The sequence below is a fragment of the Crinia signifera genome, chromosome 12 (genome assembly GCF_055691185.1).
Source record: "Crinia signifera chromosome 12, ASM5569118v1, whole genome shotgun sequence".
In the NCBI taxonomy this organism is placed as follows: Eukaryota; Metazoa; Chordata; class Amphibia; order Anura; family Myobatrachidae; genus Crinia; species Crinia signifera.
This window is the reverse complement of record NC_139228.1, coordinates 67,880,443-68,024,621: the sequence shown is the minus strand read 5'-3', so window position 1 is coordinate 68,024,621 and position 144,179 is coordinate 67,880,443. Positions and strand designations below refer to the sequence as shown.

The following is a 144,179-nucleotide window of genomic DNA, read 5'->3' as shown; positions in this document are numbered from 1 at the left end:
CAGATAATACAGAGATCTTGGTTGCATATATCTGCAGATATAGGGTTAAGCCCCCAGGCCGTACGTCAAGGCGTCTCTGTCACTGGGGGTCCCTAACACTGGGTATGGGTCTGGGGTGTGGGCCCCCAACATGCCGACACAGGCTGACTACTCCAGGGCAGCACACAAATGAAAGTTAGTAAGTGTTAAATAAGAAGCACATAAGTGCTATGTAGGGAGGTGAAGGTGTGATTAAAATAATACATACAATGTGATAGGGAAAAACATAAATGTTAATAAAGTGTTAGGGTGTGCTACCCTGGAGCAGACCAGCCATACCAACAAAGGGGGAACCACACTCCCAAACCCATCCCATGCACAATAACAAATTTATGGGCCTAATAGCCCAGTGTAAGGCCACATGATAATGGCTTACAACATCTGAGAGCCAGCTTACCTGGAGATACCCCTGGCTTCTCCAATGGCACTCAGGTGTCAGCAATCCCTCCTAATGCTGACCCATCTATGCCTCTCAACTGCACAACACTTTTATTGGTAAGCTGCTCAATCAGAGGTCTGTCATTCAGGTGCCAACAGGGAGGGGTAAATCTGGTTAGGAAAAAAAACAGTTTGTATCCCTATTGCACACTGAATGAGAAATATACATATAATAATCAGATAATACAGAGATCTTGGTTGCATATATCTGCAGATATAGGGTTAAGCCCCCAGGCCGTACGTCAAGGCATCTCTGTCACTGGGGGTCCCTAACACTGGGTATGGGTCTGGGGTGTGGGCCCCCAACATGCCGACACAGGCTGACTACTCCAGGGCAGCACACAAATGAAAGCTAGTAAGTGTTAAATAAGAAGCACATAAGTGCTATGTAGGGAGGTGAAGGTGTGATTAAAATAATACATACAATGTGATAGGGAAAAACATAAATGTTAATAAAGTGTTAGGGTGTGCTACCCTGGAGCAGACCAGCCATACCAACAAAGGGGGAACCACACTCCCAAACCCATCCCATGCACAATAACAAATTTATGGGCCTAATATGCCTTGACGTACGGCCTGGGGGCTTAACCCTATATCTGCAGATATATGCAACCAAGATCTCTGTATTATCTGATTATTATATGTATATTTCTCATTCAGTGTGCAATAGGGATACAAACTGTTTTTTTTTTTTTCCCTAACCAGATTTACCCCTCCCTGTTGGCACCTGAATGACAGACCTCTGATTGAGCAGCTTACCAATAAAAGTGTTGTGTTTGAAAAATGTCAGGTAGGAGCGGATTGGTTGGTTGCTTATCACTCTCCATTTTATCACTTTTGAATCTGGCCCCTCCATTGTTTTGGCTTCCCTTAATTTATAATCGACGTAGGAACAGACTGTGAAAAGACATTGTTTATATATCTGTGATCTTTATTAATATTAAAATTCTTTATGGTATCGGTCGACACTATTCAGGTCAACGTGGGTTTTTCACTTTTTTTTTACCCGATTGTTGACACAGTCGACATGTACAGAAAAAGTGCACCGCGTGCGCTCACCATGCTTCAAGGTCAATGTCTCGCTACCCTTGGCACATATCCTCCCTCCATGCCCTAGTGCAGGGCTGGGCAACACCGGCCCTCCAGATGTTAATGAACTACACATACCAGGATGCTTTGCATTAGTATTGCTATGTGGCCATGCTGAAACTGATGCAAGGCATCCTGGGATGTGTAGTTCATTAACATCTGGAGGGCCGGTGTTGCCCAGCCCTGCCCTAGTGGATGGTAGGGCATGAAATACTGCCTGTCGGCACATGTCGGCTCAAAAAAAAAAGGTAAAAAACACATTGTTGGCATAATGCTTGTGTCGACCTTTTGCCCCGTTTACCTTTTTGAGGTGTGGACATAAGGCCTGTCGACTTTCAGTGGTCGACCCAATGTGCATTGACTTATAGTGTTGACCTAAGGACCGAATATTTTTTGACATTGCAGCAATTAATGAATGTATATTTCCTATCTTTATTGGCCTACCAGTACAATACAGTCTAATATGTAATCACTCACTATACTTTCCGTTTATGTTGCCATCTATGAAGAATTAATCTATTTTTAGAGGTAACTGAAAACGGTTATTTAAAATAAATGTGGATCCAAGCAAGACGTCCCCTTTTTCCGTTCTTTTTTTTTTTTACTTTTAGTCAGTGATTAATGAGTACATCTGTGCACCTGCTCAGTGACCTGGAAAACGTGAGCTGTATGGGATCCTGACTGAGGACTGAGTCAGAATGTAATGAAATGCATAGGAGGGACTGACACAGCCGAGCAGCCCAGCATTCCTTGTACAGTAGATTGTAGGGGTAAGCGTCTGGTTAGAGGAAGATCAGTATGAGAGACTATTGCAGCAGTGGCGTAGCTAAGTTTTGGGCACCCGCCCTCCCCCTTACCCCCCCCCCCCCCACCTCTGGCCTGCCGCCCATGCAACCCCCCCCCCCCCCCCAGCCTTACCTATTGCGTTGGTCTTGGCGGCTCCGTTCTTCTGCTGAGGACCACCACAAAATGGCTGCCCCCATACAGCAGACAGTTTCAGAGAACTGTCTGCTATATGGGGGCGGCCATTTTGTGGTGGTCCTCAGCAGAAGAACGGAGACGCCGGGACCAGCGAGATAGGTAAGTCTGCGGGGGATTGGGGGGGGTGTAACTATAGCACCGCAGTCCCCGGCGCCCCCACATGCACAGCGCCCCCCCGCGGTGGCGGGGGCTGCGGTGCTATAGTTACGCCGCTGTATTGCAGTAATCCATGCCGGAGTTAAGACCAGATGCACTAAGCTTCAAAAGTGATTAAATGGAGAGTGATATACAGCCAGCCAATCAGATCCTACCTGACATTTTTCAAACACAGTCTGTGACATGGCAGGTGGGAGCTGATTGGCTGGCTGTTTATCACTCTCCATTTTATTACTTTTGAAGCTTAGAGAATCTGGCCCTACATGAGGGCATTACTAGAGTCTGCAGTGCCGTGTGTGAGTAATGGACGTTACGTTACCAGGGGAGATGTTGGAAGTCCTTAATTAGGAATCATTGGGGATCTGATAACTGTTGTGCGAATTTGCATGCCAATTTGATTGATGAATGACTGCTCATGTGTATGGATCGTGTGCCCATGTGCGAGGCCAAACGCAACAAAAATCTGAGATTTTTTTTATTCACAATCCCCTCCCTCGCAACTTGACTGACAGGAAGCCGGCGTCTTTTCTCTTCTTTTTTGATCACTGACCCCCAGTTGGTCAGGATAACACCCCCGCTAGACAAACTAAAGGCCCCCATACATTAGTCCGACTTGTCCTAAGGACAAGTCGGACCTGATTTCCCCCTGCAGCTCCCCAGGAGGGGGACACAAGATTTGGCACTTGATGTGCCAAGTTTTGCAAATGATACATCGCATGCGATGTATCATTTGCAACTCCCGGAGAGCTGCAATGTGGAGCGAGCAGGGGGGCCGGGGACATCGAGATGGCGGGCGGGGGATGCTGCAAGGCGGCTGGGGGGACGGACGCACGCTGCTAGTAGTGCTGACGCTGTGGGGGACACAGGCGGCAGTAACATAGAGCCGGGCGGGGGGAGCCGGGAGCTGTCAGTACTGAAAAAAAAAAAAGCCCATACAATGAATGGGCAGCCTGTGATTGGCTGAGCGCTCTCTCAGCCAATTGCTGACAGAGCGCTCAGCCAATCACAGGCTGCCCATTCATTGTATGTTTTTTTTTTTTTAGTGCTGACAGCTCCCGGCTCCCCCCGCCCGGCTCTATGTTACTGCCGCCTGTGTCCCCCGCACTACTAGCGGCGTGTCCCCCCCCCCCTACCCGGACGGAGCATGAACGCTCCCTGTTCCGGCTCCCCCTGCCGCCCCCCTCCCTCGCCGGTGTCTCCCGCCCCCCTCCCTCGCCGGCGTCCTCAGAGTCCCCACGGCTGCACATAAGATTTAGCAAATCTTATGTGCAGCCGGTCCGACGTCCCGACTCTGACCCGATGCGCACGGGACCGCGCATCGGGTCGGGTGTCAAAACCTGCGATTTGGTCCGATTTCACTGCCCGATCCATCTGGATCGGGTGAAATCGGGGCCAAATCGCATAGTGTATGGCGGCCTTAAACAAATAGCGGTAATTGCCCCCTAATATAGGGCATAAGAAACTGAGTGCAGAATCCACAACCCATCTGTCCTAGTGTTATGGGAGTGGCAGGGAACCCGCACGTGTGCCCAGGTGTTTTCAGGGAGAGTGTGTGACGCCAGCTCTGCCCTCGATGAGCCGGTTTCTAGCGCACAGGCAGAGTAGGTGTTAGGTTACGGAGACTTGGAAAATCATTTGAAAGTGAGTGCGTGGCGCATGTATTTGCAGATGGCCGCCAATCGGCGATATTTTTGTAAGTCATTTGCAGACTTGCACAGGGTGGGATTATACTCAGTCTGGGCGGAGACCATCTGATCGCAGGGCCCTGCAACTTCACACAGCAGTGGTCAGGTGCTCTGGTTAACCCCCATTACCAGGGCCGGTGCAAGCCCTGGCAGCGCCCCAGGCAACCAGCCTGCCTGCCCGCCCCCCTCCATGGGGTGAGGGGGGGGGGAGCTGATTGCTGCTGTCCAGCACGGGGCGGGGGGGGGGGGGGCAGCTGGCACCTGCCACTGACTAGCTGGGGGGGCTACCGCCGCTCGCGATCATAATCCATGGGAGTCAGGGGGGGGGGCAGGGGGTGTACTCACCTGCTCCCTGCTTGGTTGGATTGCAGGGTGTCCCAACGTCCGTACTTGGCAGCTGCTGCAAGTTTCTTCTGACTTCCTGGTCTCCTCGGCTGCTCAGTACCGCTCTCCAGTGGCCAGCGCCTAGGCAAATGCCTAAAGCTGCCTAGTGGTGGCACCGGCCCTGCCCATAACACCTATCAATTCACCTTAGTAATATTCACTAATCCTCATCAGAGGATAACATTATACCCCACACCGTAATACCCATTACACATAAAGCCAAATGCCGTAATGCCAAGGCCACACATGATGCCCATTACATACTATATAACAAACCGTAATGCCCATTACACATTTGACATATAAGTACCACTTACCTACATGCTCATTGCTAGGAACTTCATGCTCGATGCCAAGGGGGACTGAAATAGCTTGTTGCCAAGGGGGACTGAAATAGCTCGTTGCCAAGGGGGACTGAAATAGCTCGTTGCCAAGGGGGACTGAAATAGCTCGTTGTCAACGGGGACTGAAATAGCTCGTTGCCAAGGGGGACTAAAATTGCTCGTTACCAAGGGGGACTGATATTGCTCGTTGCCAAGGGGGACTGAAATTGCTTGTTGCCAAGGGGGACTGAAATTGCTCGTTGCCAAGGGGGACTGAAATTGCTCGTTGCCAAGGGGGACAGAAATTGCTCGTTGCCAAGGGGGACTGAAATTGCTTGTTGCCAAGGGGGAATGCTATTCCCCCGCCCGCCCAGCTTTTCAGCTCCCCGCTCCCCGATGTGCCCGGCTGAGCTGCTGCTATTTTCAATTCACAAGTCTCCCGCTGGACCGCTAGCCAATAAGAGCTCACAGTCCAACAGCCAATGCAGCTTCTGATTGGCTGCTGGACCGCAAGCGCCTATTGGCTAGCGGTCCAGCGGGAGACTTCAATTGAAAATAGCGGAGCAGGGCGGGGGCTCCGGCGCCCTGTGTTATTTCGGCGCCGGAGCTTGTGCGCCGCCGGCTCTGCCCTCCCTACGCCTTAGCACAGGTGCAAAACTATGATACCGGCTCACGGTATCCGGATGTCTGGTCTACATTACAGGCAGTGTCTATATACAGTAGACTTGCAAATACATTTCTGGTATAGCGGATCGACAATCAAGTGGTGGAACACTAATTGACGAAACGCATCTAGATTGACAGTAACGGATCGATGCAAGCAAAATGTTGATAGTGACCAGGTTGACGCAGGTTTTTTACTTTTTTTTTGGTGTCTATGTCGAGATGGACACTGTATAACACCATCTACACTTTTATATTCTCCCTCTATGGTCACCGGGATGGGATAAACAAGTCCGTTAAAAAATCATGAAAAACTTATGTCAACCTTGTCACTATCAATAATGCATCAACCTTTTACTTCTGCCGATCATCTGTTAATGTCGATCTAGATGCTGCCGGATATTTTTAGGCATCAAATAGGCGCGATTGACCACGTGATTGTCGATCTGTCGACCAGACACGGATACAAGCACATGAACATTGTTGTGTCCAGCCTTTGAACATGTCAATCTTCTAACTTTGCCGACCCGATTGCATGTCTACATAGACCCTGTCTATCGGGCACTCCACTCCATAGAGCCGTAGAGTTGGTATACGTGTGCCATCTTGGGAAGTCGCTCTGGCGTCTGCCAGAATAATGTGTGGTCTGGCACGTACACAGCCGGCACTGCGTGGCACATCACATGTCTCTCCCTGTCTATTACTATACAAATCTAATACGGCTTCCTAATGAGTGTATCCAATGAGTTCCATGATTCGGAGCATGAGGATAGACTCTGCACTATAGATATACTGTCCTGTCTATCTCACACTAATGTGCCTGATTGGATTAGTACCAATTAGCCGCCTTCATTATTGTGGGCACAGGGCCGACATCTGGGAGGTTGTGTGGATGGATCATGCAGTGAAAGGTCAGGTGCATGGGGGCACTGTGTAGCGTGGGGGGGTTGGGTGCATGGGGGCACTGTGTAGCTGGAGGGGTCACGTGCATGGGGGCATTTAGTAGAGGAGGGTCAGGTGCATGGGGGCACTGTGTAGAGGCAGGTCAGGAACATTGGGGCACTCTGTATTGGGGGGTCAGGGGAATGGATGCACTATGTAGAGGAGGGTCGTGCACATGGGGCCACTGTGTAAAGGAGGGTTGGGTACATGGGGGCATTGTGTAGCAGCGGGGTGTCAGGGGAATGGGGGCACTGTGTAGCAGGGGGGGTGGTCAGGGAATGGGGCACTATGTAACGGGGGTGGAGTTTCGGGAATGGAAGCACTGTGTAAATGAGGGTCGGGCACATAAGGCACTGTGTAGAGGAGAGTTGGGTACATGGGGGCACTTCGTAGAGAAGGGTCGGGTACATGGGGGCACTGTGTAGCAGGGGGGTGTTGGGAATATAGATTCTGTGTAGCAAGGGAGGGGTCAGGTGCATGGGGGTACTGTGTAGAGGAGGATTTGGTACACGGGGTCAGGGCTGCCGAGAGGGGGGGGAGCAGGTACAGTTTACCTGGGCCCAGGCCTGTCAGGGCACACACACAAACACACACACACAGGTTTTTTTATTTGGTGACGAGTGCACCGGGTCTGAGTGCGCCGGAGCCAGCTATTTAGCAGCGGCAGGAGCGCAGACATGGGTGGGCTTGGGGGCGGCAGCATCACAGAGGTCCTTCTGAGCAGCGTTCCGCTCTCTGGCTCCAGGGCCTGCTGAGAACCCGCCACGTGACTCTGGAGTTCACCGTGGCTCGGCGACAGGAGGATACTTCGGTTAGGTAGAGCTGGGACAGAAAGAGGCCTCCTCCCGTGGGAGTACCACCACTCTGCAGCATACTGCCTGCCCCACTCCCCACATACCCATCCCAGCAACCACCGGCAGCAGCAGGTGCCAGTGCCATGTCTCCAGCCCAGACCTGGTTCCCCACCCTTGTCCAGGTCACTGTGTTTCAAGGCGGGAAGCTGGGTGCTCTCTGTCTGCTGCCTCCCTGCATGCTGCTGGGGCTGAGATTCAACTCTGGAAGTCAGCATGTAACCCCTGGCAGAGCATGTACTGTAACTCCATGGCAATGAGCCTGTTAACCCCTGGCAGAGCATGTAACTCCATGGCAAAGAGCATGTTAATCCCTGGCAGAGCATATATCCCCTGGCAGAGCATGGTAACCCCAGGCATCAAGCATGAAATCCATAAAAATGAGCATTTAGGTAAGCGGAACTTATGTGGCATAATTTGCGGTATTATATGTAATAGGCATTACAGTGTGTGGCACAATATGTAATGAGCATTACGGTGTGTGGAATAACGTGTAATGGGCATTATGGCATGTGGTAAAATATGTCATAGGTATTACGGTGTATGGCATAATGTGTACTGGGCACTACAGTGTGTGGTGTAATGTGTAACGGGCATTATGCCATTGACATGTGGTATCATATGTACTGGGTGTAAATTTTTGGTGTGCGCCTTCGGCGCGCAGTGTCGATGTGTCCACCTTGGAAGAAGTGGCATAACAACGGGTCCGCAGACCCCATGACAGCTTGGGGGAGCCAGCGCCAGCAGAGTGTGCGGGGAGCTCCATCCATGGGGGCCCAGGGAAGTTGTTGTACCGGGGCCCAGGATTTCTCTTGGCGGCCCTGCATAGGGGCACTGTGTAGCGGTGGGTCAGGTACATGGGGGCAATGTGTAGCGGTGGGTCAGGTACACGGGGTTACTGTGTAGAGGAGGGTCGGGCACATGGGTGCACTGTGTAGAAGAGGGGTACATGGGGCAATGTGTAGAAGGGGGTGTCAGGGGAATGGGGCACTATGTAGCAGGGGTGGGGTGTCAGGGGAATGGGAGCACTGTGTAAAGGAGGGTCAGGCACACGGGGGCACTGTGTAGAGGTGGGTCAGGTACACGGGGTGTAGAGGAGAGTCGGTTACATGGGGGCACTGTGTAGCAGGGGGTGTCAGGGGAATGGAGGCACTGTGTAGTGGGGGAGGGTCTGGCACACGAGGGCACTGTGTAGAGGAGGGTTGGGCACACAGGGGCGCGATGTAGAGGAGGGTTGGGCACACGGGCACGATGTAGAGGGTCGGGCACATGGGGGTATGATGTAGAGGAGGGTCGGGCACACGGGTACGATGTAGAGGAGGGTCGGGCACACGATGTAATGGAGGGTCGGGCACATGGGGGTATGATGTAGAGGAGGGTCGGGCACACGGGGGCATGATGTAGAGGAGGGTCGGTCACACGGGGCAAGGTGTAGAGGAGGGTCAGGGGCACTGTGTAGAGGAGGGTCGGGCACACGGGGGCACTGTGTAGAGGAGGGATAGGGTACACGGGGGCACTGTATAGAGGAGGGTCGGGTACACGGGTCCATGGTGGGGGTGATGCGGCCATTGCACCGCGGGGGGTGTGAAGCGGCCGTTGCTCAATGGGGCGGGTGCGCAGTGGGGCGGTGTTGGGTGAGGTGATGCATCGTGCGGGAATTGGGTGAGGGGGGGGATTGGCACTCACCTCCATCCAGGTGGGCCTGCGCACACCCACTCCACCAGGGGGGGGGTGTGATGCGACCGCCGCTGCATCGCTCCACAGGGGGGGATGGTGCTGGGTGATGCGGCGCGGGCCCACCGCATCGTTCAGGGGGGTGTCGGGTGAGGGGGGGAGATTTGCCACTCACCTCCATCGGGGGGGACCTCCTGCTCCTTTCTTCCTCCCTCCAGTGGCCGGCGCCCTAGGCAAATGTCTAGAGCTGCCTAGTGGTGGCGGCCCTGTGTAGAGGAGTGTCGGGGACACAGGGGCACTGTGTAGAGGAAGGTCCGGTACATGAGGCAGTGTAGCGGAGAGTCAGGTACATGATTCTACATGCATGCCCGGCTGTGTGTGTTACAGTACAAGGATGTAGTGCAGTGCGTCAGGCCCTTGTGTATAACAGGCTTCCCCTGTTATAAGACAGGCAGTGGTGCAATGTATCTTCTTGCTCTCTGTGATCGTCAGTAGGACCTAGAACACTCATCCCAAGTGCTTAGCCTGGTATTCAGATGTCTGTCCTGATTGTACTGTGCTCCAGGACATTTAGATTCTGATTCACGTTATTATCCGCCAGCTCGATCGGAAATAGGACAAACAATAATAACCTGCGCAACAAAACCGCGGCTGCAATTTGTACAGGATGTCGCATTGGATTTTTAATTTGTTGTTATTCTGAGTTGCGTGCCCGCATCTGTTTGCTTATTTACCGAAGCCTCCGTGAAGTGTTAATCAATACTGTTATCTGTACGGAGGACGTGGTATCTTAGCAACCTTGCCAGACCCAGCCGAACGCCCGTCCTGTCGTTGCAATATAATTGCATCTGTGTAGAAGTGCCTGAGCTGCGGCCGGTGTCGCCTGGCTGTCATTGATCGAGTCATTTGCAAACAAGTGTCGGGCTGGACGATTCCTGGAGCGGAGAGACCTAGAAATGATTAGGCAGCGTGGCAGCGCCACTACTGAGGCCAAATCCTCACTACAACCTCCATTAGTAACCCTTCGCGACGCGTAAAGCTGACGCACAGTACCAAACATCGGCCAACTGTGCAAACATCGGCATATCATCCGCTTCTGAATAATGCTGCTTTCACACCGCAAAACCTGCTCAGACCCAGGTATTTAAAACGGTTTTTAAAACGGCTCAGAGCAAGTTTAACCCCTTTCACAACGCATGTAAATACCTGGTCTAAAGCAGGTTTGCGGTGTGAAAGCAATACAGTGAAAAGCTGTAAAGCGGTACCTTCCCCATCACCTCACCATGCGCCCCCCTGCCCGCTCTCCGTCAGCTGCACCGCTGGCTGCTCTTCGTCCCTCTCATCATCATCATCACACCCTGCGCTGCTGCTGCCTGTGTCGGACTGTCTCTCAGCACCACTACCTGGCTGTCTCTCCGAGCATCCCTTTACAGTGAAAAGCGGTAAACACCCCCCCCCCCCCGCCCCAGAGGGCGTGCAGGCAGTGGGACATCCACATCGGGCTCCCGCTGCCCGCACTCCACTGCTGCCCCGCTCCGGTACCTGCAGGCTGAGGGTGAGACAGGGTAGACAGCTGCCCACACCCCAGCCAGAGCCGCCCGTCTCCGCTCACCTCCTCGGCGCAGTCCGATACACCCTGCTGCTGTTTCCCACTGCGCCGCCAGCAGTAGCAGCGGCCCCCCCGCTCTCACCCCGGGCAGGGTAGGACACAGTGCCCCGGACACTTGCAGGGACCCCCCCCCCCCCCTGCGCGGTCATCCCGTTCCCTGCGCTGGGGGGGGGAGAGGAATACCGTTTCAGACCCGTTCTAGACATTAAACGGGTCTGAAACGGGTAGGACCCTCCATTTTTACCGTTTCCAAAAACATTTTTTTAGAAATGGTAAAATCACTCTGCACCTTTCAGACCTAACATATTACCATTTTGAAACGGTAAAATAACGGCAATATACCGGTTAAAATGTGCGGTCTGAAAGGGGCATTAGGTGCTGCCTAATATATTCCGTTCCTTAACAGGCACCGCTGTAACTCGGTAATCAGTGTTGTCATGTCACCACTAGGTCGTCATGCAGGTAGGTCGATATTACTTTAGGTCGACACGGTCATTAGGTTGACATGGGGAAGGTCGACAGTCAAAAGGTCAACATGATTTTTTATTTATTTTTTTACTGTTTTTTTTTTTGGTGCCGACAGGTGGTATTTCATGCCCTACCATCCACTAGGGCAGTGATGGCTAACCCTGACACTCCAGATGTTGTTGAACTACACATCCCAGCATGCCCTGCTACAGTTTTACTATTTGGCCATGCAAAAACTGGTTCAACAACAGCTGGAGTGTCAAGGTTAGCCATCCCGGCACTAGGGTGTGGTCGGAGAATAAAATAGTGTGCCGAGTGTAGCGAGGCACCGTGCCCCCGAAGCATGGCGAGCGGACGGTGCTACGTTTTAGGGTTTTTTTTGCCTGTGTCAACATTTGGGTGAAAAAAAAACACCATGTTGACCTTACCCATGTTGACGTTTAGTCATGTTGAACTAGAGGTGTCGACCTACTTGCTGGTGATCTATTGATCCATACCCCGATCTGGTTGGTGATGGTCAATAGGTCAATACCTGAAAAAGGGGGATATGCCCTAGGTCGACATTGATAAAAGATCGACACAAGCTAATGTCAACACAGAAAGAGGTATACGTTTTTCTTCCTACGATCCCCATGGCAGCCAGTATACTGGGATATTCCCCTTTCCAACCAATCAGACAGGTGATCTTTTGCAGGGACCGCCCACTCTGGGTACATCAGCTCCCTCTACCTCCCCTCAGTGTCATTTTCTCCTGTCTCCGGTATAGACAGATAGTGCAGGGTGTTTTGTTTATTTCAGAAAGGATACCTCGCTCGGATGGGGATAGGTCCCCCTGGGGGAAGAAGAATACGTTGGGAAGGATCTTATTTAGAAGCCCTTTCCCCTCAGTATTGTGCCTGCCGTTCCCATAAACCGCAAGTACAGTGATTTATTGCTGTATTCCTACCTTATCCCGCTTACAGAAGCAGAGGCTCTAGTGCGTCAGGCTGCCTTGTTGGTATTGCCTGGATATCCGGTGCTTGTCTCTGTCAGAGCTCGCACTATCGCAGTGCGGGGAGAATGCGGCTATAGTTTCACGCCGCCGGCAGAAGGAGCGGAAGCGCGTCAGGCGCTTACTTCCGCCCAGCAGTTCCTATGGGTGCACAAGTAAATGGTGCCCCCCGGAAACGGGGAACGGAGAGATTGGTTCCACTTGCCGGTTTTTCCTGCAAAGCGTTGGAGCATGAAGGGTTAAGGCGCGGTATTTAAACCTAGCCTCCCCCCTGTGCAAAGTGGGCCTGTTTCACGCTGTTCCAGTGTGTTGATATTGCAGCATGGATGCGCCTTCCCCCCAAAGACCTGATGGTGCCCCCAAGAGGTATTCCTGGTTTTGTGGCACTTAGTTATTATTTTGTGTTGTAGTTAGCTTAGTTTAACTTCTTATATATATATATATCTTTTATATAGTGTGCCTTCTTCACCTCCTAAGAAGAGGACTTCCAAGAAGAGGCATGTTACCTCTCGGTGTTTGGCATGTGATAAAGAGATCTCTGCAGCAAACAAGAAATCAGTTTGTGAAGAATGTGATACCTCGCCTAAACAGGATAAGGAGCCTAGCTCTCAAGATGAATTGATACGGAATTTAATGGACTGGATGAAGAAGTCATTCGTGTCCAAAGAAGATCTCGCTCAGATGCAGGTGGTCAAAAGGTCAAGGTCCATGGCTGGGTTGTCCTACGAGGAAGGTGAATCCTCCACGGAGGAAGAATTATATGTGGAAGGATCCGGTGCAGAGTCCGGAGAAGTGGAGGAGACCAGATCATTCGACCTTGAGATAGTTGACGCTTTATTAAAAAATATATATAAAGCTATGGACTACAAGGAAGATGGTGCGACTACGGACAAGGATCCATTGTTTGAGACACGAGGAAGGAAAGGTAGAGCCTTTCCAGTGCATAAAGTCGTACGAGATATTATATCAAAAGAACATTCGACTGTGGAGAAGAGGATGTCAGTGGGTAACAGAATTGATAAGATGTACCCGTTCAGGGATGAAGAATTCCTGAGCTGGTGTCTGATTCCTAAGGTGGATGCGGCAGTAGCTGAGCTCACATCGAAGTCAACTATTCCTGTAGAAGACGCAGCGGCTTTCCGTGATTCCATGGTTAAGAGAATGGAGAATGCCTTTAGGAAAATACACTCATCCTCAGCAGTATCCCTAAAAGCTGGTGTAGCAACAGCCTCGGTGGCCAGAGTCCTCCGCTTATGGTTAAACAATCTTCACACTGATGTGGAAGAGAAAATCTCCAGGCAGTATATTCTGAAAAACCTGAGTATTATGCAGAAGGCAGTAGAATACCTGTGCGAAGCCTCGCTAGACTCAGTTCTGTACTCTGCTAGATCCATGGCAGCTGGGGTCTGCGGAAGAAGAGCGCTATGGTTGAAACCATGGAGCGCGGACGCTAGCTCTAAAAATACTCTTGCCTCTCTACCCTTTCAGGGTTCATACCTGTTCGGCCCTAAACTAGATACTCTGATACAGAAACTGTCAGGGGGTAAGTCTATCAGGTTGCCCCAGGATAGAAGAAACAAATTTCAGAGTTTCTCAACCAACAAGCAAAGCTATAAAGAAGCCAGAAGCTATAGGCCGAGCAAAACATTCTATCGAAGGGGCAATCCAAATACTTCCAGATTGGGATCCCGACAGTCCTTTCGAAGAGGAGGAAAAGCATGACTATGCGGAGGTGATGGGCGTAGGCGCCAGACTCCTTCTGTTTTGGAGAAGATGGGAGGAGTCCATTACAGACAAGTGGGTACTGCAAATGATTTACAAAGGCTACAGTATAGAGTTCCTAGAGGTACCTTATCAGAACAGATATCTAAGATCAGCAATTCCAAGCCAAAAGATTCTCAGAGACAACCTGATGTTGAAGGTCCAGCAGCTTCAAGAAATAGGAGCGATAGAAAGAGTTCCTTTTGCTCAAAGAAGGAAAGGGTTCTATTCAAGACTATTTCTAGTAGAGAAGAGCTCAGGAGGATACAGAATGATATTGGATCTGAGACAGCTGAACGAATACATAAAAGTAGTGAAGTTTCGTATGGAGACTATGACTTCAATCCTTGCCGGTCTAGCAAAGAACGAATTTCTAGCATCGGTGGATCTCAAAGACGCATATTACCACATCGCTATAGAACATCGAGACAGAAAGTTCCTAAGATTTGCGCTGGGACGCAGTCACTTCCAATTTACTTGTCTACCTTTCGGGCTGAAAACTTCGCCGAGGGTGTTTACAAAAGTCCTGGCCCCTTTACTAGCAGAATTGAGAAAGGAAGGAGTACAAATCTGGGCTTACCTGGACGATCTGTTAATAGCAGGGAGATCGTGTCAAGAGGTTCAGGAAAAAATTGCCCGAACAACCGAGTTCTTGTGTTCCCATGGGTGGATCTTGAATATAGAGAAGAGTTGTCTCCAGCCAGTTCAACAAATTCAATTTCTAGGGGTCAGGATAAATACAAGAGAGTTTCATGTAGCATTGTCTCTGGAAAGAGCGACGAAGATCCAGGCTCTAGCAAGAGAGATGTTATCTACGAACAAGTTCTGCCTCAAGGTGGCACTGAAGCTCTTGGGAATGGTGGCGTCTTGTATTCACATAGTGCCCTGGGCACAGTGGCGAATGAGAGGGTTTCAGTGGCTACTACTCCCCTTCCTAAGAAAAAGATGCGACGACAGAAAGATGTTGAGTTGGTCTTCAACTGGAAGAGACTCGGTTCGCTGGTGGATAGAAGACCTGCATCTGAGGGTATCGAGTCTGGAGAACCCGCAGTTTCAGGTTCTAACCACAGACGCAAGCAGCAGTGGCTGGGGAGCTCATATAGAAGACATATCGGTCCAAGGACGGTGGTCAGAGGTAGAAAAAGCAATGTCCTCCAATGCAAAAGAATTGCTAGCGGTCTGGGAGGCGATCAAGCAAGTGCACTGGAAGATCAGGAAATCTCATTTAAGAGTGATGACAGACAATGTGACAGTGGTATCATATATCAACCACCAAGGGGGTACAAGGAACAAGAGACTCATGTTCATAGCAGGTCAAATTATGACATGGGCAGAAAAGAATCTGCTTTCGATTTCAGCCGTTCATATCCCTGGGAGAGAGAATATAGAGGCAGATTTCCTAAGCCGAAAGACGATGGACCCGGGCGAATGGGAGTTGAATACAGATGTCTTCCTCGAGGTGGTCAGAATCTTTGGCCAACCGGAAGTAGACGTAATGGCATCCTTCAGCAACAAGAAGGTGAAGACATTCTTTTCAAAATATTATCACCCACAAGCCTCAGTCCTAGATGCCTTTTCGGTGAAATGGGAATTCAGGCTGGGATACGCGTTTCCACCGTTTCCCCTGATAGCCAGGACTCTGAAAAAAATCAGAGAGGACCAAGTAGAAATGGTGATAATTCTTCCCTATTGGCCAAGGAGATCTTGGTTCACGAATGTACTGAGGATGTTGAAGGTCTCCCCTTGGTGCCTCCCGGCCAGAAAGGACTTATTAAAACAAGGCCCTTTGACCCATCCAAACCCCACAATGTTATGCTTGAGGGCATGGAAATTGAGCGGCAGATCCTAAGAAAATCTCATGTTACCGATTCAGTTTCAGATATGTTGCTGAAAGCAAGAAAAACAGTATCCTCTCTGCTGTACTATAAAGTTTGGAAGAAATTCATCTCATGGGGTGGATATGAAGGTAACTTCTCAAAGATACCCATGGCAGAGGTGTTACAATTCCTGTATGAAGGTTTTGAGCTAGGGCTCGCACCTGCAACCTTAAAGACTCAGATCTCAGCCTTGAGTATTCTGCTGGAGCGTAGACTCTCAGAGAACAACCTCATCATTAGGTTCTGTAATGCCATGAAAAGAATTCGTCCTCTCAGGAAACCTCTAGTTACACCTTGGGACTTAAATTTAGTTCTTAAAAGCCTAGCTAACGAACCGTTTGAACCTTTGGAGGAAGTATCTGGAAAATATATGACCTGGAAGGTCATTTTTCTAGTGGCCATTACATCAGCCAAACGGGTCAGTGAACTGCAGGCTTTATGGATGGAGGAACCATACTTGAAGTTTCTACCTAATAAAGTTATACTGAAGATTAATCCAGAATTCTTGCCTAAAGTAGTCTCTGAGGCTAATATCAATCAAGAGATTGTCCTACCAGCCTTTTGCCCTGATCCCAAGGATGACAAGGAGAAGTCTTGGCACTCATTGGATCTAGTGAGAGCTATTACTATCTACCTTAAACGGACGGAATCGTTTAGGAGATCCAAGAGTCTGTTCGTAATGCCTGAGGGAGTCAGAAGAGGTCTTACGCCTTCTAAACAAACCATAGCTAGGTGGATTAAAGAAGTCATTCAATTTGCCTACAATAATGAAGGAAAGACGGTTCCACTGGTGATTAAGGCACATTCTACGAGGGCAGTGGCAGCTTCGTGGGCTAAGAAGGCTAACGTGTCAGTGGCAGAACTGTGTCGTGCAGCTACGTGGTCTTCACTCCATACGTTCTCGAAGCATTATGCTCTCAATGTGTCCTCTGCCCACTTTGGGAATTATGTGCTTGAAGAAGCCCTCTTGGGTAACTCTGTACAATAAATTGTTTAAGCAGCACTTGGTTCCAGCCCTATTTTTTCTTGATTTGCTTGGGTAAGTCCCAGTATACTGGCTGCCATGGGGATCGTAGGAAGAAAAATGCGAATTATACTCACCGATAATTCCTTTTCTTCTGAGATATCCCATGGCAGCCATGGTTCCCTCCCTATGTATGTGTTCTTCTTGCAGGGACTTTGTTGGTCCGGAGACACTCGAATGACACTGAGGGGAGGTAGAAGGGAGCTGATGTACCCAGAGTGGGCGGTCCCTGCAAAAGATCACCTGTCTGATTGGTTGGAAAGGGGAATATCCCAGTATACTGGCTGCCATGGGATATCTCAGAAGAAAAGGAATTATCGGTGAGTATAATTCGGATTTTTCATGATTATTTTGTAATGGACGTGTTGTTACTTCACAATCTATGTCAGCATAGAGTGAGATTATAATAATGTGTTGAGTGCAGTGAGGCACCACGAGTGAAGCGTTCTGCGATTGGATAGTCCATGATGACATAGCTACCGTAAAACATGAAAAACTAGTTGTCGACCTTTTGCAAGTCAAAATTCTGCTTGTGTCGACCATTCGTCTATGTCACCATGGTCCTTAGTGCCAAGGCTGATCGATGCATGTATATATAGGGCCCTATTCAGATGCGCAAGCCAGGCCGAACATCCACCCCCCGCCCGAACCCTCTCACTAGCATGCGAGCTGATGCGTCGGCATATACATTCGCTCCCATGAACAGGATAAAAATCATTAGATTGCCGCTCACTTTTATTCTGGCTGCAGATGGCTGAATTTTGGGTGGTCGCGGACGTCATCTGCCCCCTGCCCCATGCACGATACCCTAACACTGGACGCGGGAGGGAATTCTGCCCGCAGCGAGTGGGTCTGAATTGCCCCGGGTGTTAGATACAACATATACCCACACCAACATATATCAGTTGCGTTGTCTTATTTTTTTTTTTAATGATGCGGGGGGGGGGGAAGGGGGAGGAGAATCTCTGGCTGCAGAAATTTCAACTAAATCCTTGGAACCCGGGTGAAGTAGACATGAGCATCTGTGAATGGACTTTGCTCCAAATTGCGTAATGAGCAGATCAGATTTCCGTGTCCCGCGGTTCCTGAAAAACATTTACGGAAATATTCTTTAATCACTAACAATGTTTGTAGACATTAACGTAAAGCTGTCTGTGGCGGCAACAAATTGCATTAATGCACAATGGACGCTCTGTAAAGCTTAACAGTTCCGATAGGCTGTCATAGAGGTAAACAAACGTAATTAGATCATGTTTTAAATTCTATTACTTTCAAGAAAACCGTTCTGCATGTTACGGTCACGAATGAGAGAGAGACACTAGTAGCCCTATCTCCCCGCAGTTATTAGATCTGAACTCTTCGGTGGAATTCAACCCAAAAGATTCAATTACTTACTATGTAATAAGAATAAATTCAGTTGTGTGTGGATGTATGTATGTATCTATATACTCTCATATTGATTATATATATATATATATATATATATATATATATATATATAATATACTCACGCTGCCTAGGAAAGCAGCTACAGCAGCACCCGGGATTCAATGAATGCAGTAACGCAGGTCCACTTGCAACGTTTCGATTTTATTTCAGAAAATCGTCATCAGGCATAAAACAAGTACAAACTGAACACCTTATATCCCCAAACCCTAAGTGAGCGTACACTTACGTTTCCCGCTACTGGTGCCGCTCTCCGTGCAGCGTGCGTCCCGGCTGCATCATCTCACTGTGCGCAGTGAACGTGAAGCGTCTCCTCCGTCACCACGGCAACCGGCGCACGGCAGTGACAAACTCACACGTGTGTCCGGACAACCAATGGAAGCCCTTCCTCACATGAAGTGTCACCGCCGCGTCCGCCGTCATGGTTACTGGACAGACGCACACAGACCCCGCTGACAGGAGAGGATAGCAAAAACCAAAACACACAATGCCGGGCGTACTACTGAACCCAGGCAGGGCGTAAGTGCAGGCTATAATAAACAAAAATTAAAAATGGCCGAGGTGGCGGAATAAATCCACATAACATTATAAATACAATGATACGATCAATATACAAAAATGAGTACACAAAACACATCATATAAATACAGCCCAAGACAATCAAAAGGTATCATATAGAGCACGTCCAGACTAAATGAACCTCTAAAAGGAACAAATACGTAATCAAGACACCATATCGCCATAAAAAGGTTATAATCTGAAAAATTTGATGCAGAAATTAAATATTACATACAACATTTTATAGAAAGGCATGCAAACCAAGGTGGTCATTCAGACCATGGGGAGACATAGTCCTTAGTCTAAAAATCCACCTTGACTCGCATTTGAGGAGAGCCAATGACCTATCACCTCCACGAAGTCTTTGGGGGATATGATCTATAATAATATAATGTAAGTTAGCCATGCTGTGGCCAGCCTGTGCAAAATGCCTTGCAACAGGCTGGTCACTAGACCCTGAGAGCAAGGCAGCCCTAATGGCAGATCGATGTCCTGCCATTCTATCCCGTAGGTTACGGTCAGTCTTTCCCACATAATGTAGTCCACAGGGACAAGAAATTAAATAAACAATAAATTTAGTGGTACAAGTCAACCTGTGGCGAATGCTGTATCTCTTGCCACTAAAAGGATGTACAAAACTATCACCTGGGGTCATATTCCTGCAAGTTGTACAATTAAGGCATCTATAACAGCCATTGCGCCGACCCAGAAAACCCACCGAAGAGGGCTTATCTGGTGTGTGCGCAATGTCCGTCCTGACAACCCAATCACGGATATTTTTGCCACGCGTATAGCATGGCATAATAGCAGTATTGGCTAAACCCAAGTCTAAATCAGAGCTCAACATAGGCCAGTGTTTTTTGGCCACTTTCCGGATCGCACCACTACAAGGGTTGTAGTGGTTTACCCACGGCATCTTTTTATTAACAATGTTATCCTGTTTGATTTTAGGAGTGAGCAGTGAGGATCTAGGGATAGCCAATGCCTTGCTTTTAGCTTTTTGAAGCAAGTCAAGGTCATACCCCCTTACCAGAAATTTACTGATCATCATCTCAATTTGGTGGGAGGCTTCAGACTGGCTGCTGCAGATCCTACATGCCCGCAAAAATTGGGAGAAGGGCAACCCAAATTTTAAAGGCTCGGGGTGAAAACTATCTGCATGTAGGATGGTGTTACGATCAGTTTCTTTACAAAATAAGGATGTGGAAATACGTCCATCCTCCAAACCTACCGCCACATCCAAGAAATTAACCAACTTTGCATCAATGTTGAATGTAAATTTCAAAGGGGAAGGTGTCACATTGTGAGCAGCAATAAAATCCTCAAATTCATCTTTGGTCCCAGTCCAGATGAGAAAAATATCGTCGATGTATCTGGTATAGAAAAAAATCCTACCAGATACATCGGGATTATCAAAAAAGATCTCCTGTTCTGCACCAAACATGTAGGCGTTAGCGTACGATGGGGCCACATTGGACCCCATCGCACAGCCTGAGCGTTGTAGGAAAAATTTCCCATCGTGCACAAAATAGTTATGTGTGAGCAGGAGACTGAGTAAACTACACACAAAATTAACGTCTGGACCCATATACAATGGATTATTAAAAATGAGATCGCGAACTGCCTGCACACCGGCATCATTAGGGATGACGGTGTACAGGCTGGACACATCTACACTGCACAACAAGCTGCCGGGTGGAATATTCTGTATTGCCAGTAACTTATTGATAAAAGATGTAGTATCCAACAAGTATCGGGCATGTTGCACAATACACGGTTGTAATAGGGCATCAAGATATACTGCACTGTTTTGAAACAGTGAATCATTGGCAGCAATAATTGGCCTCCCTGGTGGTAAAGTGGCATGTTTATGTATTTTTGGGAGAGTGTAAATTACCGGTACAACCGGAGTTTTGGGAACCAAGGCTCTACCCAACTCCTCCCCTATAACTCCTCCCTTAACCGCATCTTTAACAATGGTGTCAAGTCGAGACATAAACTGTTTAGTCGGATCAACAATCAAAGGTTCATAAACATTAGTATCAGAGAGTTGGCGATCTATTTCGCACTTATAGTCTGACAAATCCTGTATCACCACCGCCCCGCCTTTGTCAGCAGGGCGGATGATGATACTGGCGTTGGCAGACAAACTCTTTAAAGCTTCAAATTCCACGCGAGGCAGATTACCATGTTTGCTGTGAAGAGAATGATTTTTAATAGCTTTATCAACATCATGGTTTAACATCCTAGAGAAAGATTTAATAGAATAATTATTACTCAATGGTTCAAAGTGAGACTTAGGGAGCAATTTACGCAATTGTCCTGGAATCTCCTGCTTTTCAGGATTACTAATAGCAACCAAAGCTGGAGTATTTTGCTTATGAAAATGTTCATGCAGGCGTAATTGCCTGTTAAGGCGATATTTCTCTACCTGCCAATCAAAGTTCTCAACAGGAGAGGACGATAATTTTCAATTTATCATCCTATGAGTTAACAACATCTGAAACCAAGGTTCTTAGTCGTGGACTTTCTTATGTTCCTACTACATCCTTTAAGAACTTTGATTGGCAGGTAGAGAAATATCGCCTTAACAGGCAATTACGCCTGCATGAACATTTTCATAAGCAAAATACTCCAGCTTTGGTTGCTATTAGTAATCCTGAAAAGCAGGAGATTCCAGGACAATTGCGTAAATTGCTCCCTAAGTCTCACTTTGAACCATTGAGTAATAATTATTCTATTAAATCTTTCTCTAGGATGTTAAACCATGATGTTGATAAAGCTATTAAAAATCATTCTCTTCACAGCAAACATGGTAATCTGCCTCGCGTGGAATTTGAAGCTTTAAAGAGTTTGTCTGCCAACGCCAGTATCATCATCCGCCCTGCTGACAAAGGCGGGGCGGTGGTGATACAGGATTTGTCAGACTATAAGTGCGAAATAGATCGCCAACTCTCTGATACTAATGTTTATGAACCTTTGATTGTTGATCCGACTAAACAGTTTATGTCTCGACTTGACACCATTGTTAAAGATGCGGTTAAGGGAGGAGTTATAGGGGAGGAGTTGGGTAGAGCCTTGGTTCCCAAAACTCCGGTTGTACCGGTAATTTACACTCTCCCAAAAATACATAAACATGCCACTTTACCACCAGGGAGGCCAATTATTGCTGCCAATGATTCACTGTTTCAAAACAGTGCAGTATATCTTGATGCCCTATTACAACCGTGTATTGTGCAACATGCCCGATACTTGTTGGATACTACATCTTTTATCAATAAGTTACTGGCAATACAGAATATTCCACCCGGCAGCTTGTTGTGCAGTGTAGATGTGTCCAGCCTGTACACCGTCATCCCTAATGATGCCGGTGTGCAGGCAGTTCGCGATCTCATTTTTAATAATCCATTGTATATGGGTCCAGACGTTAATTTTGTGTGTAGTTTACTCAGTCTCCTGCTCACACATAACTATTTTGTGCACGATGGGAAATTTTTCCTACAACGCTCAGGCTGTGCGATGGGGTCCAATGTGGCCCCATCGTACGCTAACGCCTACATGTTTGGTGCAGAACAGGAGATCTTTTTTGATAATCCCGATGTATCTGGTAGGATTTTTTTCTATACCAGATACATCGACGATATTTTTCTCATCTGGACTGGGACCAAAGATGAATTTGAGGATTTTATTGCTGCTCACAATGTGACACCTTCCCCTTTGAAATTTACATTCAACATTGATGCAAAGTTGGTTAATTTCTTGGATGTGGCGGTAGGTTTGGAGGATGGACGTATTTCCACATCCTTATTTTGTAAAGAAACTGATCGTAACACCATCCTACATGCAGATAGTTTTCACCCCGAGCCTTTAAAATTTGGGTTGCCCTTCTCCCAATTTTTGCGGGCATGTAGGATCTGCAGCAGCCAGTCTGAAGCCTCCCACCAAATTGAGATGATGATCAGTAAATTTCTGGTAAGGGGGTATGACCTTGACTTGCTTCAAAAAGCTAAAAGCAAGGCATTGGCTATCCCTAGATCCTCACTGCTCACTCCTAAAATCAAACAGGATAACATTGTTAATAAAAAGATGCCGTGGGTAAACCACTACAACCCTTGTAGTGGTGCGATCCGGAAAGTGGCCAAAAAACACTGGCCTATGTTGAGCTCTGATTTAGACTTGGGTTTAGCCAATACTGCTATTATGCCATGCTATACGCGTGGCAAAAATATCCGTGATTGGGTTGTCAGGACGGACATTGCGCACACACCAGATAAGCCCTCTTCGGTGGGTTTTCTGGGTCGGCGCAATGGCTGTTATAGATGCCTTAATTGTACAACTTGCAGGAATATGACCCCAGGTGATAGTTTTGTACATCCTTTTAGTGGCAAGAGATACAGCATTCGCCACAGGTTGACTTGTACCACTAAATTTATTGTTTATTTAATTTCTTGTCCCTGTGGACTACATTATGTGGGAAAGACTGACCGTAACCTACGGGATAGAATGGCAGGACATCGATCTGCCATTAGGGCTGCCTTGCTCTCAGGGTCTAGTGACCAGCCTGTTGCAAGGCATTTTGCACAGGCTGGCCACAGCATGGCTAACTTACATTATATTATTATAGATCATATCCCCCAAAGACTTCGTGGAGGTGATAGGTCATTGGCTCTCCTCAAATGCGAGTCAAGGTGGATTTTTAGACTAAGGACTATGTCTCCCCATGGTCTGAATGACCACCTTGGTTTGCATGCCTTTCTATAAAATGTTGTATGTAATATTTAATTTCTGCATCAAATTTTTCAGATTATAACCTTTTTATGGCGATATGGTGTCTTGATTACGTATTTGTTCCTTTTAGAGGTTCATTTAGTCTGGACGTGCTCTATATGATACCTTTTGATTGTCTTGGGCTGTATTTATATGATGTGTTTTGTGTACTCATTTTTGTATATTGATCGTATCATTGTATTTATAATGTTATGTGGATTTATTCCGCCACCTCGGCCATTTTTAATTTTTGTTTATTATAGCCTGCACTTACGCCCTGCCTGGGTTCAGTAGTACGCCCGGCATTGTGTGTTTTGGTTTTTGCTATCCTCTCCTGTCAGCGGGGTCTGTGTGCGTCTGTCCAGTAACCATGACGGCGGACGCGGCGGTGACACTTCATGTGAGGAAGGGCTTCCATTGGTTGTCCGGACACACGTGTGAGTTTGTCACTGCCGTGCGCCGGTTGCCGTGGTGACGGAGGAGACGCTTCACGTTCACTGCGCACAGTGAGATGATGCAGCCGGGACGCACGCTGCACGGAGAGCGGCACCAGTAGCGGGAAACGTAAGTGTACGCTCACTTAGGGTTTGGGGATATAAGGTGTTCAGTTTGTACTTGTTTTATGCCTGATGACGATTTTCTGAAATAAAATCGAAACGTTGCAAGTGGACCTGCGTTACTGCATTCATTGAATCCCGGGTGCTGCTGTAGCTGCTTTCCTAGGCAGCGTGAGTATATTGCATTAGCCCTATTTAGGGCTTACAGCTGGCACCGGGCAAAGGTCACTCATAGTTATCGGATGTGCTGAGCCACACTGGACATTTATATATATATATATATATAAAGAGCAGGAAGGGCCGTCATTTAGGACTGAGGTGAGCTGCAGTGATCAATAGCTTGCCCCGGTGCCAGCTAACAGAAGGCAGCAGCGTAGTACTGCCCACAGAATATAACCGAACAATGAATGGGCACTCAGGGACTCCAAAGATGCTGGTGAAAACACGGACCAAATTTTATTCCATATGTGGTCTCACAGGCGTCAACGTTTCGGGGGCCGGACCCCCGTCGTCAGGACAAAATGCAGACAAGGTATGATACAGAATAAAGTGCAAGTGCAGTGGTATATATAGGACATAGCAGATGAAGCGCTAACTTACCCCCTCCCTGTAGCCGTCCCCCACGAGTGTCCACGGGCCGGTTTCCGGAGCGTCTATTCTATTAGATTGGGGGGTCTCCCAACTGCCACCCCCGCAGCGGGACAATGCCTGCCGCGGGTGGGACAGCGGGACAGGACCCGAAAATCGGGACTGTCCCGCTGTAATCGTGACAGTTGGGAGGTATGGGAGCGTGCTCTGCGCTGCGCTCTGCTCCTCTCCCCATAGAAGCAGCTGCACCGCTCTCCATCTCTCCCTGCAGCAGCAGTGAAGACTCATATAAAAATTTACAGTAAGTGGCACTTTTGGGGGCATTGCTTAAGGGACGCTACAAGTGGCGATATGTGGGGGCATTACGCATAATGTGTGGCTTAATGTGTAAGGGGCATTACGGTGTGCAGCATCATGTGTAAGGGGCATTATGTGTGCAGCATCATGTGTAATGGGTACTATGGTGCGTGGCCTCGTGTAATGGGTACTATGGTGTGCGGCATCATGTGTAATGGGTACTATGGTGTGCGGCATCATGTGTAATGGGTACTATGGTGCCATCAAGCAAGAACCCCCTAGCAATGAGCACGTAGGTAAGCAGCACTTATGTGGGCATTACGGTTTGTTATATAGTATGTGATGGGCATCATGGTGTGTGGCCTTATGTGTAATTGGCATTACAGCGTGTGGCTTTATGTGTAATGGGTATTACGGAGTTTGCTAAAATGTGTAATGGGCATTACTGTGTATGGTCTAAAGTGTAATACCACACCCCCTTTTATTATGCCACGCCTCCTTCCAATGAGGCCACACCCCCTTTTTGTCCCCCTGCTATTCTGTCTAGATCTGGGACCACCCATTACCTATCCAGCCATTTAATTAATAAAAAAATTAATAAAACTTTGTTTTCATTGTGTTTGTCCTTTGCTTAAACCAGTGGTTCCCAAACTGTGCGCCGTGGCTCCCTGGGGTGCCTCGGGACACATGCAGGGGTGCCCTGGGTTGGTAGTCCAGGACCAACTCAAATTATTAATGGTTACTTATTTATAAGCAAAACCAGTGCTGGTGGCTGCCAATCATAAAATGTGTTCAAATAGAAGCAATTCCTGCCCTTTTCCACATAACTGACCCAAAGAATCGCATATAAATCCAATCTAATTAAAATAAATTTGGCCTAGGAGTGCCGCGAAAAAAATTCTTATACTCTAGGGTGCCGTGATTAAAAAAAGATTGGGAACCCCTGGCTTAAACTGTTCAATACAGTAGACTGTTGGCTTCACAGCCTCTAGTTTCTGTAGTAATAATATGTATGTTGCCTTTCTTTCCTTCAAGGAATGTATCAAATACATTCGCATATTAATACAGAGGAGTCGGAGTCGAGGAGTCGGGGTCGGAACATGTATCTACCGACTCCACAGCCCTGCATTCTACCGCAATATCAGATGCTACTGTTACTATCTGCCCGGGATTGCTAGCCCGCCCGTCAGTGAGAGGGACGGTGCTGGGCTAGGGTGATTCTGCTCACATTATACTGCATTACCAGACGTTACTTTATACCTGTGGTATTTGGCCGACAAACTATTTTGTCTAGAGCCCATGGTAGCTCGGCCCCTTACTTGACGGCAGTAACCCCCTGCCGGGCCGCCGCTGTGTAGCGGTTCCTCGCTTGGTGGCAGGTCAGATAGTGACCTCCTGACGCTCGGCCGTCACAAAGCATTTCATCGCTTGGCGGCAGGTCGTCACTTGCCATCCCCAGCACTAGAAATCGCGCCTTCTTCCTCCCTCATGCCATTTGCCGCCGCTGCTCCTCCTATTCATCTCCCTACATCTGGTAATCTTTCTTTCATTTTAAAACTGTGTGACTCCAGCATGCATACCTACTGATGTATAATGGGCATCATGTGTGTGACATGTTTAATGGAGCATCACGCTGTGGGGCATTTGAATAATGGAGATTCATGTTGTGGTGCATATGTATAATGGGCATCATGTGTGTGGCATATGTATAATGGAGCATCATGTGTGTGGCATATGTATAATGGGCATCATGTGTGTGGCATATGTATAATGGAGCATCATGTGTGTGGCATATGTATAATGGGCATCATGTGTGTGGCATATGTATAATGGAGCATCACGGTGTGTGGCATATGTATAATGGAGCATCATGATGCGGGTCATATGTATAATGGAGCATCATGTGTGTGACATGTTTAATGGAGCATCACGGTGTGTGGCATATGTATAATGGGCATAAGGGTGTGTGGCATATGTATAATGGAGCATCACGGTGTGTGGCATATGTATAATGGGCATAAGGGTGTGTGGCATATGTTTAATGGAGCATCACGGTGTGTGGCATATGTATAATGGAACATCATGATGCGGGTCATATGTATAATGGAGCATCATGTGTGTGACATGTTTAATGGAGCATCACGGTGTGTGGCATATGTGTAATGGGCATAAGGGTGTGTGGCATATGTATAATGGGCATAAGGGTGTGTGGCATATGTATAATGGAGCATCACGGTGTGTGGCATATGTATAATGGGCATAAGGGTGTGTGGCATATGTATAATGGAGCATCACGGTGTGTGGCATATGTATAATGGAGCATCACGGTGTGTGGCATATGTATAATGGAGCATCACGGTGTGTGGCATATGTATAATGGAGCATCACGGTGTGGCATATGTATAATGGAGCATCACGGTGTGTGGCATATGTATAATGGAGCATCACGGTGTGTGGCATATGTATAATGGAGCATCACGGTGTGTGGCATATGTATAATGGAGCATCACGGTGTGTGGCATATGTATAATGGAGCATCATGATGCGGGTCATATGTATAATGGAGCATCATGTGTGTGGCATGTGTATAATGGGCATCACGGACTGCACTATTGGAGGTATATGTGTATCACACCCCCATGTAGCCTCGCATGAGTTCCATGGTAGTAGGTGAACCCTCTAATTTCGGGCGCGTGCCTCTCTTCTACCTCCAGTGTTGGAAGGTATGTTTGTGACATATTGGACATTGCAGTGCGTGGCATAATGGGGGAAATTTACTAAAGGAAATTTGTAAAAAATAGGTGTATTTGTATCCAGAAATACACTTATTTTTGACATTTACTATCCCAAAAATATGGCTGTTCGTATTCGTATTGATAGCACATAAATACCAATTGCTGTATTTTCGGGATAGTAAATGTAAAATATAAGTGTATTTCTGGATACAAATACATCTATTTTTTTTTACAAATTTCCTTTAGTAAATTTCCCCCAATGTGTCAGGGGCATTACGGTGTGTGGCATAATGTGTTAAGGGCATTTTTTGAGATATTATGCAGATTTTTTTATTTTAGTAGCTTTTCGGGTGGTTTATTTTGTCGCGAGTAGCTCCCGCACCAAAAAAGGTTGGAGACCACTGGTCTAGAGGCTGTAAATACCTGTGAGTCCCGCCTTCTGGAACAGATAAACAAAGTACAAAGTGACATTATGCTTCTAAGAAATGATGCGCAAAAGATTCGAGAAAGTGTTACGGAGGTGGAATATCGGGTATCGGCCGTGGAGGATATAGTTTCTCCTTTGCAAATTCAAGTCAAAGCACTGTCAGGCCAAATGACGGATATGCGTCACAAAATATCTGACATTGAAGGAAGACTGACGCAATAATGTCCGTTTTATTGGCTTTGAGAAGAAAGCTGAGGGGAATGCCCCAGAAAAATTCTTAGAGCTAACTCAGAATTTCGGCAGTAAAGCCTTCTCGGCACAGTTTGCAGTAGAAAGGAGCCCATCGTATTCCTGGTAGAATGCTTCCCCCAGGCAGCCCTCCATGCACTCTGAAAGCTAAATTTTTACATTTCAAAGACCGTGACTCAGTGCTAAGACTGGCTAGGCATAAGCGGGACCTCGCATATAATGGCAGGAAGATATCTGCTTTTCCGGACTTTTCTGTCAAGGTCCAGAAAGAGCGTGCAAAGTTTAAAGACATAAAAGCCCGTCTTAGAGAGTTAGATTTGAAATCTTCCATGCTCTATCCATCAAAACTGCGTATTATTGTAGATGGTACCACAACATTCTTCTTCTCACCTGGGGAAGCAGCGTGCTGGTTGGACGCTACATACCCGGGTTGAAAGCAAGTCTCCTCTAATAAGATAGGTTGTATAAGAGTGTCCTTAAGGATGTTGTGATATCTCTATCTTTATGGGGAGAATATGAAGGGCGGGTAGTACGTGGAGGTAGGGGGAGATAAGTTCTGAAAATTCATGTGACACAGAGTAACAACAGGCATGGGGGGGTGGGGGTGAACCTCGGTGGTGGCCATTAGTTGATTGCCCTCCGGGTTAGGGAGAAGGAAGAAGAAAGGAAAACCAGTGGCTATATTGTTTTTTTTCTTCTATTTGGGGGGGATAGGCCATATAGGTAGGGGGAGGCGGGGTAAGTGTTTTTGTAAATTTGTGTGTATTTATATGTTGAGTTCAAAGTGTTTAGTAACAAAATCCATGAAAGTGTTTGCACCCCTTGCCCTGAGGGAGTTCTGCTCCAAGGTGAAAATCAGTCTGATTATTACAATGGGATCTCTATGGTTAAGATTATGACCTGGAACGTCAGAGGTCTAAACGATAAAATTAAAAGAGCATTAGTCCTGAAACAGTGTAAAATGTTGGAAGCGGATATTATCTGCTTACAGGAGACCCATTTAAGTAAGGAGCATACTGCCCTTCTAAAACGCCCCTGGATTGGCCATTTATATCATGCACCCTTTGCATCAAATTCCAGAGGTGTATCTGTCTTGATCAAGAGATCCCTTGTATTTGAGTTTGGATCTGTTAAGATTGACATAGGGGGTAGATTCATCTTTTTGGAATGTAGCATAGAGCATGTACGTTTTTGTTTACTAACAGTCTACATACCTCCCCCTTTTTCATATGATGTTATCAAAGCTGCTGTAGAATTTGCGGCCTTATATCCTGATAGTGTGATAAAGTCTCCTAAGCATACTATCACACTATCAGGATATAAGGCCGCAAATTCTACAGCAGCTTTGATAACATCATATGAAAAAGGGGGAGGTATGTAGACTGTTAGTAAACAAAAACGTACGTGCTCTATGCATACACCAGATTTGGCGCAGACACCAGATTCGGCGCAGAATTATTGTTTTGTTTAATTAAAAAACAGTTACAGAGTAAGATGTACCAAAGGAATTGAGTAGACACTAGTGTGTATACTCATAGGAGCGCTTAAAAGTGTTGTGACCTCAATTTGAAGCAGCTGCTTGAATGGGGAGGGTCAGTCCCCAAAAATATATAGAAAAAACAGCACAAAAAGCAGCGCTACCAATTAAAGATGAGTGAATCAGATTTAAAAAAGTAACAACAATTTATTAAAAACAATAATTAAAAATACATATATAGCAGCATTAGTTTTCCCATAGCATATGCATCATAAGTGGGTGCAATTAGAATGTATGCACATAAACATTTGATAATAGCAGTGTAAGATAACCAGATCTCACGTGTTGGTAATTAACCCCGTCCGGGGTGGAGGATTATAGTCCCGCACTGTCCACACTAGGTAGTCCCATAAAAAATAGCGGAGTCCAAAGTAACGGCGATTTGTATTCCTGTGGGCTCACCGAGGGAGTGGCTGTTGTTATGTGAGCCTACCTTCAACCTCGCGGCCAAATATCCAGGTAATGTCAATGCCTTGATAAAGCTGACGTTTGGACAGCGAAACGCGTTGGCCCCCCTTGATACCAAATCCCAACTAATACTTTGGAGGTTCCTGCTCAATCATCTGACCACCATCCTTCCCAAACAACACCTGGAAGTCCACGGCTCAACTTACCACCTACCTGGACATTACCTGGATATTTGGCCGCGAGGTTGAAGGTAGGCTCACATAACAACAGCCACTCCCTCGGTGAGCCCACAGGAATACAAATCGCCGTTACTTTGGACTCCGCTATTTTTTATGGGACTACCTAGTGTGGACAGTGCGGGACTATAATCCTCCACCCCGGACGGGGTTAATTACCAACACGTGAGATCTGGTTATCTTACACTGCTATTATCAAATGTTTATGTGCATACATTCTAATTGCACCCACTTATGATGCATATGCTATGGGAAAACTAATGCTGCTATATATGTATTTTTAATTATTGTTTTTAATAAATTGTTGTTACTTTTTGAAATCTGATTCACTCATCTTTAATTGGTAGCGCTGCTTTTTGTGCTGTTTTTTCTACAGAGTAAGATGTAGACTGATAGTGTGGAGGGTACAGTGCTATTTGTGGGGGGGGGGGGGTGTGCGTTCGTGTTGTTTAGGTGTGTGTGTGCACTTCATCGGTTCTCCTTTGCCATCGATGTAGGGAAACCATCTGGTCCTCCCACATCGATGGCAAAAGTATTCAACATCGGCCATAAACCATTGATGATTTGAAATCATTGATGGTCGATGGGCATCCCTAGAACTGGAGGAGGGTGGGGGACAGTATTCAGCTCTTGTCAGTGGGTGAGCGTTTCCTCCTACTGGGAGGGAGTGAGGGTGCATGAGAGCAGGAGGCTGTATAATAGTGGTATGTGGACAAGACATTGATAAAAGTTGTGGCGCTGGTGCAGAGGACCGTGGAGACACTTCTGACAGTGGGGGAACCTGCTTGTGGCGGTACAGAATCCCCTATCTCACAGGGGTACGTGAAATGCGGGAGCGGGGGTCTGCTGGGGGGGGGAAATTGCCGGAAAGGGGGGGCGCGGGGGTCCGCGAATTGCGGAGGGGAGAAGGGGGCGTGAATTGTGGGAAGGGGGGTTGTGGGGGTCTGTGAATCGCGGGAGTGGTGCGGGGGGGTGCCGTGAATCAAGAGGGGGGGGAGGGGGTGTCTGCGAATCGGGGGGGGGGGGGGGGGGAAGAGCGGGGTCACGGGGGTCCATTGGGGGGGGGGGGGATTGCCGGAAGGGGGTCGGGGGTCTGCAAATTGCGGGGGGGGGGGGCGCGTGGGTCCGCGAATCGCGGAGGGGAGAAGAGGGGCGTGAATTGTGGGAAGGGGGGTCCGCAAATTGCGGGAGGGGGGTTGTGGGGGTCTGTGAATCGCGGGAGGGGTGTGCCGTGAATCAAGAGAGGGGGACGCAGGGGGTGTCTGCGAATCGCGGGGAGGGCGCCGGAAGGGGATTTGCAAATTGCGGGAGGGGGGTGTGTGTAGTTTGCCAGGCGGGGGGAGGTGATGTCAAGGGGGTGGTGTGTAGAACACTGGTCTTTTCCCTAGGGGGAACGTTATACACACCGGGGATGAGTGACAGATCTGGCTAAATATATAAGAGATATTCCAGCCTCTTACTGCTTTAACTTGTTTTATAACGGCCTGCCTCCTGATCTAGATAAATAGATTAGCTGCATTCGCCACACTATCTAAAAATCAACTCCACGCCGACGTGGATAGTGGGGGTATGAAAAGTTTGCAGGATGCATACCGCTGCGCTCGCCACGCGTTGATAGTGGGGGTGGCGTTAACAATGGGGGTGCATTTAACATAGTAATCACCCATCAGGGTGTCTGTACAATTAAAAATTGGGTCTGATCGCATCATACTGCTGCATAGCGGCAATAATAACATGGTGCAAAGGTAGACAGTGTAAAAGGTCGAACAAGATTTTTTGGTACTTGTGTATTATCACGGCGCCCACGATTTCCATCGTAGGGCATTGTACGACCAAAAATCGGTCATATCCCATGCGATGCGACCCGATTTTTAATTGTACACCCACCCTGATGGGTGATTACTATATTAAATGCCCCCCCAATTGTTAACGCCACCCCGAAGCATGGCGAGCGCAGCGGTACGCGTCCTCCGACCTTTTCATACCCCCACTATCCACGTCGGCGTGGAGTTGATTTTATATAGTGTGGCGAGCGCACGCGGATTACTTCACATTCGCTGCGCTCGCCACGCTTCGGGCTCGGTGGCTCGCTGTGCTCGCCACACTATTCTATTCTCAACTCCACGCCCTAGTGGATAGTAGGGGAATGAAAAGGTCGGAGGACGCGCACCGCCGCCCCTCGCGGGCTCGCTGCGCTCGCCACACTTCGGGTTGGCGTCTATCGTGGGGTGACGACGGGGACATCTATAAAGTGAAATGGGTCATATTGGGCCATTTCACATTTTTCACATTTTTTCAGGATTTCAATGTTAAAAAATCTTTTAACATTGAAGCCTATGGAAAAATCGGGGGCATCGCGTCGGGACCTATGTTAATGGTCCCGACCGACGCGATGCCCCCGATATTTTACCTTTCCCGACACGATTTCAATGTTAAAATATTTTTTAACATTGAAGCCTATGGGGAAATCGCGGGCATCGCGTCGGGACCATTGTTAACGGTCCCGACCGACGCGATGCCCCCGATATTTTGTCCTAGCCGGCCAAATGGACCTGATTTCAAAGGAAATCGGGTCCATCGTATGGATCGTGTACCTTAACTTAAAGGTACACGATCCATACGATTGTGGCCGTGCTAGGAAACAAGTACCAAAAATTGTATAGTCGGCTCTTAAAAGCCTGAAATCGGGACCCATCGTATACCTTAATTAGTGGTATACGATGCGACCTGATGGGCGCCGTGATAATACACAAGTACCGATTTTTATTTTTGGGTGTCATTTGTTTAACCATATGACCCAAATTAGTAGAAATGTGTATACTCACGTGCTCGCTTCACTCGCCACATGGTAACTACATGCAATTGATAGCGACACTGATAGTAAAAGTTGAAAATACAAGAAAAATCACAAAAAAAATAAAAATAAAGTGTCAACCATGTCTGTCCACCTTTTGTACGTCAACCTCTGACTGTAGTTCTAATCATCAGTTCCCTGGAGAAACGCTATGTTTCTATATAAGCAATGCCGGCACATGCACAGCTGATGACAGAATTACAGGTGGCGTCTGAGCAACACTCAAAGCTGCCTGCACTCAGTCAGTCCCAGGTCACTGCAGCAAGTTCTCATTCAGGGGCGGGTGTATCAAACCTAGGAGACAGATACAGTGCCAACCAATCAGCTCCTTTCTTTAAACACAGCCTGTAACGCGGCAGATAAAAGCAGTTTGGCGGGTAATTTCTCTCCCTGTGGCTTGATAAATATCCTCCAGAGATGGCAAATGATGGCGATGGATCACAGACCACAGCATTGTTTCCCAACCCCAATATCTATGCTTGAGCACATATTAAATTAATATTAAATCAAAATAACTCAGGCACCAATTAAGTCATATGTGCTAAAGTGTGGCTATCCTGTGTTAGTATGGTTACGGTACATCTGTTAGACCACACACTTAGGTCGGCCAGTCATTAGGTCGACCACGGAAGGTCGACATGGGTCGAGGTCGACATGAGTTTTTCACTGTTTTTTTGACCCGAATGTCGACACAGTCGACATGGACACAGTTGGGGTTGAACTGCAGCCCCTCGCTACGCTCGGCACACTTTTTTATTGTCCCACCACGCCCTAGTGGATGGTAGGGCATGAAATACTTCCTGTCGGCACATGTCGGCTCAAAAAACTCATGTCGACCTTTAACCCGGTCAACCTAATGACTGTCGACCTAAGTGTGGTCTAATAGATGACCGTTTCCTGTTAGTATTAGTGTGCCTTAAGAACAGAAGTTGGGAAACACTGGGAGTGTCTTATGGGTAAAGTATAATGCAAAACAGCCATTTAGGAAGAGCGGACATGTAAAACGCCTATCCTGGAAAGGATTATCTCTGTGGCTGGCACTACTGCAATTATACGACGGGTCACTAATTGTTATTGAGGGAAAACTTTGCAAAGTTATTTTAACCAGTGCCAGACGGCCAATTGTATACATACTAGATGTGGATTTCCTACAGATACAGAGCGGGTCTACGTAGCCGGTGTTCCTGACGGTCTTCCTATAGCGCTATTGTACTGCAGCAGAATCTGGTACTGTTGCACCCCATACGCTGCTATTTTACACAATTACACCCCGTCCTTGTTTTATACAAGGAAAGGATAACACTGCTCCTCCCCTCTATGGGGGGGGGGGGATGCAAGTGTTTTGTGGGTACTCTTTACTTAGCACGGCGCCCATCGCGGGCATTGAATGCACTAAAAAAAAAAATCGGGTGCGACGCGACCGACCGCGATGCCCGCGATTTCCCATAGGGAACAATGTTAAATGTCTCAATTGACCCGATTTTCCTGTTCAATGCCTCAATTGACCCGATTTTTCCATAGGAAACAATGTTAAATGGCCCACAGAGGCCAAATAGGCACCCTGAAGTGTGAAATGTCCCCCCCAGCGAGCCCTGCGAGGGGACGCGGACAGCTGTGAAGCCCGCGAAGGGACGCGTTTACCTGTGAAGGTATCCGCGTCCCCTCGCTGCGCTCGCCACACTATTCTATTCTCAACTCCACGCCGACGTGGATAGTGGGGGTATGAAAAGGTCGTAGGACGCGTACCGCTGCGCTCGCCACGCTTCGGGTTGACGTTGATCGTGGGGTGGCGTTAACAATTGTGGGGGCCATTTCACACTTCAGGGTGGCTAATTGGCCTCTGTGGGCCATTTAACATTGTTTCCTATGGAAAAATCGTGTCAATTGAGGCATTGAACATGAAAATCGGGTCCATTGAGACATTTAACATTGTTCCCTATGGGAAATCGCGGGCATCGCGTCGCACCCGATTTTTAGTGCATTCAATGGCCGCGATGCCCGCGATTTTTTTACCTGCGATGCCCACGATCAAAATCGTGGGCGCCGTGCTAGGTAAAGAGTACCGTTTTGTGTCCCGAGGTCACTCGTTGGCACCTAATGGTGCAATTTAAGCATAGCCCAGGGAATGCCGAGACAAACTAATGTATACGTTGCTATGGGTATTTATGTGAATCAAGCAGCCAAGTAACAGGTCATTGTACAAATCTTTATTTACAACACATTCAACCTTTTCTTTAACAATGTATCAAATACATAAAAACTAGATTACAGAACAAAAAGGGAAAAATATAAAGTTTCACATTGAATAGAAAAACAGAATTGTTGCACCAACACGTTAAAAATTGGACCAATACACGCGTGTGCGATAGTGTCACAGGACAAAGCACACAACTATCATGGTGACAAGGATCTGTGAAATGTCACTTGAAGACTGATCAAAATCTGAGTGTACAGTAACAATACTTGCAATATAATTTTACTGCGAGTGTGGTGTGACCAGGCACTGGTTTGGTAGAGGTCTTGGGAAAAGGTTTTAGCTTGTTTATTCGGCTGGACTAACCTGTCATCAATCCTGTTGCATGGGATGACTTACAAGTGCTGGCAGAGGTCAGTCATAGATCGGCGATCTTCATAACCAAATCCACTGTTTAAGGCGAGTGAAGAACAAATGGAATCTTCTAAGCGGTGAGGATAAAGTCCGTCCACCATTCCGCTCACATATATAGAAGAAACAAATCGGTCTTAAAAACCACCTTAGTCCTTTTTAAACGCAAACGCTGACAACTTGCTATTGGTGGACAGATCAAAAGACTTGCGCTTTTTCCCCGCAGTGGCATCCTCCGGCGTCTCTCCCTCTGGACTTTCCGCTGACTCTCGATTCTCCTGCTCTTCCCTTTTCCTCTTCTTTGCGTCTGTGGAGTCGTCACCTTTGGCTTTTTCTGCCCACGTCTAATAAGAGACATAACATTAGATTTTTGCATTTCATTCTTCGGGCAGTATTTAATGTAAATATTAATGATGTGCAGCAAATCCTGTTTAGGATTCGCTGCACAGTCACTACTGCCCGCCACGTTCCGGAGCCTCGCTGTCTCCAGTATTCAATGAGGCAGGGCCTCGCTGCCCCTGACCTAGAATTTGAGCTCCTGCGGTGGCAGGCAGGGAGATGGAAGTCCCCCTGCCTGCCCCAGAACGTATGTGGGGGGGAGGTGGGCTCCCCGGGAGCCAGGCAGCACAGGCTGCCCCCCCGGGGGGTGCCAGCAAGGGACCGGGTATTCACTGTACCCGATCGTGCATATGTAATGATCAGGTGCAGTGAATATATGAATATCTAATGAGCGGCTCTCGGCCCCCTGCTGGCTGCTCTGTGTAAAAAAATAATAATCATTTTTTAAATGTAATATATATTCATGTGCTATAAGCACATGAATACAAATAGCATGCCCCTCAGAATAAAATTCCTGATTTTCTGACACCAAATGTAAAACAATAACAACTTTAATTTAAAAGTTCACCTTCCACTTCTCCATAAAAAGATAGCGATTGCTACTCGGTGAATCATGGCGAAAATAACCTTGAAATGTATTCGCCATCTGGTCATTGAATAGGGTGATTCACTTTTTTAGTAAAAAAAAAAAAATCACCTTACAGCACGAAAATAGCATAAAATCGCCGTAGAACATGGCAAATCAGCCTCATTGAATACTGCCCATAAACTCTCCCAAAATCCAACTGATCTTCACACGCTGGGCATTTCCCTTGGTACAAACACATTAGCTGGACAGCTCATTGGCACATGTACAAGACCTGACCACTCACCATCCTCTCCTCGTTAGTTAGTGCCCTGAATCGGCTCATCCCCTCCTTAATAATTTCAGACTCTTCAAGCTCGGAGTTCTCAGACAGGATGCTCTTCCGATTGTCATCCAACCAAAGCTGGAAGCCAGTTTTGGGTCTGTATAGAAAATGAAAACGCATCATGGTCAGTTCTTACCCCTGATTATAAATAGTGGCACCTGCAGATACATTTTACAGCCGTTTCAGGCAGGAATGGGAAGTTGGTGGAGTATATTCTGTAGTAATCTGGCCGGAACACTAGGAAGATTCCTTGAGCACAGACCGGATCTCCCATTGGCAGAATGCAGCCAGATCTTCCTGCCGGCACCCTACCACCCTGCAATCAGCTGGAACGTGCAACAGAGACATATCAGCCAGGACAAACCCCACTGGTCTGATTGATGGAGTACATCAAGGACAGTTGTGTGGACTATTACAATTGACTCCACCAGCTCCTCACTAATCCAAGTAGCAACCATCTATTCCATGGGTCTTCAAACTGTGGCCCTCCAGATGTTGTGAAACTACATGTCCCAGCATGCCCTGACAATTTTGGCATGCTCTTATAGGAAATAATGTGGCAATGCATGCTGGGACATGTAGTTTCACAACATCTGGAGGGCCACAGTTTGAAGACCCATGAATTCAAAGAGAAGTTGTAGGAACTTTATCTTTATCTCCGTGACTCTAGCAACTTCCATCTAAAAGGTGTACAGATGGTGTAATGGTTAGCAATATTGCCCCACAGCGCTGAGGTCATGGGTTCTATTCCCACCGTGGCCCTAACTGTGCGGAGCATTAGGACAACAATGGCTAGGTAGACAGTCAAAACGTTGACACCGTTATTTTTCCTGTATGTTGCCAAGGACACTGTAATGGTGCACAGCGGCACCCTCTGTGCACTTGCCATGCTTCAGGAACACTATTTTTTTTCTCCCTTTACGCCCTAGTGCTCGGTAGGGCATGAAATACCGCCTGTTGGCACATGTCTGTTAAAAAAAAAAAAAACAGGAAAAATCCACGTCTACCTTTTGACTGTCGACCTAGCCAATATCAACCTAATGTTTAGGTCGACTTCGTGCCTGCATATCTTCACTGGACTTTTCCACCGAACCACTCGCTCAAGAGCATTACAGTACTAACCAATCAGCATCTAACTCTCATATTACAGGCTGCCTTTGCAAAAATGACATCTAGGAGCCAACTGGTTGGTATGTTATGTCTCTACACAGTTAGAGATCCCCCAGAGTCATCTGGAGAATTCCAGAAAGCTGGCCATGTGGTTCTATGAGAGTAGTACAGAGATGAAGAAGAAATGACAAGTTTTCCACTTCGGGATTCATTCACAAACAAAACAGTGATGCAACATTGTACAAATCCTCGTCTCCGGCCCTTTCATGTCTCCACGCCCAGTTATATTAATGTCAACCCACAGCGTATTCAAATTAAATCTTATTTGTTACACATGTTTAGTGCCAGGCGAAAATCTGCTCCGAATTAGGGTGTGTACAACAGAAGTCCTGTGTCTGGGACAGACACACATTTGGCGGACTGGCACCACCAAGATTGTACCCCTGAGGAAGATGGTCATTTATTGCTTACTATTATTATGTAAGAGTCTTAAAATAACTGTCCGAGTCATCTTAGGGAGAGACACAGCGCAAGGCGTTTCCTGGCTGATCTTATGCAAGTGAGAGGGGATCATGTACATCGGAGCACAGACCAGGGATTTCCAAACTTTGTTGAATCATGGCGCCCCTGAGTACCGGAATATTTTTTCACGTCATCCCTAGGCCAGAATTTCCCCAATGATAAAATCAGAAACAAATATGAAAAGAAGTATAAATTGTGTTTATAGCTCATTCTTAGGGTCAATTATAAGGCAACGGGAAGGATTCGCTTCTGTTTGTCCACAATATGCCAATGACATTGGACATAAATAATTAGAATTAGTCATGGACCACCAATCCAAGGCAGCCGAGGGTGGCACGGCACACAGTTTGGGAACCACTGGCATAGACACCTCTATATTAAAGGGTATGGATCATTTAATCGACATGCATTGGTCGACATGGCTCATGTCAGCAGGGTTGGAAAGTTGACACAAGGAAGGTAGACAGTCAAAATGTCGACGTGAATCTTTCTTCTGCGGCAGACGTCAGGGGCCAGAGGGATTACATTGGGTAGAGAGTGAGGTCACGACCTTTCCAGCACCAGAAAGGATAAAAAACTTCTGGACTGCCCAGAGACAGCCCTGGCTCCTCCCTCCTCTACCCCGCCTCCTAGGCTAGCTTACTTTCAGTTTTGATTGTGCTGGCAGGAGCCAACACGCATTTTGAAAGGGCTGCTGTTAAAGCAGCTTAAACTTCGTTTTTAATTTTTTTTTTATTCTTATTTTTACACTGACTGGAGTCAGTGACAGAGCAGCAGCGCTGGGGGTCTTTTAGACCCCTGCACTGCGCTCCATCACCCGGGACCCGGCAGCCCAACACCACCCACGTGGCTCCCACAAGCGGAGGTGTTCGGCTGGCTCTGAAGCACTGGAGAGCACAGCCGCGATGGGGACCGGGACATCAGCGGTGAGCACCGCTTACAGGTAACGTGCTCCCCGCTGGGAGCGCGCGCGTGCGCATTTCTAATGGCGGCTGAGCAGCTCGGCGAGGGGGATCGCCGGGCTGCACTAGCAAGCGGCAGAACCGCCGCCTCTCGTAGTGTTGTGCACTCTGTCCCGCTGGACCACCAGGGAGACTTTGAGTGTGGGCAGTGGCGTCGGTAAGCGGGGCCGCCCGGCAAGCGCCGGATCCCCGCCATTTTACCGGCGCCACATGAGTCATTTAATCCCGGTGGCCATTTGCTAGTAGGGGGAGGGAGCCTCTCCTCACACAGCCCCTCTCCCGGAGACAGGAGCTAGGATGTACCCACGTGGTTTCCAGCCCTGATCTCTTCCTGCCTGCCTGCTGCAAGTGTAAGAAGGACACAGAGAGCTCTCTGCCAGTCTGGAGTTCCATCTCTTCACTGCCGGGCCATCTGGGCAAATCCCCCCTGTACCTCTCCTACTGGAGCACAGGGTACAGTACTTTATGCTTCTGCCGGCCTTTGTGCTTTGCGGAGCTCAGTGCCACTTTATTATTTGCATTGTGCTATGTCTCATAACTGTGTTAACACCATCACTGCATGTCAGAAGTATAGGTGTTAGCTGTACCAGTTTAGCTGCCTCTTGTACAATCTTAGAGGACAGCGATAGTGACACAGGAACTCCTATATTGGTGTCCTGCACACATTGCAAGGCTGGCCCAAGTACCACCGGCCAGCCTGGGCATATGAGTATAGCCTGATGGCGCGGCTACCCTTTCAAAAAGGGACGCCATTGTAAGGACGGAGTCCATGGTACTTTCCCAGCTATCACGCGGTTCTGACGGTCATTTTAACATACTTGCCACCATTGCACGCTGCTGGAGGCTCCTGACTACTAATGCCAGGGCTGTGCTCAAGCTTGTCCTGATTAACTGCATATTGAATGCAGCTGCTCCCCCAGGTTCTGTGTTCAGACAGTGGGGTTTAGAGCATAGTGGGACAGTATTGGGCTGTATGTAAATTAGGTCATAGCACTCCTGTGTTATATACCATGCTGTTGTTGATGGCCTGTGGCAGCTCATCTCCTTATACTGTCTCCCTTATCCAGTGATTCTATCTCTGGTTACCTATACCTACTCTCTCTCCCTGAGTGTGTAGTGTATATATTGTCAGGTGGAAAGTGTATAACTCAGTTTACATTGTCTTCTGTGGCCTTCCCTGATGTATTTTTCCTCTGTGACAGAGATCGTTAGATTTCTGCAATAAGCCTCTAATTGTGCAATGTGTATCTGCTGGCTGACAAAATAAAAACCCCTTCTTGCTTTCTTCCAGAAAGATACTGTGTTCTCAGATTACAGTTTATGGGGGGACAGTTTGCTGCCAGCTAGGTCATACAGAGGACAGCAGGAAGTCTTATACCCTGCTATCAGAGTGACACAGAGGTCACTCCATTAATCAAAGGCAAGGGCAGCAATGTCTAATGCAGATAGCATGACTTGTATGTTACTAACTCATGAGTTAGCAAAGTTTTCCATAGCAAGTCAATTAGAAATCACAGTGTGTGCAGCCATTACAGTTCTGGTCCAGACACTTAGTGTAAGACACCTCTGCTAACTTTCAGCAACGCTCCCGTCTCTTAAGTAGACAAGGCGCACGGCTATAAGGATTCAGTCCCCACAATAGCAGGGGTTATTTCATGTTCTGACAGGGCACTATGGCAAACGTCACCAACGGTGGACTCTGAAGTGTAATTTCTCCACAGGATAACCTTCGGTATTCCTGGTCATTGGAAGTTGGAACATTGCACTGTCACATATAGAGCTGGTTGTGGTGTGTACGCACAATACAATCCAGTGTGGGATCTGACTATGTAGTCGGATTTACATTCGGATCACATGCATGTAACATGCAGATCGCACATTTGAGATAATTTGACTTAGAATTCCTCCAGGCCTCTAGTAGCCTTGCACCCCAGCGGGGTAGCATTTTTGGGAGATGCAGCTGTGGAGGTGCAGTACGAACTGTGTAATGGTTAACATTACTACCTCACGGCACTGATGTCAATCTATATTCATAACACACTGGATATGCCCAATCTCGTTTGAGATCACATGGGAACACCAGCTGTTGTAGATAACATGGGTTCCATTCAAACAATGCCATTACCCTAACTGTGTGGAGTTTATGTATATTCTCCCCGTACTTGCGTGGGATTACTCCAGGTACTCCCGTTTTCTCCCACAAACAATTCGGTTTGTCATTTCTTATGGTTCTCCTTTAAGTTATGTTAGCGGAGTAACACTGGCTGTAGCTTTTATAATTAAAAGCTAATATGGCCTTGACTATGCATCCCTTCAGGGACGCAATCTCACTTTGGTAGAAGTTTTACTGGTTGCCAATGTTGACGGCCTTGTTCATTTCAGCGCCACCATATGCTATATACCAATATGTTGCCTCTTAATCTGTACGACCTATTATATAGGGGTACATGAATGCATATGTTTATGTTTGTAGGCATTTGTGTATGTACATGTGTATATATATATATATATATACACACATGTACATACACAATATATATATATATATGTGGATTTGTAGCAGGTGTCCGGCACTCACACTGACATATATATATATATATATATATATATATATATATATATATATATATATATATATATATATATATATATATATATATATATATATATATATATATATATATATATATATATATATATATATATATATATATATATATATATATATATATATATATATATATATATATATATATATATATATATATATATATATATATATATATATATATATATATATATATATATATATATATATATATATATATATATATATATGTGTATATATATAGCGGTGCTAGGTCAGCATTCTCGCTTCTTACATTCAAACAGCGGTTCGATATAGTTTCCTGTTTGTTTGTTTTCTAATGTATCTACATACACATACATTATAACCAAAACTGATCCTTTTGGTAAATCCGTGTTTTATACACGCAACAGTACATCTTAAGGCATAGACTGGATAATGCTATTATGGAAAAGATGCTTCGGTCTTGAAACCTAAGTGAAAAAGACAGTCCTGTGGGATTTCTGCAAGGTAGAACCTTGGTTTCTAGGTCACCCTGTGCAGGTCCAGTCGGGTGATGCAAAAAGGGTGGTTTGTTATCAACCACTAGGGTGACACTCTGAGTGGGCCTGGCTATGAGCCTACGGCCACACCACCCTGAACACGCCTGATCTCGTCTGATCTTGGAAGCCAAGCAGGGTCAGGCCTGGTTAGTACTTGGATGGGAGACCGTCTGGGAATACCAGGTGCTGTAGGCTTAGGCCTCCCGCTTCTTCCAATGGGTGCAGCGCAAGATCCCGGCCTTGTTGGCAAAACTATACCGGCAGATGGACCCTCCCTTCGGAGGTGTTCCTGTGGTTGGTAGGCCATTGGGGTGGACCAATGGTGGATTGATGGCTTTGCGTCACATTTACCAGGTCACCCTGTATGTGTCCAGGTCTCGAGACCCTGCAGGTTACAGAGTCCACGCTCTGTAATGTCAGTCCAGTGGCTATTCGTTCGAAGGTAGGCTTTTCCCCATTTTTGCTCCTCCTCAAAGTAATTTGTACATTAAAAGTGGAGGTGGGGGCACCTTAATCCAGGAGAATCTGGTTCTCGGATCTGTGAACCCTGTTAGGGGGTCTCTCTTATCTGTCTGCCTCTGGGGCCAGAACTGCTCACAGGGTTGTTAAGACAACCTTATTAAGAGCCACGGGATTTAATTCAATCCCAGAATTTACCGTTTCTCTAGGGTTTTGTCCTTTCGGTAGAAGTAGTGGGGGCTGGCCTCCGCCTGTTTTCTTTAAAGGAACAGGGCTTGGCTCTCTCCTTTGTATTCCACAGCCTATGAGCTTTGTGGTACGATCTCCGCTCATTCTGGCAGGGGTCCTGCAGATCCAACCTCTGGTTGTTACAAACATGGTGGTTTGATAAAATCTTTCTCTGATTCTTTAGGCCCTTTAGGGCTCTTTACAGGCTAACTGGGACAACGGTTTGCCTGTTGACCGTTGCTGCTGGGTGTCTGCCCGGTAGGCTCTGTCAGGTCATTCGCCCTTCATGGTCTTTCATTCTCATAGAACGGATTCTTTGAAACATTACTTTACACCTCACAAGGTGGTTCCTGAATTTCAGGTCATCCAGGAGATAGTGATCCCTGCCCTTTGTAGGCCGGCGGTCTCTCCTAGGCAGCAATCAACTGGAGATGGTCTGTGCTTTGCATGTCTATGTACATCACGCTGTAATACTTTGGCCATCTGACTCTCTCTTTATCTACTAGAGAATTCATAAGAGGGGCTGGTCTGCTACCATGCAGACTATTGCCAGCCGATATCTGCGGTCGTTTATCAAGCAGGATTCCTTGTTCACCTCACTCCCCGTTCTTGCAGGGGTACGGGCTCATTCCACTACATCTGTGGGTGTGTTTCGGGCTTTTACAGGTGGTGCAACGGCAGAGCAACTTGGCAAGGCGGCAACTTGGTCGTCTGCCAACGATTTCTTACGCTTTTTTGCGTTTGTTATGTTTGCCTCTCAGAACTCGGCATTCGGCCAGAATATACTGGCCGCGGCACAGGCGCGTCCCCACCCTTAGGTGACTGCTTTAGGACATCCCAATGTAATCCCTCTGGCCCCTGACGTCTGCCGCAGAAGAAACCGAGATTTATGTCTTACCTGTTAAATCTCTTTCTTCGAGGACGTCAGGGGCCACAGGGATCCCTCCCTGCCGCGCCTGCTTCATGGTATTGAAGTTCATAGTTCCTCCGTTGAGTGAACTTAGTTAAAAGTTCCTTTGTTGAGGTACTTATACATGTCACAGTTATGGTTCCTCTGTTGAGCAACCACACACACATATATTGGTTGAATGTGTTACTGTATGGGTTTCTCTTCCTTCTATCTTGTCTCCTGCCTGGCTTTGGGAAAAACTGAAAGTAAGCTAGCCTAGGAGGCGGGGTAGAGGAGGGAGGAGCCAGGGCTGTCTCTGGGCAGTCCAGAAGTTTTATCCTTTCTGGTGCTGGAAAGGTCGTGACCTCACTCTCTACCCAATGTAATCCCTGTGGCCCCTGACGTCCTCGAAGAAAGAGATTTAACAGGTAAGACATAAATCTCGGTTTCACCTTTTTTTGCCCCTAATGTCGACATGGACACTGGGTAAGTGCTTCGAGTGATTTATATTCTCCCACCACGCCATAGTGGATGGTAAAGCATAAAATACCGCCCGTTGGCAAAAAAAAAAAAAAAAAGGACCTTGACAATGGGAAGTTTGACAATCAAAAGGATGACAAGAGTTTTTCACGTTGTTTTTTTGTCCGGAATGTCGACACGGAAATAGTCAGTGTTCCGTGTCCCCTTACATGACTCACTGCGCTTGGCACACTCATTTATTCTCCCACCATGCTGTAGTGCAGTGATGGCTAACCTTGACACTACAGCTGTTATTGAACTACACATCCCAGCATGCCCTGCTACAGTTTTACTATTTGACCATGCTGAAACTGATGCAAGGCATGCTGGGATGTGTAGTTCAACAACAGCTGGAGTGTCAAGGTTAGCCATCACTGCTGTAGTGGATGGTAGGGCATGAAATACCGCCCGTCAAAATGAACACCTGAAAAACTCACGTCAACCTTTTAACTGTCAACCTTCCCACTGTTAACCTAATGCTTGTGTCGCACTTCCAACCGCGTCAACCTATTTTATGTGTTGACCTAAGCCATGTCGACGCAAAGCACGTCAACCTAATGACCATATTAAAAGTCACACTCACGTATGTGATCGAGCATTGGATGTGTAGGAATAGATTCTCTATAGGTTGCTTGCATACACAAAGTGAGGGGGAGACGACCAGGCTACTGGGGTGCACGTATACTGCAATGTATATAACGTGTTAGTGTTCAATCTAGCACCCGCCATCTTTGAAAACCCATGCAGTTCCTATTCCCTGCCTGGGGTGTCGCTGTCTGCTGTGGTGTTTCTAGCACAGGTCTGGTTTGCATATTAGTGCTGATATACAGACCACACTGTGCTAGAAGCACTACAGCAGACAGCGACACCCCAGGCAGGGAAGAGGAACTGCATGGGTTTTCAAAGATGGCGGGTGCTAGAATGAACACTATATATGAGCACAGCAAACTTAACCGAGCAGACTGGGTAGAAAACAAAAACGGACATTAGACCGGCCATCGGGACGAGGGGTGGGGGTTCAGCTTACCTTTTTGGCGCCGTGTTCTCCGGTGTCGAGCTAAGAGTTGAGTCCGGAATGGATTTTTCTTTATCTAATGTGTGTTTCCCGGTGGATACAGGCAGGATACCTTGAAATAACGTACTCTGGCCCTAAGCAAAGAAAAACATAGCTCGGGTGTGATTCCCAACAAATAACAGAGCTCGTTGTAACTGGAACATCAACTATTGCTGCAAAACTAACACTGATTATATTTATTACGCTCCGGTCCCAGCGGTAATACATGGGGAATGGATTAATAGGTCGACACCTGAAAAAGGTCAACATAGGCAAAAATAAAAAATAAACCATTTCTGCAGTCGACATCTACATAGTATTAGTGTACCACTATGCTGGGCACACTATACTCCTTCTATAACCACTTGGATCGTGAAGTGTGGACAATTCAGTTAAAAATTTTTTTTTTAAAGTTGACCTCTTGATTGGATTCCTAATAAATGGTCACATTCAGCAGTATACAGATGGATACAATATATACATATATCTCACTACTGTATATAGCTTATGTACAGCATCAGAAGAGCTCTATCTTCTCAGTTGCTCCTTGCACGGTGTCATATTTTTGAGTGTCCACACCCTAAGTCACTGGCTTGGATCTATCAATTTGAGGCAGACACTAGGGGCGAAATATCATTTTTTTCCAAGGTTTTTTTTTTTTTGGTAAAAAACGACTGAAAATCGCACATGTAGTAAGGTGCAAATTGCGGTAACATTAGCATATTTGACCTTCCGAGAATAAAAAAAAAAATTTGCGCATTCAAAATAGTTTCCAGAGGTTTTCTATGAGAAAACATCAAAATCGCAAATGTAATAGCACCATTAAAATAACCCCCAAAAAATTAAAAAAAACGACCACCGGTGATTTTGTCCCCCCGTATTTTTGCAACCAGGACTGGTCCATGAGCCTGGTGCTGGTTTCTTAAATACAGGGAATCCCCACTTTTTTCCCCTGTATATGGGGAACCAGGACCGACGTAACGACACAATGGGGGGGGGTTTGTAACAGAAATCTGCACATTTCCGTTACTAAAAAAAAATTTGGTCAGAAATTCTGACCTTGTTATTAAAAAAAAAAAAAATTGAATCCGCTTCCATCTCGCACTAGGAATAGGAGCAATTGTGCAATTGGACGAGTATACCAATGCACGCCGCACTCAGTGCTACTGTAGCTTCCACAATGCAGGGAAATATTAACAGTTTATGTGATGAAATGTAGTTGACATTGTTCCATAACCCTTGTGTGCAGGCATTGTACAATACACATTGCTAGCTTTAGAACATGGCGCATCTAAAGAACAGAACAGTACTGTGCAAACTACCTTCTTGGGCTTGGCTCGTGGGTTGAGCGGCTTTATCACTACAGAACTGGGCTTGCTCGTCGCCTGCTTTACCGCCACCGGAGGCTTCTTGGGCAGTTTACCCATGTTATCCAGGATACGTGTGGAGTTGCCAGCCAACGCCGGGCTTTTCTGACTTGCGGATACCTTGTGATGTACAGAAAGATGACATATTATAAGAAATGCTTCAGAAGGGACTAAAAGAGTGATCCATTAACCCTGAGTGCCAACAGCTTTGTGAGCGATGCGCAAAATATCTGCAATAAATGCCGGCGTCGCTCACATTTGTTATATAAATTCAAATAAAAAAAAGGTGTGTAAGCAAACATTGTATTTCCTATATAAGGTAACCGTGACACGCCATTACGATGAATAAAAATGTTTGCTTGGCAATTTTCACACCAATTTTGACAAACTCACTTGGCACTCAAAGGGTTAATTATGCACCACAGGGAAACACAATAGGCCTGCAGTACTGGACTAGCATAGCCTCACGTCAGGAGGAATATAGAAGGAATGAGATGATTACAATGTAATTCAAGTATAAAGATGCTATTTAAAAGGTAACATACATTTTGATGCAGGAATAGTCCCTGATTTTAATGGTAGACTTAAGGCCCCCATACACTGGGTCCAACTTGTCCTTAGGACAAGTCGAACCAGTTTGCCCTTGAAAGACCCCCGGCAGCTGCTTACGATTTGGCACTTGATGTTCCAAATTATACGTGCAATAAATCACATGCGATTTATTGCATGTATATCCCTGGGGAGCTGACAGGCAGGGGAGTCCACGGGGCGGGCAGCTGGGTACCTGCGGCATGTGACAGGCAGCGGGGTCCTTGCGGCGGCGCAGGAAGAACTGCTGAATTTGAACACACTGGCCGGACGCGGATTGGCTGAGTTTCAGCCAATCCGTGTCCGGCCAGTGTTTTCAACACTGCCCGGACCCTGCCCCCACCACTAGCTGGCCGGACCCCACAGCCCATCCCCCGCCTAATGGGAAGGAGGTCCCAGGACGGGTGGTCGAATGGCCAGCAGGTCAGACCACCTGCTCGTGTCCGATTCGCACGGGCCCGTGCATCGGACCTGAGGGGACATCAAACCGAGCCGATTTCACGGCCCGATTCGTCACAATCATCTGAAATCAGCTCGTTGTATGGGCACTTTAACTTTCAGTCTTCCAATAAAGCAGGGAGTCTGCCTGCAAAACACGTGCCAAGCATCACCGGTACTCTGTCACCACAAGGTCACTCATTGCAGCAAGGTGTTCGGCCATGGAATACATGGCCAGTTTACGGAATCTAGGGCAGGGACGGATGTGCATGTTCAAATATTCTCTGTAAAGCTCTGCGGAATATGTGTGCGCTATAAAATAAAAAAATAAAAACTACATGTTACATCTGCCCCACCTGCAGTGCAGCATGTTTTTGCCCATTTGTTTAAAAAAAAAAGTGCTTTGCACTCTGAATAACCCACAAACTCCTCAACACCTCCAATTTCTACTGCAGGTCGTCTTCAGTGAAGGTCATTAAAGCTCTCCCCGACAATAAGTGCTTGGCAGGGAGCGGTGTATTACATCTGCAGCATGTTTCCTTTGCTGAATGCCCTGCACAAGCGGCAGCCACAGTGTCTGCCGTTATCTACGGACAGGATCCTTGTGTGACGTATTTGAAGGCTTCAAAATGAGATTTCTTCAAGTTGATATCATGACTCATCCTTCATCTGACATCTAGTGTAATAAAGCCAGGGACGGTATTACTACTGTGCATAAGCCCAAGCAGCCTTCCCCGCATACGTAAGGTATGAACATCGAGACCAGATTAACGGACTGGCGCAAATTCTATCACCATGGCGATGTATGCACCGGATTTGCACCATGCGGCCGACTGGCAACGCACCTTTGAATTAATTTTTTACAATGTAATGCGCTGACTCATCACTGTCTCTGTGTCGTAGTATCGGCTATAACCTTTGGGAGATCCAGTTGATTGGTCGACAGTCAATAGGTATTAGGTGGACAAATGAAAATGAGGTAGACATTGAGGTGTATTCAATGCGGCAGTGAGGGGGGTTTGCATTGCAAAGATGGCTTATTTTCGATGAGGCAACGACATCCTCGCCATCCAAGCCTCCCTCGCCGTATTCAATGTTTGGGAAAAATCCTCTCCTCTCCCTTAAAAGGCGAGGTCCGCTGCATTTTGTGGCAAGCCCCACCTTTTTGATGGCCACACTCACTGTTTCCACCTTGCTGAAAAGAACCCGCGAGGTGGAAATGGTGAGTGAAGGGGAAGCGATTGACTACTCTGACGGGGAGCTATCAGCGCTGCTCACCATCATAGCATTGCATACACTCTATGGTCTAGGTCAGTGATAGCTGGCCCTCCAGCTGTTGCTGAACTACACATCCCAGCATGCCCTACTACAGTTTTAACATGCCTGCTTGGATATGTAGTTCAACAACACTGGTCTAGGTCGACATTGACAGATTAATGGTTAACACATAAAAAGGTAGACATCAGAGCCATGCGAGGTATTGCGGGCCCTCGTCGGCAGAATTCAACAGACATCAAATCCTCTTAATTTTTATAAAACGCCTTTTCAAGAGTCAACCATTTTAGTTATGACCTTTTTGCTTGTGTCGACATTTTGTCAATGTCGATCTTTTCATGTGTCCACCTGTCGACCAATAGTGACATTTGGATTTACCCAAAGGTTAGCGATGCTACCGTGGAACAGACTTCGTGGAGCCGTTAATAAGTCAGCAGAATTAAGCGACACCTTTATGATGAAGTTTACGATGACCAGGACGGTGCAATGTAGATGACCAGGACGGTGCAATGTAGATGACCAGGACGGTGCAACGCAATCGCAGTTCTAATAAAAGCTTAATCACACAAATGCGACACATCTAAAAAAAACTAAAAGCAAAAGAAAGCACCTTGAAGGGGTTGACTCTGCCTTGGCTGCTGGACACAATTGCCCCTGAGGAAAGAGAAGAGAAGATGGTGAGTTCGTCGGTTGGAGAACACAAGGCCAAGCGTGGTGATGGAACAGCCGCTTACCAGACATTGCAGCGGGCTGTTCAGGCGATGTGACGCTCCTGTTGGAGAGCGTTAGTGCTGTGAACAGAGGAGGGATACAGTTACACCAGCAAACATTGGGTTTCTAAATCAGACTTTGTTGGCCACACCTGCAGCAATATAAGCCTGCTGGGATGGAACGGGGCGGAAGGCAACTCAAGCCGCCATCCCATCTGAGTCGCACTCTATGCCTATATTCATACACAAGGGACAATGTCTAAAGACACACAAAGCTATATATATCAGTGCTGGATGTATGTCACAAAAGTGACTCTGCAGCGGCACCAACATAAATAGCGGTATTCCATGGCCTAGCAGCGAACATAGAAGTTTGCCTGTTCCCTGACGTGAGGTGGAAACGGCGAGTGTGGCCATTAAAATTACGAGGCTCGCCGGCCTCTCACGGTGAGGATTTGGCCCTTACACTGAATACGGCGAGCATGGCTTATTTTCAGTGAGGAAAAGCCATCCTTGCCGTACAAACTCCACTTGCCGGTGTCATTGAATACTGCAGGCGCGAACAGGGTAAGGGACACACGCATCTGCATCTGACTCCACAATGACAATAAGCGATTTTAACATTCACATTGATTACAACATAATTGGACTTGGATATAACAGGTGATATGAAAGTAGGAGGGCGGAGCTATGCATATATCATCACTGCTATTGGACAAGTGATTAGCATATACAACATCATGTATGGTCCCGTCCTCCTACAGAGGGCAGAGTGGTAACTGCAGAAGTAATGACCCCAGAAGTGGTTCTGGAACAGACCTGTTTTTGCTTTCAGTTTGGGGGTTTGTGCAGACTCCTCTTGTTCCGGTTCCTCATCGGCATCTTCTCCATTCATATCCACGTCCTGTTCCTCCTGTACCACTGCCTTTGGTTGTCCCCACTCTGTGGAAGACCTGTTATATCTGGAGGTACAACACAGTATCATGCTTAGTTATATTTAAAGGAAGCACGTATTGTTTAATTTAAATATCAACGCTATATCTAGAAATATATATTTATGTTAAAGGGCTTTATTTAGTCGCTGCAATTGAACAATCTATTCAGTAAAGTTTCCATTATTTGCCTTCTCTTCCCCATAATACCCTCCTGTGAATTATTGGAAACTTCTCCGGTACTTGTGTAGTTTCATGGCAGCAGGCTAAGCTACGTTGTCAGCGTAGCCCAACGGCTGCCTAGTGTAGTGTCCCCGCGGCAGCCCTGCGTAGTCAGCATAGTGTCCCCCTCAGGCAGCGTACTGTGCTCGCGAGCTGCAGCTCTGTCCCTGGCAAGTGTAGTGAGCGCCTCTCAGACTGCGCCAGATCCCCAGCGCTGGCGGACACTGGCGGAGAGGCGATCATGCGGGTGCCGGCGGAGAGGCGCTCCATCTGCCTGAGAAGCACGAGCGTCTCATACGCTTGTGCATCTCAGTAATTCTTGGAGCAGGGTACAGCAACCCTGCCTGTGTGTCTCGGGCACAAAGGGGGGGGTGGTGGTTGCAAGTGCGTCTTATACACAATAAAGGACACATTTGCCAGTGCTCCATGTTACATACTAGCAAAAGCCTTCTTTTTCAAACCCCCACTATACACATCAGCCCGAAGCGTGGCGAGCATTACGCGTCCTCGCGACCTGTTCATACCCCCACTATCCACGTCGGCGTGGAGTTGATTTTATAAAGTGTGTTGGGCGCAGCGAGCCACCGAGCCCGAAGCATGGCAAGCGCAGCGCGCCCTGCGAGGGGACGTGGAAAACAGGGATTTTGTACTTACAGTAAATCCTTTTCTCCGAGTCCACAGGTGTCACTGGAGTTACACTGGGGAATAGAAGGCGACCACAGGGAGCATGGGCACTTTAAAATAATTAATCAGTGTGACCAACTCCTCCCCTTCTACTTCTCCTCCCAGGCAGTCATAAAGATCGTGCCCGAAAGGGAGCAGAAAGATATAACACACATCCGAGAGGAGGTTCATCACAACATAACATCATTCAATACGTATAGTAGAAAAAGGATATATATATACATATGAAAAAACAAACACACACACACAGAGTCAAACCAGACGAGACAGGTGTGTAATAACCATGTTTAAATAACCCTGACAAGGGAAAACTCCAGAGGTTACCCACAAGGGACCTAACACTGAACATAACAGGTGGAGAACAGCGCTGAGGTGGGCGTCCAGTGACACCTGTGGACTCGGAGAAAAGGATTTACGGTAAGTACAAAATCCCTGTTTCTCCTTCATCCACTAGGTGTCACTGGAGTTACACTGGGGACGTCCCAGAGCTTTCAACCCGGGTGGGTGAGCGCTGAGATCCCCTTAACACAGAGCGGCCAAACTGAGAAGCTGGTGCCGCAAAGGTATCAAACCTATAAAAGTGCACAAAGGTGTGCCGACCCGACCATGTCGCAGCACGACAGAGCTGTTGCAAGGAGACCCCCCGGGCAGCCGCCCATGAAGGACCCACCGATCTGGTGGAGTGCGCACCTATGTTAGTAGGAGGCGTCTGAGCCTCAGCAAGGTATGCCTGACGAATTGTCAGACGGATCCATCTGGCCAGCGTTTGCTTTGAAGCTGGCCATCCACGACGCACTGGGTCGTAGGTAACAAACAAGACATCCGTCTTGCGAAGAGAGGCCGTGCGAGAGACATAAATCCGAAGGGCCCTCACCACATCCAAGGACCTATCCTCAGGTGAAGCCTCTGTGAATACTGGAACCACTATGGGTTGGTTCACGTGGAACGCTGAGACCACCTTTGGAAGGAAGGAGAGACTGGTACGGAGCTCCGCTCTGTCCGGGTGAAACTGGAGGAACGGTGAGCGACAAGAAAGCGCCCCCAGTTCCGAAACGCGTCTGGCCGAGGCCAGAGCCAAAAGAAGAACCACCTTCCAAGTGAGATATCGAAGATCCACCTCTTCCAACGGCTCAAATATCGATGACCAACTCTAGGTCCCAGGGAGCCGTAGGCGGACGAATAGGGGGCTGAAGCCTCAGCACCCCCTGGAAAAAAGTGTGGACTTCCGGAATGAGAGCTATACGTTTCTGGAAAAAAACTGAAAGTGCTGAAACCTGCACCTTAAGTGTATTCAGTCTAAGTCCAGAGTTTAACTCCTCCTGTAAAAACAGGAGCAACCGAGCCTTCTTGAACAGAGTGGGGGACACTCTGCGTCTTTCGCACCACGCCACATAGGATCTCCAAATACGATGATAGTGTCTGGAGGTGACTTCCTTCCTGGCCCTCATCATTGTAGGTATCACCGCCCTAGGGATACCTGCATGTCTCAAGATGGACCTCTCAGCAGCCACGCCGTCAAATGTAGACGTCCTAAATCTGGGTAGATGAAGGGACCCTGACTGAGGAGGTCCTCTTGAAGAGGTAGCGGCCACGGCTCGTCGATTAGAAGATCCGTCAGGTTGGTGTACCACGAGCGCCGGGGCCAATCCGGCGCTATCAGAAGTACTGTTACCCCCTCCCTGCGAATGCGCTGTAATACCTGAGGTATCAGCGGAAAGGGAGGAAAGAGGTAAACGAACTGGAACGGCCAAGGGGCGACCAGAGCGTCCACCCCTGCGGCCTGAGGATCTCGAGTCCGCGCGAAGAATGTTGGGAGCTGGAAGTTGTGGCGGGACGCCATCAGATCCGCCTGCGGACACCCCCAACGATGTATTAGGGACTGAAATACCTGAGGGTTGAGGCACCACTCCCCCTGGTGGGCATGTTGCCGACTTAGAAAGTCAGCCTCCCAATTGTCTACTCCGGGGATGAACACCGCTGACAAGGCCTGAGCATGGTTCTGAGCCCAGAGGATGATCCTGCTTACTTCCTTCATCGCCGCCCTGCTCCGAGTGCCGCCCTGTTTGTTTATGTAGGCGACGGCTGTGGCGTTGTCGGACTGAACTCTGATTGCTCTGCTCTGCAGCAGGTGTCCCGCCTGCAGAAGAGCATAGTAGACTGCTCTGAGTTCCAGCACATTGATGGAGAGTAAGCTCTCCTGCCTCGTCCATAAACCCTGGAACTGGTGTTCCAGCGTTACCGCCCCCCCAGCCTCGAAGGCTGGCGTCTGTGGTGAGGAGAGTCCACTCCCATATGCCGAATCTCCTGCCCCTTTGCAGGTTTTCGGAGTTGAGCCACCACAGCAGAGACAGACGGGCTCGAGGAGACAGGGTCACCCGCTGCTGAAGATGCAGGTGAGACCCTGACCACTGGTGAAGGAGAGACAACTGGAATTGGCGCGAGTGGAAGCGGCCATATTGTACCACCTCGAAGGAGGACACCATCTTCCCCAAGAGTCTGGTGCAAAGGTGCACCTTTACCTTTGGCCGTCGCAAGACCGACCTGACCAGGACCTGCAGGGACTGAACTTTGTCGGGCGGTAGAAAAACCTTCATCTGCTGGGTGTCAAGAATCATCCCCAAAAAGGAGAAGACGTTGGGACGGCTGTAGCTGAGACTTTGCAAAGTTCAGAATCCACCCATGACTGATGAGAGTCTCCTGGGTGAGCCGTATGTTGGACAACAGGGCCTCCCTCGAACGATTCTTCAGAAGAAGATCGTCCAAGTAGGGGATGATGGTAATCCCCTGTGCCCTGAGGACCTCCATCATCACCGCCATCACCTTGGTGAAGACCCTGGGGGCCGATGAGAGACCGAACGGCAGGGCCTGGAACTGCCAGTGTTGTTCCTGTATAGCGAACTGGAGGAAGGCCTGGTGAGGAGGCCAGATGGGGATGTGCAGGTATGCGTCCCTGATATCCAAGGATACCAGGAACTCTCCCTGTTCCAGTCCCTGAATCACCGACTGCAGGGACTCCATCTTGAATTTGACCGCTTGTAGAAACGGATACAAATCCTTTAGATTTAGTATAGGCCTTACCGAGCCATCCGGCTTCGGCACAAGTAACAGACTGGAGTAGTATCCCTGAGTACGCTGATCCTTGGGTACTGGTATCACAACTCCCGTTGTCCGCAGCTTGTTGATTGCTGACAACAGAAGTTGCGCCTTGTCTCCTGAGACTGGGAGACCGGTCTTGAAAAACCTATTTGGAGGGACTAACCTGAAATGGATTTTGTAACCCTGGGTCACCAGATCCCTTACCCACGAATCCTGACAAGACTGCAGCCAGATGTGAGAGAAGGACAGCAGTCGGGCCCCGACTCTGGGATCCCCCAGATGAGACCGTGGACAGTCATGCGGTTGGCTTGGAGGACTTGGGCTCCTGGACAGCTGCCGAGGCGCCTCTGCCTCGTCCTCTGGAGCCTCTAGATGGAGCTCCGCCTCTGGAACGACCTCTGAATCTGGTCGTAGGCCGAAAGGACCGAAAGGAGGGCCTTTGAGGAGTCCTGCGTGTAGTTGGAGGAGCCGCTGAGGGAAGGAAGTGGGACTTACCCCCCGTTGCTTGGGAGATCCACTTGGCGAGCTCTGGCCCGAAAAGAACCTCCCCATTGAACGCCAGGGCCTCCACAGCACGCTTGGACTCTGCGTCAGCCTGCCATTGGCGTAACCAGAGAGCTCTGCGAGCTGATATAGATAAGGCCGAAACCTTGGCTGCAACCATGCAGACGTCAGAAGAGGCGTCTATTAAATAATTGGATGCCTCCTGGATCTGTTCAGCCAGCTGAACAATAGAAGCAGGATCAGAGCCCTCACGGACCTCTGTTAGGATCTGAGAAGCCCATACCCCCATGGCTTTATTTACCCAGCACCCGACCTGGGCCGGACGCTGAATAATTCCAGCTGCTGAAAAAATGTTCTTAAGGGTTACCTCCAACTTACGGTCAGAAGTATCCTTAAGAGTGGTTGCACCCGGCACCGGGAGAACCGTCTTTTTGGACAGTCGTGAGACTGAAGAGTCCACTACTGGAGGAATCTTGACCCTCTTTCTACCCTCTGGTGGAAGAGGATAAGCAGCCAGAAACCTCTGAGGTACCTGGAATTTTTTATCAGGATGATTCCAAGCCTGCAATATATGTTCATCCAACTCCTCCGCTGGGGGGAAGGTGGGTGACTGCCTTTGTCTCTTTCCAAAGAAAGAAGGACGAGCAGGAATGTCTGTGTCATCTGACACCTTGCAGGCCACTTTTACCATATGTATAAGGTCCTCCAGACCTGGAGTGGCTGGGGCCGGCTCTTGCGTAACTAACGCCTGAGCCTCAGGTTCCACATCATCATCATCATCATCATAATTATCTGGAAGGGCAAATTTGCCCTCCTCCAGATCAGGCATATCATCATACTCCCCAGAGGGCTGTAATACCCTTTTCCTGAGTAAGGTAGGGGGATTTTGCCTAGAAGATGAAGCAATGGCGCCCTCTGCTGGTGTCAAGGCCTTTGTTAAGCTCTGCACAGCAGAAGTCAAGGAAGCCTGTTGAGTTCTGGAAGTCTCTCTGTCCTTTTGAGCTGCAGAGAGCTCGCAAGCTAAATGAGACATCACATCAGCTAATTTTGATGCCCAAACAGGGGTATGAACGGGGGACTCTGGAGCTGGGGGTAAAGCAGCGCATTTATCACATACAGAGTCTCCCTCCTTAGAAGGTGTAAATTTAACAGCACACTTCTTGCAAGTAACCCTCTTGGAGCTACCCCCTGCCATGGTTCAACAGAACACCCAGCAATCACCACACACTACCAGACTGATCACAGATAGTAGGTATAGGATAGGCAGCAATATATTATGCTGGAAGGGAGAGACAGTGAAAGTAAAAGAGCTGTCACAGAGCTTTGTACAGCGCTATGGCATATACCTAGGAGCGCTATAGCTCTAATTTTGAGACACAGCCCAAACTGTCTCCACCTAGCTCTAATCCCCACTGTAACTCACAGACCGGATAGAGCGTTCAGCCGGACGGTCACCAGGGGACAGGAATCGCCCAACTGCAGTCAGGATAGATCTGCAGCGCAACTGTGGAGCCTCCAGCAGCGTGTTCAAACGGCGCCAAATGTCCAAGATGGCCACCGCGACTTGCAGGAACGCTGGGGTATGCCAAGGCCTGCTGGGAAGTACCGCGCGGTAACTCCGCCCCCCGCCTGGCAGCTCCGTCACCCATAATGGCGCCAGGTTTAAAAAACCCTCTGCTGCACCGCCGTTTGTGTCCCTGACCTTCCTCTAATAGGAAGGCAGGGTAATACTCACAGTGCTGCGGCCATGCCGTCGGCGGTGGGGCTGGGGGAGGATCGGGTGCACGCTGCGTGTGAGCGGCGCCCGTTACAGCTCCAGAGACGGTGGTCTCTGTCAGCCAGGGAGCCGGGCGCAAACCCTTAAGCAGCAGCCGGCTCCCTCCGGCAGGCTCCCACGTCGCAGGCAGATAGTAGCAGCAACTATCTGCCTGTCCTCAAAGGCAAAACTTGCTGCTTTATGCCCTAATTATCAAAAAGCCCAGGAGAGGAGCCAAATGTGACCTGCTCCCTTTTGGGCACGATCTAAGACTGCCTGGGAGGGGAAGTAGAAGGGGAGGATTTGGTAACACTGATTAATTATTTTAAAGTGCCCATGCTCCCTGTGGTCGCCTTCTATTCCCCAGTGTAACTCCAGTGACACCTAGTGGATGAAGGAGAAACAAGCCGGAAGCGTGGCGAGCAGATGCGGAATACACGTCAAGTAATCCGCTGTGCTCGCCACACTTTATAAAATCCAAATCCACGCTGACGTGGATGGTGGGGGTATGAACAGGTCGGGAGGACGCGTAACACGTCCGCTCGCCATGCTTCGGCCAGACGTGGACAGTGGGGGTGTTTCAGGAACACATTCACACCTGTCATGTCAGGCAGGTTAAAATGATCAATGGTTCCCACACAATGTAATAAGCGCTGACTGACTACGCTAACTGCGTAACGCTGACTGACTGTGTTAACTACGTAAGCTCCGGCTGGCCGCGAACATACTGACTACACGCTAACTGCCTAACGCTGACTGACTACGCTAACTACGTAAGCTCCAGCTAGCCGCGAACGTACGCTACGGGAACACAACACTGATTCTGACAGGGGCGCTGACTAAGCTGGTCACGGGAACACTACACTGATTCTGACAGGGACACTACGCAGACTACGTAACTGCCGCCGTCAAACAAGTACAAATACCACTTCTCCTAATATCAAAATACAAAAACTTGAGGGTGTTTGACACTATTAGGGGTGGACCAGCAGGATGGTATTCAATAGAGGTACAGGCTAATCTAGTGCTTTTCCTGGAAGCACAGGATGGCATGCGTGTGTTGGGCACAGGCTGGTGAGGTGCTCTACATAACATGCTAGCTGGAGGCTGTGTGTATATATATATATATATATATATATATATATATATATATATATATATATATATATGCTGGGCATTTTACCATATTACTGCTGATGCTGTAATGTGCTAATAGGAGTAAAGCCAATAAAACTGAATTTGCACACGTGTAATAGCAAATTACTGGTTCTGCAAGAGCAGTCCTACCCAGAGAGGACTGTGCACACATACCACCTTACTTTAACAGGTTTAACACAGATATTACAATACTAGCTGGCTGACCCGCCTGGCAAAACCTTGTTTTGTTTTTTTTTCCAAAATTGCTGTAAAATTTCGTCTTATGCTGCGCCATACAGGAGGCTTGGAGTTGGAGTCAGTCGCACAAGATTACGTGTTATTAGAATCGTGCCATTGATCAGAGGCCCCCTATTAGTTCATAGTACTGGAAATACAATATAGGATAAAGAGTCGAATTATACTCACCGATAATTCCTTTTTCTTCCTAGAGATCCCATGGCAGCCATACATTGGGGATATTCCCTTCCCCCACTAGAGCAGACAGGATTGATTTCTCTTGGGACCACCCACCTTGGGTATAATAGACACCTCCTTCACCTCTGTTGTATCTTTTGAGTGTCTCCGTACCAAGGTCCCTAGAGAAAACACATCATAATACAAGGGAGGGTAATCAGTGGCTGCCATGGGATCTCTAGGAAGAAAAAGGAATTATCGGTGAGTATAATTCGACTCTTTCTTCTACGATCCCCATGGCAGCCATACATTGGGACATACCCAAGACAATAAACGGGAGGGTAATCTGATGCATGAATATTTTTATTACACGGAGGTATCAGCAGATACTGCCTCCTGAAGAACATGCTTCCCAAAGTGGGCAAGAGAAACGTCAAGTGCATAATGTTTTACAAAGGTGTGTACTGACGACCAGGTAGCAGCTTTGCAGATTTCGGTCACTGAAGCTTTGGCCTTGTTCGCCCATGATGTAGAGACTGCCCTTGTGGAATGTGCCTGTATTATGGGAGGTACTTTCTTGCCTTCCTGTTTGTAAACTGCCACAATCGTCTCTCTTATCCATCTGGATATAGTCTGTTTTCCCGGTTCTTTTCCTTTACGGACTCCACTCGGGATGACAAATAGATGTTTGGTCGATCTAAAGACTTTAGTTCTTTCCAAATATACAGAGATGACCCGGACTAGGTCCAATGTATGCCAGCTTTGTTGCTCTTCATTTTCAGGTTTTGGGTAGAAACTAGGGAGAACAATCTCTTGATTGAGGTGAAAAGATGATATCACCTTAGGTACAAATTCAGGATGGGTCCTTAATACCACTCTATCTGGGAAGACAATTAAATAAGGTTCCTCTATCCATAGAGCTTGGAGCTCACTTACTCTTCTGGCCGAGGTGACTGCGACCAAGAATACAGTTTTCCAAGTTAGATACTTTAAAGGACAATCTGTTAAGGGTTTAAAGGGATGTTTAGCTAATACTGCTAACATAAGGTTTAAATCCCACGGTGCCACTATAGCTTTGACTGGTGGTCTGATCCTCTTCATGGCTCTGTTAAACCTTTTTATCAGTCTCTCTTCTGCCAAAGGTCTATCTAATAGCACTCCTAGGGCAGAGATTTGAGATTTTATAGTTGCTGGGGCAAGACCAATCTGAAAGCCGTCATAGAGAAACTGCAGGACTCTATCCGTTGATATAGATGAAAAGTCACCACTGAACTGACCCCATTCAATGAACTTGATCCAAGTTCTATAATAGGATAAGGACGAAATGTTCTTTCTGGCCTTCAGCATCATTTCCACGACTTGGGATGACAAATTATGTCTCCTTAGTATGCCCCGCTCAATCTCCATGCCTTTAGTGACAACTTTGTTGGCTCTGGATGATAAACTGGACCCTGATGCAGTAGGTCCTGCCTGTTGGGTAGGGACCAAGGTTCTTGAACTGCCATCTTCAGAACGTTGACGAACCAGGGCCTCCTCGGCCAGTAGGGTAATATTGCCACTACTTCCACTTGATCTTCTCTCAGTTTCTTTAAAACTCTCCCGATCATCGGAAAGGGAGGAAATATGTAGCCCAGCCTGAAGTTCCATTTCACTGAAAGGGAATCTATGGCTAGAGCCTGTGGATGAAAAGATCTTGAGAAAAAGTTGTTCACCTTTTTGTTCCGAAAATTGGCCATCATGTCTACTTCTGGGGTACCGAATATTTTCTCTATCTGGGAAAAAACCTCTGTGTTCAGCTCCCACTCTCCTGGAGATATCACCTCTCGACTCAGGAAATCTGCTAGTATATTCCTTTTGCCTGGGATATACACCGCTGATAAGGATTCCAGATTGTCTTCTGCCCAGCTCAGTATCTTCCCTGACATACAGTATGCATGAGTTTGACACTTCTTGTGCCCCCTTGGTGATTTATATGAGACACTACAGTCACATTGTCTGACATTATTCTCAAATGTGAATGGCGAATGTCTTCTTTTAGGAGCTGTATGGACTCCCAAACCGCTTGCAATTCTCTCATGTTTGAGGAGTTCTTCGCTTCTTCTCTTGTCCAGGAGCCCTGTATGGACCTTCCTTCTATATGGGCGCCCCAACCAAACAGGCTGGCATCTGTGGTCAGTATCCGAAACGTTGGATCTTTTAGACTGGTATTCATTTTTTCTAAACCTCGTTGCCACCAATTTAGGTCTTGTCTTACTTCCTGATTCAGTAAGATCAGGTGATGATCGGCATAACCCTTCTTCTGTAATGGAATCAGGGACCACTGAAGTCTTCGCATTCTCCACTGTGCCCAAGGGATGATCCTGATACAGGACGCCATCATACCCAACATCTGGATAGCCATACTCAGAGGACACCTCTTTTTCTGTAACATCACACTTGTTAGCTCTTGAATCTTCAGGCACCTTTCGGCTGATAGGGATATTAGAAACTGATCTGTGTCTATCATGGCCCCTATAAACTGTATCCTTTGTGTCGTAGTAGTCTGGCTTTTTTCTGTGTTTATTACCCAACCTAAAAATTGTAGCAGATTTATCGTCTTCCTCACATTGTTCTCCGTTTCTATCAATGAGTCTCCTGCAATCAGTAGGTCGTCTAGGTAGGGCCATACCTGAATCCTTTGGAGCCTCAGAGCTGCAATTACTGTGACTAGCACCTTGGTAAAGACTCTCGGAGAAGTTTTCAGCCCAAATGGAAGACAGGTAAATTGAAAATGATGATTGGCCACCGAGAACCTTAGGAATTTTCTGTGTCTTGGATTTATTGGGACATGATAATACGCATCTTTTAAATCTATTGATGCAAGGTAGTCTCCCCTTCTGATTCCCATCACAATGGAACTTAGGGTCTCCATCTTGAACTTTATTTGTTTTATGTAGACATTCAGATCTCTGAGATCCAGGATAGTTCTGAACGTCCCATTTGGTTTCTTCACCAAGAATAGATTTGAGTAAAAGCCCTTTTCCTGTTCCCCTTTTGGGACCGCTTCTATGGCTTCTGTCTGTAGGAGTTGTTCTATTTTCAGAAATAGGGCTTTCTTTTCTTCGGATACGCTTGGTATCTTTGATTTTACAAATCTGTGATGGAGGGGTGTTGTCTCGAATTCGATACAGTAGCCCTGATGAATTATATTCAACACCCAAGTGTCTTTTATTATCTCTTCCCAACTTGCCACAAACCTCAGTAGTCTGGCGCCAATCATGTTTGCTTGATGATAGTCATAGTTTTCCTTTTTGGTTCCAATCCTTCTCAGGTTGGTATCGGCCACGAACGTTTTGACGAAATGACTGTCTAGAGGTATTCGTACTTCCTCTTTTGTAATACGTCTTCCCCGGTCGATATGTCTTTGCCTCTCTGTATGCTTGTCTTGTGGGAGCAGGAAAATTAAATCGATTCTTCTTCTCTTGGGGTAAGCGGACAGATTTCCCCCCTGAAATTCTCTGTATCATCGTATCAAGTTTGGAACCAAATAAGAACTTTCCTTCAAAGGGTAAGTTTGTTAGTTTATTCTTGGAATTAGCGTCAGCATTCCAGGGTTTTAGCCAAAGAGCCCTACGGCCTGTTACTCCTGCCGCCATAGCCTTTGCCGCAAAGGAAACCCCATCAAGAGAAGCTTCACATAGGAAGTCAATAGCTTTTTGTATAATATCAAGATTTCTGAAAAGATACTGTTTAGATATCTTCTCCTCCACGTCTGTTTTTAGATTAGAGGTCCACAATCTAATCGCCCTGGCCACTGACGCCATCGCCACATTAGTCTTCATGGAACCCGCCGATGCTGAATGAACCTTGCGTAAGGAAGTTTCAATCTTTCTATCCATGGCATCTTTAAATGCCGCTGCATCCTCCACTGGAATAGTGGACTTAGAAATAATTTCGGCCACCGCTGCGTCTACCTTAGGTGTAGTGCACCAACCGAGAAATTCCTCATCTTTAAACGGGTACATTCTTTCTACCCGGTTTCCTAGGGTAAATCTTTTGTCCATGCTGACCCATTCTTTAAGTATCATATCTCTTATGACCTTGTTTACAGGAAAGGTTCTTCCTCTTTTATCCCTGTCTTCATACAGTGGATCCTTAGTCTCAGAGGTAGATGCCACCTCCTTAAAGTTCATAGCCTTGTATATATGTTTTAACATGCTTTCTACCAGCTCCAAGTTAAATGTTCTGACTTCTTCTAGTTCGCCTGACTCCTCTGACGAACCCTTATCCTCACATTCGAATTCATCTGAGGAATCTTCCTCTGGTGTGAATTCAGCCTGTACCCTTGACCTCTTCACAGACTGGCTCTGGGTAAATTCATTTTTAGAAACAAAGTTCTCTTTCATCCAGGCCATTAACTCTTTAATGACCTCAGTGTGTTCTGGCTTTTTAGGCACCTTAGTTTGTGCCATTTCACACAATTCACATATTGCCTTCTTCTGTGCTGAAGCAAAAGTCTGATCACATGTCATGCATATGGATTCAATGAATTTCAACTTTGCTGTTCTCTTCTTATGCACAGGAGAGACAGGCACACTAAAAAGACAGAAACTACACTCAATATCTAACTCAAAATAAAAACAAACTGATGCCCAAAACCAAAGGGCTTACCTCACTGGGGCATCATCTGGCTTCTGGGGAGAAGGCGCATCCATGATAGGAAAAAACAGCACTCAGTGTAGTACTCCACGCTGTAAACAGATTTGAATGCCACTGAAACCGCCATTCTCCGGCTATTTAACCCCTGTATTGCCGCTCAAATCGCGTGTGCATTCAGGATAGCCGAGCGGAACCAATCTCTCCGTCCCGTGTAGTTAGGGGACTGATCTGTGAGACGCACCTCCGGCGTCTGTGGGCGGAAGTGACGCGTAATCGGTACTTCCGCCCCTTCTGCCTTTAGAAGCTGTAGCGTGCAGCCGCGGCTTCCAGCGGGGCTGACGCTGCGGGGAGAACTCGCTTACATGTCCGGATGCCTGTTATATGGACTCCGTCCATACCTGAATCCTTCCAGTCTCCAAACCAGCGGCAGGGTATGTACGCGCAGGGAGACGAGTCAGACTGGCCTCCTGCACCATCCTCTCCCCGGGGAGCCACCCCATTCAGCTCCATGCTGCCGAGGTAACCCTGTTTAAACAAAAAATAACTGCCTACTCTGTCTACTCTAAAACGGAGACAGGAAAAAAGATACAACAGAGGTGAAGGAGGGGTCTATTATACCCAAGGTGGGCGGTCCCAAGAGAAATCAATCCTGTCTGCTCTAGTGGGGGAAGGGAATATCCCCAATGTATGGCTGCCATGGGGATCGTAGAAGAAATTTAGGGGTGTGCAACCACATATGCAAATTGATAGGAATAATGGGTACTTGTGAGTTATCCGGGCGTCCGATTTTTAAATCGGGTCGGGACATCGCATCGCATGCGACCATCGGATGCGATGCGATGACCCGATTTTTCCATAGGAATCAATGTTAAAATGGACTGAGTCCATTTTAACATGGAATTCAATGGGAAAAAGGGGTCCTTTTCATACCCCTACTATCCAAGTGGGCATGGAGTTGGATATAAACCTGTGGCGAGCGTAGCGAGCCACCGAGCCCGATGCGTGGCGAGCCCCGCGAGGGGACACGGAATACCGTCCCCTCGCGGGGCTCGCCACGCTTCGGGCTCGGTGGCTCGCTACGCTCGCCACAGGTTTATATCCAACTCCATGCCCACTTGGATAGTAGGGGTATGAAAAGGACCCCTTTTTCCCATTGAATTCCATGTTAAAATGGACTCAGTCCATTTTAACATTGATTCCTATGGAAAAATCGGGTCATCGCATCCGATGGTCGCATGCGATGCGATGCGATATCGTATCGCATCTGATTGTATGCCTTAACTTAAGGCATACAATCAAAAAATCGGACGCCCAGATAACTCACAAGTACCGAATAATGGTTTTGGTGGACAGAAAGAATTTGTCTGATTGTGGCGCACCAAGGAAAAGAAGAGATATTATCTCAAAATAAATATAACCTTTAATGAGTTTATTAAAAGAGCGAAATATTAAAACAAACACATAGATGAGACAAACAGTGTGAAAGTGATGTGTGTTAAAACACAGCACGTGCGGGGCGATTGTGTGTTTTAATATTCTCCTTTTATTAATAAGTTCAGCCATGAAATTACCGTGGCCTTATTAAACATATACTGCAATGGATACTGGTTTGTGAATTCTTTCAGTTCAAAAGAAGTACAATTATTTGGAAGGTTTAGTAGGTTCCCCTATTTAATTATATAACTGACCTTCAAATAAAGGAATGAACAGAGTTATGTGTCACAATTGTAACCATGCAGTCATACAGTATCTCATGTTATGCAAAAAGTAATTTGTTTGTAACAGCAGTCTCTGTTAGTCTGGGCAGTCTGTATGCCATATGTGGTACATGCCTTGGTCTCCAATTAATTCAGACAAAGTGAATCAATTAAAGCCCTGTCACTAACAATGATGACGACGGGTGCGATATTATATAGTGAAGTTTATGATATAGCTCAATATTCACAGTTTATGAAGAAAACAAATGGCTGAGTAAATAATTATTTTACTGTCTGCAAGGCATCGCTCACTATAACATCAGCGGCTGAGCAGGGTGAGTCTATCGGTCTCCCAATTATGGAGGCAGAGTGGCACGCATATGTCCTCGTCACCAGGGGTGGTGGAAACGGGTTGCTGGACACTGCATGATATTTTTAATAAACCTATCGTTATGATGTAACTGTATAATTAATTATCTCTCCCTTGATCTGTACAATGTGATCCTTTCATGTGAGCAGCTGTACAACTGTGAGACATGGCAGGCAATAAACAATGATGTGCAAGCAGGAGAGCCCGAATAAGGGCTGTGGGTGATGGCACGGATGGTAAATTCAAATGGAGATCACAACACACACACACGTCGCCCGCATGGCTGAAGGTGCAGCCGGCATACGCTTCGCTAGCCGCTTCCTCAAGGCAACCCGCTGCACTTGCACTTGCAGCACAAGCTAACAAGATCTTGACCGCATGTGCTCAAGATTTGAGCAAACCGTGATGACGCTCGGACCGCGCATCGCTATCGCTCGGGGGCATACACACTGAGCGATCGGTGCTTAATTTCTGAGCAATCGCCCCACCTGTACGCCCCCTTACACAGATTTGTCCTCATTAAAAACGGACAAGATCACTCAGTTCAGAAAACGATCACTCCAGGCGTTGCTCCTCGCTCACTGCCATTTTTATTTACTAGACTGTTCCACGTCTCTCTTGTCTAACACGGCTTATTATACCATTATTCATGTATGTGTCAGCATTTATCATTATTAATCTGTTCTGTGCACAAAAATAAAAACGATACAGAAAAAAAGAAATGTGTTTAGTGCCTTTAAATGTTTTCAATTACAAGATGATGCAACTGACTGAAAACAGGCGACGCAGTCAGGTAGATTCTGTACTTTAGACCAGATAAGGCTCCAAAAAACACACACACACGAGAAGACAATCCTGACATGATCGGGGATCACAAGAATGGGCTGCAGAGTACAGATTCCAGCTAATCCCCAATCTCCTAGCACGTAATGTAAGTGGCCGCTGCAGCCGTCTGGTTTGTGGAATTAAGTGTTCTTAGTAAAAGGAGTTGAAACAAACAGGCTAATCTGATCAAGCGTGCCTGCGAATTACACTCCGGATTACAGCAACGTGGGACCCGGCAGAGGGATTATAACAAGCACTTACACTGAATAAATGCATGCGTTTTAAACACAACCTGGTGAATGTTCCTTCTGCAGCCGGGATACGATCATTAGGTTGACCCTACTTGGGTTGAGATGCATTTGTCGACACATGAAATGGGTTGACATGGCTACGGTCAACAGGTTTGAAAGGTTGATAATGGGAAAGTTGACAGTCAAAAAGTCGACAGGAGTTTTTCACGTTTTTTTTTTTTTTTTTTAGCCGACGTGGTATTTCATGCTCTACCATCCACCACGTTGTGTCGAGAGAATAAACTAGTGGGCCTAGCGTAGCAAGGAGCCCTACCCGAAGCATGGCGAGTGCAGCGCTACACTTTGACGGTGGCCATCTCGACTATGACGACATTCGGGATTAAAAAGATGTGAAAAAACTCAAGTTAACCTTTTGACTGTCAACCTTCAGTGGTCGACCGAATATGGGTCAACCTAATGCCATGCCTCACATAAAAAACACTTATCAGTGTATTCCCCCTGATGCACAGTGGTACAGTCCCGGCTGGAGAAACGCTGGTGCAGCATTGGGCTCATTCAGCTAATGCGCCCTCTTGTCTGGCGTTCACCCCACACTAATGCTCTATTCTACAGCACACATGAAGGAAGCGCCGGTCCCATATGTCTGTTGAATACTGGCAGACCAGCTCTGCATCACCATTATCATCAGACATTGCATCTTTGGAATCTCTTATATATTTAGCCAGATCTGTCACTCATCCCCTCTGTGTATAACGTTCCCGCCCAGCGTTATACACAAACCCACCCCCCTAGGGAAAAGAACAGTGTTATACACACCACCACCCCCTTGACATCACCTCCCCCCGCCCAGTCAGGGCTACAGTACACGCCCACCATCCGCCATGGTGCAGGTGAGCGGCACACAACCACCCTCGTGAGAATGGGAGATCCTGTACCGCCACAAGCAGGTGCCGCCCCTAGGTGGGAAATCCGGCCCTGGCTGCCGCGCTGCAGGTTCCCCCACTGCCAGAAGTGTCCCCATGGTCCTCTGCACCAGCGCCACAACTTTTATCAATGTCTTGCCCACATACCACTATTATACAGCCTCCTGCTCTCATGCACGCTCACTCCCTCCCAGTGGGAGGAGACGCTCACCCACTGCCAGGAGCTGCATACTGTCCCCCACCCTCCTCCAGTTCTAGGGATGCCCATCGACCATCAATGATTTCAAATCATCGATGGTTTATGGCCGATGTTGAATACTTTTGCCCTCGATGTGGGAGGACCAGATGGTTTCCCTACATCGATGGCAAAGGAGAACCGATCAAGTTTCACATTTTTTTAAGGTGCCGGGGCACTGAGCATAGCTCCGCCCCCCCACACCCGGAAGTCCCGCCACAGAGTTCTGATTGACCCAAGGCCTATTCAGTCAGATGTAATGGATGACCATCGATAGCTACAACAATCGATGGTTATCCAAGTAATATGTTACTACTATCGATGGCAGGGTGCAAAATCGCCATCCCTACTCTGCAACAGCCAAAAACCTTTACTACCCCTCATGCCCACATACCCCTATCACTGCCCTGCCTCCTGTTCTCCTGCCCCGTAACTTCCGCCAGTGGGGACCCGCTGACCCTGTGTTGCCCACATTCCCCTATCATGCTTTACCGCCCAGCCTCCTGCTCTCATGCACCCTTAAGGCTTTGCAGTGGGAGAACACACTGACTCAGGGGCACCGTCCTGTACTCCTGTGCTGCCACACTGGACCCTCTCCCACTGGCAGAAGCTGCACAGTGTCCCCCACCCTCCTCTTAAGTCCCCCTTATGCCCACACACCCCTATCACTACCCAGCCTCCTGTTTTCCTGTGTCGTGACCTCAGCCAGTGTGTAGCCGCTGACTCAAAAACACCCTACTATACTATTGCACACACCTAAACAACACGCACGCACACACCCCCCCCCCCCCCACACCCGCAAATGTCACTGTACCCTCCACACTATCAATGTACATCTTACTCTGTAACCGCTTTTTAATTAAACAGAACAATACACACCCCCTTCCACATCATATGCTCTCTATTTAACACATTTCACCTATAACTCAAGTTGCAATACAGGCCATCTTTCATACAATTCTAACCATATGTCTCACAATACAAACGTTCACAAATTAAGGGGGCGCAGCCCCTTACGACGGTGTGAAGAGCGCCCATAGAATCACCTAGTACAAATATACATAGCAATCTTTAAACATGACATTGCCTATAATGACAGCAGTATCTTCTCAACCCGTCTCTCATCCTACTCCGTAGAAGACAGGAAATGAAACGAGATAACTACGCAGCTGTCGGCTAAATCAGGGGGTAGGCAACCAGCTGCTGAGGAACTACACATCCATGCATGCACTGCCACAGATAAGGAGTGCTAAGCCTGTGGCAGGGAGTTCCGTGATGCAAAGATTTCTAGCAGCTGAACACCTGGCAAACGCTTTATATACACGTAACGGACTTAGAACCTTTACCACTGACCACAGAATAATAATAAACTGCTATTGCATAGAACATTTAGTAACGTCGGCTGATAATAGGACTGGGAGGCGCTGGAACACTTACCCAGCATTCAGCCTGCTGCGGAAGTCTTCCTCCTCCTCCTCCTCCTCTCCCTCGCTCTGCGGCTGGGCAGACGACAACTCGGCTGCCTTCTGCAGAACCATCTCCCCTAGCCGCTGGGCCAGTATTAGCCTCTTAGAGCGCGAGGCGTACTTAATAGCCAGGTTCATCACATTGTGCGTCATCAGCTCGGCCAGCTCCACACAGCGGAATTCACGCTCCAGTTTGCAGGACAACTGCAGAGAGAGAGACAATCATCAATCGTGTGCCGAGCCAGACCAGAGCCCCCGTGTATGGCTAGTACAAAACACAAAGTGCATCATGCCAGACCGATCGGTATCCTGAGAGCAATAATAGTTAGAGTCCGTGTCATTGCGGGAGCAGCTGTGCACAGCGGGATTCCCATATATAAGGAGAACTACAAAGAGTTACATAGTACCCTTTTATGGGTGATACGGAGGATATTCTAGGAATGTCAAAAAGGAACCAATATACCATTTCCAGTGCATTCTAATAAAGTATGTTTCCAATTTAAAATAACTCAATACTTAAATCCTTACCCAATAACAGACCATGCAGCCTTAGTGTGCAATGACCCTGCAACAGATAGGTTCCAAGTGTCCCAACAGATCCCAGGTAACGCGTCTGTGGGACCCAGTGTACCAGACACAGCATAATGAGAGTAATGTGGAGGCTCCAGACCAGGCTTTGGAGCAGTAGAAGAAGCCAGGTGTGTAATTAGCAGCACCTGTGATTTCCTGATATAAGTGTTTCCAGGGCAGAGTGCAAATGCTCTTGATTAGTGAGGTGGTTTAGCTGCCCAAGTGATAGGCCGGGGTGTGGGCTTTATTAGGGACCACTGGAGCATTTGCAAGAGTCTGTCTATGCCAGTGGTAGCCAGCCCTAGCCCTCGAGAGCTACCAACAGTGCACATTTTCCAGACAACCTAGCTGCTGCACAGCTGCACTCATTAATCACTAACACATTTTAAAAGATCCACAGATGGAGCTAATTAGCTCATTTGTGATTCTGTAAGGAGACCTGCAAAACATGCACTGTTGGTAGCTCTCGAGGACTAGGGTTGGCTACCCCAGGTCTATGCTATGGTTACCTGTATGCCGCTGTCCGTAACTACGCTTGCCTATGGAATTCATCTAGTATGCTGTGACCTGCTTTACATAATAAAGATCAAAGCCTTCATTTGAATCCCTGTGTAAGTGATACTGGACACGCCGGCTAAACAGTATTCGGATAATGTAACGGAACGTCTACGTATGAGCCTGTGACCGGCCGCCAATTGTTAATACATAGTTACACATTGTACTGACCGCAAACATCTTCATCAGCAGCTCCTGCTGTTCCTTTTGGGCCTCAAGCTTAATGCTTTCATCGCACTCGTACCCGTTCTTGGACAAATAGTCAAAGTGGTTAGTGAAGATTTGGGACCTCCAGTATTGCTCCTGAGAGGGGAAAGAAGAGACCAGGAACATCAGGGCTCAACAGACCAGTCGCGTCGTAGACGAGCTTTCATGTCCAAGGGTTTCCATAATGCGCTCAGCAGAGGGCCCGGTACTCAAACTTATATTTCAATGGAGAAGCCCTTCCAGCTGGTCATGTGAGGAAAGGTAACAGCCCCACTAGGACTGCACCACGCTGGGAAGTGCGGAAGGGTGTGTGAGCAACACAACAAAGCAGTTTACCTCTGATACAAAATTAGCAAAACAGCGTTAATGAAGATACGAAAATACACACCTGCGCCATCTTTCTGGTTTGCAAAACTAGCCACTGTCCCTGGCGCCATTACACCAAGAGGTATGGGTCAACCGACTAAAGGTCGACACGCATTAGTGAAACTCCATTGTCGACCTTAGACATGTCGAACCAATGCATGTCGACTTTTGGTGTGTAACGACCAAGATACTGAGATATTGTAGCATCCTGCCCCTTTCTAAACCCACGCAGTTCCTCTTTTCGGTCTGGACTGTTGCTCTCTGCTCTGGCGCTTTTAGCACAGTCTGGTCTGTATCTCAATGGTGAGATACAGACCAGACTGTGCTAGAGGCACAAAAAGCAGAGCGACACCTCAGGCAGGAAAGGGGAACTGCATGGGTTTTGAGAGGTACATGATTCTAGAATAATTACTACGTATGCCAATCCCAAGCAAGTAATCGTGCTTTTTAAGTGAATGCACAGATTCCCCTCGATATATCTGTGTGTGTGTGTGTACACTCCACCCAGGACAGTGTCTTGTAGGATTATTCCTCAATCCATACCTCCATCTGGCCCTTCTCAGTTGTAATTTGACAGTAAGGAAGCTTGAAGGGCAGAATAGCCATTGCTGGTCGGGGAAGTGTAGGGGGGAACCTCGATCCTTTGCAAGGAATGCACCTTAAATTGCAGAAGAAAATAACTTTTATATTAAGCAGAAATCTTATATTTGCTAAAACAGCCGTCTGGAAGAGACACTGGTCTAAGCCATCACGGGGAAAACGTTCTGTGCCAGAACACCACCATCTACAGGCGGAAAAGCAGCACTGCACCCAAATTACACAAGCCCATTGCAAAGTCCAGGGCTGGGCAACACCGGCCCTCCAGATGTTGATGAACTACACATCCCAGCATGCCTTGCATCAGTTTCAGCATGGCCACATAGCAAAACTAATGCAAAGCATCCTGGGATGTGTAGTTCATCAACATCTGGAGGGCCGGTGTTGCCCCGCCCTGGCAAAGTCCATTGTTTCAGTTAAACACAATTAGAAAACACGAGGAATAAAGAGGAGACTGAGACAAGCGAGAAGTTATATACAAAAGTATTATTAACCAACACCCAATAATAAATTTCACAGGTCTACAAACTATAAACTGGTCATGGGATGTGCAGTTAGGGGCGATAGAACGCAGTAGGAGGTGGCGGGTGGATGTCTACAGTTGTGTTTAAAGGGACAGTGGATGTAGTATCGAAACATACACGCAGGTATTTTATTATACAAATAATACAAACGTGCAGTATAAAAATACTATCTGGGAAACTGTGCACACGACCCAATCTTCTAATGTAATAGATTATACCACAGAGAATGGCATTGCTGTATCATCTCCCCCCAATACTAACCTCAGCTGCTGCGGGTTCTCGTGGACACCCACAACCCAGTAGTGATCAGACTTCCCCTTGCAGTGTTCACGGGTGTTACATACAGGTGTCCAGGTGTCACCCAGCGATCTGTTCAGCAGCCGAACCACGCCCTCAGAATCTACGTAACATGGGCTACCTGATCAGAGAGACCACATGTCACACTCAGCGAGCGAGCCAGGCAGGAAGGCTCAGTATTAAACCATATTTCTAGACACAAACAGTTCCCCCTAGATGTTCAGGTTTTCATGGAATTCAGCTACTTGCTAATTTGTCGCAAGCTGTTATTTAAAGGACATACAGTAATTATACAAAACACTAGGTGATTCATCGCGCCCTACGGGCGCTCTTCACACCGTCGTAAGGGGCTGCGCCCCCTTAATTTGTGAACGTTTGTATATGAGAAATATGGTTAGAATTGTATGAAAGATGCCCTGTATTGCAACTTAGGTGTCCGCGAATCGCGGGAGGGGGGGTCGCGGAGGGTGCCGCGAATTGCAGGAGGGGGGGGTCGCGGGGGGTGCCGTGAATTGCAGGAGGGGGGGTTGTGGGGGGGTGGATGCTGTGAATCGCGGAAGGGGAGGGATTGCAGAGAATCGCGGGAGGGGGGCCGCGGGGTGGGTTGCCGCAAATCGAGGGAGGGGGGTAACGGGGGCGGGGGTTGCGGCGAATCATGGTAGGGGGGGTCGCGGGGGGTGTGCCATGAATCACGGGAGGGGGGGTCACGGGGTGGGGTGCCGAGAATCGCGGGGGGTTTTTGTGTGCCGTGAATCGCGGGAGTGGGGGTTGCGGGGGGGGGGGGGGGGTGGGGGGGTGTGACGCGAATATCGCCACAAGAAAAAATCAATACAGAAAGGTCAACACATGTAAATGTTGACATAAGTGTGGCACTTCATTGGTGTCCATGTCGACACATGAGAATGAATATGAAAACATTCAAAAAATGAAAAAAAAAACTTCAAAAACTCATGTCAACCTTTTTCATTGTCGACCATAGCCATGTCAGTGTTTTCCATGTGCAATTTAATTCTGGAGCTGCCGCGAATCGTGGGGGGTGCCGCGAATTGCGGGAGGGGGGGTCGCGGGGGTGGGTGCCGCAAATCGCGGGAGGGGGGTTACGGGGCGGGGGTTGCGGCGTATCATGGGAGGGGGGTCGCGGGGGTGTGCCATGAATCACGGGAGGGGGGGTCACGGGGTGGGTGCCGAGAATCGCGGGGGAGGTGTGTGTGTGTGTGCCGTGAATCGCGGGAGTGGGGGTTGTGGGGGGGGGGGGGGGGTGTGACGCAAATTGCCACAAGAAAAAATCAACACAGAAAGGTCAACACATGTAAATGTTGACATAAGTGTGGCACTTCATTGGTGTCCATGTCGACACATGAGAATGAATATGAAAACATTCAAAAAATGAAAAAAAAAAAACTTCAAAAACTCATGTCAACCTTTTTCATTGTCGACCATAGCCATGTCAGTGTTTTCCATGTGCAATTTAATTCTGGAGCTGCCGCGAATCATGGGGGGTGCCGCGAATTGCGGGAGGGGGGGTCGCGGGGTTGGGTGCCGCGAATCGCGGGAGGGCGGGGTTCACAGGGGTTCCGTTGGGGGGTTGCCGCGAATTGCGGTAGGTGGGGGTCACGGGGGGTGCCGCGAATCGCGGGAGGGGGGGTTGCGGGGGGGTGTGACGTGAATCGCCACAAGAAAAAATCAACACAGAAAGGTCAACACATGTAAATGTTGACATAAGTGTGCCACTTCATTGGTGTCCATGTTGACACATGACAATGAATATGAAAACATTTAAAAAATGAAATAAATCTTCAAAAACTCATGTCAACCTTTTTCATTGTCGACCATAGCCGTGCCAGTGTTTTGCATGTGCCATTTAATCCTGGGGCTGCCGCGAATAGCGGGGGGTGCCGCGATTTGCGGGAGGGGGGGTTGCGGGGGGTGGGTGCCGCGAATCGCGGGAGAGCGGGGTTCATGGGGGTTCCGGTGGGGGGTTGCCGCGAATTGCGGGAGGGGGGGGGGTCGCGGGGGGGTGCCGCGAATCGCCGGAGGGGGGGTTGCGGGGGGTGTGACGCGAATCGCCACAAGAAAAAAATCAACACAGAAAGGTCAACACATGTAAATGTTGACATAAGTGTGCCACTTCATTGGTGTCCATGTCGACACATGACAATGAATATGAAAAAATTAAAAATAAATCTTCAAAAACTCATGTCAACCTTTTTCATTGTCGACCATAGCCATGTCAGTGTTTTGCATGTGCCATTTAATCCTGGGGCTGCTGCGAATTGCGGGGGGGGTGCCGCGAATCGCGGGAGGGGGGTCGCAGGGGGGTGCCGCCAATCGTGCAAGGGGGGGTCGCGGGGGGGTTCTTTTTGCCGCGAATCGCGGGAGGGAGGTCGCAGGGGGGGTGTTTTTTCCGCAAATCGGGGGGGGGGGGGTCACGGGGGAGGGTTTGCCGCGATTCGCGGGAGGGGGGGGTCGCGGGGTGGTGGTTATGCCACGAATTGCGGGAGGGGTCGTGGGGGGGTTCTTTTTGCAGCGAATCGCGGGAGGGGGGGTCGCGGGGGTGTTTTTGCTGCGAATCGCGGTAGGGGGGGTCGCGGGGGAGCGGGTGTTTTTGCCGCGAATCGCGGGAGGGGGGGGGCGCGCGGGGGGGGAGGTTTTGCCGCAAATCGCGGGAGGGGGGCGCTCACCTGGTGGCTGTGGAGTAGCAGTGCTGGGCAACATGGGAAGGCAGTGGGTGTTTGGCACTGTCTGTGGGCTCACTCGGCTGGTTCTCTGTCACATACCTCCCAACATGACCCAATGCTCTGTTTTTAGACTTCCCCTTAATGTATGATTGCCATCACCTGTTTTAAACAGGTTAATTTCTCAGAAAGGTGTTCAGCACAGATGAAGGCAATCACACATTAAGAGGAAAGTCCAGGAACAGAGCGTTATAGACACAGACACCCACTTTGAGTGACAGATGTAGCCAAATATATAGGAGATAACTAACAGCCAAGCCACAGAGGACAGCACGGCATCTGGAGTAATCTGCCATCTTGTGGCCAAGAACAGAACTACTACACTGCACTGAACGTCCAAGGTAGAGACGCCTACAGCACTGCAGACACTCTTGCTGAGGCTCATGGCCCAGTTAGCTAGCCAGCATCCATGGGCCCATATCTGTGCCGCGCACCAGGCAGCTTTCCCCCATCCCTACATAAAGGAAACAGATTGCATTATTTTCTGGAGGGAATAAAATCTGATGTTACCTTCAGCGCTGAATCCAAGCCAGGATAGGTAACTCTTCTTAGACAGAGGAAGGGGGTCTCCGTGCAAGATCTGCTTCTTTCGTTTACCCAGCTCAAGAAGTTGTACCCCTAGGCACTGGTCCCCATCAAAGCCGGTACCTGCCGACGGACGAGGTGGGGGAAAAAAAACAAAGTCGAAATGGAATTATGTTGCCCATGGTGACGGCACTTTTATAAAGAAAGAAAAAAAGAATAATGCAGAGTAGAACATAAAAGCGGATATGCGAACACCAGCCGTTCCTTTGCCCCGGTTCTTTGAAGTGGAATATTGTATGGGTCATGGAGTCGAGCCATATTAAATCGACATGCATTGGGGTTGACCACAGATCGGCATGGGCACAGGCGACAGTGTTGGAAAGTCGACACAAACATTAGGCAGACAATGGGAGGTTCGTCATGACTTTCGCAGGTTTTCTTTTCCTGAATGTCGACATAGACACAAAGTGTACCCCGTCCCCTCGCATGGCTCCCCATGCTTCGCGCTCGGCACAATTATTCTCCCGCCACGCTGTAGTAGATGGTAGGGCAGGAAATACCGGCATGAAAAACTTATGCTGCCCTTTTGACTGTTGCTCTTTTCATTGTCAACCTAATGCTTGTGTTGCCCTTCCAACGCAGTCATCCTTCCCCATGTCGACCTATATAGGGTCAACCTAATTTCCATAGACCGGTAGGGTAAGGCTGTGGAAGGAATAGGTTAGGGATAAAAAAAAAGATCCGTTGGAATCTTGACAGCTGGGACACCGCTGTCGGCATAGTAACTGCTGGGACTTTGATACTGTAATGTTAAAGCATGGAGTCCTGTTCTGATCACAAGCAATAACTAACAGCAAACGCCACCTACACGCATGAAGCCACAGAACAGCGGCACGGCGGCTGTCCTACCTCTGTTATAGACAATGAGCAGCTGTTCCCCATGGGCCGCCATACACACAACGGGGCCCAGAAGACTGAAGATCTCCTTCTGTACGCCACCCACAGACAAGAGGCGCAGGGACATGGAGGTGGTGGCACAGGCTACCCAGCCCTGGCCCAGACACACAGCCTGGATGTCCTCTCCTTGCGGCATGTCCACAATCCAGTCCTTGCTGTTATCCCAGGAGCTGAAGTGCAGGCATTGGAGTTTGCTGTATAAAGGAGATGATGGACATATTAGGGCAGTATAGAAACAATGCTGATGGTGCAGGGATCCACCTTCCCGTTCCCCAACGCCTGTCAATCTATGACCCACAGAAAGCTCTGACAACCCAGGTCGTAACTCGGTGAACGGGTGTGACTGCAAATATCCCGGTCTGTGGAATTGGACCCTGGACTTTTGCAGGGTTATTCCAAGGGCCAAAAAGGGTAGCCGCCAGTGTGAACGGGACTTTTCAACCCGGGTCTGAAAGAAAGGAGCGGATTGGGGGATTAGATCATTTCAGATCTGACCCCGGGTTCAGTGTGAACAGGGCCGACCCGGGAATTTCCAGGGTCCAAGGTTCAGTGTTAACGGGGTGTGGTGAGCTGAGATGATCTGTGACACGTGAATAACCAGGTTTCCGAAACCCGGGATATTGCCGTGGCGGCAATGAGAACATGGTATAAGTAAGGACAATGTCAAACGCTTTGTTATAAATTACAGCTCATTAGGGTCCTATACCCAATAGCCGCAAATATAGCAGCATATTTATTTATTCTACTATAAGGCCACATAATAAATACAGGAATGTGAATGGAACAAAAGGTTATCCGACTCCACATACACACAGTTATTTCAAGGACTGTGCTAGATAACTGGCAACTTCTACACGGCTGGATACATCTCCCCTCAGCAAGATAAGGAGAGTTATGGTAGACCTACCTTTGTTAACTCCCTTTCCTTGAAGTCCATGGGAACCACAGGGGACATCGGGGTTGTAGGCGGATCCAGGGGGTCCGAGGCACCAATCAGCGAAGCTCTTAAAGGTTTTACCCAGCATGCCCGGGCCCTCTCCCCTACAACCCCGCCTCCAGGCTACTGCCGCCAGTTTTTGGTAACAAGCCGAGAGCAGGAAGCGGAGAAGAGAAGAGGACAGAGAACACATATGCCCAGAACTCATACATACATAGCATGAATATGGAATGGTCAGAACGGGTCACAGTATCAGAACATCACGTAAAGGTGAACCTCAGTGGCAAATTGAAAAAGGGTGGGCGCCCTGTGGTTCCCATGGACTTCAAGGAAAGGGAGTTAACAAAGGTAGGTCTACCATAACTCTCCTTTTCCTTGTCAGGGTCCATGGGTCCCACAGGGGACATCGGGGATGTCACAAGCCGTAATTAAGGGAGGGAATTTGTCTGAGGTGTTAGCAGAACCCGACGACCGAAGGAGGCATCCTGGGAGGCGAACGTGTCAAAGGCGTAGAACTTAATAAATGTCTGGACGGATGACCACGTTGCAGCCTTGCACAGCTGTTCGGCAGAAGCACCCCTGCTTGCTGCCCATGAAGGACCAACCGCTCTAGTAGAGTGTGCCTTGATAGCAACCGGAATGGGCCTGTTAGACAGAAGATATGCCTGTTGTATAGCCATGCGGATCCAGCGGGCAATAGTTTGTTTACCCGCTGGCCAACCCTTCTTGTGAAAACCATATAACACAAAGAGGGACTCAGATTTCCTAACCGATTTAGTACGGTCGATATAGATGGTCAGAGCTCTGACCACATCAAGCAACTTTTCATCAGATGAAAGGTCATCTGAGGTGAATGCAGGTACCACGATTTCCTGGTTCACATGGAATTTTGTCACAACCTTGGGCAGGTGGGAAGACTTCGTCCGTAACACTGCCCTGTCACTGTGGAACACCAGGAAGGGTGATTTACACGATAGTGCGGATAGATCCGACACTCTGCGTGCAGAGGCAATGGCCAGGAGGAAGACAGTTTTGACTGTCAGCCATTTAAGCTCCACTGATGATAGTGGTTCAAACGGGGGTTTGGTTAAAGCTTGAAGCACTAAAGATAAGTCCCACGGATTCGTGGGAGGGACAAAGGGAGGCTGTATGTGTACCACTCCCTGTAAAAATGTGCGAATGTCAGGTAAGAATGCAATCTTTCTCTGAAACCATACTGAAAGGGCTGAGATTTGGAGGAAGGCCAATATCCTGGCTGTTTTGAAGATCTTGGGATCATATTTATTAGAATTGCACCAAGAAAAAAAGGAATGCCAAGTCCGGTAGTATATCTTTGAAGATGCTGGCTTGCGAGCCTGGATCATCGTCTTAGCCACCTTTTCAGAAAAACCTTTGCTCTTTAATAAGGCAATTTCAAGAGCCACGCCGTCAAAGACAGGCGCTGAGGGTCTGGGTGAAGACATGGCCCCTGACTCAACAGATCTTGACGAAGAGGCAATGGCCAGGGGGGCTGGTGTGACAGTTGTTGTAGGTCCACGTACCAGTGTCTGCGTGGCCAGTCTGGCGCGATGAGAAGGAGGGTTCCTCCTTCTTGCCTGAACTTTCTGATCACCCTGGGGATCATGTTTATCGGAGGGAACACGTATGGGAGGTGAAACTTCCACGGTACGGACAGGGCATCCGTGAAGTAGGCCTGAGGATCCCTGGTCCTTGCTCCGAAGCATGGGACTTTGAAGTTGTGTCTGGACGCCATGAGGTCTACGTCTGGTGTGCCCCAGACTTGCGTCAGACTGACAAACACCTCCGGGTGTAGGGACCACTCCCCCGGGTGGATATCCTGTCGGCTCAGGAAGTCCGCCTCCCAGTTCAGGACTCCTGGGATGAAGACTGCCGACAGGGCTAGGAGATGTTCCTCCGACCAGGTGAGAATCCTGGAGACCTCCCGGAGAGCGGCGACACTTCGTGTTCCTCCCTGGCGGTTTATGTATGCCACCGCCGTGGCGTTGTCCGACCTGATCTGAACAGGTTTCCCCTGTAACAGATCCTGAGACTGAAGTAGGGCATTGTAGGCTGCTCGAATCTCTAAGACATTGATGGATAAGCGAGATTCTGGTTCGGTCCACAAGCCTTGCAAGGACCGGGATCCTACTACTGCCCCCCAGCCTCGCAGGCTGGCGTCTGACGTTAGTACTATCCATTCCCTGAACCAGAATAGTCTCCCCTGGTTTAGGTGGTCCATCTGTTCCCACCACAGGAGTGAGTCTTTGACCTCCTGTGTTAGAGAGAGAAATGTCGACTTGACGTGTTGCGGTAAGCCATCCCATTTCGCCAGGACAAGACCCTGGAGTGGACGAGAGTGGAACTGGGCCCATTCGACCATGTCGAATGTGGACACCATCCGTCCCAATATTTTCATGGCCCAGTGAACCGAGACTCTTGGTCTCTGAGCAAAGATCTGGATTCTCTGTATTAAGTCCCTGGCCTTGTCGTTTGGGAGAAACAGTCGCAGGGCTCTGGTGTCCAGTAAAGCTCCCAGATGCAACATTCTCTGGGAGGGGATCATGGAAGATTTCTCCCAGTTGAGGAGCCACCCGTGAGCCTGTAACATGGAGATCGTTGTCCGCAAGTGGGATGTTAGGACCTCTGGTGACTTGGCTACAATCAACAGGTCGTCCAAGTAGGGGAAGACCCTGATCCCCTGCTTGTGTAGAAGTTCTGCCATTATAGCCATCACTTTTGTAAAAATCCTTGGCGCTGTTGCTAGGCCGAATGGGAGGGCCTGAAACTGGTAGTGGCTCTTCAGAATAGCAAAACGCAGATACTTCTGGTGGGCCGGTAGGATGGGGATGTGGAGGTATGCGTCTCTGATATCTAGAGAGACCATGAAGTCCCCCTCCTCTAGGGCCAGGATGATGGTCCTCAAGGTCTCCATCCTGAACTTTGTGACTTTTACCACCTTGTTCAGAGCTTTGAGGTTTAAAATGGGACGGAACGTACCATTTGGTTTTGGCACCAGGAACAGGGTTGAGTAGAAGCCGAGGCCTCTCTGGTGCCCCGGCACGGGAACAATGACCCGCGACCGAAGTAAGGTCTGTAGGATGATCCTCATATGTTCTGCTTTGCATGGGTCTCTTGGGAGACCTGTGCAAAAGAACCTTCTTGGGGGGGGCTTTGAGAAGGATATGGCGTACCCCTGCGACACTACCTCCCTCACCCAGGCATCCTTTGTGGTGGATAGCCACTGGTGAGCGAAGTACAGGAGTCTGCCTCCCACTTGGGGGTCCGCCTGTGGGAGGCTGGCCCCGTCATGCGGAAGGCTTGTCGGCCTTGGGAGGAGCCTGTCTGGCGGCCCAAGGCTGCTTGGGTTTGGGTTTGCCAGTCTTATGAGCGGGCGAGGGTCTGGTATAGGACTGGCCTCTGGCCTTGCCTTGAGGGCGAAAGGGCCGAAAGGCCTTTGAGGTAGAGCCGTGGGGAGGCAGGCTGTCTTAGCTGACGCCAAGGAGGCCACAATTTTATTTAACTCCTCCCCAAACAGGTTTTCCCCTTTAAAGGGTAAGAGTTCCAGAGTCCTTTTGGATTCTAGGTCCGCCTTCCATGACCGAAGCCAGATAATCCGGCGTGCTAGCACTGAACTGGCGGAGGCTCTGGCAGCTAGAGTGCCGGCGTCCGACATAGCATCCATAATATATGTTGCTGCATGTTTGATGTGTTGCATACACAGCCTTGCATCCTCAGATGCGACTGGGGCCAACTCATCCTCTATCACTTGTAACCAAGGAGAAATGGCCTTTGCCGCCCAAGTAGCTGCAATTGTAGGCCTCTGAACTGCCCCTGCATAAGAAAAAGCTGCCTTAAGAGCATTTTCCAGACGCCTGTCTGTCTGGTCCTTCAGGGCTGACCCTGAGGCTACCGGGAGTACTGACGGTTTAACCAGCCTGGACACGTGCGCGTCCACTGTGGGAGGGATTTCCCATGGAGTACAGTCCTCTGGAGGGAGCGGGTATCTAGCCAACATCTTTTTAGATATGTTAGCTCTCTTCCCCAAAGCCTCCCATTGATCTCTCCTGATTTCTGATAAATGATCAGAATGAGGGAACTGGGCTTTAACTACCTTCTGCTTTTTAAAGACGTCCCTGGTCTTAGCAGTGGGTTCAGGTTCATCTGCATCTGACAGAAGAACCTCCCGGATAGCATAAATAAGACCTGCTATGTCAGGGGTCTCAGCCTGAGAAGCGGGAGGATCAGTAGGCATAGGGTCATCCTGATCGTCATCAGGTATGATGTCATCCGTATTATCAGGGTCTGCATTATCGGGGTCATCCCCCCCATCGTCTGTGTCATCAGAGCCATCCCTGGTTACCGGTAGCAACGGATTTATCAAGGATCTACTGGGTTGCGCAGCATGTGGCAGTAGCTTCTGCATAGCTGCCGTAGTCTGCTGCAAGGTCTGCACCGTGGTCGACAGAGCATCCACCCATGGAGGGGGGGGCTGTACTACAGGGGGTGCTACAGCATTAGGGAGACGATCCACCAGGGTGCCCAACAGCTGTTGAAAGGCTGCCCATGGTGGCTGGGGGGCCCCTGAGGGCTGGGGTTGGTCAGAAGGAGTAAAGCAATTGACACATAGCCCATCCTGGATGACATCCATTTCAGACAGACCTGCAGCGCAGCTCTTGCAAGACAAGAGCAAGGGAGATTCTGTCTGGTTGCGCCCCCGTTTGGACATAGTGAGAACACTCCCAAGAGGGGGGGATACAGTGCACAGTAGGTAACTCAGTAGAAGAGAACCTAGAGTGATCCACTGACAGTATGTGACCTCTGAGGTAAAAACCTCACTTAGAAGTAAAGTGGACAGTTTGAGAAAAAAACTGACAGAGGAAAAAGAAGTGCTAGCACAAAGTCACATACACACTATATTAGGCAATATAGATAAGCTAACACACCCTATATCAACCACAGTACTCTATAGAGCAAAGGGGGAATGAGGGTGGCTGTGAAAAGTACTACTTAGCCTGTAGCCGGTTTCACAGGGGAGAGAGATGTGCCCGACCTCTGGAGACCTGCGTGCTGCTGTAATGGCGCTGGTCCAAGAGAGGGGGGGCGGGCACAAACGGGTTCAGCTAATGGACGGCAGATCTTCGAGGAGATTGGCGCCAAAGCTGGGGGAGGGACTGCAGGCCAAGCGCCACCTCCCCTTGCTGGACTTCCCCCACCGGAGCATAAGTGCCAATTAAAAATGGGTCCCCCCAGGCCCAGCCTGCCGCTCTGTCCCCGGTGGTCTAGTGGGATCCCTGGCCGAAGCGAGTGCCCACGCCAGCTACCGCGGGCGTCTCCCAGCGCGCCGCGGCAGGACAGCGATTAGTGCTTCCTTAGGAAGCCTTACCTGCTCCTGGTCCGGCCACGCTGTCAGGGAGGAGACGTCCGGCGGTGCTAGGCGCTGACGTCACCCCCGCCGTCTGCCTCAAGATGTTCTGAGGAGGTCGGCGCCGGGAGGAGTGATGGAGACGCTCACTTCGCTGTCAATCACTGACAGCGGGGAGCGTCTTCTGCCGCGAAGCGGCTTCTCCCGCAGAAGCGGCAGATTTAAAAATAAAATAAAAAAGCTTCTTCTGGAATCACCTCAAAGAGGTGATTCCTGCTGATTACAGGTGTGTCTGCTTCCTGCAGGCACCAACTAAAAACTGGCGGCAGTAGCCTGGAGGCGGGGTTGTAGGGGAGAGGGCCCGGGCATGCTGGGTAAAACCTTTAAGAGCTTCGCTGATTGGTGCCTCGGACCCCCTGGATCCGCCTACAACCCCGATGTCCCCTGTGGGACCCATGGACCCTGACAAGGAAAGAATGTAACTTACATTTTGAAAGAAAATACACAGAGATAAAGCGATAGAAAACCACCCAAAGGAGTACCTAGTACACTGGAGAGGCCATTAGGCACTTGTTTCCTAACACGGCGCCCACTTTTCCTACGTACGGCACCGTAGGGAAATCGCAATTTATTCACTGCTCATGTCCCCAGGCCATCTCATCGCATGCCAGACACTATTATAGCATGCAATTAGGTTTGAATGACGCCCCCCCCCCCCTCACTATCCATGCCACCCCGGAGCGTGGCAAGCGGCGGCGGAACGCGTCCGCCCGACCTTTTCATTCCGCCAATATCCGAAGTGTGGGGAGCGCAGCGAGCCCCGCGCGGGGACGTGGATTACTTTACATGGATTCCGCGTTGGCTCACTGCGCTCGCCACACTATATAAGATCAACTCCACGCCGACGTGGATAGTGGCGGAATGAAAAGTTTGGGCGGACGCGTTCCGCTGCGCTCGCCATGCTTCGGGGTGGAGTGGAGTGGATAGTGGGGGGTCATTCAAACCTAATCGCATGCGATTTTGTGGGAGATGCGATGAGATGGGCCTGGGGGACATAAGAGCAGTTTTGTTAAATTAACAAAAAAAAAAAAAAATTGCATCGCATGCCACTAAAATGGCCCATGCGATGCAATTTTTTTACGCAGAATAACCCTCTAAGCAATTGGCGTAGTGGGCACCATGCTAGGAAACAAGTACCGGCCATTATTATACCACCAATAATGAAATCCCACCGCCTATTTCGCTAGATGGGAGCAGCCACGGAGAGTGCGGCCTAAGGCTCATGAAATAGCAGTATTGCCCCTATGCCCACCTTGCCAGCTCAGCTGTGCCCATGCAGGCCAGCAGCACCGCCTCCTGGGAGAGATCTGCCACAGTGTGATTCAACGTGTTGGACAGGTGGATGGCATGATGTACGGAGGTGTCGTGGAATTCCACGTCTATGGCATTGTCCTGCTCGTCCGTGTAACAGCGGATAACGCCGACAGAATTCCACATCTGGGGAGAGAACGAGACGGGGGTTACACGTTACTGTATAGGTCACTTCCCTGATGTATTTGAATGATTGTCATGGTAACAGTCACACAGTATTTTGGGCAAGTAACATCTAAAATGTCAAATAAAAAACAGGATACATGGCACCATGCTGTATAGATTCCCGAAATCAGGCCTTTATCAGTTATAGTCACGTTACAGAAAACGGCACTAGAGTGCGTCTCATACGGTGCCGATTTGTTGCGGCTTCAGGTTCCCTGCGCTGCTCACCATAAAGCGGTGCGTCAGATGTGCGGGGGTGGAACCAGGCTGGAAAGGCTTCTGTGGTGGGGTTGGCATGGGCCCACTGTAAGAAGGCTTGGAAGGAACCGCTTGGGCAGTGACTGAAAGCTCATCGTCATCCCCTTCAGGCTTCTCCCCTTTGGTGGCTTTCAAGGACGGGACATCTTAAAATTATATATATAAAAAAAATAATAATAAAAAAAAATCACAACATACAAGTAACAGCTGTAACAATCACTGTACGCGCTAAAGAACAGTTAAACATTAAGGAGGGGTATTCAATTTGGGATTCCAACGGTTAGAATGTCCCGACAGTCGGAATTGCCGGGCCGTAACTCAATAGTCGGAATTCAAACGATCTGGCTATCAAAAAGTATGTGAATTGTCCAAAAAAACTGCCGCAAACTCAACAATCCGAGGCCGACAAAACAGACCCGACTTAAAAAAAATAAATTAAAAAAAGTAATATCTGATACCCCTTAATGAAGTGGTTGACGGCAGCATTGAATAGTTGAGTGGCGATATTTCCAGTCGGGAAATACCAGCACATATTGTATTCCCTCCACTCAACATCTACTATTTGCTCTAATACCACCTGCTGCAAATTTAGGCGCATCATCGAAACATCATGGCGGGTGCAGTAACTCTTTTGTATTTGGCCTCCTATGAATGGTTCTGCGCCTCCGTAGGCAACCGCTACTGCAACACCCCCATAACCAGCCCATAAGATGGACCATCTCTGTGCGTCCGCTAAGCCACCCCGTCACCGCCAAGGAATCTGACAATGCATCTCAAGCTCCAATTGCATGCAAGAATAAAAATGGCTCCGACGAGCCTGACATTGCCGCTGCGTTGGACCAAGAATCAAGCCCAATGGCCTACTCTGTGCAGCAAACCTAAAAAGACATACGATCATGAGAACTATACTATGCATCCTATTATTATACCTAGAGAAGTGTCATCGTCGTCCAAGATCCCTCTGCTCCTAACGCGGTTAGCAGTAGGTGTCAAGTGGTCGTCATCGTCTTCATTACCCTCAGATGCCTGATGATCAATCATATCCCCATTCAAAAAGTCTTCGTCGTCATCATCGCCGTCAAAGAGCTCATCGTAATCCTTGGTCGCAGAACTTGACGCCTAGAAGTAAAAGGAAAACAAAGAATCGGTTTTCATTTGACTGAACTTAAATAGATCTTATTTACATAGGTTTGAAAGAGCAAAAAAATAGAACATTGGAATGGGGTCTATCCTAAATTTGTATTTCGCCAATTAAATAATGTTCTCCAGGTATCTGCTTATCAATGTATAGAATAGTGTAAATAATCCACAAGAATAATCAATGGATTTTTTATATATAAACCCGTACGTTGCGGAAACTTGAGTAACTGCGCCATCTGCAGGTTATAAGTTGGCGTTGCATGATGATAAGAACACATGATCAAGAAGCAAAGGCGGGGTACGGTATAGGTTGACTCCTATAAAAGGTGAACATTTCTTAGGTTGACATGGAAAAGGTCAACATTGCTTCTAACAATATTCCCCCCCCCCCCCCCCCCCTTCTACCATCCACTAGGGCGCAGAGGAAGAATAGTGCACAGAGCGTAGCAAGGCACCGTACCCGAAGCCTCATGGTACCCATGTCGATGTAAGTCAACAGGCACACCCCCCCCCTCCCCCACAAAAAAAAAAGAAATCCACCATGTCGACCTAACCTATAGTCCATGTCAAACCAATGAATGTCGGCCTACATTGAATCGACCCAACGCCCACAAAGGCAGCCAGTATTTTCCCGGCATGGCCCATTTGAGGAGTTCTGAAACCTCTCTTTCTGCCTGTGCCACGGCATGTGGACGCCGACGGCACAGCGCACTGTTCATTGCTAGAATTGCCCTTGGTCGACAGCCCTGGCTTCAGCTTGCAGCATCTGCAGATATACGAGCTGGAGACAGGACAGAACTGCAGCGACCCAATGCCAATGGCAGTACAGACAGACCAGGCAGCTACAGGCCGGACTTACCTTGGCACTGGCTGCCTTGCCATTCCCTTTGCAGACATTCTCCAGCAGTCCCAGATTGCCCTCGGTATCCGTATAGGCCACTTGGGCCAATGTTGGGTGCCACGAGAGGCCACAAATGGTGAACCCCTTTTCATGCTTAATCCTATAAGAGAAATGCAAACAAGGTGTTGGTGAATGATAGTGTTACAGAGATTGCACAGTGGTCAGCAATGCTGTTCTGTCACACAACGCTTCTATACTGATCACAGCCCTATCTGTCTGGTTTGTAGGTCACCCCCAACCCCCCCTTTTCAGCTATATTGTTCTGTCCTGTTGCTTGGATTGCTCTTCTCACATCATGCCACATGCAGTTCTGTCTGCACCAGCAAATCACTCATCTCCCGATATGTGCTGCTGGGGACCCTGCTCCTCCCACTATATAACTCTCAGTCTGTGGTTTCCTGTTGCCTCCATTCCCCTCCTCACATAATATCACTGCCCCTGTCACACACAGCCCTGTCCTCACTTACACATCACTCATCTCCTGATATACTCTGTGCTGCTGTGGGACCCTTCTCCTCCCACTATATAACTCTCAGTCTGTGGCTTCCTGCTGTCTCCATTCCCCTCCTCACATCATGTCACTGCCCCTGTCACATCCCTCATCTCCTGATATACTCTGTGCTGCTGGGGACCCTGCTCCTCCCACTATATAAAAAGTTACCTTTCAAAGCAAACTTTGCTGACCACGTTCCAGGCAACAATGCAGCCATCAATACTTCCAGCCACGATGTACTGTCCGCACGGAGACCAGGTCACCACATTCAGGGGCTGAGACAGAATGACAAACTGTGGTCAGCATAAGGAGACAGACAGGGTAGGAAGCGGTCATATCGTGAGTACGTTCACTGTACAGGGATTTACTAAAAGTGTCGATTTCTTTAAATCGCATTACGGGTGCAAGGATTTTAAGACCATTTGTTAGCGTTTGACCGCTAACAGATTTCATTAGACATATAATGATTAAACCCGTGAATGGGGTATTTTTAGCCTGTGAGACTACTCAGACGCTTAACAGGATCTCAGGCCGGGTTAATGACAACTCTACAGACCTTCACTTAGGAAATCTGTGGAGAAACAACCCAAATAAACGCTCTCAGTGTAATGGTGCGTGACATGACTGCGCTAATACCAACAATCAGAAGATAGGAAGCTCTAATTACTGTCATTTATCTCCTGACGTCACAGCATGACAGAAGGGGAGAAGAGTCTGCTTATATATATGTGCATTATTTATTTATTACCAGTTATTTATATAGCGCACACAGATTCCGCAGCGCTGTACAGAGTATAGTTGATCATTCACATCAGTCCCTGCCCCAGTGGAGTTTACAATCTATATTCCCTACCACATGTACACACACAGACATTCTAGGGTTAATTATGTTGGGAGCCAATTAACCTATCAGTATATTTTAAGCAAGGGGAGAACATAAAAACTCTGCACAGTTAGGGCCATGGTGGGACTCTAACCCAGGACTAATGCTAACCTTTACACCATCCTTTCTGCCCATGTGTATTTATTCAGTACAGCACGTGTTGGGTGCCCTATTCAACAATTAACTAAACATGAGGAGTGCATATAACGGTTATCTATGGTAATTAAAAATAACAACTTGAGAAATAGATTATACGACATTCAACGCAGGTGAATTCAACCACAGCGATTCGATTTAAGTGCATCAAAACCTACCTAAAAGTGAGGAGGAAGTGTATGCCAGATAAGGGGAATTATGTAAAAGATGGAACTGATCTATAAATGGACAACAGAACAACTAAAAAGTTCATAAAGAAGCTTACATGTAAAAAGCTGTATGCGTCGGTTACTGTCGTCATAAACCACAGAAAGCCCATCAAGCCGACATGACCAATAATTCAAATAGTACCGGTATAAGGCAATAATATAAAACTAGCAAAGCACGCCATGTCAGTTAGTGAAATTGTCAAGTGCCATGACATGGATTAATCATTTAACGGTTCTTCGATAGTTTCACGACGCCAGCATGGCGCCGTACTACTTCCGGGTTCTACGCTCGCCAAACTATCTAAAATAAAGTAACTTAACTCCATGCCAACGTGGATCGTTCATACCCCCACTATCCACGTTGGCATGGAGTTGATTTTAGATAGCGTGGCAAGCGTAGCGAGCCACCGAGCCCGCAGCGTGGGCGAGCGAAGAGAGCCCTGCAAGGGGCTGGTGAAACTACACCAGTACCCATTTAACATGTGCAGCTCCACCACAATCTACAGATAATTTCTGCTATTTATGAGCCAGGCAAAGTAATGAGAGATGTAGTCTGACACATTTATCTAATGGGGCCCATACACATGTGTGATATTGTATGCGATTTAGACAAATTGCACGCCATCGCATGTGTCACCCAACACGGTGTGCAGGCCCGCCGTTGAATCATGCGTCCCCAGATATTATGTGCTGCACATAAGATCCATTGTATGTGCGATCACATTTGTTTTTTAAACCCATGCGATCGTTCGCAATGCTCGATCTCTTGCTCGTTCCGGCGGATGAGCCCCGGGTCAACTCCGCCAGGTAACTTTCCTTACTCCGCTGCACACCACAATGCTGCATTTTAATAGATTGGGTTGCATGCCTGAATGTAAGGCCTCTGATTGGCTGAGAGACCTCTCAGACAATCAGACGGCAGAGAGCGGTCAGCCAATCAGACGGCTGACATATTCTGCCACCAACACCGCTGACTACCGAAAGCTACCGCCACCAGTCTCCTGCGCCCTGTACTACGGAGATGCTGCAGACAGAACTGAAAGTGATGCAACCTGGTTAGTCTCCACGGCAATGTAAGACTTCTTCCGCCATTGGTGGGTGGCTTATTCTTCCGCCACTATCAATATTATTTTCAAGTATCCCCAATCGGTCTGCAGAGTACCCCCATGGGAACAAGTACCACAAGTCGGGAATCGCTGCTCGGAGATCTTGGCTAATAATGCACATGATCTGTGTGTACACATTTCCGTAAGGAAAAGGTCTATGTCGACATCGTCAAAAAAGTCAACACATGCAATAGGTCGACATGGAAATAGTCAACATATGAAAAGGTCTACCTGAGTTTTTCACAATTTTTTTCTTCATATTTTGGACTTTCATACATTACCTAATTGTTCATTCTAGCACCCTGCATCTTCCAAAACCCATGCAGCTCCTCTTCCTCTTCTGGGTGTCGCTCGCTCTGGTGCTTCTAGCACATTCCTGGTCTGGATATCAGTGCGGAAATATAGACCACACTGTGCTAGAAGCACTGCAGCAGAGAGCGACATCCCAGGCAGGGAAGAGGAACTGCACAGGTTTTGGAAGAGGCAGGGTTCTAGAATGAATGCTACATTACTATCCACGTGGACTTCAATTAAAGAACGTTGTGCCGAGCGTGGAGGTAGCGGTGCGAGGCAGAGCCATGCAGAGGTCAGGTTATACTAATTGGGTTGTCACGTGCTCAGGTGTCCACCTTGACATGGTTCCACTTTTTCATCAGTGTCGACCTGCTATATTGAACCCCTGGTAAGTGGGGTTACATGCTTACCCAACTATTTGGCCACAGCAGGAATAGTACAAAGTTAAAAGGTTTCTATAAAAATAAACTACTTCAGGAGTTACAAGTCTATCTTGTGGTACAGGCGGCATCCTAAGTGTGAGCTTCACTTACCTGAGTTATAAAATCATCTGACAGAGAGAAAGTCGTCTTCCACGTAAATCTCTCATAGAATTGAACGGCTTTATCAACCGGAACCGCGAGCAGCTGTGGGGACAAAGGAAGCAGAAAGTTACAAACACAACTTCTACACTAAAATCTAACACGAAGGGCCTAATTCAGACCTGATCGCAGGACAAAATTGTTCTCCAAATAGTAAAAAAAAAAAGAAACATACTGCACTGCAGGTGGGCAGATGTAACATGTGCAGAAAGAGCGAAGGCCCTCATATACTGGGCAATGTACCTGCAATTTGAGCACAGGAAAAGAGCCCAAATTGAAGGTGACTGACAGCGGGTCTGATGCAATGCGCAGTCCCATTCGCATCGCAATGGACCATCCGAATCGCCCCTGCTGCCGAAGCAATCTCCTTGATCGCTTCTGAGCTGAACAGGCATGGCATGTAATCCTGCCGCTCGGGAAGGTTCCGGGCGGCTCAAGGGAGCACTGCATGTGAATTCTCAGAGGGGAGAAGTCACTGCAATGTATGGGGGCTATTAGATTTGGGTGAATTATTTTGTTTCTGTGCAGGTGTTTTTTTTTCAACACACCCCAACCAAATCTAAACCTCTGCACGTTACATCTGCCCCTCCTGCAGTGCAGCATGGTTTTGCCCATTTTGAGACCAAATTTGCCCTGTGATCAAATCGGAATTAGGCCTTTAAGATACTAGTATTAAAATTGTGTGTATTCCCATTAATCTTTTCATGACAGAATCTGACAAGTTAAAAGAAAACCCAAAATGATATATTGACACAGAGCATATATTTGCACAGAAGGTAACTGATGAATGGAGATTACAAAATGACCAGTTCATGAGAATATATGATCCGTTACAAACTTGCTGCATACGGAGAGAGGGCGCTGTGCAGACAGATTGGAGGTGGGAGCAGATAGGGGGCTTTTAACTAAGTGTGATTATAAGGTGCTGTTGTATATGGCCAAAACACGTTCCTGACTCTTAGACCCCTGGTTGCTGGCTCACCCGTCCACTCTTCGGCTGCCATTGCAGGCGGCAAATGGACTTGGCGTTGATGACATCATTACATTTCGGGAGTAGGGCCAGGTTCGCTTCACAACTCTGAATAAAAAATTGTGAAGGAAAAAAAAAAACAACAAAAAGGTTTATTACAATGCAGCAGCTCTGGTCATTATAACTATTCTGCCAATCTTCCACAATGTACCAACCTGGTCATCAATATTCCAAATTCTCACTGACCCATCGCAGCCTGCTGATGCCTGGAAAGCACAAAATAAGGACTTATACATGCGGGATTCCACGCAATCATATACAAGTTAATTTCAACATGAGCGGCATATAACGGGCACAAGGGTGGTCATGCAAGACCATTTTCTATATAGACTATATAGTGTACATTTGCATCTATGTGAATGTGTTGCGTCTTCTATCCAACACAAGATCATTAGAATGCACTAATTAGCGCTAGTGCATTATGTTCCGAACAAGACAACATTATAAAGACAGATCACACACACACACACACACACACACACACACAACAGACTTAGCCAACCCTAGCTGTTATAGTACTAATGTCCCCGACAGCCTCTGGACTGTAGGGAATGCTGGGACTAGTTGTCTCTGGTTTACACTTATGATTTGTGTCCCCAGACCCCGTATTGCTGTTAACCGTTTGAGTACCAACGTTGCTGTGAGGGATCCTCAAAATACCGCTCACAGCGATCTCTCAACGCAATGATGGTACTCAAAGGGATGTTATTTTTTTATAAAAGACCAATAAGGATCAAATGCAATTGCACCATTTTATTTTCATCTATGTATCTAGTAATAGTGTTCTTTCTAGCACCCGCCATCTTTGAAAATCCATGCAGTTCCTCTTCCCTGCCTGGGGTGTCGCTGTCTGCTGTGGAGTTTCTAGCACAGGTCTGGTTTGCATATCAGTGCTGATATACAGACCACACTGGGCTTGAAGCACAACAGCAGACCGCAACACCCCAGGCAGGGAAGAGGAACTGCATGGGTTTTCAAAGATGGCGGGTGCTAGAATGAACACTAAGTAACATGAACTTTTCCGTTATTTTTCACAGCAGAATTGCGTTCTGTAACGTACTTATGAGGTGACTCGGGGCCACGTTTGAGAACCCCTGCACTTGATGTTGCTCAAGTCGCAGTTGCTTCTTCCAAAAAAGCAATTTTACATTTGGTTTTATACTGTAATTAAACACAATCTTATGGATTTCTTTGCGCAAACAGTGGAGAAATGTATAGCAGCTCATTCGCAGCAAAATTGTGTTTGGAACGGCTCAGCTCATCGCGGCAGAGACCGCTTGGCTCAGATATCGCTGGACTGCTGCCTCTTCTATTTCCCACCAGACAGAAAACTCGCTTCAGGGCTGAACAATGCAACAGATTTCCAATGGCTCTACTGAGTGCGACTAGTCATTTACCAGCTTATGTCCCAGCAGCTTGCATCCTTACACAGCAGTTCACACAAATACATATTGTGCAATGCTGCAACAGAAACCCATTGCCTTAGCTGCTAACGATTAATCACATGTACTATGATGGAATGAGCACGTCATTCGATGTGTCTACAGAAACCGTTCGCTTATAGCAGGGGAGGCCAAACCGGTCCTCGAGATCTACCAACAGTCCACATTTTCCAGATCACCTAGCTGGTGCACAGCTGCAGTCATTACTAACTGTCACATGACCTAAATCACCTAGCTGGTGCACAGCTGCAGTCATTACTAACTGTCACATGACCTAAATCACCTAGCTGGTGCACAGCTGCAGTCATTACTAACTGTCACATGACCTAAATCACCTAGCAGGTGCACAGCTGCAGTCATTACTAACTGTTACATTTTCAAAACTGCTGCATTCATTCCTACTATAGATCCACAGGTTGCCGGGAAAACATGCACCGTTGGTAGATCTTGAGGACAGGTTTGGCCACCCCTGGCTTATAGTCTAGGCATGTGACAGTATTGGGAAGCAGTAACCGTAGCACATTCGACTCTACACAGTACTGTGTAAGACGTATTACCTTCCACCTACCCAATAGAGCAGGAATGTCCAAACTGTGGCCCTCCAGCTGTTGTGAAACTACACATCCCAGCATGCCTTGCCATAGTTTTTGCATCCCTTTTAGCAAAACAAAAGCAAGGCATGATGGGATTTGTAGTTTCCCAACAGCTGGAGGGTCATAGTTTGGATATGCCTGCAATAGAGCTTTTGATTAGCAGGGATATCTGGTATTAACAGACTACAAATTGGAAAAGTCGCTATGAGTGTAAATCCTGAATAAATGTATATAATTGGCCGGTTTTAGGGATGAGTTTGTGGCGCGGGGCCCTCTTGGTTGCTGCAGCTGCACTTATTTGAAGCCACTTATTTTACTACCTATGTAACACCTTTTATTATTATAATTATTATTTCTCATCAATGTACATTATATAGAATACCGTTAGAAAAGAGTAGTCATTTGAGAGTTTAACTCAGATTGTGGCAGATGTGTTAATCCTGGAGAAGTGATTAAGTGGAAGGTGATAATGCAGCAGCCAATCAGCTCTTAACTGCCAAGTTACAGGCTGGGTTTGAATAATGAGCTAGGAGCTGATTGGATGCGGCGTTATCACTTCACAGGCTTAATACTTCTGCTCCATTGTGTTTTTCTATCTACAGAACTTCCCTTACACAAGGGATATATACAGTATTGCCAGATTATCTAGAAGCAAGGGGTGTTGCTTTCCGTAGGTGCAAATATATTTATATAGTTTCTGTGCAGGGTAAATACTGGCTGCTTTTGCATGTAGCCCACAGATGTCAGACCGCTGTGTTCTAAAGGCCCCCATACACTAGGGCGACTTGTCGTAAAGACAAGTCAGCCCCGATTTCCCCTGAGCTTCCCCGGCAGCTCCCCGGGGAGCTTGATAAGATTTGGCACTTGATGTGGCAGGGGGCGCCGCGGGGACCGGAAAGTCAGCAGCGGCGAGCGGCGGGAGGCCTGGAGCATAGTAAAAAAAAATCCTATTCAAAATCTGGGCGGCCGCTGATTGGCTGAGCTCTCAGCCAATCAGCGGCCGCCCAGATTTTGAATAGGATTTTTTCTATTCTCCCGCTCGCCGCAAGGTCTGGTGTAGCGGCGAGCGGCGGGAGTAAATCCTATGTAAAACGGTGGGGTGCGGCGCGCTGCTAGAAGGGCAGAGGCAGCGTACAGGGGACGCTGCGGGGGACAGTGACAGCGACGGAGAGCCGGGCAGGGGGAGGCGGGAGCTGTCAATGCTGGAAAAAAAAAGCCCATACAATGAATGGGAAGCCTGTGATTGGCTGAGTGCTCTCTCAGCCAATTGCTGAGTGGCTGAGAGAGCGCTCAGCCAATCACAGCCTGCCCATTCATTGTATGTTTTTTTTTATTCCAGCGCTGACAGCTCCCGGCTCCCCCTGCCCGCCTCTAAGTTACTGCCGCCTCTGTGTCCCCCGGCCCGCAGCGCCCGCTGACTCCACAACTAGCAGTGTCCCCCACCCCCAGCTCCCTCCACCTGCCTGGAGCATTTACAGTTCCCTGCTCCGGCTCCCCCTACCAGACTCCTTCGGCGGCGGGGACCAGTCAGGGGAAGCGGCAGGAGCAGGCTGGAAGCGGGAAGTGGTCCGGGGGAGCGTCAGGAGATGTAGCGGCAGACGGGGACCACAGAGACTGGGGGCGCAGCGGGTGAATAGAAAGAAATCCTATTCAAAAGACTGAGCGGTCGCTGATTGGCTGAGAGCTCAGCCAATCAGCGCCGCGGCCGCCCAGTCTTTTGAATAGAATTTCTTCCTATTCTCCCGCCGCGCCCCCGGTCTTTACTCTGCATCTGCGGTCCCCGCCTACAGCTCCCCCGAACCGGTCCTCAAGGTACCCAAAGATATATCGGATCTGAAACATTGTGGGTGCTAAAAAGTACCCACGATGTGCCCATGATGGGTCAGATCCGATACATCTTATGTTCAGCAGGTCGGACGCCCTGATCCGATCCGATGCGTGCGGGAACGCGCATCAGATTGGATCAGATGTCACAAACTACCAATTTTGGGCCAATTTCACCCGATTTATCGGCCCAAAGTGCCGAAATCGGCTCAAAATCGCATAGTGTATGGGGGCCTTAACACTACAGTTTAGATTTCATTATGAACACACCCCACCCAAATCTAACTCTCGCTGCACATGCTACATCTGTCCCCCCTGCAGTGCAGCATGGTTTGGCCCATTTGGCTAACAAAGCTTACGCAGACCCAGAATGTAATAAACCGCACCAGATATTTATCCTTCGGATCATATGAAACGCTCAGAACAGGCGCATCGTGTCCGCGAAACGTTTTTTGAACGCTGCTGTCTTCCACCTGCACAACTTTCACCAAGAAATCACTGTAAAAACAAAACAGAATGTTAGTAAGAACATGCATCGGATCATTGCGCACAGCAACTGGAAAGGGAGAAGGCAAGGGAAGCGGATACTTCAAATGTCACCCTTTCTGTATATCTTTTATTCAACCCGATAGCTCTAAATGTTGCCACAAAGTAGCTAGACCTGTTGCAGGGTGTGATATGCACACATCGGGGCCTGTACCCCTGTTACCAGGCATGGCTGGGTAATATCACTGCCATCCATGCCTCTGCTGTTCATGCCTGAGACCTGTGCATGTGATCAGCATGTAGGCCCAGTATTTCCTCCTTGGCAGTTCTCTCAGAGGCAGAGCATAAGTGCCGCCATCTTGTATTCAGTCACATGACTGCATCTGCCAACCGGGTTCCTGCAGTCACACTCACATGTTCGGCCCAGCCAACAGGTACAAGGAGAACCCTCCTTCTCCAGTGATACATTCATAGGCAGAGCAAGACTTCTCCTAGAGATCAGTATCCAGACTCCTGGCTGTGGTAGCTTCTAGCTTATGATCTAATCTCCTTTCCTGCATTACCAAGTAAATTCTACATCAGACTGGGGGGACAGGGACAGGGACGTGCACAAACCCGAAGTTTTAACAGGTTTTCAACACTCACATGTCATAGGAACAACTAGAACCAATGAATCTGTTACTTCCTTTGGCTCTTCACAGGATTCCTAGTCTTCGATTGCAGTACACTCATAATAGATCAAAATGACAGCAAACCCACATACACACACTTACCCAGAGCCAGCTGCGATTTTGGTGCCATCATCATTAAACACCACATGATTGGCACTGGAGGTGAAACGCGTCAGTATTCCATCTGGCTCGCCATCTGGAAACGTGTGCATCTGAATGGCATTGTTGGACGATGAGGTGACTACTTTGTCATTCTGTGGGGGAACAGAAAAAGAAAAGATTAATTCTGGATTAGACGGCTGTCTATCTGATGTGTGCTATACAGATGGGTCAGGTCCCATCTTTGCAGGGGATGGCGCTGGCGTCGCCAGCCGCCATCCCCCGCCAGCGCCATGGCGATGGTGAGAAGAGGGCGCGCGCGTCCCCTTCCGACGGCGCTTCCATCAGTTCCCCGGGTCCCCGCCGGCTTGCCGGCGGTAACCCGGGGTCCCCGCCGCCTGCCCGCACCCCCCACTAACCCCCCCTAACCCTGTCCGTCTCCCTGAGACGGACAGGGTTTCCGTCGCGCTAGCGACGGAGACTGAGACGCGCGTGAGACGCACTTGCGTCTCAGACTCCTCGCTGGCGAGGCTGCTGGCGGGTCGCCAGCGCGTACGTTCTGGCGACCCGCCAGCAAGGATGTAGACAGTAACATACTGTATGTACGGCGCTGCCAACCACTTTTGGCTCTGTGTAAATAAAATGTAATCATAATAACAACAACTTAGCATCGATGTTGGAACGTAGGCACGTCCGAAGACGCTTACAGCGCACTGGCCACTGAAGAGCTGTATTTTCTCTATCATTCTTATGGGATACAGGGAAGTCGTTCTTAACGATGGGGAAAAGAGCATATCCGAAGGAGACAGGCACATTATAAAAATTACACTGGGTGTACTGGCTCCTCCCCTCTGTTCCCCTCCTTCTAGTCAGTTTGAGAACTGTGCCTCAGGAGAAGCACGCATCAGGAAGAGCTCCAGAGAGTTTTATCTTCTGTTTAATTTCTTTATTATTGTGGGGCTGCTGTTTGGACTAACAGCAGTCCTGCGTCGTGGGAGACTAGGGGAAGGGTTCAGCTGCTGGCCACTTCAAGGTACCGAGCTGTCCCTGCCACAGGACCACCGTCCTGAGTGGGTGTTGTTACCGCGGGCATTGTGCTGCAGCGCGCACACCCCTGGCATGCCGCACACCCCTAGTCCAGTCTGAAGACGTCAGTGGTGAGTATTACCCCGGGGTCCCCCGCCGTGGGGTCCCCGGGTTACTGTGCGGCAAGATGGCGGCGGTATCGGCGGTGCCCTGCACAGGGACCGCGCAACCCCCTGCCTACACTGGGACAGGGTACTGCCTCCTGTATTGTCCAGGGCAGTTACCAAAGAGGTTTGGACTTTCCCCAATGTCAGTCTCAGTATAAAACGCAGGTAAGCTCCGGCGCCATTACGCTGGGCGGAGATAACCCAGAGTGGGACCAAGCTCTGTGAGGGCGCCAAAACCTGCTTCCTGCTTCTTCCCTGGCTGCTGGAAACGCCATTATACTGCTCCAGACACTGCTCAGCGGTGTGGAACAGAGGAAATCTGCTTGCAGAGACAGCTTCAGGTTTTCAGCGCTTGTGTACTTGTACACTTGCCTGCATACACTGTAGAGTACTGTTAACATTACTGTACTGTTTACCAGCTCTTAAAATCGGAAAGCTAAGGTTGTTTGGTGTATTGGTCCCCTCCATTATCCTCTGTACACCACCCCACTAGCTTGTTAAGCTGTACAAGATCAGATATAACTACACATAGTAATTATCTGGATAAATCACACTGCATATCCACTGTGTTTGCACTGTGTGTGAGGGGAGACTGTTTGTTTGTCACAATGGTGAGGAAACTTACATGTATGGTGTGCAGTGATAAGTTTGTGCCAGCATCTTCATCACAGGTTACTTGTGGGCCATGTATGTCCCCACAAAGCAGTGGGGTCCCCCCACAACTTACTGGGCAGCAGAGTAGCACACAGGACCGCTCACAAGAGCCTGCCTGGGCAACAGGGATGAAAGCCATGCTTGAAACTGTAACTAGACAGTTAACTGCTACTGCAGCACAGACCCAGAGGGTGCAGAGGGAGCTTGCTATCCTTTCTGCCAGAGTTGATATAATCACTCCTACCCCTGGGGATACTCGTAAGAGAAGTGCCCCCTCTCAAACCCCTGATTCTGGGGCTGATGATGGGGATGATGATGATGATGATGTGGGAGATGCAGACGCGGGTGATGAGGAGCCTGATGCTTCACAGTCACTGCTGCGGGGCACAGAGCCATTAATTATGGCAATCAGGGAGGTGTTGGACCCTCCCTTAGCTGAATCCTCTGAAGGGGATGCTTTCTTTGCTACTCAGAAAAAGCAACAGGTGGTTTTCCCTGAGCAGTCTGACCTGGAAAGTAATTTCAAGTCAGCATGGAAAAACCCAGAAATGAGGTTTAAAGTGGCTAAGAAATTTAGAGCCACGTTCCATTTTGATCCTGCGGGACGCAAGGTGTGGGAGGAGCCACCGGAGGTTGATTCTTCTGTGTCTCGCTTAGCTAAAAAGATGGTGCTTCCAGTACCAGGGTCGTCTTCACTGAAAGACACCACGGACAGAAAGGTTGAAAACACCCTTAAGTCCATTTTTACTGCCAGTGGCGCGTGTCAGCGTCCTGTCTTAGCAAGTTGTTATATGGCTAAGTCTATATACACGTGGGCCTCCCAGATCCAGGAAGGTCTTCTGGGTGACATGACAGTAGCGCAGGTGTCTGAAAAATTGCACCATATTCATGACACAGCTAAAGTTCTGTGTGAAGCGCAGAAGGAGTTAGGAGCCATCAACGGCCGTAACTCAGCCATGGCGGTGTCAGGGCGCAGATCCCTCTGGCTGCGGCAGTGGGTAGCTGACGCTGACTCCAAACGGAGTGTAGAAAACCTCCCCTTCACAGGCGGCAGGTTCTTATGGGATTGATTTAGATGAGTTAATCTCTAAAGCCACGGCAGGGAAGTCCACATTCCTGCCATCAACCCCACAGGCGCCCAAGCGTCCTTTTCAATCTCACTCCCAGCAGTCCTTTCGGACAAGTAAATTTCGCCCTAAAGCCAGGAGTGGTTCAAATGCTGCCAGAGGCTCCCGGGGTATATTCAGGAAGCCTTCTGCTTCGGCCACCTCAGAGCGGCCATCCGGGGCAGCTGCAGGTAAACGCGCAGCATGACGGTGGGGCTCCACCAATAGCTCCGGCAGAGGTGGGAGCCAGACTGGCGTTCTTCGGCCATGTTTGGGAAGCCTCGTGCCTCAATGCTTGGTTACAGGCTCTTATTATGCACGGCTACAAGCTGGAGTTTGCAGTACAGCCACCTCAGAGGTTCTTCAAATCAGGCCTTCCAGCGTCCCCAGAGGACCAAGTGGTGTTGCAGCAAGCAATCCAAAAGCTGGTACAGGCCAGGGTGATAACCCCGGTCCCTCCCCTAGAGAGGGGGCAGGGTTATTACTCAAATTTATTTGTAGTCCAAAAACCGGACGGGTCAGTGCGCCCGATTCTGAATTTAAAGTCCCTGAATCCCTTCTTGACGGTAACCAAGTTCAAGATGGAGTCCATGCGGGCCGTTATAGCGGCAGTGGAGGAGGGGGAGTTCTTGGCGTCCTTGGACGCGAAGGACGCCTACCTTCACATCCCAATATGGGCCCCTCATCAGAAATACCTGAGGTTTGCGCTACTGAACGATCACTATCAGTTCCGCGCACTGCCGTTCGGCCTGTCCTCAGCCCCGCGCATATTCACCAAGGTGATGGCGGAGATGATGGTGGTTCTAAGGAAACAAGGTATTTGTGTGATACCATACTTGGACGACCTGCTGGTAAAGGCGTGGTCGCCAGAGGAATTGCAGGCAGCCTTACAAGTTACCATACAGACCCTGTCGGGTCATGGTTGGCTCCTGAACTTAGCAAAGTCCTCTCTGATCCCTTCACAGAGACTACAGTTCCTGGGGATGGTGATGGACACGGCTCTCATGAGAGTGACCCTGCCACAGGACAAAATTGTAGACATTCAACAGCTGGTCACAGACTTGTTGAAACCCCCCAGGTGACGGTGCACCAGTGCATTATCCTGTTAGGAAAGATGGTGACCTCCTTCGAGGCTCTCCAATTCGGGAGGTTTCACAGCAGGACTTTCCAGCTCGACCTCCTGAGCAAGTGGTCCAGTTCACACCGCCAGATGCATCGGCGGATTGTGTTGTCATCTCGGACCAGACTGTCACTACAGTGGTGGCTCCACACGCCCAACCTACAAGCAGGGCGGCGGATTGGCATCCAGGATTGGGTCTTAGTCACCACGGATGCAAGCCTCCTGGGTTGGGGTGCAGTGACCATGGGTCAGTCCTTTCAGGGCAAATGGACCCTATTGGAAACACGCCTCCACATCAACAACTTGGAGTTACGTGCTGTGTATTATGCACTTCTGAAGGCGGCCCCTCTCCTCAGCGGACAGGCGGTCCGCATCCAATCAGACAATGCCACTACTGTGGCGTTTCTGAACAGGCAGGGCGGGACCAAAAGCAGACCCTGCATGCGGGAAGCAACAAAGATCCTGTCCTGGGCAGAGAGTCACTGTCAGGCTCTTTCTGCCATATTCATACCCGGGGTGGACAACTGGGAAGCAGACTTCCTCAGTCGCCACGAGCTCCATCCCGGGGAATGGAGTCTACACCACCAGGTATTCAGTTCTCTGGTGGCTCGGTGGGGGACCCCACTAGTAGACTTGATGGCATCAAGACACAATTGGAAAGTATCCAGGTACTTCTCCAGGGCAAGAGACCCTCAGGCAGAAGGAGTGGACACCCTCTCCATACCGTGGACGTTCAACAGCCTGGTGTATGTCTTCCCACCGATTCCCCTAGTGGCTCGGGTGCTAAGGAAGATAAGAAGAGACGGAGCCGAGGTGATTCTTGTGGCTCCGGACTGGCCACGAAGAGCGTGGTACCCAGAGCTTTTAAGTCTGCAAAGGGACTCGTGGCGCCTACCTCTGCAAAGAGACCTGCTCATGCAAGGCCCGTGCGTCTTCCAGGCCTTGGAACAGCTTTGTTTGACGGCCTGGAAGTTGAGCGGCAGATCCTGACACAGAAGGGATTTCACACTTCAGTCATCAGAACTATGACAAGTGCAAGAAAACCGGTAACGGCTGCACATTACCACCATATCTGGAAAAGATATGTGGGTTGGTGTAAGCAGGAAAAGTTTACTCCTTCGGAGTTTAAACTTTGAAAGGTTTCTTAGATTTCTTCAATCAGGTCTGGACCTGGGCCTACGTTTAGGTTTCTTGAAGGTGCAGGTATCTGCACTATCTGTCTTTTTCCAAAAGAAGCTGGCTAATATACCTGAAGTGCAGACATTTCTGCAAGGAGTATTGCATATACAGCCTCCTTTTGTGGCCCCTACTCCACCATGGGACTTGGATGTCGTTCTGACGTTCCTAAAATCCTCCTGGTTTGAGCCATTGGAGGAAATTGATTTGAAATATCTAACATGGAAGACGGTGGTCTTACTAGCCCTAGCTTCGGCTAGGAGGGTCTCTGAGCTAGGGGCATTAACTTGCAAGAGCCCATATTTGATCTTCTATGAAGACAGGGCAGAATTGCGCACTAATCCGCAGTTTCTGCCTAAAGTGGTGTCTGTGTTCCATGTGAACCAGCCAATTGTGGTTCCTGCTAGTGGGCCTCATTCTGAGGTGCCAACATCTTTGGATGTGGTAAGGATTCTCCGTGTCTACATCAGGAGAACAACGAGAATTCGCAAGACTAATGGACTTTTTGTCCTTTACGATGCCGAAAAGATAGGGCGTCCTGCTTCTAAGCAGTCTATTGCACGATGGATCTGTGCAACCATTAAACAGGCTTATGTGGTAGCAAAGCTTCCTATGCCTGCTGGGGTGAAAGCCCACTCAACTCGTTCAGTGGGGACTTCCTGGGCGGCTGCCCGAGGAGTATCGGCCTTACAATTGTGTGAGCCGCCACATGGTCAGGCCAACACACCTTTGTCAAGTTTTACAAATTTGACGCTCTGGCTACTGAAGATACACAGTTTGGGCAAGCAGTGCTGCGGCAATAAGTTCCGCACAATCCCGCCCGTTCTGATGTCTTTGGTATATCCCAATCGTTAAGAACGACTTCCCTGTATCCCATAAGAATGATAGAGAAAATAGGATTTTAATACCTACCGGTAAATCCTTTTCTCAAAGTTCTTATGGGATACAGGGCGCCTGCCTCTGTGCGGAGGTTTGCCTTACTCACTTTGTGAGATGTGGACCAATACTGGGTCCTTCTGTTGCCCTTTTTTGTTCCTTGCGGACATAAGGGTGTAGGTTACCAAGGTGACTTACTGTTACATAGTGTACCTTAACGGTTCACGAGTGTAGATTGTCACTTAGGTGATAATTCTTATAAATTGTTCCAGTTGGAACACAGTTCAAAAAAGTTGTCATGTTTGACATGTTCTTAGGCCCTTAGACTTCCCAGGTTCTGTGGTCGCTAATGTGGTCTATGTACGTTGAATGTATGTTGGGTGTGCTGGATGAATCTCACCACGGTAAATATTACACATATTCCTCTCATATTGTTCTTCTCCTTCGGCACAGTTCCCTTAACTGGCTAGAGGGAGGGGAGCAGAGGGGAGGAGCCAGTACACCCAGTATAAAGTTTTAAATGTGCCTGTCTCCTTCGGATATGCTCTTTTCCCCATCGTTAAGAATGACTTCCCTGTATCCCATAAGAACTTCAAGAAAAGGATTTACCGATAGGTATTAAAATCCTATTTTTGTCACAATGGAGTTGGAATATATATTAAATACTGTCAAGGTAATATGGCTAGGCCTGGTGTGCATTTAAAGGGCTTGTAAAGAGGTCTGATGCCATGTAGTGTGTGTGGGGGGGAGGGGGAAAGCAGATGGGCATTCTAGGGGCATAGAAGAGGTCTAAACTACAATAGAGGGGCTTACGGGGAGCCAACAAATGTTTGGTCTTTCATTAATTTCCTTAAACAGTTTTATTCTTTACTCCAAGGGGATGCGGTCATTTGGTCTACTGCATTATGGTCGACAGTCATTAGGTCGAATCCATTAGGTCGACATGCTAAAAGGTCGACATGACTCTAGGTCGACATGGGAAAAGGTCGACATGATTCTAGTTCGAAAGGTCATTAGTTCGACAGGTCATTAGTTCGACAAGGTCATTAGTTCGACATTGTCTATGTCGACATTCACAAGGTCGACATGGAGTTTTTCACTGTTTTTTGAGCCAACATGTGCCGACAGGCGGTATTTCATGCCCTACCATCCACTAGGGCGTGGTGGGAGAATAAAATAGTGTGCCGAGCGTAGCGAGGCACCGTGCCCGACGCATAGCGAGCGCAGCGAGGGGATGTAGTGCACTTTAAACTGTGTCCATGTCGACTGTGTTGACATTCAGGTAAAAAAACAGTGAAAAACCCCATGTCGACCTTGTGAATGTCGACATAGACAATGTCGAACTAATGACCTTGTCGAACTAATGACCTGTCGAACTAATGACCTTTCGACCTAGAATCATGTCGACCTTTTCCCATGTCGACCTAGAATCATGTTGACCTTTTAGCATGTCGACCTAATGGATTCGACCTAATGACTTTCTACCATAATGCAATAGACCAAATGATCCCAACCCACTCCAAGCCATAGTTAATGACGGGACCAGAAACAATGCATTATGACCCAAGCTTACCTTTAACGCCAAAGAATAGGCCTTTTCTCCAACACTGATAGACTTTGGGTCATCGTCGTCCATACTTTCCCAGATCCGTATGTCCCCATCGCTCCCACAGGTCACGAGACAACTGGGGAAGACACAAGTTATGTAATGGAGATAGGTTCTTCCCGTTTATATGTGAATAGACATGACCAGATCAAACAGGTACATCCTATACAAGCAATCGCTTCTATTTGTTAACAACCCCTGATTTAACAAATAGAAGTGGTTGCTCGTATAGCACTTATCTGTTCAAACTCGGTCCTCAGAACCCTGCACAGGTCACGGTTTCCAGGTCACCCGGCAGGTGCATTCATTACTCATTGACACAATTTAAAAGACCCACAGGTGGAGCTAATTATTTCACTTGTGATTCTGAGAGGAGACCTACAAAACATGCACTGTGTGGGGTCCCGAGGACCGAGTTTGAGATCCTGTGTGTTAACTGATATCTAAGATTACTTAAGCTCAGTACAGTTGCTATTGCTCATCTTCCCTTCTCCATAATGTCATCACAATATAATTGGGGTGGTGCAATAAACAAAAATTAAATGTTTTCATGGTTCTTCTTTTGCGGCCGCTGAGTGTACAACTTATTTTAGGACAGTTTTCCCTTCCATACCCAATTTCTGCCAATTCATATTTTGTTACATGACATCAGCCCTCTGACCACACGGGCAGCGACAAGTGGCACCAAAACCACTAGCGTTTGTCATGTTGCACGGCCCAGTCTGCCGCACTGCGCCATGATAGCCCAACCCCCACATCTGTAATTCACCTCAGGTTGTGGTGTACTACAGATTGCTAGAAGCGCTCACCTTCCAGTATCATTAAACACGACATCTGTGTGCCCCTCCGGGTGTCCATACCGCATCGGCTTCTTCTCAGCAGGCATTATCTAACGCTTAGGAAAGATGAATCGTTAGCACTTCATAGGAAAATAATGAGGCCAGATTCACAATAAATATTACTTTGAAAAAAAATCACGCAAAAAACTTATGTTGACCTTTGCCATACAAAATGCATATATACAGCATGCACAGCGGCCGCACACAACGCGTATATAAAGCACGCACAGCGGGTGCACACATCATATATAGCAAGCGCACACAGCATGCACACACCACACACACAGCGGCCTTACACAACGCATATATACAGCAGCTGTATAGATTGTATATAGCACGCCCACTCAGCAGCTGCATAGAGTGTATGTAGCGCGCGCACACACACACACACAGCAGCTGCATAGAGTGTATATATAGCGTGCACACACACAGCAGCTGCATAGAGTGTATATATAGCGCGCACACACACAGCAGCTGCATAGAGTGTATATATAGCGCGCACACACACAGCAGCTGCATAGAGTGTATATATAGCGCACACACACAGCAGCTGCGTAGAGTGTATATATAGCACACACACACAGCAGCTGCGTAGAGTGTATATATAGCGCACACACACAGCAGCTGCGTAGAGTGTATATATAGCGCACACACACAGCAGCTGCGTAGAGTGTATATATAGCGCACACACACAGCAGCTGCGTAGAGTGTATATATAGCGCACACACACAGCAGCTGCGTAGAGTGTATATATAGCGCACACACACAGCAGCTGCATAGAGTGTATATATAGCGCACACACACACACAGCAGCTGCATAGAGTGTATATATAGCGCACACACACAGCAGCTGCATAGAGTGTATATATAGCGCACACACACAGCAGCTGCATAGTGTATATATAGCGCACACACACAGCAGCTGCATAGAGTGTATATATAGCGCACACATACAGCAGCTGCATAGAGTGTATATATAGCGCACACACACAGCAGCTGCATAGAGTGTATATATAGCGCGCACACACACAGCAGCTGCATAGAGTGTATATATAGCGCACACACACACACAGCAGCTGCAAAGAGTGTATATATAGCGCACACACAGAGCAGCTGCATAGAGTGTATATATAGCGCACACACACAGCAGCTGTATAAAGTGTATATAGCACACACACACACAGCAGCTGTATAGAGTGTATATAGCACACACACACACACACAGCAGCTGTATAGAGTGTATATAGCACACACACACAGCAGCTGTATAGAGTGTATATAGCACACACACACACAGCAGCTGTATAGTGTATATAGCACACATAGCAGCTGCATAGAGTGTGTATATAGCGCACACACACACACACAGCAGCTGTATAGTGTGTATATAGCACACACATAGCTGTATAGTGTATATAGCACCTGTATAGTGTATATAGCACACACACAGCACCTGTATAGAGTGTATATAGCGCGCACACACACAAACACACACACACAGCGAGTGTATATAGCGCGCACACACAGCGGTTGTATAGAATGTATATAGCACACACAGCAGATGTATAAAATGTATATAGCACACACAGCGGCTGTATAGATTGTAAGCTTGCAGCAGGGCCCTCCTACCTCAAAGTCTGTCTGTCGTTACCTAGTTTGTTTTATCACTGTCTACAATTGTAAAGAGCAACGGAGTCTGCTGCGCTATATAACAAACTGTAACGGAATCTGCTGCGCTATATAAGACACTGTAACGGAATCTGCTGCTCTATATAAGACGCTGTAACGGAATCTGCTGCGCTATATAAGACGCTGTAACGGAATCTGCTGCGCTATATAAGACGCTGTAACGGAATCTGCTGCGCTATATAAGACGCTGTAACGGAATCTGCTGCGCTATATAAGACGCTGTAACGGAATCTGCTGCGCTATATAAGACGCTGTAACGGAATCTGCTGCGCTATATAAGACGCTGTAACGGAATCTGCTGCGCTATATAAGACGCTGTAACGGAATCTGCTGCGCTATATAAGACGCTGTAACGGAATCTGCTGCGCTATATAAGACGCTGTAACGGAATCTGCTGCGCTATATAAGACGCTGTAACGGAATCTGCTGCGCTATATAAGACGCTGTAACGGAATCTGCTGCGCTATATAAGACACTAACGGAATCTTCTGCGCTATATACGACACTGTAACGGAATCTGCTGCGCTATATAAGACACTGTAACGGAATCTGCTGCGCTATATAAGAAACTCTAAATAAATATTGAGGGCCAGATGTATCAAGCTTCAAAAAGTGATAAAGTAGAGAGCCAGCCAATCATCTCCTATCTGTAATTTTTCAAACCCAACCTGTAACACACTCCATTTTATCACTTTTTGAAGCTTGATACATCTGGCCCATAGTCCAGGATATGGTCTCTAGGTCAACTACTAAAAGGTGGACAGGACTAAAGGTGCCCATACACGTTACGATAAGCAGCGTGCAATGCGTTGCGGTATGGGGCGGATCGCACCGCATGCGTGCATTTTTGCATGCAATTTGCGTCCGATGATATCAGCGGGCAGTACAAAAAGTATGTGCAGCACATACCTTTTGTACTGTGCGATGCCCGCGGGAGCGCGCATTGCACACTGCTTATCGCAACGTGTATGGGTACCTTTAGGTCTACAGTCAATAGTTCAACATGAGTTTTCCACATTTTCAGTGCGAGGGGACGCGGTACACTGATACGCTGCCATGTTGACATACGCCAAAATTCTGGACTAAAAAATATGAAAAACTCATGTCGACCTATCGACTGTTAACCTTCCCATTGTCGACCTTATGCTTGTGTCATCCTGTTCCATGTGTTGACCTAAGCCCTGTCGACCCTATGACCCATATCCTATGATGGCACATACCGGGTGCGGGATCTCCTATTCCGGGAACTCCGGCTTTGAGTTTGGCGGGTAATGCTGCAGCTGCTGGCGGGAAGCGGAGGAGCCGGCTATCCAGGATATGGGGCTGTGCCCGGGACTCCCCGCAGAACAGCAGCCGATGGCGGGACACAGCGGGTGGGAACAGCTCTGCCAGCAACCGCTACACACCGGGGGGACCCAGCAAGCTTCGGGGGACAGAACTGATGGATGCGGGGGTTACAGGAAGTGCGTTCCACCGGTCGCAGCATGGTGCGTTCCACGACTCGTTTCTTGCGGCCACGCCCCGTTTGCAAGATAAGACCGCCTACCTGATGCCTGAGTGTCGAAGCTTGCCCCGCCCAGCTGTCTTGTACTAAATGACATATCCTTATGGCCCTCCCCCACACTATTACTATTGCTGGCCGCTGCTGCTGCTGCTTCGCTGTCACCACTCTCTGTGCCTGTCCCTCCCTCTTACCCCCCCCCCCCCCCCCCACCAGTGCTGCTGCCTCCCTGTTACCCCACCCCCACACACCAGTGTTGCCCCCACACCAGTACTGCTGCTGCCTCCCTGTCCCTCTCATCGTGCCTGTCCCTCCATGTTACCCCCCACACAAGTACTGCTGCTGCCTCCCTGAGTCTCTGTCACCCCTCTCACTGTGTCTGCCCCTCCCTGTTACCTTACCCCCCGGGCCCCCACACCAGTGCTGCTGCCTCCCTCTCACCCCTCTCACTGTGCCTGCCCCTCCCTGTCCCCCCCCCCCCCCACACCAGTACTGCTGCTGCCTCCCTGTTACCCTTCCCTGTTACCCCCACACCAGTCCTGCTGTCTCAGTGTCACCCCTCTCACTGTGCTTGCCCCTCCCTCTTACCCCCCACACCAGTACTGCTGCTGCCTCCATCACCCTTCCCTGTTACCCCCACACCAGTCCTGCTGTCTCAGTGTCACCCCTCTCACTGTGCTTGCCCCTCCCTATTACCCCCCCACACCAGTGCTGCTGCCCCCACCCTGTCACCCCTCTCACTGTGCCTGCCCTCCCTGTTACCTGTGCAAAGTGACATAGCTAACCATTACTCCGTGATTTGTAACTGTACCGGAACTGTCCCATTTGCAGTCGCTGTAGATCGGACACATAAAACAGTGCATGGATCCGTTCTGCTGCAATTCCTAGTAGCTCCACTTTCCTCGTCTAAAGCTGGGTACACATATGTACAATCGTCGGGCCGTTCTTCCGATCTGCGGACGAACGGCCGTTCGATTGTATATATGTGTACGCTGTCCCGATCCCTTCGTTGCGATCGATAAACGGCCAAAAACGCTCTTGGCCGTCCACGGTCGGTCGGTCGCAGGTTCTTTGCTGCTTAATATTCTTCCGACAGGACGGCTCCATATCGAAAGAAAAGTGACATGTGTACGCACATTCGATCGATATGCAGCCCGTTCCTGCGATCATTCCTCCCAAAAGCAGCACGCCCATGTGGGTGTTGACTAGCTGCGTCATCCCTCCATCAGCGCAGCATGTAAACAACAGGAAGTCTTCTCCCCCGTACTTTCCGCGCCATGCTGTTAAAGAATATTCGTTGTGTGTGCATTCCTTTTGAAATAAATAATCGTTGTGTGTGCATTCCTGACAGATATAGTTATAGAAGTAGATAGATAGATAGATAGATAGATAGATAGATATGTGATGTTCATTGTTCTGCATAAACACTTAACATTTATTAAGAAATACTGACAAAAAATACTGTGAACACTTTGTTTATTTGGGTGGTCGGACCTGAACAGAGTATCACATACAGGTGCTTGCGTTAAGGTGTAGCAGGAACGCCCACCCACCCAAAAAACATAAAAACACATTTGAACATGGTGGTGTATGTAGTGGAAAGCGGGCCCACGGCAGCAACGCATCACATGGGAACATCCCGGCCTGCTCACATGTGATGCATTGCTGCCGTGAGACTGCTTGCCATGACATAAGTGCCACGTGTGAAGGTGTAGCAGGAAAGCCCACCCACCCAAAAAACATAAAAACACATTTGAACATGGTGGTGTATGTAGTGGAAAGCGGGCCCACGGCAGCAACGCATCACATGGGAACATCCCGGCCTGCTCACATGTGATGCATTGCTGCCGTGAGACTGCTTGCCATGACATAAGTGCCACGTGTGAAGGTGTAGCAGGAAAGCCCACCCACCAAAAAAACATAAAAACACATTTGAACATGGTGGTGTATGTAGTGGAAAGCGGGCCCACGGCAGCAACGCATCACATGGGAACATCCCGGCCTGCTCACATGTGATGCATTGCTGCCGTGAGACTGCTTGCCATGACATAAGTGCCACGTGTGAAGGTGTAGCAGGAAAGCCCACCCACCAAAAAAACATAAAAACACATTTGAACATGGTGGTGTATGTAGTGGAAAGCGGGCCCACGGCAGCAACGCATCACATGGGAACATCCCGGCCTGCTCACATGTGATGCATTGCTGCCGTGGGACTGCTTGCCATGACATGCACCATTTTAAGGTGCATGCTGCTGGGCTCCAAATAAACAAGAAGGAGAAAAAAGTAAAATAAAGTACACAAACTATTTTTTGACTTTATAATGCAAACCGTTATAAATTTTTTCATATAAAGAGTGTACTACTGCTACGCCTTTTTGGATTTTCGTAATTTTTTGGGCTACGGTATGGACTTTCCCGCTAAGTTCTTGTAGACATTTATGGACTTGTGTCATGTTTTCTTGCATTGTGCTTTCGTCGCTGGACGTGTCAGGTGATGGTGTGTTCTTCTCCCCCTCTGCACTGACATCTGAAATCTCGATGATATCTATAATAAGTACAGATAAAGAAATGTTTACCTTTCCACAAATGATACGTCACTATCCCATAAAGATGATTTGCAGTATACACTCACCATCTACACTGCTGGTGATCGCAATCACTTGGTGGCCCTCTGTGGTCCCTTCCATCGGCTGCGCAGCCTGGATATCATCTATAGTGACAAGGTAAAGTGACATATTACTACCCCTTGTTGTGTGTATAAAACATGTGTTGTTCTGTTGGTGTGCTGGTACAAAACCTTACCTGTTGTACTCTCCTTCTTTATTTTTAGGTTGGAGGCCCTGTCTCTGCCTTCCTCATGTCTTCTCCTGGATTGGATTTCCTCTGAGTAAAAACAAGCAACATGTCAGCAAAACACACAAAATGTAATGGATCAAGACAGTATATTAATAAAGCCACCTAGGGCATTGGACTCACTTCTTTTAATAATTCCACGAATTTTCTTGAGCTTGGCCTGCTCCTTGTGCTTCAGGTCCGACCACCGTTTTTGGAGCTGGTATTTGGACCTTCTTTTCCCAAACTTCTCCTTTATCTCCTTGCATACACGCTGCATAATAATTTCTTTTCTATAATTTGTCTTGGGGTATGTTTTTCTCGAACAATCGTAGTCCCTTCTATCCAGCATTTTGACCATCAGTTCCACCTCTGCAGATGACATGGCGGATGCGCGCGTCACTTTTTTCTCCTTGTTGTCAGCGATTTCTTTATCTGTTGTTATCAGTGCTGAATTGGAAAACAAAGGTGCTGTACTGGCCTCCCCCATATGCGGTGGCGCCAGACCCTCCGACATGGCTCCTCGATGTCCCGTGTCTGTGTGACGCGAAGCACGTGAGTGGGGCGGAGATTCCTGTGCTCATCCAATCACTGTGTTTCAAGCCACGTTCAGCACGAAAGAATATTCCGTCGTTGCTGTTGGATTGATCGGAGCAGCGCAGCGAATTTTCCGGACTGTATCGACAATTATTTCGGTGAGTATTAAAACAAAATGTGTAGTTTTCTATGACAGGGACTTCAATCTGTGGGCCATGGGTATGCTGGGGCTTGTAGTGACCGTGTATCCTATGTCCCACAGAGTTTCAACTCCTGTACTATAGCTACAGTATATCTAGTGGCCCACAGACTGAACACCTGTACATTAAATGGTTTATGGTGTGCTTTGTGTATCAAGAAAATAATATGCCTTTTTATTTTATTTTTTGGAACAGAAATTCAACCATGGCAGAAAAAAATGTCGAGTTCATGAAGGACTTCATTGAGGCCTACAGGGATCAAAATTGTCTCTGGAACACAAAATCCAGAGACCATTCCAATCGGCAGAAGAGGCTATCTGCTCTGGAGGAGCTGGTGAGGGTGAGCCAGACATACTACCCCACAGCAAATGTAGAGTGGGTCCGGACTCGGATTGCCAATATGAGGACCGTCTTTAAAAAATAACTGAATAAGGTTGAGTCCTCAAAGCGGTCTGGGGCAGGGGCAGACCAAGTCTATGTGCCCAGGCTGTGGTACTACGACCTGCTGGCCTTCACGGTGGACCAGGAGCTGCCCAGGGATTCGGTCAGCAACACTTCAAGGAACCAGCCTGCCCCCTCCACCTCCGCGTGCAACCAAGAGGTTTCTGATGACACCATTTGCGGCACAGTAAGTAGACGGATTTTATTTTAAATTTTTTTTTCAAACCAGATAAATATAACAGCAAGTACAGTATAAAAATTGTGAACATGTAAAATTAAAAGGGGGGGTATCGCCCCCTGCAACTGACCTCTCTGTTGGGCACAACAGAGAGGTCAGTTGCAGGGGGCGATACCCCCCCCTTTTGGTTATACATCGTCAATTTGACCTTCTCTGTGGCCCTAATTCTGGTTCTTCTCAGTGGTGGAGCTATACTCTTATCCGCCTGAGAACACAGTGATCAATATTCAGACATCGCAAGTGCATTTACCACATTTTTTGTATTTGGAACTTTTGGTTGGCATTGGTAATCCCTGGTATCTACACTGTTGTAGTCTTTCTGGCGCGGATTATTGTAATATTTTTTGTTGTCTAAAATTAACGGAATAATATCATTCTGCCAATCCACAGCGCCAACACCAATAAAATACTGCATGTATTCATCCCTGTTAATTTAGCACGCATAGATGCATTTCTGGTGTTTAAATTAGTATTTGGTATGTCTGGTATCTAAATAATTAGTTTCCAGAGATGCCAGTCATAACGCCTCTTCAACTAGCTCTCTTTCATCCATGGCAGCAACATGGTGGTGTATGGGCTGCGTTCTTCTGCGTAGATATAAAAATATATGGAAGTCTTAAAAATCGATAGTGATACATCATTGTCATCTTGTTTTGTTACAGCCATCGCTATTTGCCGAGGATGAATCTTCGGCATCGCTGGAGGTGGCATCACAGCTGCCTTCACCGGCCCTCTGCTCCACCCCCACACCAACCGCCACGACCAGCGCTGAACCTCAATCAAGCGCTCAAAGTACAGCAGAAGCACCATCAAGAAGAGGGCGCAAAAGGCCGAGGCAGACTCCAGATGCTGCGGACGTGGCAACCACCAAGATCCTGGAGTCTGCCAACAGATTGATGAGCATGGATGAGGATGATGCGGACCGGGTGGGGAGTGTATTAGCTGACAATTTGCGAAAGTTGGACCCGGCTACAAGGGTGGAGGTAGAGCGCATATTTTATGAGACGCTGTACCGGGCCCGTGTGGGGACTCTGTCCCGGCACACACGTCTCACCGATGAGACCCCTCTGCCTAGGGTTGAATTTCAACCCATCAGCCCAGCTCCTATACCCCAACAAGCGGTATTTCACCCGGTGCAATATCCCCAGTATCAACATTTACAGCCACCAACTGGGCAAAGGCAGCACCAACCGGCAACGTTGGCTAATACGCTCCCACCAGGTCCACCTGGTGGCCCCTTCCAGTGTTTATTGGAAAGTCCATCTCCCTCCCAACCACCGATGGATACAGGGGATTATGGGGTGGGACAAGTTTACCACCATATGTAAATATTTTATATAGTTTATTTAAGTGCATTATTGTTTTAAATATTTTTATGTTTAAGTATTTCTTTATTATTTATTTACTTGTTATTTATGTTATATTTTTTATAAGTTTATAAGTTAATAATTTATATAAAAATTAAAAATTCTGTAATCTAGTTGGTGTCCGTGTGAAAATATCATTTACCATGCAGGGTGACTATAGGGCACAGATATACATACGTACAAAGTACCAGGAGAAATTGGCATAGAAATAGATGTGGTGGAGCAACTACTTGCTAGTACATAAACACCAGTACTGGGTACAGTCTGCACTCCAGGTGCCGTGGCATTGTGCCCTCCAGGAATGCCTGGCACCTGAGTACTACCACTCACTTGCCGTGATTCGGCCTCCACCTCCCCCTCCTTGCTGCAAGAAGACGCAGAGGACAACTTGTGCGGAACTGTGAGTATACAAATTTTATTGGCAAAATATTGATTATTACACACCAAAAAACAATATATTTACAATGACAAAAAGGTACATTTTTAAGCAATCATGTCATTCTGCCACTCCACAGCCCCAACACCATTGAAATAATTCAAGTACTCGTCTCTTGACAACTTTGCTTGCGTTGATGCATTTCTGGTGTTTAAATTAGTTGCCAAAGCTGTCAGACCAATAGGCTCGTCAACAACTTGGCTCTCGTCCACTGTAGCCCCCAGTTGTTGTGTGTGCACCGCTTTTCTGCGCATGTAGTTGTGCAGCACACAACAGGCCAGCACCACTTTGTCAATCTTATCTAGGCGCAGATTGATGGGACTGTGAAAAATTCTGAATTTATTACTTAGAATCCCAAACGCATTTTCAACCACTCGCCTGGCACGTGACAGGCGATAGTTAAAAATGCGTCGTTCCCTGTTCAGTGCCCTTTGTGGGTAGGGTTTAAGGACATTAGGGTGCAATGCAAAGGCCTCATCCGCCACAAAAACAAAGTTCAAACCGTGCTCATTTTCAGTCCGCTCTGGCAGATTCAGTTCATTTTTTTTCAGTTGGTCGTGGAAAAAGGTATTCTCCAGGGCTCCTCCATCTGAAACTCTACCATATTTCCCAATGTCCACAAATACAAACTCGTATCGGGCATTAGCGATGGCCATTAGAACAATGCTGAAGAACCCCTTATAATTATAATAAAAAGATCCACTCTTTGCAGGGGGCATGATCCTGACGTGTTTGCCATCGATAGCTCCACCACAATTAGGGAAATTCCAAAGATCACGGAAATCACGTGCAATATTTTGCCACTCCTCCTTGGTCGATGGAAACTGCAATATAAAAGTATATGCGTATTAATAATCTGTTGGGTTGATTTTAGACCCATCAGCCCTCCCCCATTGCAGCCTCAAAGCTATTACCCGCCTTATCAAAATGACCCCCCACCCACTGGTGTAAAAGATTAAATCAACAGGCATTGTAAAGATATACATATAGGGTACAGGTATGTGCACAGCTATACATATGGGGGACATGTATGTAATTTCCATATTTACCTTCATGTATTTGTCCTGTAGAACTTGGACGATGGCATCACAGGTGTCTGGTATTATCAACCCCAGCGCTTGAGATGATATTGCGGTGGTGAATCTCAGGTCGGCAAGGGTCCTGCCTGTTGCCAGGTAACGCAGCGTTGCCACCAGTCTCTGCTCTGCAGAAATAGGCCTCCTGAAATAGGTGTCCTCTCTCTCTATTAAAGGGGTAACCAGTGTCAGCAGCTCCATGAAGGTAGCGTCATCCATACGGAGATAATTCCTGAAATCATCAGGATTGTTCTCCCGTATCTCCTGTAGCAATGGCATGTGGGAGAAGGTGTCTCTCCTCAGAAGCCAGTCTCTGGTCCAGCAGCTCCGATTCTTGGTCCTTTTTCTTTTTTTAATAGCCCGCAATCTAATGGCCATAGCAGCCAAAATGCACGCACGAGCCTTCCTTCTCCTCAAGCTCATAATTAAAAAGGCCCAAATGCACCGATAGACGAACGAACGTACGTACGTATATCCAGTACAGCTAGCAATGATCTGAATAGTCACGGCTCTATTCACTGTACTACACGAACGATTCTTTGTTCCGTGATCACGCCTCGTTTTGGTATGCTCTTTTAAATCCAGCCCATTATGATAATGTTGTGTACATTTTTATCGTGTGAATAGCCAGAACGGGAGAGTGTGTACGGTGGTACAATCTTTTTCTTGCGATTTTTTGGACGGGAGTACATCGGACGTCGCAAGTAAAATTGTACATATGTGTACGCGCAGATCGGTCGTATGTTTCGGACGGCCGAACGTGTATTCGGTCGATCGAACGGTCGCAAGAAAAATTAAATTGTACATATGTGTACCCAGCTTTATGGGAATCACAAGAGCTGACTCAGACCCATTGACATTAAAGCTCATCCGACATTTCTTTCTGTGCCAGGATTGGTCAGTCATATCTGACTTAAAAGTAAAATAACAATTAGCTGCAAATCAAACTAACTAACACTAGAAGCTTCCTTTCCATTTAATTGGCATAAGCGTAAACTTTGGCATTGTAAACTTCTGTGTATGGCACGGCTTCTTGGCCATTCAGGGTTTCGCTGCCCGGCGTCAGCCGGAGCGTGTGAAGTAGCCCTAAAGGTATAACTTCCCATCCGGTTGTGTCTCGATCTCTGTGCGGGATGTACTAACATACATCGCCACCCCTCACCACGCCCCCGCCGCAATGCTAGCACATATGTACTAACATATGCGGCTAGCATTTCGGTGCGGTGACGGAGGTCCCCCGCGATACCTGTGATGTGATATGCGGAGGGTCTCCTCCACCTCCTGGGCTCTGCGGTGGTCCCCAGCGTCTCCTCTTCCCCCCCCCCCCCCTGCAGCTGAAAGGACATCCCCGGCTGTGACATGCTGCTGGGGGAGGAGAAGCAGCACGGAGGAAGGGGAGGGGGGAAGGAGTCTACGTGTTTTGGACTAGGCTCCAACCCAGATGCGACCCAGCAGTTGTCCCCTTTTACACCATCTCCTGACATTATGCCGGGAAGGCGGGGCCCCGCGACGCCGACCGACATGCTGGGGGCAAGCCCAGATCCTGGGAAAGATGCTGGATGCATTGTCTTTCTGTGCAGGGTAGCCACCGCCCATGAGGTGAATGGATGCTGCACACAGGAATCCATTCACCTCCTCCCCGCCTCCGCTGCTGTCTGCATTGTACCACACACAGAAGCAGAGGCTGTACAGAGGCTGAGGTCCAGAGGTATTGGCTCCCCTATTTACATGGCCCCTGACTCCCGGTAAGCCCATGTCCGAACCTGAACATTTGCCGGGTCAGATTCCCAGGGAACAGGACCTGGGTTATTTTTTACTCTATTTATACCAAGTCCTGGCCTGGAGTGGAGCCGCAATAACCCGGGTCAAGGATCTGGTTTAAAAGGGGTATTAGTGGAAATGGATTGCTATGGGAATGCTAATGTGACTGTACATGCGCATGTACTGCATACACACTGCGTCAGGTCGCCCAGCTCTCATTACCTGTATTCTGCACTTTTACATCTACCCCATATTAAGTACGTGTCAGCCCAAGGTGTTGTGTTCCTGTCTCAGCTTCGGAAAGGGGTCACCTGCATCCTGGATAATTATGCTTAAACCTGATGCTTCTGGAAAAACCAGCAAACTGTTGTCTGGTTCAGCTATACAATGTCATTTTTGTATAACCCTGCTCGCCATGTATACATGTAAATATTTCCTTAATAATCCCACTGTAAATGCCCTTGGGCGTGTTTTGCCATAACACCTCATTACCAGAAGCCCAGGTGAGTTTATATTGGTATCACAACACAGGGAATTATCGTTCTCAAGTTTTCATACAACATTAAAAAAATAAGTTATCGGTACTTATGCTGGGGATAGATAAAGCGAGTATTGTTCTCCTTTCTCGTGCTGGCTAATAATGATCATTTCAGGGTCTCTCTGTGACTTTATCGAAACACACCCCCCCCCCCCCCCCCCCCCAACAGACACATAAACATTCATTTTGTGGCCTGAATAAGTTATCCGCCTGTCAGATCATCCAATCTAGTGACATGAACAAGGTATGTTAAGCCCCACACACACTAGGCAACCCTGGCCACCACCAATATAGTTAATAATATCGACTGTGGGTGGTCGATATTGAGTGTACACAATGAATGACATTGGTAAACTATATAATTCAGTGATGTCACTAGGATCTGCTGAGGTCATTGAATGATATTGGGTTGCCCTTTCTAAACAATATATTTTTCAATATCCTATAGTATGTATAGGGCTTTAATGAGGTGATGATCGGCAGCAGGGCAAATGCAAATGCAGCAGGGCAAATGCTGAGAGAGAGCACAGGGAGGCAGAGGGACTTTCCGGCCCCTCTGAGAGTGTGCTGCCTGTCCCTGGGGGCCCCCACAGACTGCTTTTTAAGAGACTGCTCCGATTTATAAAGCAGTCTGTGGGGGCCCCTAATGTGTAGGGGCCACGGGACCACCGCCTCTGTCACCCCTTGGATAATCCAGCCCTGGAGCAGGACATCCTAATCAGCTGGATACACATTACTGCCCCCCTGTGGCCAATCTGTTGTATTGCCTCACATGATGGTTTCCTCACCTCTAATCTGTTCTTTTTCTAGTGACAGTCACTTATACCCCGTTCTCACTGCAGGCAAATTCCTGGGTCTAGCATGTCGACCCAGTAATTTACCTTTTAACACAGTTTTTTTTTTGCAGTGTGAACTGTCTGCGTACCCGGATCTCATACACGGGTAAAACCCTTCTGTTTACCCGTTTTTGAGATCCGGGTATGCAGACACGGGTTGACCCGTTCACACTGCAAAAAAAACTGTGTTAAAAGGCAAATTACGGGGTAGAACTGCTTCACCCAGGAATTTGCCTAGCAGTGAGAATGGGGGTCCGTCACCGCCGCTTGCCGGGTAAATACTGTGTAGTTCACACTCGCAGTGACAACAGGGCAAGACAGAGCTGCCTTCACTGCACAACAGCCTCTGTCAGTCCCTCAATATGCTGGTCCGAGCAATTTCTCTCAGGGCTCCTGCCTTAGGTTAGGGAAGGCCATCAACTATTGATGTTCCCAAAACATCAATGGTCGGGATGTTTTGGGCATCAATTGGCGAGGGTCGAATAGTTTTATGCCATCAATGGACGGCATCCGATTATTCACTATATAAGTCACTATTTCTGTAATTGCAAGAGAAATTTGCCTTAGGCGCTGGGGATGACTGTGATGTAACTCGATGCCCAGCAGCCACCACGTAGGAGGGTTGCCAACCTCCAAAATAACAGAAACCAAAACAGAAATGTGGGGCGCTCTTGGGTATCGGGATGAAAGAAAATTTAATCAACACAATGTTTAAAAAGTATCACAAATTTATTACACAATAATGCATGGAAAACACATACCAAATGGTACTAAATGACTCTAGACATATGAATAAAGATAAAAATAAATATAAAAATACAAATAAACAAAAAAAAAAAAAAATAGCAATAAAAAATGAAAAATAATAAATTAAAAATAATGAATAAAAAAGAATTGCAAATTGAATAATAAATTTAAGATTGGACTTTGCAGTTAATAGATGTCAGCACATCCAACTTTTTAAGGTGCAATTAATAACTTAGCGTAATCCACCAATGTGGATTTGATCTCCTTTACCCTTTGATAGGGTCTGGCAGGTAGATATATATAAAAATCTACTGGATGCAGTTCCTTGTAAAGGTTTATAAGTCCAGTTGTTTAATTGAGACCGGTTTTATATTTATATCGCTAGTGTGCACACTTAGTATTTATCAAACTTAACTTTGCAAAGCAATGATGCAGTTGAAGCGAGATTGGGAGCAAGGACTTCTGTTTATTGTTGTTGCATATGAAACAGTGTCCGTCCTGTCCCCTTTCAAGCTCTTACCAGTGGTTGATCAGCTGGCGTATTTTTCAATTCTGCGCTGAGTGGAAAACTCAACACTACAGCGCCCGCTCTCTCCGTCCTCCGCTCGGCTTTAAGGTAAGTATCGCCGGTCTGCTGGAAATGGCATCTGACAGTGACCGCTTTCTCCTGCCTCTTTCTCCGCTTGAGGAATCACACGGCGCTAATGGGAGAAATACAGCTTGAGAAACCACACAGGTGATCAGACAATGAGAGACACCTGAGCTGAATTAAGAGACCAGCATTTAAACAGACCTGTGAGGATACACCTCACACTTGGTTGACAAAGCCGCCCAGTGCGCGGCGAAACGCGTTCCAGCATTACCCAGGAAAGACGCTCTCATCTCCACAGCACCTGCTTGACGCTGAGCCGACTACTGACACCCCCTCCAAGCCGCCGATTACATCACTGTCCACGGACGCTGTGGCAGAGCGCCGTGTGATTCCTCAAGCGGAGAAAGAGGCAGGAGAAAGCGGTCACTGTCAGATGCCATTTCCAGCAGACCGGCGATACTTACCTTAAAGCCGAGCGGAGGACGGAGAGAGCGGGCGCTGTAGTGTTGAGTTTTCCACTCAGCGCAGAATTGAAAAATACGCCAGCTGATCAACCACTGGTAAGAGCTTGAAAGGGGACAGGACGGACACTGTTTCATATGCAACAACAATAAACAGAAGTCCTTGCTCCCAATCTCGCTTCAACTGCATCATTGCTTTGCAAAGTTAAGTTTGATAAATACTAAGTGTGCACACTAGCGATATAAATATAAAACCGGTCTCAATTAAACAACTGGACTTATAAACCTTTACAAGGAACTGCATCCAGTAGATTTTTATATATATCTACCTGCCAGACCCTATCAAAGGGTAAAGGAGATCAAATCCACATTGGTGGATTACGCTAAGTTATTAATTGCACCTTAAAAAGTTGGATGTGCTGACATCTATTAACTGCAAAGTCCAATCTTAAATTTATTATTCAATTTGCAATTCTTTTTTATTCATTATTTTTAATTTATTATTTTTCATTTTTTATTTTTTATTTCTATTTTTTTTTTTTTTTTTTTTGTATTTTTATATTTATTTTTATCTTTATTCATATGTCTAGAGTCATTTAGTACCATTTGGTATGTGTTTTCCATGCATTATTGTGTAATAAATTTGTGATACTTTTTAAACATTGTGTTGATTAAATTTTCTTTCATCCCGATACCCAAGAGCGCCCCACATTTCTGTTTTGGTTACTATTTCTGTAATGTCACATCATCACAGCTGATGGCAGGTGATAGAATGTTTTATAGCCCTCAATGTTTCCTGCCTTATAAGCAGGGCTATTTTTCAGCAGGCTCCAGCAGGAACTGAGGCCCTTATTCTAGTTCACTCTTTCTGACAAAATATTTCTTAGATGGACAAAACCATGAGCACTGCAGGTGAGGCAGGTGTTACTTGTGCAGAGATAATTAGGTTTGGGTGGGGTTTTACACCTGCTTCACCTGCGGTTGCACATGGTTTTGTCTATCTAAAGGTGCGTACACACGGGGGAGATATATTGCTAGCAATATATTGCTTGCAATATATTGCTGAGCAATATATTGCTCAGTGTCTCTTCTTCAACAAGCGACCAGAGATGGTCGCTGTTGAAAAGGAACCTCTGCTGGGGGTGCCGCAGAGGTAATTAGCTGGTCGCAGGAGCAAGCTCCTGCGACCAGCGATTACAATGGGGCAGAAAACGGGAGCGCGCACCCGGAGATTTATCGCCGGGGCACACTCCCACTCACTGGCAATATGGTCGCCTGCGACCATATTCCCAGCGATTATAGCACCTATCTCCCCCGTGTGTACACAGCATTAGAAATATTTTGTCAGAAAGAGTGAACTAGAATAAGGGCCACAGTTCCTGCTGGAGCCTGCTGAAAAATAGCCCTGCTTATAAGCCATCAATGGTCATCCCTACCTAAGGTCACACTAGTGGCGTAGCTACGTTTTGCAGCAGATGGATTGTATGACTGATTGTATGATGGATTGTGAGTAGATTGTGTGTCCAAAAACCACCAAGGACTGCCGGGGATTTCAAGGGAAATTGTACACAATCATGAGCACAATCAATCGTAAGATCGATCTTTCTGATGTATGGCCAGCTCCCAGATGTTTGCTGTCCAGCACTCACTCCATCAGCTGATTAATAGCTTCAGCCCAGATCCTACTTCTGCCAAGCCTTTAAAGTCATTCCTTTAAGCACCAACCAGTCACATCAGGCGCATAAACTGCAAATGCTTCGAAAGCTAGTCTGCTACCTTGTGATTGCCTCTGTGTATGTGTGTGAGAGAGAAAGAGCTGTAGATTCACTCACTGCAAACAGATGACAGTGTTTCGGTTACCCACGGACACTAGCCATATATATATAGACGATCAGCTACTGAGTTTGAAAAAACTCAGGAGCCCGAGGTGTGCTCCCTACCACCAGTGCTGTGCCTAAACACGTGCAAAGGGGGCCGTGCGATCGAATTGGGCCATCTCCCGAAGGAGACGGGCCCCGTTTTTTCCCCTAACCCCTCTCAACCATAAGGCCGAAGAGGGGAAAATAGGGAACGGTGGGTCCTCTTCGCCGAAGCTTAGAGAGACCCTCATTCCTCAACCCCCGGAAGGGTTAGGACGGTGGGTACTCCGCACCCGAAGGTTTGGAGAGACCCTCAGTAGACTTCCCTCAGCCTTGCGGCTCGGGGTCGTCCTCGGGGGACCGAAGCTCTCCCCAAAAGGCGAGAGCTTCGGCACATTGGGGAAATGGAAGGCCCGAAAGGGTTGACCACACTACCCAAAAAAACGTGTCAAAACTACAAAAAACAAGGAACGTGAAAAGTGACGAACGTGAGAGGGGAAGAGAAATAAATAATAAAGATACCCTAGCCAGAAGGACAGGGTGGGGGGTGTGAAAAATTGTCCTACCCCATCCAAAAGGACGAGGTAAGGACGTGCAGCGCTACCTGAAGGGAAGTGCGCAGTGCAAGTGCCATACTAGTGCATGGTGATTTTGGGATTACCCGTGCATGTTCGGCACCCCCGAGTTTCCCCAGGGGCACAGTGCAGCCTCGGACTCCAAGCAACTGACCGATCAGCGTCCGACCAAGGTTTCTCTGTTCCCATCGTAGGGCATTAAGACCCAGTATGCCTTACCCACCACCCCAATACTTGTAAGATACTGACAACCAGAGGAAAGCACCCTGCTTTATCCAGTGGTGTGGTACTACAGGTCCCAGCATTTCCTGGCAGCTAAGGGCTTGCAAGGCATGTAAGTGCTGGACAGAAGCAACCTTTGCTGTAAATAAATGACATAATAGTCTGATCAATATGCTGCTTTCCTAGTGTAGGCAGTTTTGGCCTGAGTAGCTAAGAGGTTAATATTGAAGTCCCATGCTGCTGCAGTGCATGCTGGGAGGGGTGACTCTGGGTAATGTAGTTCTGCTGTGCACAGGAAATGGCAGTAGCAGCCTGGGCTGTGAGATCCTGCTTCTCTTCCTGTGTGGTTGCAAAATTCACTTGTGTCTTTGTTCTTCTTTCTGCTACAGAGACAGCAGTTGGCATGTGACGGCTGAGCTGGGAGGTGAGGTAAGAGAGCTGGTCTGGTCCTGTACAGGGGATGCTACTGACTGATCATGATGTGATAATGTGCTGGTGGTTTCCTATCCCTCCCCTCCTCTTCATGTCCTGTAATGTACAGTATTATTCTGTACAATAGCTACTGTCATTCCTAAGTGGCTACATCTGTCACAAAGTATCAAGTCTGATCTGAATGTCCCTGTCTAGGGGCTTCCTCTTGCTTGGGAAATAGTATTTATTTGTGTGTATATGTCCATGTATGTATTTATTTTTACTTTATTGAAATGTTTATTTGTGTGTTTTTTTTATTGTATTTTAATTGTGCTATTGATTGCCACATTGGATCACAAAACTGACAGTTAGGGTTAACTTTTATTTTAAATGCTGTCTCTTCCATGTCACTGTGTCCGTCCTCCTGTCTGTGTCATGTAACTGTACTAATGTCACCATGATACATAAATACACAGTTTTGGCAATATAATGCACTTTTATTATATTTTTGGGGAGTACTGATCATTGCCGGGTACCACCTGTCTGTGCATTGTTGGTATAATGAACTGTCGCATAGATAGGAGACTGGAATAGTCCCCTTTTGCTTCTCCGTAACCCAGAGCTGACACTCATATTCTGCATGGTAGGAGGAAGGATTGGCAGACGGATGATGTATACTGTCCTATATTTTCCTGAGCTGTACATATTACAGCCATGGGTGAGAAAGGGGTGTTATATCAGTGTCTTAGGAATCTGGGAGTTTCTGTTAGGTCCTTGCATGGAAGTAGATAGAAAAAAATGACATGTACAGAAATAAACTTGTTTTGCGTTGATATGCAAAATTGTGTCATCTTATACATTTTTTTTTATTTTTTTTTTTTAGAGGGGGACATGTAAGCCCCTCTGGCATAATTCTATCTGTGCTGCATCTATTCAGGATGTATGACTTTCCCCGGGAAAGTCTCATCTGGGATTTGCATGACATTGACATGTAAATATGTCTAGTATATGCTTTACTATTCATTACAGTAGAAATTTAGGAAATGGATGCAGGATTCTATGTCATTTACCAACAATGCCAGCCAAAGATCGATGAATAATGCAGCACATTTCAAGTAGAACCGAACGTGGAAAATATTAAAGGGTGGTATTCAATGTGTGGTGACCCAAACAGGGCATGTTTGACAGATCTCCTTGGTTGGTGCAAATGTTTATTCATTACTGGCTGACATATGTTAGGTGGTGGAGTATATACTAATTGAGGATATCTGTAATACCTGCAGTGTCACGGGTCCATGAGGAAGACTAGAGTTGGCAAATACTGCTGTGCTAGTCCTTGAATGTCTGAACAATTCCATTTAAAAGTTATTCAATGCACTCTGCCAGATTTCTGTAAAAGTCTGTTCTGAGATGCAGGTTCTGCCACCCCCAATATACGAAGTACCCGAGACGTTTCTATACAAGTTGTGTGCGTATTCCAATTATATTGACATATTCTGAGATTCACCAGTGGGTGAAATGCCAGTAATTTGATTTGATTCATTTATTTGCCCCATCATCTTGTTGCCTGTCACAATTGGCCCTTAGTAGTTTTTCCGTGTCTGTTCCTCTATATATACGAAACGAAGTCCGTATATAGTATACAGATTGCATGAATGATGCTATAAGAAACAGGTTATTGCCCTAACAGTTACGATCAATGTAGTGGCAGGTGATAATGCGCCAGCCAATCAGATCCCAATTGTCAAGTTTCAGGCTGGGTTTAGAAAATGACAGTATGGAGCCAATTGGTTAAATGCTAACACTATGGCAAGGCATGCTGGGATGTGTAGTTTCACAACAGCTGGAGGGCCGCAGTTTGGACATGCCTGCTCTACAGAGTCCCGTATACAGTCTAAAATCACACCACAATTGTCACTGCACTCCTATGCTCCTGGGCTGATTGGCCTACCCAATTATGGCATTACATCCTCTTATACTCCTTTCACACCAGAAAATGCAGGGACTTACCTGAGAAAATGGAAAATGTCCCTGGATCAAGCAGGGACATTCCCGGGTTGCCCCCTTTCACACCATCCTTGTCCCTGCATTTCCTGGTGTGCGGAAGGGGCAGTGGGGTCCAGACTGTGGGGATCCGGGCAGCGGCGGCTGGGCGCTTGTAGCAATATTTGTTGGGCAGAGGGGCGGGAAGCGCCGCTGAATTTGAACACATTTAGAAACGACTGTCAGGGCACGGATTGGTTAAGAGCGTCCGGCCAGTCTTTTCAATATTTTTCGAATCCCGCGCTTCCTGCCCGGCAAACAGCGCTAGAAGCGCCCAGCCACCGCTGCCGGATCCCCGCAGTCTGGACCCTGCTGCCTGGACACGAGTAAATACCTTTCACACCAGCCAGTAACCTGGGCTGGTCGCGGGAGCAACCATGCTAGCCAGCAGGTTAGTCCCCAGAAATTTGGCCCGGGAACCTTGCACACCCGCGCTAGTCGTTGCCAACCCGGGAATTTCGGCTGGTGTGAAAGGGGTAATTATTATCAGAATAGGAGACCTCCCTTTAAAAACCCTCATTTCTATTATTATCTAACTTGTAAATAAAACAAAAATAGTAGCGAAAAACAGCAGGGAATCCAGAGTATACATTATTATAATAATAGATCTATGCATGAGACCTGTAAATTACAATTTCCATCCCCTTCACACACCCCCCCCCCCCCCCCTGCCTCATTGAGATTCTCTGCACAGTTTCTCCAGCATGAAGTCACCAAAAAAAAAAAAAGTAGGTTACTGAAGCCTAGATAATTATTTCTCCCAGAAGCTGATTTTTATGAATGAGATCATTATAAATTCACGAGCTCCTTCCATTCAGGGAGATCTATTCTGTCCTTCTTGCTCGGTTTCTGATTTCTGGAGGTGTTTTATCTTTTTATTATAAGAAAATGATTATATATAATATATATTATGGTTGATCTTTAGCACATCAATCTGTGTGGCTCAGTCACGTCTCATCCTTTTATCTTATTTTATTTGTTCATGGGGTTTTTGTGCTTCCGGCAGCAAATATTCAGCCGAGTGGACTTTCCCGTCTCTTCGGCCCCTCAGACTTGTCCTGACTTGTCAGGCTGGTGACTGTGAATAGATATTTAGGACACAAAGAGCTTATCCCTTGAGGGTCCAGCTGTATATTCATTGTGACTTGATATGATCTAGAAACATGACTTTTTTTAAGAAACATTGGAGACTTAAGACAACTGGCACACTGGTAACCAGGCTGCCTAGCAACTAATCAGATATTTGCTCTGATATTTCCCCAAAAAATATATACTGGTTCTGATTGGCTGCGGTGAGTTACACCGGTACCTGCGCAACAGTTTAACAAATCTCTGCGATTGTTATATCAATCGAGGCAATCGTTTTTGGGGCTATTTTACTTTTGCCTTGGGGGTGTCACCCTCCGCGATGTTGATTCTAGCACATGCTGGTCTGTATCTCAGCGCTGAGATACATGCCAGAGTGTGCTAGAAGCAACAGAGCAGAGGGTGACCCCCCCCCCCCCCCAAGGCAGGAAAGTGGAACTGCAGGGGTTGTGACAGGTACAGGGTGTTAGTGTGAACACTGCAGAAACTGTTACCCACAAACCACAGCGTACTAACTTAGATACAATGCAAATGAAATTAAACTACGAGCTGAAACAAGAACATCCTCTTGGCGTTGGAAGAATGCAGCATCTGCGCTGAACTCGGGAGACACATATAGACTGGGTTTTAATCACGTGCCTAACAATTCCCAGAAGTCTAGTTCTAGAATTTCGTGTGTAAGGTGCAAAGCATTATGGGTAGTGGCATCATGTACGAGCAGCTTGTCTGTACTGCCTGTACTACACATGACTCATGTCCACAAGGATATGGGAGGTTTAGGAACTGGGCAGAGTACCCAGTGGAATTATATGGTGGTTCCCTTACACTCGCTATGACTGACTACTTGATTTGCGATGATTCGTTTTTAACGTGACTTGTGCAGTGTGGTTGCAGTCAGGTTCTGGGACATACCTAAATTTGCTATTCAAAAGCCCTAGCCTCAGTATGGGAATAAAAATAATTCTACAACAATTTATAAAATGCAACAGAAACCAGACGATGATTGTTAGCAGATTTTTTTTCTTACGTTTTTTTGCTAAATTCACTTGTGAACCTTCCGAATTATTCCATAATGCAGTCAGTGGTGGATTTTACCCATGGGCTTCCCCTTCCATTGTAAAATCCACCACCCAACTCATACTCATACACCAAAAATCCCAGATCCAACCCGGCATTTGGAACAAGGATCCAAGCCGGGTCGGATACGGGATTTACCCCATTTACACTGCGGTGCCTACCAGCAGTGTAGACGGAGGCGGCGTTTGGAGATGGCATCATCTCTAAGCGCCGGGACCACGGTCATACCTGCCGGGACCGCTGATCGCCATGCTGGGGGCAGCCCAGCACCAAGGTAAGCTGCTGAGCTGCCCCCAGCCCCCGTGCAAACCCCCCCCCCCCCCCAGCTGTCTTCCGGGAAGTGAATGGATGCCGCACGCAGGCATCCATTCACCTCCGCCGCTGCTGTCTGCAGAGTATAGCAGACCGCAGCGGAGGCTGTGTGTGCCCCCATCAGCATACGCAGGTTGGACGTCCCCCATTCATGTAAATGGGAGCCAGGTTGGATGACCCGGCGTACCCATTTACACCGTCCTCTACCCAGGTCCTAGCCGTGTACTACCCAGGTCAGGACCTGGGTAGAAGTCCCGTGTAAAGGGACACGCGTGACCCATTTACACCGTCTCTGACCTGCTGATAACCCGGGTTTTTGCGGCAGTGTAAAAGGGGTAACAGTGTTCCGTGATCCAGATGCGGTCCGTGATGGGTGTGGGTCATAGAGTAGGCTCAATTAACATCGACCAATAAAGGTTGACACCAGAAAGAGGTAGACGTTGCTAAATAGACAGGGTTGGAAGGGTGACGCAAGCATTAGGTCGACATTGGGAAAGTTGACAGTAAAAATGTCAACATGAGTTTTTCATTTATTTATTTTTGTTCCTAATGTCGACATGGACTCTGCCTAAGTGTACTGTGTCCCCTCGCGTGGCTCGCTGTGCTTGCCCTGCTTCGGCGATGTGCCACGCTGCACTCGGCACACTATTATATTGTCCCACCACACCATAGTGGATGGTAGGGCATAAAATACCGCCTGTTGGCTAAAAAAAAACCCTGTCGACATTAGCCATGTCAACCTATTTCAGGTGTCAACCTTTTAATTGTCAACCCAATGTATGTCGACCTTAATTGAATGGACCTAGTGATCGTATCCATTCTGCGACTGCGCTGGCTTCCTATTGGTAGTTCATTGCCAGTCTAAAACCGTTGTTTTTCTATTAAACGCTTGCTTCCTATTGGTAGTTCATTGCCAGTCTAAAACCGTTGTTTTTCTATTAAACGCTTGCTTCCTATTGGTAGTTCATTGCCAGTCTAAAACCGTTGTTTTTCTATTAAACGCTTAACTAACCTTTTTTATTATTATATCAATATACAGATACATACTGGATCGAGAGCGACACCCAGCACCCATAGGAACAATTATTTACAATTATAATGGCTGAAAACATCGAGGATAAGCTCAGCAATCTGGACGTTCGACCCAAGAGCGTCCGCAGCCGAAGTGTGGACAGAAAAGATGGCTATGTTTGGAGCGGAAAGAAACTTTCCTGGTCGAATAAAAGTGGCCATTCATCTCAAGGGGACACGATGTACGCGGTGGAGAAGACGGATGGCCCTGCCAAGAGCCAGGAGAGGACCCACAGCTGTTCCTCTATTGAAATTGACTTAGACCACTCGTGTGGACATAAACTCTTAGGCCGGTCTTTGAAGCAGAAATTGCAAGACGCCGTAGGCCAATGCTTTCCCATAAAGGTTTCCAGCAGCCGCCATTCTTCCGTCATGTCTTCCAAAAGGAAAATTCATATAAGTGAATTAATGCTGGACAAGTGCCCATTCCCCCCGAAATCTGACCTGGCCTATAGGTGGCATTTCATCAAAAGACACACTGCCCCCGTCAGCCAGCCGCACAAGCAGTGTGTGGTGAAAGATGCACCAAAGGTGGAACCACTAGCCATGGCTTATCATGACTCTGATGGGTCGGACAGTATCATCACCAATGAACAGGACCCATCCTTCGCTATAAAGACGGGCACAATGAAGTCCGTCACCACCAAGGCCTTGAGAAGCAACAAGGAGGACAGTGACCTGGACTCAGACGATGACGTTCTCACACTGTGTGCAAGTTCCCGCAAGAGGAACAAGCCCAAGTGGGATATAGACGATGAGACCTTCCAAGAGGTGACCCCTCCAAAATACCACACCCAGATAGATTATGTCCATTGTCTGGTTCCAGACCTTTTTCAGATTAATAACAACCCCTGTTACTGGGGAGTGATGGACAGGTACGCAGCAGAGGTCCTCTTAGACGGAAAGCCAGAAGGTACGTTTTTACTTAGGGACTCCGCACAAGAAGACTACCTTTTTTCCGTCAGCTTCAGGCGCTACAGCCGCTCTCTCCACGCCAGGATTGAGCAGTGGAACCACAATTTCAGCTTTGATGCCCACGATCCGTGCGTGTTCCACGCTCCCAACGTCACAGGTTTGTTAGAACATTACAAGGACCCTAGCTCATGTATGTTCTTCGAGCCCCTACTCTCCAGCCCTCTCCACAGGACATACCCCTTCTCCTTGCAGCACATATGCAGGACAGTTATTTGTGGCTCCACGAATTACGATGGCATTGACGCCCTTCCGGTTCCCCCTTCCATGAAACTATACCTGAAGGAGTACCACTACAAGTCCAAAGTTAGAGTCCGCAGGGTGGACCTGCCAGAACGACATCAGAAGTGATAACTAGGCATAACAATATTGATTTTTAGTTTTTAAATATTTGTTACTGGACACACTTGGTGCCAAGGAAACTGCCAACTCAAAACCAACTCAGATGGTTTGGGGGGAGGGGAGGGTCATTAGCTTTCAAAGTATCCTACAAAGTGACATACTGGCTTGTATTGGAAAAGACCCAAAGAGAAGTTGAATCTCTACCTTTTTTTCAATGACGTGTTTCTAATAATTATGTTTGGTGGGCTCCATTGCTACAGACTTGTATTTATGATTATAAGGAGGCTTTTTTCTTGTTTTACCTGAGGTACTTTGTTGCTTCTAAAATGTTATTTAAACCAGGAGAGAGCTCCGGCACTGCTGAAGTCATGGCTGCAGCGGGGGGTGGCCAACCAGGTCCACGAGATCTGCTAACAGTCCGTGTTTTCCAAGAAACCTGTGGATCTGTTGAATGTGTCTTTTAGGAATGAATGCAGCACAAGTTTGGAAATGTGACCGTAATGACTGCACCTGTGCACCAGCTATGTGGTCTGGGAAATGTGGCAGTTAGTGAAGACTGCACCTGTACACCAGCTAGGGGGTCTGGGAAATGTGACAGTTAGTAATGACTGCACCTGTGCACCAGCTAGGTGGTCTGGGAAATGTGACCGTTTTAATAATGGTGGCACCTGTGCACCAGCTAGGTGGTCTGGGAAATGTGACAGTTAGTGATGACTGCACCTGTGCACCAGCTAGGGGGTCTGGGAGATGTGGACAAGTGGTGACTCCAGAGGTGGGGATGCAGCACAGATAGGGGAGGCACAGCAACTGCCATTTTAAACTGACTCCCTGGCAGTTGGTGTGGATCCCCTATTTGAATTTTGAACTGTGCTGCATCCCCTCCTCTGCAGCCACCACTGATGTGGACTGTTGGTAGATCTTGAAGACTGTTTTTGCCACCCCTGGTATACAGTCTTCATTCTACATATTGATTTTGCCAACAGTGTCGCATGCTACAGTGTGTATGGTCAGCTGGCACATATTGAGGACCCTATTGCCAGGAACAACAACCTGCCACTTAATGAAATAATTATATATGCATATTGGACCTAATTCTGGTTCACTCGCAAAGCACATTTGGTTTAGAGAAAGTTAGATTTGGGTGGGGTTTGTACTTCAAGCTGATCTCTATATTGCTGTGTAAAAATAAAGCAGCCAGTATCTACCCTGCACAAACAGCTCACCCAAATCTAACTCTCTCTGCACGTTACATCTGCCCCACCTGCAGTGCAGCATGGTATTGTCCATATTGTCCATTAGCAAACCAAATGTGCTTTGCGAATGAACCTGAATGAGGCCCATTCTCTGAGCCCCATAGGATGCATTAGTGTTTGTTTGCAAAATGACTACTAGATTCTGATTGGTCTGATTTTTGGATTATGTAACAGCACATTTGTGGTTCTAAGACCCTAGCGCCACGATTTATAAAACATTGATGCTACGCATTACCGTGTCTCTTAAACAGGACATCGGCCAGAGATAGGAGTACCAGTATTTTTATTTGTTTTGTATATTACCTTTTTGTTTGTTACGGTATTTATTTGTATTTAATAATATGAATAGAACTATAAAATGGCCTTTGAATGCTGAGGCCACCTCCCTTAGCCTGTCATGTTACATCAGAGGTAACAATTTGGGGGATTTTTAATATCCACTATAACCAATCACACGCAGAATATACTAGTGGTCACTGTAGCTTATGGTAAACGTAGGATGGTGTGAAATAAGCCATTAATGTCACAGACTTTCTCTATGCATCCCCTCCCTAAGCCATTACAATTCCAATAATAAATTCTGCAATCTGTCTCCGTGTTTCTCGTGTCTTTCTCGCCCTCGAGCGTCTGTCTGTGTACAGAGAGATTGCAATCGGTTTCTTGTGTGAACTACAACTCTCAGCATCTGCTGGCTGTTGATTGTATGAGAGTAGCAGTTTGCACTGCCGACTCCTCTTCCAGTTACCCGGTATTCCTGTTCATTCCGCCAGTTTCCTACAGTCTATAAACATTTCCATTACAATGGGAACATTTCACACTCGGCCGATTCCAGCCCTATTGCTGTACAATATATGAAGTTCTCCGATCTGGATGTAACAGGTGATTACAAGGCCAGAGCAAACCTGAACCCAGATGTAGGTCTCTGATTTAATTGTTCTAAACAATGTCAAGGTAGAACCAAGATGCACCTGGCTGTAAAGCTGGGAATTCCTCCTTGTCGTCCCCCCCCCCTGGAACCTCGTGTTAATAATGTGCCCCCCAAAATTATATCTCATGGTCGCACGTCAGTACTTGGCAAGTACGTCAGTGTGGGGGCCTTTGGTTTAGTGGTTGGGGAACCGGGGCAAATGACCTCAAATGCTCCTGGCATGTTACGCAGCAGCTTCAAGATGACTGGGACATTTTGTTTGGAGGCTGGAAACCTGCTGCTGCCCACTTCTTTTATTATTATTATTATTATTATTATTATTATTATTATTATTATACTTTATTTATATGGCGCCATAAGGGTTTCACAGCGCCTGAAAGGAAGCCTTTTATTTTATACTAGCAGTAATGAAAGCAGAAAATGTTCAAAGTTGTTTCTGCCCAAGATAAAGTCTATCTATCGATCATATAACAAATATGAGTGCTGCTAATATAAGAATTCTAATCAAGGAGGTACCGTCGGCATAGCTAAATATATTTTGGGGTAAAAGGTAAAAAAAAAGGCCCCTGCTTTAGACCATGCGCTGTGCAGTTATGCCCATCTTAAATTGCCAACGCTTGCACTGGCCCTAAAGGGGGTGCATTTGATACGTCACTCAAGACCGACTGACTTGAATGTGGCACAGTGATATTCCAATGATGGTGAATCTCGTCCATGAGCGATAAATCCCGAATTGCGGTGTGTGCGGCAGGCTGAGTAGCCGAGCGCTGCAATGAATCTTTGGTGATCGGAGCCGGTGCTGATGTCAGATGCTCTCACTGAAAATGTCTGGTTTTATCATCTGCATTGCTGCAAATTCGCAGCCCTACGAATGGGCTTGAATTAGGCCCTCTGTCCGAGGTCAGTGTAATGCACCAAAGTCCGGTTGAATGGACTTAAGTATGAACTCATTGAGAGGAAGTGACCCTTAGAGGGGTCACACATTCCATTTGCTAATGATCATTACTGACTCATTGCCTAATTGACAGGCAGCCTTGCAACCTCTCAGTCCAACAATTGAGATGACTCACCCGGGAGACCCCTATTACAGGAACTGTTCCTGTCTGTCCTTGTGGACCTTCCACTGTGATTGTAAAATCTCACAAGTATCTTTTTGGTTAGAGCACAGGTTCTCAAACTCAGTCTTCAGTGTTGCAGGTCTCCTCACAGAAATAATTAGCTCCACCTGTGGTTCTTTTTAAAATGTATCAATGAGTAATGAATGCACCTGCCGGGTGACCTGGGAACCGTGAACTGTGTGGGGTCCTGAGAACAGAGTTTGAGAACCCCTGGGTTAGAGGTTTGACAAGTGCACGGAACCTTCTCATAGGGCTGCTATAGAGGGGTGATTATCAATGGGTAATACAGAGGTTTGTTATCAGTGCTCCTATCTCTCCGCACCCTCATAGGAAATTCTGGTAATGTTTTAGAACACAAATATGGGGGCTACGTGACAAAGGGGAAGATGTATCAAACCTTCTAAAAGGTACCAGTGGGGTGTTACCTATAGGAATGAATGCGATGCCAGCTATCATTTTATCGATTGTACTGGTTGTTACGAATGGAATATGGTTGCTATTGGCGACTACGACATTTTTTTACTCTTTGGAGGATATTTATCAAGCCCTTCTAAATCGCATGATTGCAGCATTGTAACATCCCCACATACCTGATATTGTCCACCCTGCAATGGGTTATGGTCGCTAGGTCGACACTCTTGTCGGTCGACATACGTTAAGTCGACCACTAAAGGTCGACACCTTTAAAAGGTCAATATGTCTTTAGGCCGACAGGGTCATTAGGTCAACATGAGCAAGGTAAACAGTCAAAAGGTCGACATGAGTTTTTCACGTGTTTTGTTTTAGTCGACATGTGCCGACAGGAGGTATTTCATGCCCTGCCATCCACTAGAGACTATAATAGTGTGCCAAGCGGAGCGAGGCACCATGCCCTAATCATGGCAAGCACAGCGAGGAGATGTTGTGAACCGAATATGGCATTCGGGACAAAAAATTGGAAAAATACCCATGTCGACCTTTTGACTGTCAACCTTGCCCACCTAAAGCCTGGTCGACTTTTTGTCTGTGTTGACTTAAGGCCTGTCCACCTTCCTTTGGTCGACCTAATGATCCCAACCCGATAGATGGGCCTCCAAGTACTGAACGCTGCCAGTCAGTATAATTAGAACCTACATCTACAGATCGATTGTCAGATTGGGCCGGTTGGAACAAACACCTGGTAATATCTGAATGACCGTTTTCCAGCATTTCAAAACAAATGGTCAACTGTCATCTGCTCTCATCCATTGCCAGGATTTTATTCCAACCAGCCCAATCTGACAATCGATCTGTAGATGTATGGTCAGCTTAAGACTGAGGTGCTTGGCATCATCATGGCCAGGAGTGACATATACCAGACCAGATGGAAGGCAGATAACCGCCACCCCGGGTGCGCACTTAGTACGTTGCGAGATGCCGAGACAGATAGGAGGTAAGTGCTGGGAATTTCCTATAACCTGATCCTGGAACATGCACGGAATGACTGTCTCTTGGGGGAGGAAGCTTTCAGAGGCTACGGGCGGATTCATTGTGCAGAAGTCAATACCATTTCCTCCAGTCATACACAAACAGCGCTGGCTCTTACAGAAAGCTTCCGCTCAGACTGTAAATGGCCGTGAAAGGTCGCAGTCCAAGCTGGCCACAACTGCACAGACTGAGCGTGGTCTGGTCACACACACGCATACCTACACGCACACACGTGTCATGTGCACCTGCATGCTATGTGCAGTGGAGGCTGCCAGTTATTGTGCTCTTTGCTTCGATGCTGGCCCACCATTACCCAGATCCGACCGATACAGCTTACGTGGTCCAGACGTGGGTGGTGGGACTAGGTTGCTGGTCATACTCTCTCCGCAGTCCTATATTGTGGCTGCACCTATGGTAGTGCAGTGACCTAATGATGTCACCTAATGATGTCACATGCACCTCATGCAGTTTGCAAATAAATTCTGGCACTAGTGGAATAAAGCTACAACAGCTGCCTAGATGGACCCCGTACCCGCCAGCACCTCCTGGAGGCTAGGTATCGGTTGCCCTAGTCAACCGGTTATTCCTCCTATGCCTAGGTCTGGCCCTGTTCACACAAATTTAAGAGCCTAGTACTTTTGTGGGCAAGGCCGACCTACTGCGCATAGCGATACGGGCACACTTCCAGAGATGCCAAGTCCCAGAACAGGGCGGGTCATGAATACCCGCACAAACAGGGCCGGTGCTAGGGTGTCCGGCGCCCTCCTGCAAACCATACATTTTGCGCCCTTTCACATTGCCATTGCAACAAGCTGCAGCCCGATTGTGGGAGTGTATGCAAAATGCAATCCTATGGAGGATCTTGGGTGCATGTACATGTATGCATACACCATCTCAGTGCTGTGTCTGCAAAATGTTGCAGGCACTAAAGGGGAGGCGGGGCTGCTGCCTGTTCATCATTTGATTGACAGCTGACAGGCGCAGGGAGCAATGGGTAGGGGGCGGATCCGGACATGACATGTCATCCAGGCATTCACAGAAGACAGCGCTACATGCCTCAGCGCAAGTGTCCATGAGGAAGAGGGGGCAGGTCGCAGGAGGAGGACAGTGTGTGCGCGGTGCAGGGAGCTGCTCAGCCTCTCCATACTGCCGCCCGCTGTCAGACAGGTGCTGCGGGCGGCGTGCAGGAGGCAGTGACAGTGAGGGCTGAGGCAGCTTTAGCAGAGCAGGGAGGGAGACAGCGCCTTTTCAGCATGGTTCCTCCCTGCTTTGCAGGAGCTGCTGAGTGGGTAGCACCGGCACTGCCCACAAATCAATTTACCCACGGACATTTCTGCTGTACTGGCAAGGGCCAGATAAGTTCTGGCATAAAAGCACAGGCTGGACGCACGTCCCGACAACTCTGGGGGCAGGATGTTTCTCCAATCAGCGCTGTAATAATGCTTCTCCCTTTCAGGGACAGATTAGGAAGCGAGACCAGAAAATTTCTGGAAGCAGCCCTTGTGGAGGCGGGGTCTGCTGAGGGGGTGGAGTCTGTTAAAGGACCGGTATCCCTCCTCATAGTGTTTGATTTGACAGAGTTGCAGCTGTCCTTGGGCCAGATGTACTAAGCCTTGTAGAGAGATAACTTGGGGAGTGATAAAGTATTAAACCAATCAGCTCCTAACTGTCATTTACACACAAAAAAACCAGCCTGCAATTACATGGCAGTCAGTAGCTGATTGGCTGCTTCTTTTTTTATCTTTTGAAGCTTGGTGCGCCTGGCCTCTTGTGTCTGTGACTTTATTCTAATTCCACTACAATTCCCGTCCCGGGTGCCATGAGTGGATTGGGAATTTAAATTGACCCTGGAAAGGTTTCCAAAAAGTAGCCCCCCTCCATGCCCACACAAGCATACCACCCTCTACCCCTAACACATCCACACAACCATTTGCCTCTCCTCAACCTCTATCGGCCACAGACGTGCCAACCCACCGGGAATCTTCTCTGTGGCTCCCATTGCCAATCCCACCCTGCACCCCGTAATGCATAAAATTATCAGGTGGCCTTGGAGAGGTCTAAATCATGGAGATCTCTGTATCACAATGCCTACATGCCACCAATCCAGCTGCTGCAGTCTGGACTCCAGCATGGCAAAGGCGCGCGGATGCTGGAAAAGGGGTGTGGCCTTACAAAAAGGGGTGTGGCTTTGCGTGAAAGCCACCCTCTTATTTTCATCACTATGGGTCCAATGGTCTGTGAGCTACTGTCATGCCCACCGCCCCTCTATGTCTCATGAATACACTTGCACCTTTGATAAAGCTGTCAGAGGACAGCGAAACATGTTAGGGAGCAGCAGCCTGTTTTAAATATTTTTACTACTGCATGTCAGACTATTGGATTTGATCAATTTGGATATACTGGTCTAAGCCTGACTTTACCTGCCGTGCCCAATACTTTATATACAACTGGGATACCACCATATGCTCAATTCTTGGATTGGACTGTCACATAAAATCGTGAGGATACCTTATTACAAACCGAGGACATTTCATATTCCTCCAGCGCACATGAACTTTCCTGCCAGGTTTATGGATTCCCACTTTCTTTAAACACGGACTGCCTCAGGAGTCACTTGACATCATATAAGCAGAGTGACCAGAGGGATCGCTAACAGTGCAGAAGTATAATATATCCAACTGTCCCACATGAATTTCTATTTTAATTAAATTTTTGCTGATTTGTACCAATGTTGATATAAAATTGTTGAATTTTATTCTTTATATTTTATTAACAATAAATTATTGTAATACCCAATTGATCCAATTAGCTCATTAGCGCTCCACACCCTTGTTGTTTTTTCTTGCTTTTTATTGGGGCTCTTGACACCCCCTTAGTGGGAGCAGCTAGGCTCAACACACATATAGGCGCCCGTTTCTTTCCTTTCTGACCCGTTGGGGCCCTAAAGGAAAAAAATCCCCTTTTTTTTTCATAAATACACTGCTGCTCTGCAGAGATACTCAACTGCCGCCCCCCCCCCCACCACCACCACCCCCCCCCCCCCCCCTGCAGGACACTGCTGCCCACCAACAGGACAGAAGGACAGTCCTAAAGAATTGGTGCTGCCCCCTTGTAAATCAGGACAGTTGGATGGTATGAATATGATTAATATGTGAAAATAACATTAATGCTCATTGGGCCTAATTCAGACCTGATCGCAGGATAACTTTGTTCTCAAAATGGCAAAACCATGCTGCACGGGGTATGGGTCATAGGGTCAACTGCATGAAAGTCGACATGCATTAGGTTGACCACTGAAGGTTGTCAGGGCTTAGGTCGACACCTGAAATAGGTCGACATGGCCAGAAGGTCGACACAAGCATTAGGTCGACAATGGGTAGGTCTCCTTTTCCCCCCGAATGTGGACATAGTCAGCATGGACACTAAGTGTACCGCTCCCCCCCCCCCCCCCCCCCACCGCGCTCGGCGTACTATTTTGTTCTTCCTCCACGCCGTAGGGAATGGTAAGGTATGAAATACCGTCTGTCGGCAAACAAAAAACGTTGACCTTTCCAATGCCGACGTAATGCTTGTGTTGACCTTCCAACCCTGTTGACCTTAGCCATGTCAACCTAATGACCGTATCTCACTGCACTGCAGGTGGGGCAGATGTAACAGGATCAGAGAGAGTTGGATTCGGGTGAGATATTCTGTTTCCGTGCAGGGTAAATACAGGTTGCTTTATTTTTACACTGCAATTTAGATTTCAGATTCAACAAACCCCCCCCCCCCCCCCCCCCCCCAAATCTAAAGCCCCGTACACACGGGGGAGATATATTGCTCAGCTGATGAAGGGGAACCTCTGCCGGGGGAGCTGCAGGTAATCAGCTGCTCGCAGGAGCAAACTCCTGCAACCAGCGATTAGAATGGGGCTGAAAATGGGAGCGATTTATCGCCAGGGCACACTCCCATCACTGGCAATATGGTCGCCAGCGACCATATTTCCAGCGATTTCAGCCCCTATCGCCCCCGTGTGTACACAGCTTCACTCTCTCTGCACCTGTTACATCTGCCCCACCTGCAGTGCAGCATGGGTTTTCCCCATTTTGAGAACATATTTGTCCTGCGATCAGTTCTGTAATAGGGCCCATTGTCACAATACTTGCTCAGCCAGGATCTCCGTGCAAAACCACGGACAGTGTGTAGCCAGCATTCCGCCAGTGGGGTTCGTTCGTTACCAGGGCAGCACCCGGGGTAACCGATGACTGGATCGGTAGCACCAACTAAGAATAAAAACATATTAGTAAAATTTGTGAAATGTGCTGAGGTTAGAGGCCGCTTACTACATTCCTGCGTTCATATGTTCATTCATGTAAGTTAGGCTGAGCTATGATCAGCAGGGTGCTCAGCGCCATTGTCCGGATCCGTGTCTGGGATATAACGCAGCCTGCTGTCTGTTTTATATAAATATGGAATCCAAGGCGTGTTTGGCATAGACGCTTGGCATTTTCTTTCCCTTTCAGTTGTTTTACAGGAAAGATAAATAACCTGAGAAATTATTTATTTATGAACCACTTCCATTAAGATGATAAATTAGATTATCAGCTTCCTGGCCGGGTTGCGTTACAGTCATCTTTATGGATCAAGTAATGCAATGATCATTTCCTTCCTGTGGAACGCTGCTGACCTTTAGGGACCTCTCTGGGTGAACGGAGGCAGGTTTCCCCCCTGGCTCAAGCAAATCGGACTCATTATTCATTCTGTCATTGTCATCGGTACCGGGCAGAACCAGAAAGTGCTTTCGTTTCCTTACAGACCTGGAAAACGTTTTCATGGAGGGATTAAAAAAACAGTAACGATGCGAATCCAGTCCATTCATTGTGTGGTAATGAAATCCCATTCATTTGTTGAGCCCCAAAACACGTGTCGCCCTTCAAAAGGGCAGATTGATGCTAAAGCTAAGGGTCCTCATACATAAGGCCAGGATGCCGTTTAAATCCCGGCGGTCGGGATCCCGGCGTTCAGAATCCCGACCGCCGAAATCCCGACACTTTTTCCCTCCGTGGGTGTCCACGACACCCCTGGATTGAGAATAAATTAGCGTGGCGAGCGCAGCGAACCCTCAAGAGGGGGCGATCCACGTGTCGGGATTCCGGCGGTCGGGATTCCGGCGTCGGGATTTTGAACGCCGGGATCCCGACCGCCGGGATTTCATACTGAATCCATAAGGCCAACTTGTCCTCATGCTGTCCATACATATGTCAGATATTGCATGCAATCATTCGATTTCGGCCACATCTGGCCAATAAATCGAATGATTGCATGCATTTTTAAGCTGACATTCGACGCGATGCGCAGGCACGCCGTCGAATGTCGCATCGATAAATATTATAAGCTGCACATAATATTTATCGAATTGCATGAGCAATCGCATGTGCTTTTAACCACATGCAATTGCTCGAATGCAATCAGCTGCGGGAGCGGGGCAGGGGACCGGAGCCGGCGGATGAGGAGCGGAAGCTGGTACCTTAGCGGGAGCGGGGCAGGGATGGGGACCGGAGCCGGCGGTGGCAGACGAGGAGCGGGAGCCGGTACCTTAGTGGGAGCGGGGCAGGGATGGGGACCGGAGCCGGTACCTTAATGGGAGCAGGGCAGGAATGGGGACCGGAGCCAGCGGCGGCGGGCGAGGAGTGGGAGCCGGTACCTTGGCGGGAGCTGGGGACCGGAGCAATGGAGCTTTCAGGCGGCAGGACTCGGCAGCGGCAGCAGATGACTTGAAAAATTGGACGGCCCTCTGATTGGCTAAGGCCGCTGAGAGAGAGAGAGAGCTCTCTCAGCCAATCAGTGGCTGCCTGAATGTGAGGCCGCTGATTGGCTGAGAGAGCTCTCAGTCTGAGCGGCCTCGGCCAGTCAGAGGGCCATCCAGTATTTCACAGTCATATGCTGCCGCTGCCGAGTCCCGCCGCCTGAAAGCTCAATCGCTCCGGTCCCCAGCTCCCGCTAAGGTACCGGCTCCAGCTACTCGTCTGCCGCCGCCGGCTCCGGTCCCCATCCCTGCCCCGCTCCCGCCGCCTGACAGCTCCGGTTCCCAGCCAGGTACTACCCCGCAGCACCCTATGTCCATTGCAGATGGCATGCGACATTGGGTGCTGCACTGGGTACCACTTGAAGCGATCAGATGCGATGGAACATCGCATCGCATCTGATCGCATAAGTGTATGGGCAGCATAAGGACAAGTTGGCCCCGACTTCCCCTGGCAGCACTCCGGGAGAACTTCACTTGATGTGCTATTTTTTTTACATGTGATAAATCGGTTGCAATGTAAATGTAAACCAGGGGAAGCTGCATGAGAGCAGGGTCCGGGGGAGCTGTAGGCGGGGTAGCGGCAGGAGAGGTAGTGGGCAGGGTCCATGGTAGAGGCAGGTGGGGAGTGGGGACCGGAGAGCAGAGTCCGGTCCCCGCGGTGGAAGAATAGAAAAAAATCCTATTCAAAAGACAGCCGCCCATCTTTTGAATAGGAGTTTTTCTATTATCCCCGCCGCTCCCCTGGACTCTGCGGTCCCCGCTCCCCGCCTGCCACTACATCTCCTGCTGCTACCCTGCCAGCAGTTACCCCAAGCCGGACCCTGCTCTCCGGTCCCTGCTCCCTCCGGACCTCGCTCCCGGCTGTACATAAGGTTTCTCTTATGTGCAGACCGTCCGATCTCCGTATCTGATCCTATGCGCACGGGACCGCGCATCGGATCAGATCGGATGTCATACACTACGCACTTTGGGCAATTTCACCTGATTTCTCGGCCCGATACTCCAGAATCGGGTGAAATCGGGACCAAATTGCGTAGTGTATGGGGGCCTTAAGTCACTTGACCCTAAAATACAACTTGATTCAATGAGCCAGATGTATCAAGCTTCAAAAAGTGATCCAGTGGAAAGTGATAAACAGCCAGCCAATCAGCTTCTAACTGCCATGTAACAGGCTGGGTTTGAAAAATTGACAGTTATGAGCTGATTGGCTGGCTGTTTGTCACTCTCTTTAAAGCTTGATACATCTTGCCCAAAATGAGATTTAGGGGGAAATATAGTTATCCTTTGAATTTAGCGGCCCATTTACCATAGGATCGCAGGGATACGGTCGTTCAGTCGACACTAGTGGGGGACCTAATGTATGTCAACCTTCATAAAGGTAGATTTGGCTTTGGTCGACACATGAAATAGGTCAACTGGATCAGAAGGTCAAACACATGCATTAGGTCGACAAAGGGAAGGTCAACAACAGTGAAAAGGTTGACAGTTTTTCACTTTTTTTTTTTTTTGAGCCGACATGTGCCGACAGGCGGTATTTCATACCCTACCATCCACTAGGGCACGGAGGGAGAATGTAATAGTGTGCCGAGCGCAGCGAGCCATGCGAGGGGACACGGTGCACTAATGCGATGTCCATCGAAATTCCTGACAAAAACTGTGAAAAACTCATGTCAACCTTCCCATTGTCGACCTAATGCTTGTGTCGACCTTCCAACCCTGTCAACCTTAGCCATATCGACCTTTAGATGTTTCCTGGTCATAGGCTACAATGGGCTCCCACCATCTCTGATGCAATGTTGCCCAATATTGGTAAATCGTTCCCCATAGTAACCCTAGTGCAGGGATTGGGAACCTTTGGCACTCCAGATTTTGTTGAACTACACATCCCAGCATGCCCTGCTAGAGTTTTGCTACTTGGCCATGCTAAAATTGTTGCAAGGCATGCTGGGATGTGTAGTTCAACAACAGCTGGAGGGACAAAGGTTTCCCATCCCTGCCCTAGTGTATGAGCACCTTTAGTGTCTAACCCTAACCCTCCCCTCTCCCACACGGACTAAAGGGGCATACACACTGGGCAATTTACACCCCATTTCTAATCGTTCTGACTAGAGCTCTGTTCCCTCCGTGTGTATAGCGATGACAATGCGCAGTTCTGAGTGTCCCCTTCGTCTGCAGGGATAGACAGCACTTGCACTGTCTTCCTGCCCTGCACAGATCACTCAGCACACACCGCGGTATGCATCGTGGGTGCGCGGCAGCGTGTGCTGAGTGATCATGCGTAAGCCTATCGCTCAGCACGGAGGCAGCAGTCACCCCCATATTAAGTTTAGGATGCTGACAGTTTGGATTTCGGCCCCACACAGTTCACATTTTCCAGGTCACCCAACAGGTGCACAGGTCAGGCTTGCTTACTCTCCCGGAATTACCGGGAGGCTCCCGAAAATCGGGTACCCCTCCCGGCGGGTCCACGGCGAGGGGCGGGGTCTAAAATGACGCAAATTTTAGCCCCTCCCCCAATCCGCGGACCCGTGAATTGCGGTGGTGGCCTGCCATGGGAGCGGGGCTTGATGACGTCCGCCTCCCCCCCACCCCCTGCCATACTACCATCTCCCAGAGAGGAGAAAGCAAATGTCGGCAACTATGGCACAGGTGCA

At 47.9% G+C, this 144,179-nt stretch overlaps 2 protein-coding genes and 1 non-coding gene across 5 annotated transcripts; 2 read left to right on the top strand and 1 right to left on the bottom strand.

The window, feature by feature from the left end:
- Nucleotides 1–35,806: 35,806 nt before the first annotated feature.
- Nucleotides 35,807–108,972, bottom strand: WDHD1 (WD repeat and HMG-box DNA binding protein 1). Its single transcript, XM_083167283.1, has 26 exons — nt 108,683–108,972; nt 105,744–105,829; nt 104,902–105,013; nt 97,207–97,358; nt 96,334–96,445; nt 92,244–92,294; nt 92,041–92,136; nt 91,011–91,103; nt 87,998–88,104; nt 87,295–87,436; nt 86,225–86,414; nt 85,266–85,441; nt 84,814–84,998; nt 77,155–77,396; nt 76,231–76,368; nt 72,950–73,106; nt 72,111–72,225; nt 71,166–71,297; nt 69,841–70,073; nt 51,539–51,681; nt 50,744–50,800; nt 50,620–50,663; nt 47,664–47,828; nt 46,315–46,436; nt 37,431–37,566; nt 35,807–36,563 (listed from the first exon to the last, which is right to left on the bottom strand). Exons 2-26 carry the CDS (start codon nt 105,818–105,820, stop codon nt 36,369–36,371), a joined length of 3,372 nt encoding a protein of 1,123 aa, XP_083023409.1. The 5' UTR covers nt 105,821–105,829; nt 108,683–108,972; the 3' UTR covers nt 35,807–36,368.
- On the top strand, nt 43,269–43,387 carry LOC146051341 (5S ribosomal RNA). Its single transcript, XR_014466734.1, has one exon. It is a non-coding gene; the product is annotated as a 5S ribosomal RNA (ribosomal RNA).
- Nucleotides 108,973–123,952: 14,980 nt separating the features above from the next.
- Nucleotides 123,953–132,838, top strand: SOCS4 (suppressor of cytokine signaling 4). 3 transcript variants are annotated; one of them, XR_014466160.1, is made up of 3 exons: nt 123,954–124,110; nt 129,650–131,624; nt 131,679–132,838. XR_014466160.1 is itself a non-coding variant. In XM_083166192.1 (2 exons), the coding sequence occupies exon 2, from the start codon at nt 129,709–129,711 to the stop codon at nt 131,002–131,004; it is 1,296 nt and encodes a 431-aa protein (XP_083022318.1). In that variant the 5' UTR covers nt 123,953–124,105; nt 129,650–129,708; the 3' UTR covers nt 131,005–132,838. The 3 variants fall into 3 exon arrangements, 2 of the variants coding, with proteins under 2 accessions (XP_083022318.1, XP_083022317.1); XM_083166192.1 differs by having other exon boundaries at nt 123,953–124,105; nt 129,650–132,838; XM_083166191.1 differs by having other exon boundaries at nt 129,650–132,838.
- Nucleotides 132,839–144,179: the final 11,341 nt, after the last annotated feature.

Excerpts from the sequence above, each read along its gene's own strand:
- SOCS4 (XM_083166192.1), top strand. The coding sequence starts at position 129,709 with ATGGCTGAAAACATCGAGGATAAGCTCAGCAATCTGGACGTTCGACCC.
- WDHD1 (XM_083167283.1), bottom strand. The coding sequence starts at position 105,820 with ATGCCTGCTGAGAAGAAGCCGATGCGGTATGGACACCCGGAGGGGCAC. Across the intron at positions 97,359-104,901 it reads CCTATTCTTTGGCGTTAAAG|AATGACAAAGTAGTCACCTC; the intron begins GTAAGCTTGGGT and ends GTTCCCCCACAG. Across the intron at positions 71,298-72,110 it reads CTGAGAAGGGCCAGATGGAG|GAGCAATACTGGAGGTCCCA; the intron begins GTATGGATTGAG and ends TTCCCCTCTCAG.